The sequence below is a fragment of the Phodopus roborovskii genome, unplaced genomic scaffold, assembly GCF_943737965.1.
Source record: "Phodopus roborovskii unplaced genomic scaffold, PHOROB, whole genome shotgun sequence".
NCBI classification, from domain to species: Eukaryota; Metazoa; Chordata; class Mammalia; order Rodentia; family Cricetidae; genus Phodopus; species Phodopus roborovskii.
This window is the reverse complement of record NW_026125295.1, coordinates 31446443-31590621: the sequence shown is the minus strand read 5'-3', so window position 1 is coordinate 31590621 and position 144179 is coordinate 31446443. Positions and strand designations below refer to the sequence as shown.

The window sequence follows — 144179 nt, the reverse complement described above, 5'->3', positions numbered from 1 at the left end:
ACTTATGCAAAGTCTAGGTACATGGCTAGTCCACCTGTAGGCGTCAGTAGCTCCTAGGACCCTTGTAGCCCTGCATTTGGAGACAGCCCCTAGCCCGCCGCTATTTCTTGGCATTCTCAACTTGAACCACCACTTTTAGACCCCTGTAGTTGCCTCTTCTCTTCTCTGAGAGTGTCCCTTGTTCACCTGCAAGCTCTAAGCAGAGGAAGGGACAGCATCTTACATTGACATAGCTACTGCACCAGTTAAAGTGAGGCTTTGCAAACATGTATCTTCTATATGATAATAGGCTCCATTGGTGGTCATGAATCTTCAGTGTTTGAATACAAGTATGTGCACATCCTCAAATGCATGCAAATCAGACCTAAAGACCTTTATACTCAGGGCCAGAGAGATTGCTCTTCCAGAGGACTTGAGTTCAGTTTTTCAGTTCCCAGCAACCATGTTGGGTAGATCACAATTGCATATAAATAACCTTAGCTCCAGGGGGATCTGGTGCCTCTGACTTCCAAGAACACTAGCTCTCACCTGCACATACACATATGTAATTAAAATAATAAACCTTTAGGGGGTTAAAGAAAAGGCTGCAGGGTTAAGAGCGCCATCTATTTTTCCAGAGAACCCAGGTTTGATTCCTAGTAATCACACAGTGGCTCTTAACTGTCTATTACTCTAGCTCCAGGGCTATCTAATGCCTTCTTCTGGCCTCCGTGGGCACCAGATATGCATATGGTACACAAATACACATGTAGAAAAAACATATATTTGAATATTTGGTCCCCAGTTGGTGGAACTGTTTGGGAAGGATTTGGAAGTATGGCTTTATTGGAGGAGGTGTGTCACCAGAGATGGACTTGGATGTTTCAAAAGCCCACATCAGTCATAGTTAGATCTCTGTACTTCATGGTTGTGTCTTAAGACCTGAGCACTCAGCTACTACTACAGCACCATGCCTGCCTGCCTGCAGCCATGCTTCCAGCCATGATGGTCATGGATTCTAATGCTCTGAAACTATCAGCACCAAATAAACGCTTCCTATAAGTTGCCTTGGTCATGGTGTTTTACCAAAGCAATAGAAGAGTAACTAAGACAGAACCCTTGCATATAAAAGAAAATAATCCTTTTAAAAAGATCTTCATGATCAGGTGCAACACCAGAAATAGGAAGAAAATGCTGGAAGTAGGTCAGCCAGAACAATGGTGGCTCCAGCTAACACATCAGCCATAGTCTCTTTGCTCTTATGATCTTCAGCTCTGGCTATGGCATTTCTAGACAGAGCTGAACTGATAATAACTGGTATTGAACAGAGGAGCCTGCTCAATGGCAGCTTGCTATTTTTGCAATGTGATGATTGAATTGAACACAAAATATAGTCGTAACTGATCTCCCTTTCTTCCTGGGTGAGTAAGCAGATGATTAAACACCCATGTCAGCATCCTTTATCACACACAAATGAGTGATGTTTAGCTACTGCCTCTGTTCAAATGGTGCTGTGTTTGACTGTGGTTAGAAGCAGTAAAGTGTTAAAGGCAGAGGCTTGCTTGCCTACTCTCAGTGACCACTGGATGAATCCAAAAGTTGTGGTGTTCTATTTTCGGGGAATTTTTCCCGTGTGTGTGTGTGTGTGTGTGTGTGTGTGTGTGTGTGTGTGTGTGTGTGTGTGTTTGCGTGCATGCTTTAGCTGATGTTCATGAAGACATTGAATACCGAGAAGGAAATTCTATTAAGAAAATGCCACAATAGTAGCAGAAGAAGATTAAGAAGAAGAATTCAGAATAAAAACTAGATATAAGTGTTACAATCTTTTGTGTGGTAGACTACATTTATTTCTCCACAGTTTCAAACACTTTGAAACATCAAATGGCCGCATAGCATTCCCTTGTACGGAAGTGTCTTGAGCATTCAACACACAAGGTCTGTATGTAATGTGTTTATTTATGCACTACCCATTATGGAACATGGCAAGGTGGATGTGAACCAACTGGGACCAGCCCTTCCCCACCCTTGACATGGCTTAACATACCCTTTGGGGGATAATTATGTCTTCCAGATGAGTCGGGAGGTTTTACTTATACTGAGAAGCCAACGGGAGCAGCTCAGTATGAGCACCAGCAGCTCCCCTGGCTGCTGTGGACTCTGGTCAATCAATGGTCCCACTAACGTTCTGCTGAACTTGCATTAGACTTGGCAAATGGGGCACTGATGAGTCAGAGGAGGTCGGGTTAGCTAGGTGTGAACGCTTGTTCTCCCAGCTCCCTTCTTAGGGGATGGCCTCCTGCTCCAGCTTCCTCATGATGGGGTCCTCTAAAGCCTGTGTGGGGCTGTCTTCTCCCTACAGGTGCAGGCTGTTTCTAGCTCCCAGTCTCCCCAGTGCTCCCCAGTCCCTGTCCACTCCCATGCATCATCTAGCGTCTTGATTAAGCTTTATAAAGTTATCCTATTTGGTTTCCTTCCCTAGCACCAAAAGTACAGCGGAACCATGAACCGCAGTAGGACTGGAAAGTTCTACAGAAGCCAGCCAGTTGCATCCCAACAAACCACCTTTGCTCCTCTTAGTCCTGTGAGTCGCCACCATGATGCAGTAGGAACTAAAGTTGCTAAAGTTCATCAAAAACATACCAATGCTTTCCCTTCCTCTGCTGAGGAAGGAGAGAGTACCCTGAGGAATTCCTTGGGGCCTTGGGGCCTTGGGGCCTTGGGGCCCAACCTAAGGATGTGGAAGACTCTGGGGGCTCAGAGCCTTCAGTCCCTGTTCAGCCAGACTATACATTGCCTGTCATCCCTGCCTGATCTAGCTACAAAACAATTCACTCCAACAACTCTGCATACTTTCATTCATTTGATAAATATTTATCAATAATCTCTGTGTGCCCGCCTGTGTTCTAAGTGACTATGCCATTTCTAAGATGAATTTTACCTTGGGCATAAGACAAGCAGTCAGGCAGGTAGACAAGCAGACACACACACAGAGAGAGAGAGAGAGAGAGAGAGAGAGAGAGAGAGAAAGAGAAAGAGAGAGCTGGCATCATCTCTTACTTGCCTTTAGACATATCTACAGTATTTTGCTCATGACATTCCTCAAATCCTAGTAAAATGTGAACTTCTTGAACTCTTTCTTCCTCCATTTAAATCTCACCCAATACATAGTCCAACACAAAACATCTATACATCCCAAATAAGTAACTGATAACAGATCAAAATAATGTTATACTGAAAGCACGTGGCATCCTTGGAGACCTGGGTATAGATGTAAGATCTGGGGTTAGAAAGCACACTCTACATAATCTCTTGGATATAACAGGTCGAGTTTGGGATACACGAGAAAGTTGGTTCAGAGATCTTCCAAATTAAGAGACTCATGCAACCTCAGGAGCTCCACTTCTCACATTTCTTGGGAGCATGCCAATTGCCCTTCCCTACCTGATTCCTTAACATCAGCTGACCTGAGATTTTGACCTTGAACCCTTTAAATTACCCACTCCTCATCTCCCTATTAAAGTAGAAAAACAGTAGCTTGGGGGGGGGGTCAGGCAGCAATTATATCTCAGTCTTTTACATCAGTTTGGCCTGCCAGGACACTCATAAATTGTAGGTACAGATTACATTTCAATCAATCAGCTAATCTAATTGTCAAGGCAGATTCATTCTGGGAGCAATATGAAAATGTTTGCAGGGGCTGGAGAACTGACTCAAAAGTTAAGAGCACTGATTGTTCTTTCCAAGATCATGGGTTTGATTCCCAGCACTCAAATGGCAGCTCACAGCTGTCTGTCACTCCAGCCCCAAAGGATCCAACACCCTCTTCTTGTAGCTACAGACACTACACACATATTATGCACATACATGTACATATACTACATTACCTATTGTTGGATGAGTTATGAAAGCTCCTGGAAAACAATGATAACAGTTCTGTTTTGTGTCATATTTTAAAATGTGATCAAAGCACTACGTGTACAGAATTCAAGTCATAAGCAGGACCGAGGACTGATAGCATGATGTAATCACACTCATGTCTCCAGCTTAGACAATCTATATCTGGTGAACCATGGTCCCCAGAACTGGCCATGATGATAACTACTACCAGGAAACAGTATATCAATATAGATACTCTGGAGGCTCCACCTCACTCTTTTGCAGCTTGTCCAACCATGATGCCTCCCTCTTGACAGCTGTCCTTCTGAAATATGAGAACTACTCTGAGTCCCTGCCCTCCAATGGTGCTTCACCTAGCAGCATTCTGCTCCTTAGCAATCTGTAGCATCTAAGGCTGGAAGACAAGACAAAATGCTCTCAAGTCTGCACACAAGAGAAAAAGGAAAGTATTTTCCAGGAGCTAGGAAATGTGTAGGAGCATTAGATGCACAAATGTGGGTTAGAGCTTGAGTCCCCAGCATGTAGAAAGCTGGTTATGGCCACATATGTGACTGTGACCCCGAGCTATGGTGGACAAAGACTACAAGGTGACTGGGGCTTGTTTTCTGCCAGCCTAGGTCCAGGAACAATGAAAGACCTTGTCTCAAGGGACTAAGGAGGAGAGTTGGAGAATAACCCGGGCTATGTAATGAGCTCCAAGCCAGACAGGCATATATAGCAAAACCCTATCTGAAGAAAAAAAAATTGTAAGCATATAAAAAACTACAGAGAGGGAGGAAAATAAAATGAAGAGGAGGGAACATGAAAAGAACTTAACAACACTTCTCCAAGTGTTGAGGATTTTTCAAGTTGGAAGACAAAGTTCACCATGGAACTCTTGAAAACTAAAAAGAACCAAATCAACAAAAGAAAATGCACAGGAGACAGTAAATTACTGGGCCTACTACAATTATTCAGTGTGCCCTGGGCTAGAGATGGCTCAGCAAGTAAAAGTGCTTGACACACAAGCCTAACAAACTGAGTGTGGTTTCTCAGAACCCACATGGTGAAAGATGGGAACCAGTTCCCAAAAGTAGTCCTCTGACCTCCACATATGCACATGGTACACACAGACACACACACACACACACACACACACACACACAGAGAGAGAGGGGGGGAGGAGTAATAATAAATAGAAATTAAACCATATAATAATTTCGGCCATCTAATAGGTATTATTGGATTTTGCCAGAACACTCAGGAGGACAGTTGACATATTGTTTCAGAAAATAGACTCCTGAAAGCTAAGAATGCAGTCCACAATATTGCCAGTCTACAGGGCAATAGCAGTGTCCTCGGGTGGTCCTCCTGTGGCTATGCCGAGGGTGCCGAGTTTTCTTTTCTTTGAGAAAATAATTTTGAGGCTGGGGTGTACCTCGGTGCTTGCCTAGCAAGCATGTTGTCTTCAGCACCCCATAAACTACACAACCTGCAACCCCATTTTTCCTGGAGTAAAAGCAAGAGGATCAGGATTTCAAGGTCGTTTTCCACTATATAGTGACTTGTAGGCTTCCTTGAGCCCTTATCTAGACAAGCCAGGGGATGGAGGAGGAACGCCAAGTAGATGGAACCCTTTAGTGTGTAACATTTTGGGTACAGCATCTTATCCTAGCTAATGTTTTGAAATCTTCCCAAATCCTTGCTTCTGTCAACAGACAATCTGTTCCTTGTCATTTCCATTGTCCACACACCTATAGTTTATCCACTGACCTGCTGGAGGGCAGCTGAGCTGTTTCTGTGGGAGTTTCTATGCACACTCACAGCTTCTTCTCTTCTGCATAAATAAACAGGACAGGAATGTGTAACTTTATGAGAAATTGTCCAAACCATTTCAGCCCCTAATGTGTGAGCATCCCAGTTGCTCCCACCCTTGCTGGTTTTAGGTTTTAGCAATGTTTTAGTGCCAACATTTCCCATTATAATGTAACTCAATATGTGGTGGTTTGATTTGCAGCGCCTAACGACTCATGAGGTTGAGCACCCTTGTATGCGCTTATCTCTGTCCTTACAGTCTCTTTGATTAAATGTCCAGAGATAAAATTATAGAGAAATTAAATCATTTCTAGGGCAAATCTTTCACTCCAGGATCACATTGTGTCTCTTCACTTCATTTCATTTTTATTTATTTATTTATTTAGTTTTTAGTTTTTAGAGACAGGGTTTCTCTGGATGGCTTTGGAGCCTGTTCTGGAACTCGCTCTGTAGACCAGGCTGTCCTCAAACTCACAGAGATCTGCCTGCCTCTGACTCCTGAGCACTAGGATTAAGCCTAGCATCCAAAAGTACACTCTTTCTTGGAGAATATTCTATGTCTACTTAACTGTATATATTCTGTTGCCATTTATTTTGTAATGTGCTATCAGGTAGGTACACATGTAGAAATGTTTTGTCTTATTGATGAACCTTTTTTTTAAGATTTATTTATTTATTTTGTACACAGTGTTCTGTCTGAATGTATCCCTACAGGTCAGAAGGGGGCATTAGATCTCATTACAGATGGTTGTTTGCCACTATGTGGTTGCTGGGAATTGAACTCAGGACCTCTAGAAGAGCAAACAGAGCTCTTAACCTCTGAGCCATCTCTCCAGCCTGATGAATTGATCTTTTTACCCTTATCTAATGGATATGTAATGTGCTTTTTCAACCTGGGTCACCTTTCTTCTGGGGTCTATATCACCATTAATATGACATAGTATTTGCTTGGAATATCTTTCCCCAATATTCCAGCTTGAAACCTAATAATAATGTCATTTCATTTGAAAAAACTTTCTTGCAAATAGCATATTGTAATACATTTCATCTATTTGAACAATGTTTGCCTGTGTGTTAAAAGGACTTAGTGAAATCATTGATATACTTACCTATTAACTCTATTATTGTATTCTGTTGGACCTCCCTGGTTTTGTTGCTATTATTGTTGTTTTGTCTGTTTCCCCTTTCTTGTCTTTAGGGTTGTGATCATTTGACCAACTTTTATTATCCTATCCTACTTACCATGGTCTTGGTAGGATCCCTTTGAGTAACTTCTTTAGTGGTTGCCCTAGGAATTTAAGTGTGTGTGTGTGTGTGTGTGTGTGTGTGTGTGTGTGTGTGTGTGTGTGTTGTCATCTTTACAGTTGATTTTGAATCAAAAATCCTGAAGCTCTAAAGCTCCCTTTCTTCCCCCCTCTTTTTATGCTAAACAGTAATTTATACATGCACCTAATGTCATCAACATCAGACACTTTAAAGATGCCCATAGGGCAACAGGCTCTTACGTTAGCCCACTGGTCACCAGTCCCATTGCTTTCTCCATTCATGAAGCTCTATATTTCTTTCTGATGATCTTTTCTATCGGAAAATTTCCTGCAAACACTTTGTTAAAGTAGGTAGAGGGAGTGAACTGAGGATGTCATCGTCATCACTGAAAGTAATTTCAGGTGTGGAACTCTGTTCTGACACCTTTGTGTGAGTGAGTTTGTATGTTCAAGTGGTTGATTGTACATGCATGTAAAGACCAGAAGTCAACCTTGAGCATTGTTCCTCAGGAGTCAACCACCTTTCCTGAGACAGGCTCTCTCATCGGTACCTGAACCTCACCAATTAGGCTAGACTGACTGATGAGCAAGCCCCAAGGATCCTCCTGGCTTTGCTTCCCATTGCTGGGATTGGACACACATGCCATACTCAAATCCTCATATTTGTGTAACAACAACTTTACAAACCCCAACAGCTCTTTATTGTTCACACTCACAAAGGTCATGCTTTTTTGTTTACCTGTGTGGTGGCCACAAGAGAGTCAGTCACCAACATACTGTCCTTCAGACCCAGTTTCTCTCCAGCTGTTTCAAGCTTTTATCTCCAGCATTCCAGAACTTTGCATGTGCTGTATTTGAAGGACATCTCTCTGACTTTGTGTTATGTGTTATTTAGACTTTGCTCTACTTGAACATGTATGTGGCCCCCTCAGAACATGTGGGGTTTCAGCTGCCACTCTCCAGATTATTTCCCAGTACTGCTTTCTTCCTTCTCACCTTAGGGGAAAAGCTCATGACAAAATTTTCACACATTACCTGTTGTTCCACAGGTCCCTAAAGTTCTGTTTTGGTTTTGGTTTTAGTATTTGCTGCTTGTTAGCGGACTAGATAATGTTTTTCATTTAGTTGGTCCTGTTCTCTATTTTCCTCACCATTCTGTAGCCAAGTCTTGGAGCGTGTTTTGAACTTTTGGTTGTTGTTTTTCAGCTCTGAAGTTTCCGCTTGCTCATCTTCAGGGTTTCTATTTATGTTCTAGCTTTGAAAAGTGCTCATGTTTGCTCCTTTGAACATTTTATGACATCCATGCCCAACTCTAACATCTGTACCATCTTGTTCCTGGCTTCACTGATGGCTTTTTCCCTCAAGTGAAGAGTATCATGTTCTTGTATACTGAGAAATTCTGGGCTGTGCCTCAGATATTTTGTGTATTAATTCATGAGATCTGGGTTTTTCTCAAATGTTATGAAGGAACACCAGGATTTTGGGGGTTTTATTTGCTTGTTTCTGTATATGTGCATGGGTGTTTTAATTGCATGTATGTCTGTAACATTTCTGTGTAGGCCTGGTGCACATCCAGCAGTCAATCTATTCTCTTTGATCTATGTTTGATCTTTTTTTTTTTTTTTCTTTTTGCTTATTTTGAATTCTTTTGACAGGGATTCATTCATTCAGTAGTCTGGGCTAACCTGGAATCCATGATTCTCCTGCCTCATCTTTCCAAGCACTGGGACGCACTGGGACCACAGATGTATGCCACCTCCCTGGTTTATCTCAGCCATTATAATCTTTGAAATTTAATGTGAAGCAGATCCCTCAAGCACAGGTTCTAGTTCAGTCAGTCAGACCAGGCATTCCTGAGCAGCAATAGGAAGGTGATGGATCTGTCTCTTGAGCTCTGCCTTTTATGCTACTTTGTGGTTCCCTGGGTTACTCTGGAGAGGCAAGTCAGAGAAGCCATCTTGCTCAAAGCAACATGAATGCTTGGAGTCAATACCCCTTGGTGATAGATCAAAGCAAAGTGGGAGCAGTTACTAATGCAAGGACAGTCCTGAGGTGCTGTCTCAGACCCAGAATCCTCATAAAACAGTCCTGGCCTCCTGTTTAACCTTTCCTTGGCTCATAGCTACCTGTTCTACCCACAGCCCAGATATCAATAGAAGCTCCCCAGTGAAGGTTCAAACCAGACTTTGGTAGAGTTTGCTTCTGAGGGATAACCTAAGATCCTGGGTCTAAGTGTGCTGTCCTCTTGTGACAGAAACTAGTTATGAGACAAAATTGGCAGGTGACTCATTCATTTGGGTTAATGTGTTGTGAGAAAACTTGGTCTATGGTCTTCTGGGAAATGTTCCTGACTATAAACAGAACCACAGGTAGGGTGGTTTCTTCAAAACTAAACCCAAACAAGGACTCCTATAGCTCCAGTTGCCACGAATCCATCTATTTTGAACCTAAGAACATCCAGCCTCAGACCAAGTTTTAGTCTGTGGTTGGCAGAAACCTGAGATGGAAAGAACTCAAACCCTGACCAGCTGAGTTCCCACCAGCACACCCCAGGTCACACTCTGCTTCTACCAGCCAATCATATCCTTGCTATTCAAAGCAGCTTGAGGGCTTCTTGTTTGCCCATTCTAGCCAGACTGGCTGACATGGCTGTGCATCTAGCTGATCTTCTTTCCCCAACTATTGCTAAGTTCTTGTGAACATTGAAAAGAGCTTGAGGGGGCTGGGGGGCTTCTCAGAGAATAAAGGAGCACTTGCCACCAAGCCTGACAACCTGAGTTTCACTCTTGGGACCTTCACAGAAGGAGAAAACCAATTCCCACAAGCTGACCCATGACCTCCATATATATACGTGTGTGTGTGTGTGTGTGTGTGTGTGTGTGTGTGTGTGTGTGTGTGTGTTTGGGAGGCTTAGAATTCTTATTTTTATTTCATATGTATAAGTGTGTGTGTACAAGGCATCAGATCCCCTTGCACTAGAGTTATGCTGTTTACAAGCCATCACGGGATGCTGGAAACTGAACCCAGATCCTTTGCAAGGGATCTGGGCCATCTCTACAGTGCCCATATATTTTGTTTTTTAAGAGCTTGGGCAGCTCACAGTCTAGATGATTGGTCAAAAACTGACTTTTAAGTGCATGGAAAGCTTTTGCCCTTCCTTCCATTTTTCCTTTCTTCTCTCCTTTTTTCATTTTTCTCTTTCTTTCATGAGTAATAATAACACTTTAAAAGAAAGAAAGAAAGAAAGAAAGAAAGAAAGAAAGAAAGAAAGAAAGAAAGAAAGCAATTCACAGGATAAAGAAAAGACGGGGGAAAAAAAGTTAGGATTACAAAGGAAACCTAAGACCATGTCAATGTTTGCAACTGGGCTGAGAAAATTTACCTTAAATTCTATTTTTAAGCTCAAAGTACAGTGTAAGTCATGGATTTGACATATAATTGGAACTTCTGAAAACGCCCCTGTAATAGGTAAAGTCAGACAGCTGGTGGTTGCTAGGATATTTATATGTTTTGGGTGGAAGAACAGAGTCTTCCACCACACGACCAGAAAAGGAAAATTCCTGCAACAGGGAGCATATTCCCACTTGTGATTCAGGGCACAGCTTAAAGAACAAAGAGTTCACTGTAACCCAAGAAAGCATTGTGTGGGAAGCACGGAGGTTCTTGTACTCACAGATAAGCACTAGGGATACCAGGAATATTAAACACACAGGGTTGTCTCTTCCAGGGAAGAATTCATAACTTGTTATCCACCCAGAAGACTGCAGTCATGGGGAATAGCTGGTATTCTTTGCACTGTCTATGTGGTAGGGATCACATCAGATCCTCTCCCAGATCCTTATCGTGAGTCTGTCAATCTATAAAACCTGTCTCTATGGGAGATGCTGTGTGTACTTCACAAAAGAGTTTCCATGTAGTCACATCTAAGCTTTATTGTGCACACAGGACTGAATTAATTTTCACTAGGAAAGTTTTTGTCAAACTGTGCTGTGCTTAAATATGCCTAAAATAAACTACTCAGGGTCAGACTCCTGTTACTTAGTTGTGTTGAACTGAACTGTCTTCTTGCCTCCTGTGTGTGGATCATTACTCTGCTGGCCATCATTACTCATGCTGGGAGTCACCATGACTCCCACAGAGTTCCTAACCTTAAACGTTGTACCTTAATGAAAATTCTGAAGGTCGCAAGAGTGTGACTTCATCCAGTCAGAAGGGGAAGAATTTTCAATAAATAATAAGCTCTGTCCTTTCATAGATTAAAAAAAAAAAGAGCATATCAGCAAGGTCATAGGATGGACAGATAGACCACAGAACACAGCATACTGTGTGTAACTGTGTCTCTTGTGTCTGCACAGAGGATCAATGTTCTCTTCTTCCCCAGCATCTGGCCATCTCAGACTTACTTCCTTGAGCATCTAAACATAAAATTCAAGGATTCTGTCATAGCCAATGGTAGAAGACAATATTTAGGGTTATAAGTATGTCTCAAGCCTTAACCCCAGGTGTGCCTGCCAGCAAGGTGGATGGTATTGTGAAAATCACTTCCCTCTCTGGGCCTGCACTGTCTCATCCCCCAGTCTTGATAATAGATCATTGGACAGATGAATATAGCTAGTAGCTAGCCAAATGTGATGGTGCATGCACTTGGGAAGCTGAGCAGAAGAACCATGAGTTCAGTTCCAGACTAAACTAGACACTGTCAAAGCAGGGGAAGGAAGAGGAAGAAAGGTAAGGAAAGGAGTTGTCTAAATAGTGGGTGTTGGGATGGTTTATATCAATAATAACTCACTTTTCATTTTTCAGCTACCCCACCCATCCAACATTGCACAACTTCAAGTTCTAACTCAATTTATTGCCAACAGTGTCTGTCTACCATAGGGCGAATGGACAATGTGAAGATTTCATCTTAGATACCCAAAACAGAAAGAACTGTCCTCTCCTAAATCTGCTATCAATCTCCTCTTTAACTTCTGGTGACTTGACAGTGAGCCCACAGCACCAACACAAAGGAAAAGTGAAGCAAATATCAATGTTTTCTTTCTTCCTTGCACTTCAGAAACGACCTCAGAGACAGCGAATAGTAAGCATGGATGGGGTAAGGTGGTGATGACTAGGGACTGGATGAGCATGGAGTCCTTCCAAGGCATGCAGAAAGTTTCTTCTTCAAATATGTACAAAGCCCTGCTCCTAGTCTTCAGAGGCTTACTCCAAACATCTAGCATCCAAGCCAACTCCATGACTCACAAGACCAGAGATAGATGTGCTGGCTCAGAAACACAACCCAACAAGGACCTGGTGGCAGAAATCCACGACAAGATTTTAAAAACATCTACCTGCACACTTCAAGTATCTTCTGAGGAAGAGCAGAGGGAGAAGAGGAGCTGAAAGCTACATCCAGCAAGAGAAACAGCTTGACTTTATCGGAATTCCTTACACCATTTAGGGAAGGTGGTCCTTGACTCTGAATATCACTGCATTAATGTTTCTTACAGGAAGAAATGACACTGTGCTTGTACCGTGAGGCTGATAAGAATTAGGAACAAGTAAAGAGTCAGAGTTATAAGCCCAAGGAAAACACACCATCTATAATCCTGGTGGAACCAGCAGTCAGCTCCAAAAACATCAAGGATTGACTTTACAAGGAAGTTGAGCAAGTTAAGGTATTAAAATCCAAAATTTTCTGACTCATCAAAATATAGAGTAACCACCAACCTTTGTTGTTGTTGTTTTAACTTCCTGCTCATTCCCAGACTTAAGGAACTTTTTGGCAGCTCCTCCCTTTCACCTAACTCATCAACCAATCAGAATTCACCACATACAATCAAATTCACCACTCAGATTCATCCCTGCTAGCTGTATAATACATCCCTGCTAGCTGTGTAATTTACATATGAGTGGGATCAAATTTGTCCATTTCCAAGATATCAAAATCCCTTCTTCAAAACACTACTTGGCAACCCACTTTCCAAACCCTTCTCTGCTGCTAGGAGGTACTATTTTATGTCCCCGTAAGACTTTGCTCATGCGTCCTTCTTCTGTTGTCCCTGCTCAGTATTCTTTGAGCTCATGAAGCAAGGAACTCAACTCACTCCAACTCAGAACAAGGGCAACAACACCATCATCACATTACTTTCAAACGACTTAAAAAAGAGTAGCATGTGTGTCTATATGTGCTGTGGGTAGGATCAGGACATGCTAAGAGCAGGTAAATTCAGAAAGGCAGTATAGAGGTGTAAATTACTCCCCTGGCTTTTTTGTTTTGTTTTTCAGTTTCCCTGGAGTTTCATTTTGTTTCTGTAACAAAGGAATATAACCCAGCAGGCTTTCTCAAATAGCTGGTGCATTCCCAGGCTGAGGCCTATGAGTGTTTCCCTTGCCCAGAGTCACTTCTTCTAATTCTACTACCAAAACCGATTATTGACACCTATAAAGACCAATCATATAACTTAATTGTTAAGAAAAGGCACAGGAAGGTATTATTTTGTTCACATTTATGGAAGAAAAATTGAAGTACACTGATAAGCTAACTCATCAGGAACCTGTACAGGAGCCATGTTAGTGTTCTACTGAGTCCCTCCAACCAGATCTACGTGATCACCCACCAGCTTCTGTATTTTTGGCTCCCACTGGCTCTAGCCTGCCACCCTCTCCAGAGGGCTAACCTGGGATTGCAGAGGACGCTTCACTGAGACTCCAAACTCAAGAGAGTGAGCCCAAATGTGCAGGATTTATAACCTCAATAACCCATAGCAATGGCTACCCCACGCACCTCAGGAGGCCAAGCATTCCTTCCATTTCAGTCAAGTCACAGAAAAGAAATTCTAAATTCTCCCTTATTCCCAAAATCAAACCACTTCCCTCCTCAACATCCTGGTAATCCACACACATGCTTATTGTTTCATCCCACATCCGTTTGGTTGCCATGCATGAGCCACGCTTCTAAGCAAACATTCGTAATAATGGGTTCCTGCTGTTTCCTACTCCTGCAACCACCTCATGTGGTAACCCAGTACAAACAGAGCCCCTGTTGCAGCACCCAGTTCTTTGCTCATTTATCTCTCGTGCTACTTGTAACATGCTAAATTCACACGGTGTGTGAATTTACAAGGCTGGGTTTTTTACGCATAATTTGGTTGGAAGGAGCCTTGAAGTTCGTTCAAGTTTATATTTAGTGACAGGAAGCGTTCACTTTGGCAACATAGTATTGTGACCACCTGAACTATCTTACAGTCCTTCCTTAAGAGAAATGTGTGTGGTCATGGTGTCTGAGCTTCACACAGTCTCTTGAAACTGATCAGGGGGTTATTGTACAACCTTCTCAAATCATGGTTTCATTCCAAGACTAATCATTGGCTGAATAACTATATACCCTGGGTTAAGTGTTATTAATTTTTGGAGTCTGATCATCAAAATCTATAATAACGGGTACAGGAAAGAGGGCACCAGGTAAGCAGAGACAGTGGGTGTAGACAGAGGGTAGGTTGAAGCCCAGCCCAGCATGCATCCTCTCATTTTGCCAATCATGCCATTTGCTGTGGGTCCTGAGGCAGTCTGGAGAATCTGTCAGCAGGGGAGGAGCTCTCAGATGGGGCTTGTAGCATCTGTCATCTGCATGGGCAGCTGCCATCCGCCATTAGGTACAGAAGTATTTCATAATTGGCCATCATTACAGCTATACTGTAAACCACAGGACCCTCAGTTCTGGTTGTATTTTAATGACAAGAACAATCAATTTTTTTAAATGTTTATTTTGAAACCACCTTGGAGAAAGAATAAAAATAAATGAATGAGTGAATGCAAATAGAGCATAAAAGTTAGACTACTTACGCCATTCTACCTCCTTCTCCTGCCTCTCCCTCCCCTCCCTCTCTCTCTCTTCTCTCGCCTCCCTCACTTCTCCCCCTCATCCTCCCCTCTTCCCCTCCCCACCCCTCTTTCTCATCCATCCCCTTGCCCCTTCCCTCCTCTCTCTCCCTTTTCTCCCTCTTTCTCTGAAAAGCAGATGAAGCCCCAATTCATAACAAGAATCTGTGATCAACCTCTGACTTCTCGACTTTAGAACTTCATCCCCTAAGTTGTGTTTAAGAACTTTTAATGAAAGGTTCTCTCATTGTTTTCCATTGGTGAGCTGCCCACCTGGGCTGCCAGGACTTGAGCTCTGGGGAAAATGTGAGGCACTACTCGTCAAGCAGAGAGGAGACTGGCCAAAGCAGGGAGGAGAGCATCAAAAACAAACAAGAATATTATTGAGCAGAACTCTCTCCCTGGGGCTTCCATTCCAGGATATCCAGAAAAGTCCCTGAGTCCCTGAGCTGTGGCACTCAGGTCAACAGAGCCCAAGCGGCCAACACCACCAGCTTGACACCTTACTCAGCGGCTGCCAAGAATAAGAGCCCATGGTGTGACCAACAGGAAAAGGGTGTTCACTTTGGAAAACTGTCTTAGTCTTGTTTCCCAATTAGAGTTAATGAAGAGCTTTATTGTGTTAGCGGTGAGTAATTAATTCATGGGCACTTTAACCAAACAGAGGATGATCTATGTAGACTTAAGATGGACATAATGCTACGAACTCCAGAAACTTTCAGAAACCCAGTCCCCACAGAACACAATCCCAGACAAGCATGGGGCTCAGAAACTGGCTGAAAGCACTAACTTCTGTGACTGCCTTAGCATTACTGGAGGTTTTAAGAGGCTAAGGCCTGGGCTCCTGCAGTCTTAACAACCTAACTAGACCATCTGTTCCCAATATGCTAAGTAAAGTGACAAGTAAAACTGACAAGACATTTATTCGCTATGGCCACATTAGAAAGAAGCAAGCAAAAAGGTCTAGTGCTAGGCCAGTCTGACTCCAGCGTACTGAGGAGGACTTAGAGAGGGAAAAGCTATGAGGTGGGATCCTTCTGATCGTTAGCCGATCATTGTCTTAGCTCCAGTCTATCTGGTAAATTGTCAAAACTGTGGAATTCTCTGCCTGGGAGACCAAACCCTCAGCCCTAACCCTTTTCCTCCCTGAGACATGAGATTCCTGAAGAAATTCCGTTTCCTGAAGGATGGTCATTTCAATACTCTGATAGGGAAAGGAAGTGGCCCAATTATCTCTAGAACCTTTTCTCCTCCACCAGGATGGTCACATTGGTCCATTTGGGCTGCTCTCAAAAAATGACTCAGGCCAGGCAGTGGGGGCCCACACCTTTAATCCTAGTACTCAGGAGGCAGAGGCAGGCAAATCTTTATGAATCCAAGGCCAGCCTGGTCTACAGAGCTAGTTCCAGAAAAACCCTGTCTCAAACCCTCCCCCTTCTCTCTGAAAAAGCTTCAGATTGGATGTTCCATGGACAACAAAAATTGGTTGTTCACTGTTTAGGGACTCTGATCAAGGTGTCAACAGATTCAGTGTCTGGGAGGGCTTTTCTTCTGTGTGATAGACAGCACCTTCTTGATGTATCCTCACATGTCGGAAAGGGCAACACTACTCCCTACACCTCTTTCTTATAAAAGGATGTTCTGCTAATGCAGACAACTCAAGTAATTCGCTTTCATTAAAATTAAAACCAAACAGCGTAATTACATCTAATTGATAAAAACTTTAAGGAGTTAAAGTAATTAAGCCTGCTTTCAGAATGCCTCAGATACGTGTGAACAAGGCACAGTCAATGCCTCGCACATGTGAAGCGAGAACTTCCTCCACCAGGCTTCATTGGTATAAGAGTTCACTCTCAGCCAGGGTGCTGGTCATCAAAGTCAGTATTTTGTTCTGAGATAAACTAGAGTTTCTCACCTTTGCTGAACATGCTCCTAGTTTCTAGACACAAGACAACTCCCTGGAAAAGGTCTTTGGCCAGGCACAGGAAGAATGGAAGACAATTCCACAAATTGATCCAGAAAAGCCCTACCCCTGAGGTACACAGTACATGGTGTGCCTTGTACTCAGTCCTAGTCTGTGGAACCCTCTGTGCCCACAGGCAGCTGTTCTCTCTCATCCTCCCTTCACTGTGGTGACCTGGGGTAACTGGGCTGTGAGGAGAGAATGCACTTCTAATTTCTTTATGTTGATGTGCAGCTGCTATCACTTCCTTAAACCGGAGCCTGGCAGAAAGACACAGACAAAAACATTGTTATTACACGTGATCCTGCCATTCTGTGGGGGTGTGACCATGTCCACAGAATCCACAGAGCCCAAACCCTTGCTCCTGAAGAGTACCCAAGCAACAGGAGGGAGGGGAATGTAGGGAAAGGATGATATCAGAACATCGCCAGAAGTCAGCCCCAGACGTACTCATGTGGCAACTTTACATGATCACTGGTGCTTTCCAGAGCTTTCTCTGTTAGATTCCGATAAAGATTCTGATAAAAGAATCAACTCATTTAGGAGGAGCAGTATTAATAGTCACATACGATTCCAAGGGCACTGTGATGGAGAGCTTTATGACAACTTCACACAAGCTAAAGTCATCTGAGAGGAGGGAGCCTCAATTAAGAAAGTGACTCCATATGATGGAGTTGTAGGCAAACCTGTAGAACATTTTCTTAATCAGTGACAGATGAGGGAGGGCCCAGCCCATTGTGGGAGGGGCCACCCCGGGCAGGTTGTCCTGGGTACTATAAGAAAGCAGGCTGAGCAAGCTATGGGAGGCAGTCCATGGCCTCTGCCTCAGCTCCAGGTTCCTGCTCTGTTTGAATTCCTGACCAGACTTCCTCCAATGATGGACATTGGATACAGAAGTGTAAGCCAAATAAACCCCCTTTTCCCCAAATTGTTTGTTCATGGTGTTTCATCACAGTATTAGTAACCCTAAGGCAGGCATTCACCACTAAATTAAATGTTATTGTTTAAAATATGAAGTTCACTAGGGTTTTGGGGTCTTCAATGGGTCTTGACAAACATGCAGATTGTGACTCAATTGGCCTGGGTAAAGCATGAAAATATGCATTTTACACTAGCTCCCAGGACAGGTGACTGTAGCTGGTTTGAGGCCATGCCTTTTGGGCATTAGTATTATTTACAAACATGTGTCTTTGTGTGGGTATCATTACACACAAGTGCAGGTGTCTGTGGAGCACGGAAGAGGACATCAGATCCTGGACGTACAGGCAACTGTGACTTGGGTATAAGAACCAAACTCGGGTCCTCTATGAGAACAGTAAGCATGCTTGCACATACTGTTCCAGCCCGAGGCTGTAATTTTAAGCAAGACTCTGAGCTGCACTGATAAAGGCATGTGACTCTACAAGAACATGGCCTACTCCAGGAAGCAGTCAGTATACTTAGTGCCGAACAGGAATGGGCTACAACAAAAGCTTTAAACCGTGCAACCCTGAAATACTGAGGGGAGAGGCAGACAAGGCCTAAAAATAAAAATCATGTGTTATCTGTTAATCAATATGATAAAATTGCTAGAATATAAAATAAAGTCACAAATACATAACATTTTACATGACAAAGTAAAAATATTGAACAACAGCCAAATGATTTTACTGACTTGCAAATAAGTTTGAAAATCCAGACAAAATTTACTACAATGCAAAGGATATAAACTCCTAATTTAAGACACAAGAAAGACAATTTGCAGTTCTGAAAAAATATTTGTAAAGTTGTATAGCCCAAACTCAAGGGCTAGAGAGCATTATAGATGGGGTCTTTAGAACCCTCAAAGAATACATATTTAAGTGCTTACCAAATTTTCCAAAAATAAGGAATGGAAACTTCCAGCTACTTAAACAAAACCACATAATACACTAACTCCAAAAATTGCCAGAAGATGAATTCAGGAACAATAGGAAACTTTGTTCCAATTTTACTTCTAAACACTGACACAAGAATCCTAAGTAAAATTTTAGGGATAAAGATTTAGCCAGTATTTTTAAAGACCTAGGACAGGGTGACTAGAGAAATGGCTCGGCAGTTAGGAGGATTTGTTGTTCTTACATACAACCTAGGTTTGGTTCCCAGCACCCACATGATGGCTCACAACCATTCATAACTCCAGCTCCAGGGGGCCTGATACTCTCTTCCAACCTCTTCAGACACCAGGCACAACACGCGTGATGCACATACACATATCCAAGCAAACTCATATACATAAAACAAAAAAAAAATAAATATTTCTTAAAAAAATTTTTTAAAAAGGCCCATGACAAAATCAATCCATTCTTGGAATTCACCATTGGCTTAATATCAACAAATTATCGCACTCTAGGAGCAAAGGAGAAAACATGTTAACTAAATAGGTAATTTTTTTTAAAGGTACCTGTAAAGTCCAACATCAAGAGCTGGTTGTCAAGCCCAGTGTCATGGACTACACCTTTCATCCCAGCATTTGAGGTGTGAAAGCAAAAAGGTTATGAATTTAAAGCCAGTCTGGGTGATACAGCAAGACCCTGCCTCCTCCTCCTCATCATCGTTATCATCATCATCCATGTCCTGGAGAGGTGACTCAGGGTTAAGAGTACACACCACTCCTGCAGATCACTCTAATTCAGTTTCCATTCTCACAGGGTGGCTCGCAAACACCTGTAACCCCAATTTCAGGGCCTCTGACAACTCTGGTTCAAACACCTGTATGTCCAGTTTCCGGAGATATGACACTACATGCACCTGGTACACATAAACTCACACATATATATATACATATATATATATATACACATATATATGTGTATATATATATGTATATATATACATATGTGTATATACGTATATACATACGTATATATATATAATTTTTTAATTAAATTTTAAAAAGCATCATCAACAACACACACACACACAATGATAGTCTTACAAATTCTAATTCCTTAAAAGAAAAAAAAAAAGATTCAGTTGTTCAAACAAAGCTACAGCAATCAAAGCACTGATACTGGAATTAGGATTAGACATTGGCCAATTGAATGGAATTGGGAGTCTAGAAATAAACCCAAATAATTAAGGTCAATTGACCTCAGTTTCTCAAGATAATCATTGGGGAAAGGAAGATTCTTCACTGCATGATGCTAATACAACAAGCTATCCACAGGAAATTTTGATCCTGCTTCATCTCACACACACAAATTAACGACTGGGGGCTGGAGAGATGGCTCAGTGGTTAAGAGCACTGACTGCTCTTCCAAATGGACCCAGGTTCAATTCCCAGCACCCACATGGCAGTTAACAACTGTCTGTAACTCCAAGATCTGACACCCTCACACGGACATACATGCAGGCAAAAACACCAATGCACATAAAATAAAAATAAATAGATTTTTTAAAAACTTAACAACTGGTGATGTGATGGTGCACACCTTTAATCCCAGCACTTGGGAGGTAGAGGTAGGCAGATCTCTGTGAGTTCGAGGCCAGCCAGCCTGATCTACAGAGTGAGCCCCAGGACAGCCAAGGCTGTTACACAGAGAAATCTTGTCTTTAAAAAAAAAAACCTCAAAACTAATGAGTGATGATGTAACATAGAAGTCACACCTATAAATTCTCAGAAGAAAATATAAAAAATAAATGTTCATGACTTTGGTCCTGGCAATGGCTTCTTATCTACACCACCACCTTATGATATTTAAAATGTTTTACTCAAGAGATACCATCAAGGACATGAACAGAGAGGCAGTGTCACACTCCCACAGTCCCCAGACGCAGCAGTCTGAGGAAAGATGATCAAGAGGTTAAAGCTAGCCCCAAGTGTATGACAAAAGGCCCTGTCTCAAAACAAACCAAAACAGTAAAAATATAATCCACAGAAAAAAAATTTATAAATCACATGTCTTGACAGGTGTTCACATGCATACATAAAGAGCTCAAACTACTCAAAAATAAAGAAATAATCCAACTTTAAAATAGGAGAGGAATCTGAGTATTCTCCATGGTCATAAGCACCAGGAGCAATAATAGTCAGACCAGCATCAAAAGCCACTGGGTGCAAGTCATTACATGCAAACCATTACATACTGGAAAGATTTGAAAAACAATGTGGCAATCCCTTAAAGAGATAAGCACCGATTGCCACAAGCCCAGTAATCCTACAGAACTGAAAACACGTGTCCACACAAAGGCCTCTCTTGCCTTGTTCCTAGCCGCATTGTTTGAAATAACCAAGAAGAAATTATCCAAATGGGGAGTGGCTGCCTCTGGGAATGTTTGGAGTCATGAAAACTCTGTGGGATTGATTTTGCCATAGTTATATGGCTTTATTGCTAGAATGAAAAATGATTGGGGTACATGCTTAAAAAGGTGGATTTTTGTGGCTTGTGAATGTCATCTCAGTTTAGTTGTTACTTAAGAGCAGATTTTCTAGTAAGCACTGGGTGACATTTCTGTGTCCTTTTAAGGGCTTGAGTTGATAGGCAACATGGAAATATCGCTCTCTGGAGACTGAGCAGGGGCAAAGCTGAGATGATAAAACCAGGTTAATCTTCTATTAGTAATTCTCATGAAAATGGGATTATTTCTGACCCACTTTAAAGCTCGCCAGCCTGGATGCCTCTCAGCTGAGGAAGTCCAGGTCTCAATTCTATAGAAACAAGCAGATGCCTAAAGAAAGCTGTCTGAAAGGCTAGTAAACTAAGCGTTGTGATTCCTTTGCCTACCAACATGTGGACGTTCACATCTTCTACAAAGCAGAGCTCACAGGGTGTTGAGATTATTAGATGAGTTATAACTAGTACATAGTACCATGTAAATATAATTAATTGATGAGTGTTGTCTGCCCTTGAAGAGCTGAATGTGTGATTCTGCAAAAGAAAGGGAGAAACTCAGGCATACTAATACCTGATCCTCTAATGGAAGTGAAGAGAATGCTCAGCTGTCTTCCCACAGAAAGATGTCCTGGTCTCAGGGACTGTCTATCACTACTTCTACACCTACCCAGTCAATACTCTAAGGACCAAGATGTCTGCCTACTCAACTCTCCACCATCCTTGACAGAAGCCAGCTCTCTGCCTCTCTCATGGAGAAAATTACATCACTAACCTGATTTGCAAGTTTTCCAGAGTTAACTCTTTATCATAGTTCTTCTCACACAAGCTAAGGAAGGATCTTGCTCAAGATCTCAAAACCATGCCCCTTCCAATGTATGCTGGCTCCCAGTCAAACAAGGTGAAAATGTATTTTGTGTTGAGTTGCCAGAGTTCAGGATGTGCCACATTAGGTAAAGTGTTTTCTCTCCATACATTTTGAAAAGACTATTGTGAGAGTGAAACAATGAGCAGAAAGTGTGACCACAAGGCTTGTCTCATCTCATACTTCCTACAGTTTAAAGTATGTAACCGGACATGGTGACACATATCTGTAACCCCAGACCTCAGGCCTCAGGTTGGTGCAAGAAGATTTTGACTTTAAGGCCAGTTTAGGTTACACAATAAGGCCTTGTCTCGAAGAACAAAAGAAAAAAAAAGAAAGAAAGAAAGGAAGGAAGGAAGGAAGAAAAAGAAAAGAAAAAAGATTTGCTTTATAAACATATATATACATACAATAAAACAGATGTTTGCAAAATGGCTCAACAGTTAAGAGTGAGTACTAGAGGGAGGGAGGGAGGGAGAGGGAACTGGGATCGACATGTAAAATAATAAATTAAATAAGAAAATGCTTTGACTCCAAAATTTAAATTCAAGGACAAGTTACTGAGGAAAAGATTTCTATTTTTGTTTCCACAGAAAATGAAAAGCTGTGGATTCCTTCCAGACTAATGTGGTTTGATCAAGCCAGACTGCCTGAAACAGAGTACCAGGTGATCCTACATTCAAAACAGCTGGACAAAGCAGCCTTACAGACTACAGCCAGGATATCTGCATCTTCTTAGAATCCCCCATGACAGCACCCCTTACCAGCAGGAAGTAGTTTGGAAAGAACGACGCCCAAATTCCCAAATATTGTCTATAAATGTTTGTTTTCATTTAAATGGACTTGGTTATATAAAATAAATTAAAAAAAAAAAAAGAGTGAGTACTAGAACCAAAAGTTAAAAAATAAAGCTGGGCTGGGCATTGATGGCTCACGCCTTTAATCCCAGCACTCGGGAGGCAGAGGCAGGCAGATCTCTGTGAGTTCGAGGCCAGCCTGATCTACAAGAGGGAGTTCCAGGACAGGCCCAAAGCTACACAGGGAAACCCTGTCTTAAAAATCAAAAACAATACAAAAAGAGGAGTACTTGTCTTGCAGAGAACCTGAGTTAGGGCCCTAATTCAGGTCCCAGTAACCATGTCACAGGACTCACAACTGCCTCCAACTCCAAGTCCAGGGCATCTGATGTCATCTCTTCCTCCGGTGCACCCACAAGCATGTTTTCAAACACACACACAATAGCGTGTTACCGAGTAGACATATTGGTCTGCAGAATATAACAAGTATTGATAATTATTAATATAATGAATGTGAACAAACACCAGAGACATAGTGAAGACACCTAACGTTACCTATCCCCAGGGAGCTCTTCCTTTAGACTCTAGAGGGCAAGGAAGTGACCTAACAGTAAAGGCAACCTGCAACTCCTACGTATGAAGGAGCAATCTAGAGGTAGAGGACAGTGCGTATGGCAACTGCAGCCAGATGGTGACTGGAGCACTGGCCTCCCCATCTGTGTCCAAAGCAGGGGGATCTTCATTTTTCTAACACAGTTTTGAGGCAACCTACCCTACACATTTCTTCTTCAATGATTGTTGAATCTATTACAAAAAATATATTTAATGTCAGAGCTCTATGACTCATGCCTGTAATCCCAGCACTGGGGAGGCAGAGCAGGAACAGAATGGCACTCCCCATGCATGGCAAGTTTGAGGCTAGACTGAGCTTTAGGGAAACTCTGTCTTTAAAAAAAAGATTCTAGGCTTCATGGCCCATCTGTGTTCTTAGGATGGTTAGTAAAGTACACTGTGATCCTCTGGCAGTCTCTCAATGATAGATATCCTAGCCTAATCAGGAAAGGTTTAAAAGTCCCTAATTTCTACGGGGGAGCAGGCTAGAAACATCTCTTTATCAGTCTCGTGACACATTGAAAGCACATCATTGAAGAGTTGGAGACACCCAAGTTTGCCTTTAATTTCATCTGGCTGAAGTGACAGGCCATCTTTGTAAAACAGCCCACAGTCTGTTTTTTAGTAAATTCTACCATCAAAGAAAACTTCTTATTTTTCAGACATTTTTTAGAAATTACAAATACTATCAGTGTTTTGGAAATGGTAACATAAGAAAGAAGAAAAGGAGAGGAAAGGGAAGGAGAGAATGGGGAGGGGCAGATGCAGAAAAGACAGACATGGGGGAAACAGAGAAAGAGGGGTATGGGGGAAAGAGGCAGACAAACAGGCAGACAGGGCAGAGATGGAGAGAGGAAGAGAAAGAGACATAGAAAGATGAGAGACAGAGACTGGAAATCCTTTGTGGTCCAGGCTCTGATGGGGCTCTGTGAGGCCCAGTTGACCATCTTGGAGTACTGCTCTCTGGTAAGAGACTGGGTCGTTACCTCTCCTGGCTGCAGGACAGATAAGCACTGATAGATTCCCAGCTGTGCCCTGAGAAAGTCTTTTCACAACCAGAGGCATCAGTTTATCACAAAGAGATCTCTGACCCACTGGTAACAAGGAGAGCCTCAGCACATCTCCAAGACCCAGGACCCAAAGGCCAAGAAGCAGTTGGAGTATTTTCTAAGTAAAAATTAAGACATTTTCAGTTTGTTTTTTTAAAAAGGGGAGGTCTTTAGTTGGATTTCCTGCCAGTTGTTTGAAATTGCATGCATAAAATAAACTTTATTAAAAATCCTTTAGTTGCCACTATAGGTGCCAGCAAGGACTAGTGTGCTTCTTGGGTAATACTAAGATCAAAAGCGGGGAACTCTTAAACTTTTGTTTTTGTATCCTTTAAAAAACAAGTTTCTTTTATTTTTTTGAGATTATAATTACAACATTTCTCTCTTCTCTCCCTTACCCCCGCCCTCCCATATACCCTTCTTTGTTCTCTTTCAAATTTATGGCTTCTTTTTTCCTTAAGTGTTGCTATGCACATACAGGATCAGGGAGTTTGCTGGGAGATTGTGTCTCCTAGGAATGTCAGAAACCCATAAAGTCTCCCAACAAGACGACCTAAACATGAGCTGAGCAAGAACACAGGGAAGTCCACAGCATTCTGTATCCTTACACTCACGTCTCTTCAGTCTCTCTGCACCCACCCCTGCCTTCGAGGCTTCGCCTTCATGGATGGGGATTTACCTTACACACGAGTGTCCACACTTCACCAATACCCTTTCTTCCTCAGGCCTGAGCCTCCTTGGTTCTCTCCCTGTGCCTGCCCAATTCTGGGTTCAGGAGAAGCCGCAAGGCTTCCAAGATTCAGTCCCATGCCGGGCCAATTCCAGACTGTGGGTGAAGATCAAGTTCCTGGTTCCCTGAGGTTTCATAGCACCAGCCAAGCTGCACCTCGGGTGGCTTTTGCCTCTTAAACTTTCTAAAGGGTGCTTTCTGGAGCAATGTTAGACTCCCAGCAAAGGTGAGTGGAGGGTGGAGAGTGCAGCGCACACTCTCTGTGCAGAGGGCCATTTCACACACAGAGCTTCCAGCTATCACCATCAATGTCCCAAGATGTGACATACTTGTCACAGCTTTTCCTATCATACTCTGGGTGTCTTCTTTTGATGAATTGTCTACCAGATCTTTTGAATAAAGTTGTTTTTCTAACGTTAAGTTTCAAGGATTCTCTGTATATTTTGAGAACTGAACCCTTAAAAACATCTTTTACAAATATTTTATCCTAGTCTGAGACTCACCTGTTCAGTCTGTTGGCAATGTGTCTCTCAAGGAAGACATTCCCATTTTCATGAAGTCCAAACACAATGAACTGAGCCTCTCATCACCACATCTCTGGTCATCTAGATTTTCTGTCATTATCTTCTACCAACCTGTAGTTTTGCATTCTACATTTAGTCCGCAGCACACTTTGAGTTACAGAGTCTGGGTTGGGTTTTGCTTGTGAGCATCTAGTGGTTCAGTGCACTGACTGGTCTACCTTTGTCCCTTTGTAAAATGTAGTCAGCTAGACAGATGTTCTTTGGTTTGTGATATAGTGATAAACCCATCATAAATTTTGGAAATGTACCTAATGTACCCAATCTACCAAACATCAGAGCTTAGCAGAATTTGGCTCACTGTTCAGCCTCCCCTGTGAACTCCAAGATCTCACCTGAAGCTACATCTTTACTGCTTCCCAGAACCTTGGAAAAGTATACTGCCACATACAATAGGAAAGCCTCAAAGCACCAAGGATAGTCTCTACTGAATGAATGGGCATTGCCTTCTCATCACTGTAAAGTTGAAAAGTTGTAGGTCAAATCACAGTAAGTCAAGAACCATCTACATGTATCTAAGCCTGTTTCTGGGATGATTATCCCATCCTGTTGATCTATTTATTCTTTTGTTAATACTGTGCTTTCTTTACTAGTGAAATGTCTTAGTTCATTTTTGTTACTGTAACTTAATACCTGAGTCAATTTTATTTATAAAGAAAAGAAACTTAGCTGGGTGGTAGTGGTGAATGCCTTTAATCCCAGCGCTTGGGAGGCAGAAGCAGATAGATCTCTGTGAGTTTGAGGCCAGCCTGGTCTACAGGAGCTAGTTCCAGGACAGCTTGGGCTACACAGAGAAAACTTGTCTTGAAAAACCAAAGAGAGAAAAAGATAGAAACTTATCTGGAGACTTAGGAGTGTTATTCTGTCATCCTCATGGTCTTGGTAAAAGTTCAGTTAGTGATGAATGGTATCACAACTCTAGGCGTACACAAGGAAGGGATTCAGGAGAGGTATCTGGCTTGCTTACAGCAACATAATGAAACCTGCAGTCAATCACTTCTAGTCAATATTATGCTAGACATTTACTGTAGAGGAAATAGTTACCTATCCTACATTATTTACAGTACATAAAAAGCACAAAATAAAGAACACTGAAAACAATAATCTAGCTGTCTTAGTCAATTTGTGTAGCTATAACAAAATACCAGAAACTGGATAATTCAAAAAGAACAAAATTTTATTACATATAATTCTGGAAGATGAAGAATGCACTCCAGGTATTGGCAGTCCCTGCTTCTGAGATAACACCTCTTACTGTATATAGGGGAAGAACTGTAACGAGTACGGTTTTTCCGCCTGCTGCCCGGTCTTGTCCTGCTACCACGCCACCAGCCCCAAATAACACACAGAGACTCTGTATTTGATACAATACTGTTGGCCCGGTTACTTGTTACTTATCGGCTAGCTCTGCCTTTAATTATTAACCCATTTCTATGTATCTTCACATGGCCTTCTCTTACCGGGGAGGCGGCTGGCGTCCAGCTCTCTCCAGACTCTCCATCTTGACCCCTCCTTCCTACTTCCTATTTCCTCCTTGTCTCCTAGTCCCTCCTATCTTCCTTTCCTATTGGCCAACAGTGCTTTATTATTAACCAGTATGAGAAACATATACAGAATGACATCTCTCATCATCTCCTCTTTTCTGTCTAAATAAAAAGAAGGGTTTTAACCTTAACATAGCAAAATATATCACATAACAGTTATCAAATAAGAATCACAGTTAACACTATTTAGTCCATTAACATTTAGCAAGATTTGAAGAAAATATTCCATCATCTATTCTATCTTTGTGTGTCTAAAGTCTAAGTAACTTACCTTTAAACCTAACTAAGGAAAACTATAACCATAACTATTTGTCTTTAACTCCATCAAAGACCACAGAAGGATAGTATATAAACTCTAGAAATGACAGAAACAACTCACTGCCTGGTCACCCGAAGTTCTTTTGTAATCTTCTATCTTCAGCCCATAGGCCATAGTGTGTCTGGCAGACCCTTCAGCAAAGCAGGAAACTTTAAACTGTCTTCTTGTATTGGCAGTTTGTCAGTCACTTTCCTCTGTGTCCTGTAGACTGTCTGGCAGACTCTTCCATGAAGCAGGAACTCTGTAGCAATGTCCATCTTGAATTAGCAGTCACTTTTCTGTGGATCCTGCATGTCCAGTTTATACAGCATAAAGTCAAACAGTCCAGACAAGAGCAATATCTTGTCCAAATGGCTAGTCTTGCCATATTGGAAGCAAACTCTATAACGAGTTTCTTCAATGTCCATCTTCCTTTCTGATGTAGGTGGTGTTGCCAGGAACAATTATGTCTCATTGTCAAGTAAAACCCTAAACCATTTTAAATGCCATATTCTGTAGGTCTTTGAAAGGTTTGAAGAATTCCTATCTATCTCAAATACATCTCTGTATATCTAGAAAACCTAACTCACCTAGCTATAAGTTTTGACTATTATAGGTAACTATCTAAAATCTGTACTAAAATATACATTACATTTCTAAATGAGCTATATAAACACAACATCTAAACAAGAGGAGAAATATACTTAATCACAAAATTGACCTTAAATGGTATCAATAAATGAAAATCTATTCCAAAACAAAGTAATCAATAAATGAAAATCCATTCCAAAACAAAGTATTCATATCTATACCATAAAGAACCATGTGTCCTCACATGAAAGAAGGGAGTAAAAGGCCAAAGGAAGGCAAAGCATCCTTCATCACACTAATTCATTAGTGATGATGAAGTTCTCATGACCAAACAGGTCCCCAAGGCCTCCCTTCTCAATGTGCCTGCATCATCAGTTGTATTGCTAACACATGGATTTTGAGGGATACCTTCATGCCACCACACTAACCAAAGACCAGGTTGTTGATAGTTAGGCAAAGCATGATTAGAGTTGAAGTTTAGTTTAAAGAAAGTGGTGGTGTCTTTTAAGCCCTGGATCATACCTGCTAGGTGAGTAATGTACCACTGAGCTACACTCACAGCCCAAATGAGTAATCCATGAGAGAAGACCACCCACATCAACCCTGCAAGTCAATCCATTCACTGTGGTTGTCAACACTTCTGACCTGAGGAAGAAGCATCAAAGGTAACTGCCATGACCCTCTGTGGCCATAAATTAATTCATGGTTTAACGCAAACAACTGTTGCATTCACACTAACCTTTTCAAAGTGAGATTAGCTCACTTTGCCAATAAGATAGATGTGTTAGTATTTACACTAATAAAGAATATTGTGTAATCATGTCATACATGTATATGGCAAATTTCCAAAATGTTTTGGTAATGGTGTCTCACTGTAGTTTCCTTCGTAATCAGCTTTCTTTTATTGTATTCATTGAAAACGGTATTCTGAAAAGGCTTCCTCAGACTTCATCAGACCGCCAAAAGGAACGCTGCAGGGAAAGCCTTCAAACCTCTGAGCTGGAAGGGGGTGTGGGTGCAGAAACAGTGGAGTCTGGCAGCTCGCAGTTTACCTGAGAAGGCACACATAGCCACTGCACAACCTTTGGCAGCTGTATACCGTCCAAAGGTTGGAGCCAGCTCAGGCAACCTCACAAGCTTGTTTGTGCTCCGAGTTTCTCATCACAAAGTTCAGAAGGCTACCTGCTCCTGCTTGTTTTAATACAAATGACCTAATCTGTAATTAGGCCATGACTCCACCTGCATTCTGGTGTGTGCTCCTAAAAGGACAGAATCCGCCTTTTTTTTTTCTTTTTCTTTTCATGGAATGGAAATCTGTGATCTTTTATTAAAGTTTGTCATCTTTGGAGCTGGGGAGATTGCGTAGTGGGTAAAATGCTTGAACACAAGTATCGGGGATCTGATCACCAGGACCCATATAAAAGTCATGTGGGGTGAAAGGCACATCATGGAGATTCACTGGCCAGCCTGTCTAGGTGAAACCATGAGCTCCAGGTTCACAGAGAGACCCTGCCTCAAAAACTAAGGTGGAGAGTAATAGAGGACGACGATGAACATTGACTCCAGACCTCCAGACAGGTATGTGCTGGTAAGCACTCACAAGCACACACACAAATGGTATCATCTGTATTAAATTAAAGCTGTGCTCATTAAACTAAAACCTCCTTTAGTTTTAACACTACATGTGCTGTTCCTTGGTATGTGAGTGAGACTTTGCTGAATCAGATAATAGTTTTCAAGTACCAGAAGACTCAGGCAGAAGCAAGACAGTGGTAGAAAGCTTGTTTAGTGTGCATGAGCGTCTATGTTCAATCCCCCCAGTGTTAAAATATTAATAATTTGTTGATTAATCTAAGAAAGAAATCACAGGGCAAAGAGCTAGGACATGTTTATAATATTAGCTAGGAAGTAGAGAGAAGAGGATTCAAGAGCCCAAGGTCATCTCCAGCCTGGACTAACAGATGGCTTTGACTCAAAAAAAAAAAAAACTAGAGCTAAAATGTTTGTGCTGTTACCAATGTTATGGTTGTTGACACTAAGCACTGTAAATTCATTATTTGCCTTATTAGCATTCTGACCCTTAGTTGATTAAGTCTAACCAATCCCAATCAGTGAGCAGTAATTCAAGCCATGAGTTGTATGTTGAGCTGCCTGCCATGGAGAAACCCACCGGAATATTTTACTTACTTGGGACATCTGTGGCCTGCAGTCATGCACACACATAGCTTCGCCCATCTGCAGCACTATCTGCTCTCCGAGGGTCCCTCACAGCCCCTACAGCTGCTACAGGTGAGGGCTGTGGTTGTCCTAGATCTGTCTGCCTGGCTTGGAGGGAAGACAAAGGATACTTTACATACTTGGCAAAAGAAAAGACCACATTAAAGTGAACCTGTGGGACCAGTCTGGGAATTTAAAGAAGAAACAGTCACTGCTGTCTGGGGCAGTACAGAAATTTCCTGTTGACTTGAAGGAGAATATAAGGCAGCCTGGGGCTTGGCTGGAGGCAGGCAAGGGTAGATTGGAGAAAAGGAAGGACTCCAGGAAGGTCCATGAAAGGTAAAGCTTGCTAGGTAAAGTGAAACTTCTAAAGGCCAGGTCACCAAGCTTGAATTTGATCCAGCAAATAAACAAAGGTCATTTTAGAGCTTCATAAAAACAGACAGTTTAGGGGTGGCATGAACACAGAAGCCTGGTGGCCCCAGGGCAGGAATTTCAGAAAGTATTGTGGTGGCCTAGTTTCAAACATAGAGGTGGCTGGTGACCTCTATGTCTGTCTGTAAAGTTCTGGCCAAGTAAGCACAAAGACCTGAATGCAAACCTCCAGCACACACATTTTTTTAAAAGTGCAGTTTTACACTTGGAATCCCAGGTGGGTGGGGCCAGGAGTGTCCCTAGACTTCCTGGCCAGCCAGCCAATCAAATCAGCTAGCTTCAGGTTCAGCGAGAGACTTCTCTCAAAAATGACATGGAGGTTCTGAGGAAGACATCTAACCTCAGTCTTTGCCCAACACACATAGGAATGTGCACACACATGAAGGGATCAGTGACTTCAAAGACCACAGAAGGATAGTATATAAACTCTAGAAATGACAGAGACAACTCACTGCCTGGTAAGTCATCTGAAGTTCTTCTGTAATCTTCAGCCCATAGGCCATAGTGTGTCTGGCAGACTCTTCAGCAAAGCAGGAAACTTTAAACTGTCTTCTTGTAGTGGCAGTTTGTCAGTCACTTTTCTCTGTGTCCTGCAGACTCTATGGCAGACTCTTCCATGAAGCAGGAACACTGTAGCAATGTCCATCTTGAATCAGCAGTCAATTTTCTGTGGGTCCTGCATGTCCAGTTTATACAGCACAAAGTCAAACAGTCCAGACAAGAGCAGTATCTTGTCCAAATGGCTAGTCTTGCCATATTGGAAGTAAACTCCATAACAAGTTTCTTCAATGTCCATCGTCCTTTCTGAGTCAGGTGGTGTTGCCAGGAGCATTTATGTCTCACTGTCACGAAAAACCTAAACCATTTTAAATGCCATATTCTGTAGGTCTTTGAAAGGTTTGAAGAATGCCTATTCATCTCAAATACATCTCTGTATATCTAGAAAACCTAACTAACTTAACTATAAGTTTTGACTATTATAGGTAACTATCTATAATCTGTACTAAATTATACATTACATTTCTAAATGAGCTATAAAAACACAATACCTAAACAAAAGGAGAATATACACATCACAAAATTGACCTTAAATTGTATCAATAAATGAAAATCCATTCTAAAACAAAGTATTCATTTCTATACCATAATCCCCTTTTTACCTTTAAAAAGAGATCGGTTGTGGTCACTAACCATTTATAACCAAGTCCATTTAAATGAAAACAAATATTTATAAATAATATTTGGGAATTTGGGCGTCGTTCTTTCCAAACTACTTCCTGCTGATAGGGGGCGCTGTTATTGGGATCCTAAGAAGACTCAGAAATCCTGGCTGTAGTCTGCAAGGCTGCCTTGTTCAGGTATACTGCAATGGGAAGGCATCTTCTCTTTGTGGCACTCTTGCTAAAACTGCTTCAGTCTAACCAGAAGTAACCTCAGAAAAGCCCAAATTGAGGGAAAGTATAAAAAATACCAGTAGCCTTCAAAAATGGCGATTTAGAGCTGGCCTCATGGATCAGTGGAAAGGTGCCTGCCATCAAACCTGATTATCTCGGACCCCTGTGTTAAAGAGAAAGAACATCTCCTACAAGTTGTCTTCATCCATACACATAATAAATAAATGTAATTTTTAAGGAAATTTTTTAATGTCAGAGTAATATAAAACAAAGAAAGCTGAGAAAGAGTCATAGGTTAGAGGAGACCAAGGACATGAGCAAAAAATCTTGGATTGCATCCTGGAACAGAAAAGGAAAGTTAGAGGGATGATTGAACTCCAAATAAAAGTTAGAAGCTAGTTAATAGCTTCACATTCATATTCTCTGAACTGAGAGCTATGGAGAAGGCTCAATCTGTAATGTCCTTGCTGCTCAGACACAGAGACCTGAGTTCAGTCCTCAGTGCCTACATAAGAGCCAGGCATGGTATCAACCTCCAAGCACACCCATACACACACACATTTACACACAGACACATGGCTGCAGGGGAGGATGGAAGGCATTAAAAAAAAAAAAACCCAGTAAAACAAACAAAGCAAAATGAATGACAGACTCAGCTTCTAGAAAGTTTGAACAGAGGGGACAAAACCCTGCAAGGGCTAAAACCCAGAGGGTGTTACAGAATCAGGCATTGTGTTGGATCCAAGCTTTAGGGTTCCTAATCTTCAGTGTCTTTCATGCATGGGCACTAATGTTCTCTGAGCCTCAAATCCCATGTCTTAAAGTAGGGCTGCCAAGGACGGCATCCCAGCAAATAGAAATTGGTAAACTAAATTATCTATATGCAAAACAATTAAATCATGAATTTTCTCCTGATGTTATAAAAAAAAAACTAGCTTAAATGGGTTTCAAGTCTAAATGTAAAATGAAAAAATGAAAAACAGTAGGACCTTTAACAGAAAACATAAGAGAATGGTCTCCTCCTGACATCATATTCGGCAGTGATTTTTTTTTAAAGATTTATTTGTTTGGAAAGATGCTCAGTGGTTAAGAGCACTGACTGTTCTTCTGGAGGACCCAGGTTCAATTCCCAGCACCCACGTGGCAGCTCACAACTAACTGTAACTCCAGGATCCAACACTTTCACACAGACATACATGCAGGCAAACAGCAATGCAAATAAAATTTAAAAAAAGAAAAGACTTATTTCTTCAATTAATTTTATGTATTTGTATGTGTGTCTGCAGTATATATTTATAGCACATGTGTTCAGGTGACTGAAGAGGCCAGCATAAATCACCAGATCCCCTGGATATGGAGATACAGGGGTTGTGAGCCACTCAATGCAGGCGCTAGGAACTGAACCCAGATCAGGTAGAAAAGTAGCAAGTAATCTTAACTGTTGAGCCATCTCATCCCTTGTCAATAATTTCTTGAATGTGACACCAAAAATACATTCAGGAAAAAGAAAAAAGAAAAAAAATAAAAGTCATACTTTTCTGAAACTGTTGGAGCTGAAATGCAACTCGGTGGTAGAGCACATGTTGAGATTGTACAAGGTCCTGGGTTTAATCACCAACACTAACAAAGATAGGTAGGTAATTAGATAATAGATAGATAAATGACAGATAGATAGACAGACAGACAGATAGATGATAGACAGACAGATAGGTAGATGATAGATGACAGATAGATGATAGATAGATAGATAGATAGATAGATAGACAGATAGACAGATGCATTTGTGCACCAACACTGTTATGTTTCAGCAATAGAAAAGCAAGGTATTTATAGTATCCACAATATACCTATGCCAGGGCAGAGATTGTGGGAAGAGAAGAAAAGCCATATGTGAGAGGTAAAGATTATTGAAACTTTATATGAATTGTGGCTGAACAAAGCAGGTAGGCAGCATCCTGTGACAATGGGCCAGACAGAAAACTACCCTGGAGTTCCAGCAGGCTCTATGGACTGTAAAGGTGCAATGGAGAACAGCTAGACCAAGAGCACACTCACAGTCTGATGACAGTGAGCCAGCCTTATCTTCATAGAATCTTGCTCCACCCTGCTTACTACAAGGACAAGAGTTTGTAAGTTAGACTATTCACACAGTGACATCACTAACTCGGTATGCCATAGTTAGCATAGCTGACTTAGTATACATGCAGGAAGCATGTTCTCTTCTAGATAACACCAGTTTGTCCCAACTGCATTGCTCATGAAAGGGAGTCCGTGGTCTTCCAGACAGTCCTTATTGAAATGTCCTGGCCTCTCTAAGTCGTATTTCATTGTTTCCTTGATTTGGTGGGAGTCTTGGAAATGAACGGATGTTTCAAGGACATACTGATGCTCTCCTTTTCTCCAGGATGATACAGCACTGAATGGGCAACAATATCTTCAAGTGACGTGCCTGCATATACTGGATCCCTACAGCGCTTAGGACATAGCTCAGTTGGTAGGGTAATTGCGTGCTATACAGGAAGCCCTGTGGTCAGTCCCCAGCACTGTATAAACTGCATGGTGACACTTGCTTTTAATCTGAGCGCTAGGAAGATGGATGCAAGAGGACTAGAGTTCAAGGTCATACTTGGCTATATAATGAGCTGGAGGTCATCTTGAACGGCATGAAACCTTGACAAAGAAGAGGAGAAAGAGTTCTACAACTCAACAGACACAAAGAGCATGAACGGAAGGCCAACAAAACAGCTCTGTGGATAAAGGCACGTGCAAGCCTCATGGCCTGAGTTTGATCACCACGGCTCACATTGTGAACAGTGTGAATGTACCCTGAAATTTGTCTTCTCATCTCTACACATGTGCTGTAAGCAAAATGAAAAAATGAAAAAATAAATGTAATTTTTTTTTTCAAGACAGGGTTTTTCTGTGGAGACCTGGCTGTCCTGGAACTCTCACTCTGTAAACCAAGCTGTCCTTGAATTCACAGAGATCTGTCTACCTCCATCCTCCTGAATGCTAGGATTAGAGGTTTGCACCACCATCACCTGGTTAATGAAACTTTTTAAAGGAAATGTCTACAAGATACAAATGGCCAATACGCTCATAAAAAAGGTGTTCAATGTCTCCAACCAACAGGGGAATGCAAATAGAAACTACAGTGAGATATTATACACACTTTAAGGTGACAATAATTTAAAACCAAAAGGCAAATGGAAAGGGTGTAGATGTGCAGAATCTGTTCCTTGCATGTGAGAGTGGCTGGCATAGCAGGCCCTTCTCTCATCTCCCACCTTAGTTATTTGTTTTTGGTTGACTGGCCTCAAAAGCATTTCATCAGCCATAATCCATCCTTTGTCTGTTTCTGCTTTCACCTCTTATAAATAAGCTGCTATGAACACAGGTGTTCACATACACACCTAGAGTGAAATGTTACTTGGCTTCTGAAAGGAAGGAAATGCCAACATGCTGAGTCTTGAAGACATTGGGCCAAGTAAACAAACCAGTCAGAAAATAAAAGGCAACTAGAAGGTGCTTAGAATGATCAAATCCATACAAAAGGGTAATCGAATGCTAGTTGTGGGGAAGGGGCTGAAAAGGTAGGAAATGGAGGGTGTTTTGTTTGGTTGTTTGGCTGGTTGACTGGGTTTCACTAAAACAGTCCAGGAACTCACTCTGTGGCCCAGACTGTTTCCCTCCTAGGACTCCCAAGTACCATAATTACAGATGTTAGCCATGGTGCAGGCTGTGAGTCACTGTTGAATGACTTTAGAATAAACATCTTGGGAATATGAAGAAGTTCTGCGAAATGAATGGTGGTAAATATCCTTGATGCCACTGAAGTGTATGCTTAGGATAGTAAGTGATAGTGTATGTCATGTATATTTATAGGATGTATATTTTACTGGAATTGAAAACAACTTTGTTGTGCGATAGGGTCTTGCTATGCAGCCCAGACTGATGATGTACTCACAGCTCTTCTGACTCAACCTCCTGAGTGCTAGGGTTACTCCAGGGTGTGTGTGTGTATGTGTGTGTGTGTGTGTGTGTGTGTGTGTGTGTAAAACAAGACTGGCCTGATGCATTCTGGAGATGTGTGGGGATTAGATAACTTCTATATAATGTGCAGAACACACGGGAACCAAAACTAATTCTCTTCCATTTCCCAAAGCTGCTAGCTTATTGAATACTCTTCATTCAAACCAGGAGTTAATCCCTTAGACAGGGAAATCATGCAGCTATTTATATTTGATCATGCCGATTTGTTAATATGGATTCCCACTATTTCTCTAAAATGCTGTGAGTTGACACACACACGCGTGCATGCCAGTACTCAAAATCTCAAAAACTAGGAAAGAAGGCTGGGAAGACTCTGGCAGTAGCTCTCCGCAAAGGGGGGGGGGGGGAGAGGAGAGGGTTACCCCCTAGGATACACATCATCTTTAGAGCTGGTTATGTGCTGCCGGGGTTTTATCACTAAGGTTTTCACTGAGGATACATGAAAAGCTGCATCCTAAAGACTGCTTGACTTCTGATATTCCAGATCTGAGCAACGCGAAGCAGTGACCTCCTCAAACCTACAGTGCCTTGGCCCTCCCAGTGTCGAGGTCCCACCGCGGCAACTGCGGAGAGCTCCTCCCGGTAGGCTCTGGACTCCTCTCTCTCCCACCCCATCTCCTTTTTCGGCATCGAGCCAAAGTGCAACACAAGCTGCTCACTCTTTTAGAGAAATCGGGGCACGCAAGAGGTGAGGATCGGCGAGGCGGTCCCTGCAGCTGCTACCGCCGCTGCCGAGGACTGCGGCACGCTGGCTCCGCTAGGTGCCCGCTCACCGCGCGAACAACCTCTTCTCTGTTTCTGCCGGCTGAGTGTGCCAGGCCCCCCACTCCGGGGTGCCTGGGTGCCAGGGTCGGATCGGGTGACTCCGAAGTGCGCCTGCTAGAGGGAGGGCTTGCGGCTGGAGGAGGCGCATCTGGCCCCGCCCCTCCCTATTCCGCCCCGCAGCCTAGCCGAGGCTAAGGTGGCCGGTGCTCGCCAGGCTCCGGGCCAGTCCACCAGCTCAAGGCGCTCTAGCCAGCCATGCGTCCAGGCGCTGCTCCCGCACCTAGGTGGCTGCTCTTGGCGCTGAGCGCGCTGCTGTCTCTGTGGCCAGCAGCCAGAGCCTGGGAGCTCACGATCCTGCACACCAACGACGTGCACAGCCGGCTGGAGCAGACCAGTGAGGATTCCACCAAATGCCTCAACGCCAGCCAGTGCGTGGGCGGCGTGGCAAGGCTCTACACCAAGGTGCAACAGATCCGCAGGGAGGAACCCAACGTGCTGCTGCTGGATGCTGGTGACCAGTATCAGGGCACCATCTGGTTCACCGTTTACAGAGGTCTCGAAGTGGCACACTTCATGAATACCCTGCGCTACGATGCCATGGTAAGGAAAAGGATCCTGGGTTGGAGACCCAGATCCAGAGGGAGGGGCTGGAGAACTCCTAGTAGCCTGGCACAGAAACACTCAGAGATGAGCAAGTGGAATTAGACTCAGGCTAATGTGCAACGTTGATGCAGACGGTGTCCCTTGGATGATTGTCAGTGAACTGAGCGTTTAAAGAGGGATCCTGCCTGCGGGATGCTTGAGCGTGGGTACATTGAAAACACTGGAGATAGATTTCAGATTCCTCCATGTCTCCTATCTGTTTAATCTTTCAAAGAACGTCTCGTCGCTACTTTACTGAAAGGGAAGTAGAATCAAAAATTTTATTCAGGTCACCAGCCACCAAGGGGGCGGGGGACAGATGGACAGACACCACAACCGGATGGATGGCCCTGAAGTTTGAGCACCACAAACTCACCTCCTTAGTTAGGTAGATTTCCAGTGCTGCTACTGGTCTGAGACATTGTGCAAGTTGATTATTGGGCCTCGGTGGCCGAATCTTTTACAAGATGGAAAGAAGTTCTACCTCAAAGCATAGTGTGCACATGATATGATCTCCATAAATGTTAGTTCTTGCTACTCCCAGGCACTGCTACATGGGTTCGAGGAAGAAGAAATGACAGAGGGCACACAAATGCAGGAAAGGTGGCATTTCAAGGGTTCAATAAAACCTGCTTGACTGTAGAGATTCTAGAACAGCCCAACTTGAGGGATAAGGGAGCTGGGGGTGCAGCTGGATTTTTAGAGTGCTTAGGCCCTGGATTGCTCCATAGCATTGCACAAACTAGATATGTGGGGCAAGTCTAGTGGAGGCCAGAGGATCAGGAGTTCAAGGTCATCCTTGGCTACATAGAGAAGTCAGCCTAGGGAACATAAATAAGATCTGTCTCAAAAGGAAGGGGAAGGGGAAGAGAGGGATCTTAAAATGGGAACGTTTAGTCCTCACTTCCCAACACTCTGTTGGAAGTGAGCATTGCTTGTTGAGAAGGGGCAAAGAACAATCAAATAAACAGAACTGAGATGTAAAAACTAATCAGTCCACCACTCACGTTCAACCTAGGTGAATCCCTGGACTAAACGATTCTGTCGGGTTGTAGGGGGAAAATTGAGAACCATCACAGCAAAAATGGAAGAGCTTTGCAAGAGAAATAACAGGGCGGGTTCCCAGAGCTCCCTGAAACCAAAGGGTGTGGGAGGGAAGGGAAGGTGCTCAAGGCTGGCTGCCCGCTGTGTACAAGAACAGCCAGAGGTCAGAGAAGGGGAGGTTCCCTCCCACAATTCTGGCTTAGAGGTTCTAAAGCAAAGGCGGTTCTAATGGCCTCTAAACCTCCAGAGTTGATGAAGGAAGGCATGCTCAGAAGCAGGTTGGCAGAAGAAGAATCGCAGGTCTCAGGAGCTCTGCTGTCTCCCAGCCCTCATTTTCCACAGCTAGGCCTGCTTGAAACTTTGTAAGCCGTGTGGCAGTATAGACATTTACACAATTGGATTGTTAACTAGCTCTACTTCCCCCAGAAGGGTAGGTATGAGTTTGTTTTGATTTCATGTATAAACCATAACTTTGCAGCGTTTACTGTTTCTAACACGCTTTTCTCCTCAGTTGTGCAAATATTCCTTAGTAAAAATATGTCCCTCCTTAAGACAGGACGAGCTCATCGTGCAGCTAGATGAGACCACAGGAGTGTGCTGCAAATCGGAGCTCATCACCCTTAAATGTTTAGAAGACTTTTTTGTGGGATGGAATTGCCTTCTTACAAATTTCCCTTAAGATATTTAGATTGGGGCCTGAAGGAAAATAAGCTACGCCGACCAGTGCTGAGTGGGAGGAAAGGGAATTGACAGAGTCCGTAGCTTTCCGTGGCTGCCATCAGAGTTTATCCTTGGGTGAGTTGACCTGTGCGGACCCCAGCTATCGTAGTGGGCAGCATGCGGCTTGTCTCTGCAGTCTTCCTATCTTCCAGAGGATTTACACTGCCGTTTTGCTTATATTATACTAAGCCTTGGGAGTTTATTGCTTTCCTGTTATATAATTCCCCTATCTCAGCCACCTGCTGTCTTGATTCTGAGATGCTTGGAAACCCCAGATCAGAGTGAACAACCATAGAGAAGTGTCTCCCGATTCCCTGTTTAGTCTCGGAAATTAGAGTAGGATTCTTGGAGATTGTTTGTATTCTCTAGACCTGCCACACTCCCAAGAGAGCTCCTCTATGGCTACAGCAGAGCAGGGTGAGCTTGAAGGACCCTTTGGGCCCTGCTGCGAGGCAGAAACCTGGAAAAGTTGACAGAAGCAGACAGGTGGTGCAGCTGTCTGTCCTAGTGTCCCCTCACTATGAGAAGGAAGACACATCAACATATTGCGTAAAATAGACCAGAGGTCAGGAAAGCCCAGTACTGACTTTTTCTTTCTTTCTTTCTCCTTCTTCTTTAGAAACTAGGAGAAAGGAAGGCAGGAAAAGAATACAAGGAGGCTCAGTTGCTTGGGGATTTTCTTCTTTTCTTCCTTTTGTCTTGGTTATTTTTGAGCCTCATGCTCCTTAGCTGGGAAAAAAGGTATTCACCCCTCAGCCTGTAAGCAGCACGTGTTACAATGAAAAAGCCCTAGCCCCTCACACAGTGAGCACTCACTAAAGCTTAGTTTCCTACACGTTGGGGTTTGGAAGGAAGAGAACATGACATCTGCTAGTCTGACAGCCTAGCATAGACTGACCACAGCCATCAGACCACCCCAGGGCGTTTTTTAACTGTGTGATGTCTAGGGGAGCTTTAGCTTTGGGGGCTATGTGGTTCCCTTGCTTTTGCCGCTCCATTTCCTGCTAAATGTTTGGTTTATGGCTGTGGTGCTCATTCGGCACAGGCTTTCAAAGCAGAACTTCACTTGCTGGTTGGGGCCTGGGACTGAGTTTGATACTTTTTCCTCCATATAAAACCCAGAGAACATGATGCAGGCACAGGTTGTAAATCTCTCAAATGAGGGCCCCCTGAGCAACTGAATGAATAATTATAGTCTTAGAGCTTATTTCCTTGGTTGGTTTGTTTGCTTGCTTGCTTGTTTCAGACAGGGTCTTACTATATAGCCCCTGGCTGACTTAGAACTTGGTGTGTACACCAAGCTGGCCTCGAATTCATACAGATCTGCCTACTTGTGCTTCTCAAGTGCTGAGATTAAAGGCATGCACCACCACACCCAGCCTTCCTCCCCACTGTTTATTTGATTCCTCATTCACTAATAGTAGATGCCCAATGAATACTTCCTCTCTGTTAGACACATTTCATGAACTACAAGGACAAATCAACATACACGTTTTGACTGCTGAGTAATGAGGAGATTGTTTTGACCCATCAGCTGCAACTCAGAGATTAAGAAAATAGAAGAGTTTGCTAAACTGTTTGAGAGTACTGAGAGTCCTTTAGTGGATCATCAGGTGACCACTGACTTCTGTCTCCTCCTTCAAACTGCAGAGCAGCTTGGAGCTTAGGCCATGCTCCCCAGGGAACATTCTCACAATCTCCTCCACTCATCCATTTATTCAACGCCAACTAGAGCGTTTGTATATGGGTGAATTGATGCATGGCACTCCTCCTGTAGCCGCTGGTGCAGTGTGGGCAGCATTGGCAGCATCTGAATATGGCTGCCAAATGGGTTCAGAGAAGAAAAGTCAGAAGAGCCTGTCCTTATTTAAAATTATGCCTCTAGCATTTATTGCTGGCTAAAAGTACACTTTATTATTTATAAATATATCTCATGCTTATATTACTGTCTTAGCAAAAAGGAGTGAAAAATGACATCTCTGGTTGGTTGACAGTTGTTCCCTTCTTTGCTGGGTTGAGGGAGTGCCAGAGGCTTGATCGGAATTCATTAAAAAAGATCCACTCAACCCATTAATAGGTGTCTGCCACAGACAAGGAAAGGAGCACATTATGTTTTTTGGTATTTGTTTATACTTCAACTTAAAGTGGGGATGAGCTACCTCCCATTTCATTGGTATCCAAAAGTTAATAACTGAATATGGCTTGGATTCTCTCACCATATAGTATATTGGAAATAAATAAGTGAATACAAATGTGATGACTTCATAATTATCTATAGTCTTCTCTGCATATGTGCATTGCTTTTCCCCAGAAGGAAAGAAAGTATCGTTGGCTTATAACAGAATACATGAGAATCCCAAGCCAAACTTTAGGCATAACTTTTCCATCTCCCCTAATTACGGGGTATTTTTAATAACCATCAGAAGCCTTCAAATAGCTTCATTCCTCTGTTGCTAATTCACAGGACTCTCTGAGCCTTACCTACAGAAGCTTCTTCCAAGGCCAAAGGGCTTTTGCAAGTCCCCCCAGCCAGTGTAAATACATCATACCTACAGAAGGCAGGAGAAACAGGACAGTATTCCTCAGTCTATTTAGCAGCCCTGAAATACTGAGCCACAGAGGAATTGAGTCCTCTGTTCCTAACATTTTCATTTATTTGTGACTTCAAGTGGCAAGTAGAGTTTTCAGGTGTTGGGATGTCAAACATTCCAGGTGTCTTAGCCAGTGTTCTATTGCTGTGAAGAGACAACTTGACCACAGCAACTCTTACAAAGGAAAGCATTTAACTGGGTCTACCTTACAGTTTCAGAGGTTTACTCCATTATCATACAGCGATCATGGTGGCACGCAAGCAGACACGGTGCCTGAGAAGGAGCTGATAGTTCTATACTCATGTCCACAGGCAGCAGGAAGAAGAGAGTGCCACTGGGCCTGGCCTGGGCTCTTGAGACCTCAAAGCACCTCCCCACACACCACCAGTGACACACTTCCTCCAATAAGGTCATACCTACTCCAACCTCACCTCCTAATCCCTCTCAAGCAGTGTCGCTCGATATCTGATGATTAGCATTCAAACGTATGAGCCAATGGGAGCCACTCCTATCCAAATCACCACACCAGGACAGATGGAGGGTGGACAAAATGTCTTTCTGTTAGATCGTCAGTTCTTTTCCTTGTAGGTGCTTTCCTCAAAAGATGGAGCAGGGAGGGAGGACCCAGGTCTGGACCAGTTGCTGACATCACAACCCAGTGATTTTAGTTTAGAAATGCAGAAGGTTATTTTGCTAAGATCATCTCTCTTAAGTTGCAGAAAAGTGCATTTGGTGAATATATAAAGTTGTCATGAGCTCAAATTAATGAATAAAATGAATGGATAAATGAAACCGAATTTGTACAGAAGCCTGTAGACTCTTTGACCTTGGCTGACTGGAACATTGCCAGCTGACTGGAATGCACAAATAATCTTCTTATTGGTATTCCCCAAGCACTGTGATCGAACATTGTGCTAGGACATTACATAGCAGTTGTGTTGTGCAAGGCAATTTACAGACTAAGCATGATTCAAAACTCACGGGAACATTTGTATATTCCATAGGCAAATGCCAAGCCATTTTCTACCAGTGAGGGAGTGGTTGGTCTAGGGCCCTGAAAACATTTCCCCACATATAGAGGCAGTGGCTGTCTTCTCTTTTGTGTCACCCCAGCATTTATTGCTCAGTGTTCTTCTCTTGGACAGCTCTTTCCTGAGGCCTTGTTATGTTGTTATTATAAAAGATAATGATGGGTAAAATGAGCTCTATCCATTTAGCTCACCCCTGGAATGCCTGCTGTTGCTAGCCAGCAGTGTGGGGTAACTTGGAGATTAGTGTGATATTCCTGAAAAGCTGATAAATTATGAAGTTCTCCTAACTGCAAGAGGGATAGGCAGCAGGAGAAATCACAAGTGGGGGGAAAGGGAGACACGAAATACTTACAAATGGGATTTTCTGCATGAACATTTGTAGGAAAAGATAACTGAAAGAGAAAACAGCAACACTCGGGGCAGGGGCAGGCAGATCTCTGTGAGTCTGAGGCCAGTCTGGTCTACAAGAGCGAGTTCCAGGACAGCCTCCAAAGCCACAGAGAAACCCTGTCTCGAAAAACCAAAAAAGAAGAGGAGGAGGAGGGAAAACAGGCACTAGAGAGCTCGAGTGATTCTCCTTGTTCGCATCTGCTCAGTCCTGCAGTGTATCCTGCTGTGGTTCAAGGGTTTGTCATCAAAGAGGCTGACCACTCAGAGGGAAGAGGAGAGGCCTTGTGGGGCTCATGGAGAGGGCCATCTCCCTCAGACGGGGATTCTCAGAGCATCCCTCCTGGGAGGACCATTAGGTCTATACAGTGGTGAAGTCCTGCTGGATCTGAGTGTGTCCCAGCTGTCAGTTAAGATCCACATCACCGGTCCCTCCCCTCCTCCTTTACTTTGTGGATGTCTGCTGTTGTCCAGTGGTCAGCCTAGAGCACAAAGGTGAGGAGCTTCTGGCCCTGGCTCTGCCATTCACAGGTTGTGGGACCTCCAAGCTCTTTCACTTGGCCACATATCCCAATTATTTTCATCAGTAAAATAAGTAGAGTAATAGTAAGTAGCATAGCAAACAACAACGTTTGGTCTTGGGGGATTTTTGAGTTTTTTTGTTTGTTTGTTTCTTGTTTATTTTATTTTGTTTTGTTTTAAGTCTTCTTCCCTCATTTTCTCATTTCCTCATTGTGGCACACAACAGCACATAACAAATGTTGGCAGATGTCAGTTACCACTTTCATTTTATTCATCTGTTGCCCTTTCAGAGGATGCTGACTTAGAAGTGTGCTTCCACACGCCTGGTCTTAAGTGGCAGAGCCAACCCTGCTTCCTTTCACAGCATGCAGGGCTGCTGAGGTCAGGGTGACCAGTGCCAGAAGTGTGACTGAAAAATGATGCCAGTCCCCAGAGAAGAGCTCTGAGGGGCTGGAAGGTATGGGTGCAATCCTAAAGGCAGCTCCTGCCTCTGTGGGGTCTTCAAGTGCAGAGATACTACCTAACCTGAAGTTCAGAAAGTTCACTCTGGCAGCAATACTAAGGATGGTTTGGAGAAGAGATTGGCAATGGCCAAAAACCCTGTTAGAAAGCCATGGTCTCATCCAGAGAGAAGGACCAGCATGCATTGAGACAATTGCTATTGAACAGAGTGAAACGGAGCCCTTAGGGTCAGGGGAGACTACAGGGAATGTTACCAGGGGATGTGGGGTCCCTTTTAAAACAGACTCAGAAGGAAATATGAGGACAATTTTATTGGAATTTGAGAGGAGAAAAGGAACATAGCAGGCAAGCTGGAGATCTCAAAGGCTGCTGGAAGGAGGGAGCAAGGTAAGAGAAAAGAATCATGCCTTTCAGAAAGCATCATGCCTTTCAGAAAGCAGATGGGCTTAGCAGTGGAAGGCTGCTGGCAGCTGCATGAGACATTGTCTTTGGAAACAGTGAGAATGCCCAGGGTCGTGGCAACTGGGTTTAGAATTTTAACTGATGTCCAAGAAAGGGAGCTAGAAAGATGCCTTAGTGGGTAAACCCTTGACACAAATTCTTGCTCCCCAAGCATGGGAACTGGCCAGGTGTGGTTGCATGTGCCTGCTTCCTTAGTACTAGAGCCAGAGATAGGCAGATACTGAGTTCAGTGGACAACCAGCCTAGCTGAAACACCAAGTTCCTAGCTCAGTGACAGTCCATCTCTCAAGACAGTAAGCTGTAGAGCCACAGAGGAAGGTATCTGACCTCACCCTGCTCTGGTCTCCCCATGCATGCACACAGACACGCATCCCTACAGTCACATGCACTGACCACAACCCCTCCCCCACGCCTCCACATCCTCATGGGGAGGGGAAGAAGGAGGAAGGGAAGGAGGGAAAATTTACACTTTCTGAGTCGGAAGGCCAGCAGGCTTAGCAATGAAGATCTGTAAAGAATTGCATGGAGAGAGGGATCACTGGGGTGTCAAACTACATGCCTCATTAAGAAGTAATTATCCCTATCATTTTTAAAAACATATCTCTAGGTATATCATGTTTCTTAAAGTTAAACTTTTCAAGGGGCATTTTTCTGCCCAGGTGATTGACAGGCCCATTTTGATTGATTTAAGAGAAGAAACAATAGAAAATTTCAATGATCTTGTTGTAACCTTTTGGGCAGTTTGGGATGTCATGCTCCCAGCCAGGTCTAAAAGTACAACTCAAATGTCATTCTTTTGACTAAAAATCATGTAATAGGCAGATGGATTCAAAAGAATAAAGAAAAAAAAGAAATGGAGCTGGGTGTGGTGACGCACACCTTTAATCCTTATATTGAGGAGGCAACGGCAGGTGGATCTCTGTGTTCAAGGCTAACCTGGTCTACATAGACACTTCTAGGCTAGCTAGAGGTGCATAGAAAGACACTGTCCCAAAAATAAATGAATAAATAATAAATAAATACAACTATTAAGATAACTGTGCTGGTTAGCACGTGCCAATGTGACACAAACTAGAGTCTCTGGGAGGAGGAGACCTCAACTGAGGAATTATCTGCATCACACTGGACTGTGAGCATGTGGGAGGCATTTTCTGGACTGACAGTGATGTGAGAGAGCTCAGCCTGCTGTGGCAACGCTGCCCCTGAGCAGGTGGGCCTGGGTAGGATGAGAAAGGGGGCAGACCAAGCCAGTGAGTAGCACTCCATGGCCTCTAGAGGTTTCTGTCTTGAGTTTCTGCCCTGACTTCGGTCAGTGATGCACTATCTGCTGTATGAAGAGCTAAGTCCTTTCCTGTCTAAGTTGTTTGTGGCCACTGTGTTTATTACAGCCACCAAAAGTAAACCAGGACAACAGTCACACTTTACTAAGAGGATACAGCCTTCCCAGAATGAACTTCACCAAAGCACAGCTATTTCCACCTTCCTGCCTTTCATGTAGCAATTGTGACAACTTCTCCTTCCTTTCGCATGGTATTTCAGGTTCTAAGGAGGGTATCTGCCATATTTTCCCTTCCTCAAAATTAGTGTATTATGAGGCACACAAGTGATGGGGTCCTTGTCAGCTTCTCCCGGGAGGAGAGGGCTAGGGGAGCTAAGAGAGGGCTTACCTGTGCTAGTGCTTCTGACTTGATTGACTGGGATTGTCCTTCTCTGTAGGATAATGTCACCCACACTGCCGTTTGCAGGGAAGGGAGACTTTGGACCTGACACTTGGGGCCACAGGCCCACATGGCAAGTCTCAGAGATGGTTTTTTGGGTATGAAAACCTGGGGTCCTGTTGAAGCACCAAGGAAAACTGCATGTGCCAGCTGACATGCAGACCTAGAAGCCAGAGAGCTCAACAGAGATTTCAGGTTTTGGAGATGAAGGTGGGTGTGAATAGGGCTATTTGGTCCTCTATCCAGCGTGCTGATGTCCATGGATAGAGCTGCTACCCAAAGGATACAAAATCAAGAAGATAGCCATTGTCGCTACTCTCAGGGTTCCTACTCAAGTCAGGGTGGGAGGGAACAAGACATCGAAGAAGCAACAAATGGAAACTTGAACTGTTGCCTCTAGGGATAGAACAGCACTGATGAATTGATCAATCTTCAATAGAGAACTGTGGAACCATGTGTCATTGTGCGTGACTGTAATCCAGCATTCTGGAAGTTAACACAAGACTGAATTTGAAGGACATTCTGAGCTACACAGTGAGACTCTGTCTCAAAAGACTCTAAACCTATCAACCAACCAACAAGCAAGTTTTTAAACTGTAGAAACAGTCACTAAAACATCTATACTTAAGATTATTATGTAACAAAGGGTATTTATTTTGCCATAGAAAGAAAACAATGTTTTAAGGCTAGAAGAAAGAAGCATTTGCCCAAGACTGACAGAGCCCTTAGGACTAGCTCAGTTTTTAGAGATATTAACTTGATAAGAGGAAGTGGTGAGTGGGTAAAAGAGGTATCGGAGGTGGAGAGATGTGCAAACTCAGAAATTATGAACTTACCCAGGGAGACCTTAATGCTTCCAAGGATGCTTGCACAGCCCTTTGAGTGACAGGTGCCCAGTAAATGAGAGTGTGCCAAGTGAGGAAACACCATGCTGACCATGACAAAAGGGCAAGGTGGCTTAGGTGCATTCAGTCTAGTCAGGGGACAGACAACAAATGACCCCACAGCCATGGAATGTACTGGTATCACATGACTGATGGTCATATCCAGACCAGGTTTTCTAGGTATTGTTAAAAAACATTATAATAAGGAACACCCGGATTGCAAAATAACAAGGAAATGTCTTCAAAAATTTCCCAAAAGTTCACCTACAGGACAGTTTGCCTTATCCAGCATGCATCCCAAACTTGTTCTGGCTATATGGCTTCCCTACCCTCATACCTAGATACTCTCATACCTGGAATATGGTTGAATAGAAATTGTCAGTGTTAAGGGGAGACAGAACTTAATTCTATTGTCTGGAGAAAGGTGTACGGTACGTGCACCTCAATGAAGGCGAAGTTCTAGATTACTAACGAGTTATTAAGTGCATTGTTTGGGGGTGGGTATGTACACATAGTATGTACAATACCAAGCTGCCAAGTGCAGTGTTACAAGAGAGGTGTGCCCATAACACAAGCCAAGTGGAATCTCATCTTACTAAGCTATCTGTTGTACTTCTCTGCCTCACTCAGGAAGAAGGAGTGAGGCAAAAGAGAATGTACCATGGCCCTTTTAGCTTCAAGGGTCACTAGCCCAGTGGTTCTGAACCTGTGGGTCACGACCATTTGACCAAACTTCCATCTCCAAAAACATTTACATTGCAATTCATAACAGCAGCAAAATTACAGTTATGAAGTAGCAATGAAAATAATTTTGTGGTTGGAGGTCACTACAACATGAGGATCTGTATCAAAAGGAACCCCTGCTCCAGCCAATGCTTCCAGGCCTTTTCTCAGATGACCCACAGAGTAAAGCAGATGAGGTGGTATACTGAGAACCTTAGTAAATTTAAGTACTGAGATAGCAAAATGGCCTTGGCAGTCAAACCAAGTGTGTGACTGGCCAGACCTGGAGGAGGCCAAGTGAGGAAGAGGTAGACGGCTTTCTGGAGAAAGCCGCTGTGACTCCAGGGCTGGGACTATCCGACTGATGATGCCTGATACCATCCCTGCTCCACCTGAAGCCCTGTGCACAGAGTGGGTTCAGAACCTGCTGAGGGAGAAAGAACCTCACCGGGAGTTTCTTCCTCAACATAAGCTGCTGGGAATGCGTGTAAGTGTTACAGCTCTGAGGGGAAAGGTATCCTGGAAGTTGGGAGCCAAGGAACACTACAAAAATCACACAGCACAACAATCTCACACAAGAGATTGGTCGGGTGGGAAAAACCCATGAAGGTAGTTGGCTCTGCTCAGGGGAAAAGCAGCAGAGAACTGAACAGAAGACAGTGTTTATGTGGAGTGTCTGGGGGTAGGAGGTAGAGCTTTCTAGGATGAAGATTTCTGTACCAGGCTTTTTCTTTGGGGCCACCAACCAGCTCCCAAATCATGACAAAGATGTATTATTAGTTATGAATGCTCAGCATTAGCTTAGCTCTTGTTTTAACTTGTTTGCCTTCATCTACCTTTTACCTCAGGGCTTTTACGTTCCTCCCCTCCCTCCCTCCCTCCCTCTCTCTCTCTCTGTACCCTACTTCCCTGCTTCTCATGTCTGACTTGCTGGCAGCTGCCTGGACTCTGACCCTAGGCGTGTCCCTCTCTTTCTCCCTTATTCTCTTGTCTCTCAAGTGTAGATTTCTCCTCCTGCTCATTTTCTCTAGGTGCCAGCCTCACCTGTCCCTCTCCTGCCTAGCTATTGGCTATTCAGCTTTTGAATTAGACCAATAAGGTGCCTTAGGCAGGCAAAGTGAAAGAAATGCAACACATCTTTACATAATTAAAGAAATGCAGCACAAACAAATGTACATTGTTAACAAAGGCAGCAGAAACAAATATTAACACGCCTTCACATATTAAAGTAAAATTACACGGCATAAACAAATGTAACATATCTTTTTGCTAAGTAAATATTCAAGTAAAGATTTCAAGTCCTGAGCTTGGGTTTTTTACTCTGTAGGATGCAGAGCTTAACCACCTGCATCTGGAGGGTCTGGGTGTAACCACTATGGCCATTAAGAGTGTTCTGTGGACAGGACCTGGCAGTTGGAGGTCCTCGGGGGTGGGGCCTACCACTCATGCATCTCAAGGTACTTACCACAAGGCTCATCAGTGGCAGTTGCTTGTGGCTGTCTGAGAGGTTCCTTTTAGAGAGCTTTGCTCAGATAAAGACAGAAAAGAATTTCAAGACAAACCGGTGTGAAATGGGGTTACAGCAGATTAATGCACGAGGAAGAAAGTTCCACATAGATGGAAGCATGGGCGTTAATAGAAAGAGGTGCTTAGGAGGAGGGTACACACCCTTGGGTGTGGGCTGCTCATGATAGAGATGCCCTTGTCATTACAACAGCAACACATACTGTTTTTGGTGGCTTCTGAAATTGCAGCTCAAAAGATAGCTAAGAAAACTTTTCTTTTTGGGTAAATGAGATCATAGGGTGGTTCTCTGTGTATTGGACAGGATTACAGCAGACACAGGCTATAGGGAACATTAAGCTGCTTTTGCTGTAAACAAAATGTCAGTCTTATTTGAGAAACTACTGCCAGGGGTAAGATCAAGCCTTAAGCACAGGTCATGGATATTTTAACATTCATTTTTAAAACGATATATTTTCTATATAAAAGGAATATTGTCCCTCTATCAGTCACTTTCATGAATTGTGCTGGATTTCTTGGTTCTCACCTGGCGGGAAGCACCACCAGGCTCCAGAAAGGGATGCCTTTGCCTTTCTAGTTACCTATAATGTTTCCACATTTTCTGACATGCTCAGAGTACAGGGTGATCTGGGGTGACTAGAGCAGGAAGTCAACACCCACTGTATGAGAGACTTCTCCCTGTCAGTCCTGATTTCCCCAAAAGAATTGGAGAAGTCCTTAAGAAGAGAAATGGTAAAAAATTGTGTAATAATCTAAGGGAAGCGATGAGGAAAGACATTCTGGGAGTGTCAGCATTCTACTAAAATGGTGGTAGGTTGAACAATTAGGCCTGACGTGTAGGCTAACTGCAGAAAACAACAGGAACAAGCTGGGTAGGACCTGGTACAGGTGGTCTGTGGAGCTGCCTGACTGGAAGATGATGGTTCGCAGCTCAGTGTTTGCTGCAAATGTGCACAGAAATTGCAGCTTCACTCGATGGGAAGCCCTGGGCAACAATGCTGTACCTACCTGTGAGCTCATCTGCATGTCCCTGGGCCTAGCCCAAGGGCCCCAAGGCATGCTTCTGGAGGTAAGGAGAATACTAGAACCTGGTCAAGTCTCACAGAACCCGGTCCATTTCAGGAGTCACTGGGCTAACATGATATGTTTAAAAATATACTTTTGTTGTAAAAATCAGGGTACTTAATCATTTTTTCTTTTCCATTTTACTTAGGCACTGGGAAACCATGAATTTGATAACGGTGTGGAAGGACTGATTGACCCCCTCCTCAGAAAGGCCAAATTTCCAATTCTGAGCGCAAATATTAAGGCACAGGGGTGGCTAGCATCTCAGATATCCGGACTGTATTTGTCATATAAAATTCTTTCTGTCGGTGGTGAGGTTGTGGGGATTGTTGGATATACTTCGAAGGAAACCCCCTTCCTCTCAAATCCAGGTATCTTCTACTTTCACGGAACTCGTGACTTGGAAATAGATGAGGCAGATTCTGTGTTGTCTAAGTTACCTCTGAAGGGTGTCACCATCTCTACTCAGTGGACTTTGTTGACTAAACAGTGTCTTTGCTTAATTCCATGTGTTCAAAATTTTAAGTGAAGCCGGGAACAAGCAGCTCCCTCTGGGCCCCAGTGAAACACAGTTTTTCCAGTTCTAGTGGTCAGAGCATGTACATTGATTCCTAGCACGTTTAACTTACTTAGCTAGGGGTGAAATCCGTGTGTGTGTGTGTGTGTGTGTGTGTGTGTGTGTGTGTGTGTGTGTGTAATTATTCTTCTAGCATCCTAAAACATACCCATACACTCCATGTATTTAGTGCCCAGAGAAGAGGCATTTCTTGAAACTATTTTGTTGGAGTAAGAAAGGGGAGGGTGACAGCATCCTTCCCACACCATTCCTCCCTGCTCCCCTCCCACTGGGGACCTGTGTTCCTCACACTCTTCTAGGCTCTGGAAACACCAACCAAGAAGCCTGTATTCCCCGTGCTCCCGTATTTGGTGAGAGAATAAATGAATAAAGATGTGTCAGAAAGGAGTGACGTGGAGAAAAATGAGGCCAGAGGGGAGGGCCTACGTGGCAAGAGGGGTGCACTTACTATTTCAGAGGAACACCCAGAGAAGGCAGACAGAAAGGGGGGGCTGTGAGAGTCAGTATTTACGGTCAGCTTCGCGGGAAACAAGAGGCCAGTCCCTGGGCAGACTTGTAAGGTCTTTATTGAGGTGGAATGATCCACCATAAAGAAAGATGGCGCCATTCCCTAGGGTTGGGTCCTGGGCTGCACAAAAAGAAAAGGAGGTATCAATCTGAGCACCAGCATCTGTCCCTCTCTGCTTTCTGACTGTGACCATCTGCCTCAAGCTCCTGCCCCCAGGAACCCCCCAGGATGGTGGCCTGTGCCATCAAAGTGTGAGCCAACACAAGCCCCTGTAGGGTATTTTATCACAGCCACAAGAAAAGAAGCTATGACATCCTCGGTGCTGAGGGCTGTTCAGGCAAGTCCCAAGCCTCTTGGGGTTATGGACAAGAAGCAAGCAGTCCTTGACATTCCCACAGTAGACAATGGTGGTAGAGCATTTTCTCCCCTGGTGTTTTCGTTGTTGCCTGAGCTACTTCAGCCCTGCCAGGCCAGTCTGTCTGGGAGCTGCTAACTTCCCAGCTGTGCTGTGGAGCCTCCATGGCCACAGTGCTGTCAAGCTGTAATTTCTCTTCCATGTTTTACGTATGTGAAGTTGGCATGTGGTCAGGACTCAAGTGTTGCATCAGGGAAGTGAAGTCCTGAGCATGGCGATGGACAAGGGATGCTTCTTTTGTAGACTGTTGATGTTTGAGATAGCTCTTGAGTTTCACACTGGGCTTTGCAGAATTACATTTCAAATGTTCTTTACGAGACTTTTGCATTCGGGCATTTTTATTTTAGTGCTGCTTCTTAGAAATTAACATGAGGGCATATAGATCCATTGGAAGACTGACTTGCTGCAGGGTGCGGATGGGACTTCAGGACAGCATATTTGAGGTCCCTTCATGACCACTGAAGCCATAAAACCTAAGGAGTTGCTAAGTTTTGGCTTTAGCCTGGGAGGCCCTGTTCATGTCTCAGCATAGAAACACCCAGGTCGTGCCAGCCAGAGCTTGTGGCGTCCATTACTAGCACTGAATGGCAGAGTGAGATCCATGAGATATGTACCCCGTCTCAGGGCCAGCAATGTTTAGATGAGGCCTCTTTGTAATACAGCACTCTGTTCTGCTCTAATGCTGCTACTCTCTGCCTGCAAGTGAGCAGTTATCTACCATGCTAACGTTAGTTTTCAAGGGCCAGCTACATGGCTCTGTGGGTAAGGGTACTTGCCACCATGCCTGATATTTAATCCAGGGACCCATGTGGTAGAAGGAAAAAACTGTCTCCTACAGGTTGTCTACTGATGTGCACAAGCATGCCATGGCACATACATCCCCAAATAAATAATTGTAAAAACCACTTTTTGAAACTGGCATTCAAAGCCTACTTGTTGACATATAGAATTCAAGACAGAACACCCCAAGTTTCCAGACAAAGCAATGGAATTAAGAGCCGTTGTGGACGCCATACTTTTGTGCTCACACATATTTTGGCATGGTTATTGTGATGGTTTAGATATAAAAAGAGATGGAAACAAACCATACCTGAAGTACCATCATAGTATGAGATTGAGTTTATGTAAATATATCATATATGGCCCAGTGAGAGTGTTCAATAGATAAAGGTGTTCCCTGCCTAGCCTGATGTCCTGAGTTCGATCCCTAGGAACCATGGAGTGAGTGAAGAGAACCAACCCTTGAAAGCTGTCCTCTGACCTCCATGCACATACTATGACATATATGTACACATAAAAATAAATGTTTAAATATGTATCTATACACACACACACACACACATATATATATTTCTACAACTTTAACCCAGCACAATATTGGATGTATGCAACCAGTGATATTGATTTAAGTTTTCTTTGTTTGCTAGGGCTTTTGTACTAGATGTAGTCATACATTTTGTTCTCCATGATTGGAGAGCTTTATGGGAAGTGATGTCATAATTGGAAAGCTTTAATAAGAAATTAATATATATTGGGCAGTGGTAGCACACCCCTTTAGTCCCAGCACTCTGGAGACAGAGGCAAGCAGATCTCTGTGAGTTTGAGTCAGTCTAGTGAGCAAGTTCCAGGACAGCTTCCAAAAGCTACAGATAAATCAGGTCTTGAAAAAAGAAAAAGAAAGGAAGGAAGGAAGGAAGGAAGGAAGGAAGGAAGGAAGGAAGGAGAAGTTCATAAGCTTAGTTGTTGGTGTATAAACAGTGAAAATATTTTAATATCCATTTTATTAATGTTTTTCTTTAGGGACAAATTTAGTCTTTGAAGATGAAATCGCCGCATTGCAGCCTGAAGTAGATAAACTAAAAACTCTAAATGTGAACAAAATCATTGCACTTGGACACTCTGGTTTTGAAATGGATAAACTCATTGCTCAGAAAGTGAAAGGTGTGGACGTCGTGGTGGGGGGACACTCCAACACCTTTCTTTACACAGGTAATTGTCTCAAATGCATTCTGCAAGCTAGGGTGTTCAAATTGTCTCAAATGCATTCTGCAAGCTAGGGTGTTCAAATTGTCTCAAATGCATTCTGCAAGCTAGGGTGTTCAAATTGTCTCAAATGAATTCTGCAAGCTAGAGTGTTCAAATTGTCTCAAATGCATTCTGCAAGCTAGAGTGTTCAAATTGTCTCAAATGCATTCTGCAAGCTAGAGTGTTCAAATTGTCTCAAATGCATTCTGCAAGCTAGGGTGTTCAAATTGTCTCAAATGCATTCTGAAAGCTAGGGTGTTCAAATTGTCTCAAATGCATTCTGCAAGCTAGGGTGTTTGGGTCAATTATTGTGTCTCTTACCTTTGAACTGTTACTATTACTATTTAGAGTGGAATATATATTATGTAAGTTGTAATATGCCATATAAATGTACTTTGCATTGAATGAGGACAGGTAATCTTACTGGGAGACATTCCAAGAATTGATTCATTTCATGATTAAAAGTCGGTGTTACAAGCATATGGCACACATATAAAATGAAAAGAGCACTGATCTTGAGCCAGAGGTCATTTATGATGGACTTTTCCACTGATAATTTTTTTCATGTTTTCAGTAAATCTTGGACCTGAACCAAGGACTTTCTGTATTTTAAGCATCTATATCCCCAGCCTTTGGTTTTCAAAAACAGAGTGTCACTATTTAGCCCAGATTAGCTCCAATCTCATGATTCTTCTGCCTCTGCCTCCTGGGAAAGTGGTAGGATTATAAGCACACATCACTGTATCTGGTTTGGAGACTATTATTATTATTATCATTATTATTATAAATGTTATATTTGGATTCATAAAATGAAGTATAGTACAAATTATAGAAAGGAAAGAAACATGGTATTGGGTCCTCATTCCTAACTCACTTGAATGACCTTGGACAGGCAGGTCACTTGACCCTCTCTGGATGTTTTGGCGTCCTAATGAGGAGTCTATCGCAATTTTGGAGATTAAGTTTGGCCTTGGGTGAACTTCCCTTGGCTACATCACATGGCAAAAAAAATCAGGAAGGGAAATGGGCATGCGCAGAAGGGCCACTCGTGTGTGTGGTGGCCTCTCTTTACAACCACTCCTCCTCACAAAAGGAACTGTGGTCTCAAGAGAACGGCATTAATCTCTTCTGAGGGTGATGGCCCCAATGACATTACCATGTCACTTTAGACATTTCTTGAAGGTTCCACTGTCCCTCAATGTCACCACACTGAGGACTAAGCTGCTCACACATGAACACAAAGGGGACAAGCCACATCAAGCCACGACAGACTCAAACTGGTCCTCTTATTTGCCCGTTCTTATTTCAACTCTACGCCAACCCTGTGGATAAGACCCGTCCAAAACCTGGGAGGTTTTGTAGCTTTTCTCCAAGGCAGTATCGGAAGTCAATAAACTCACAGAAGGAGCAAGCCGGCTCTCCTGTCACGTCATCTTTTACAGGTTTGACTGTGATCCATAGTAAGCACGACATTTTACAGGAGGATCTAATTGGCATGTGCACAAATATGTGTGTGCACTCTCATACAGACACATATAAACTGAAGTTTCCCCCAGCACCCAGAATGTCTTGCCTTTGTTGCTGTTCTACTATTTTGTTTGTTTGTTTTTTATTGTTGCAGGCCTTAAACTCACTATATAACTGAGGCTGATCTCCAGCTCCTGATGCTCTAGCTCCTCTAGCTCCCAAGTAGTAAAATTATAGGATCTAGGCATATCCCACAATATCTGTCTCTTGTCTTCTCTTGTCTTCCCCCACATCTCCCTCTCCCTCGTCCTTCTCTTACCCTCTCCCCCCCAACACCCTTTTGTTGTTTTGTTTTGCCTTTATTGAGAGTCCCACTCATGAGTCTCACTATGTAGTGCTGGCTGACATGGAACATGTGTTGATTAGGCTAACCTTGATTTAAGAGCCCCCCCCCAATAGTATGACACCAAGCACTGGTGTTATAGGAACGTCATGCCACTTTGATGTGCCCTTACATCATCTTGATCTATGGCATCTGTGTGGCTATTGACTGGGACATCCTGCTAACCCAAAAATCTGGGTGGGAAGTACCTATTATCCTTTTTATAACTATAACCGCTGCCCCAGACTTTGATGTCTTGCAGCACAGGATAAGAGATATAAGGATAAGCTGTACTGTGCTTATCTGTAACTTCCAGTCTCTTAGACACCGACCTGAGTCTCAGTCGTTTATTCCACATTTTATAATAGATTACCAAGATGAAACCTGTTTTTATGAAAATGTATTTTGGCTGTCTTTTGAGAACTAAACTTATCAGTTAAAGGACAGAATAGGAGATGTGTCCTACTTACAAAGGTAAACAATTTGTTTTACAATCCTAAAAAAGCAGATTTCCAGGCTGACAAGATGGCTCAGCAGATAAAAGCACTTGCTGCAAATGCCTGGAGACCCGAGTTTGATCCCCAGAGCCCACATAATATGGAAGGAAAGAAACTGACTCCCAAAAGTTGTTCTCTGACTTCATCTGTGCCACGGTTTTCTCTCTCTCTCTCTCTCTCTCTCTCTCTCTCTCTCTCTCTCTCTCTCTCTCTCTCACACACACACACACACACACACACACACACACGCTTAGGTGATTTTCTACCAAACCATTTTTATGACATTACCATGAAGCTAAAGTATTAATCTGCTAAATATTATTTATTAAATATAGATCCTTTTCTGTTTTGAGACCAGAACTCACTGTAGCCCAGACTGATCTGGAACTTATGCTGTAGCCCCGGCTAGACTCAAACTCATGAAAGTTCCTCTATGTTAGCCTCCCAAGCGCTGGTTTTACAGGTATGAGCCGCCATTCCCAGCTTGAAACTTAGTGTAAAAAACTTGTCAGTATACAACATGCACATAAGCCCAGAGGAAAACATCCCGAGGGCACCTGAATAGCACCCTGATATTTTCTGTTGTTTTACTTAAGCTTTTGTGCTTGTTACTGCCCACGAAGCCAGTTCCCCCGCCCCACCTATGTAGCCCACACTCTGAAGACCCACGAGCTACATGAAGCATGACTGACAGTTACCCCTCCAATGGAGAAACTGCCCAGTTTCCTTCCACTAACCCTGGCATGGCCTGATGTCTCAGTGAAGAGGAGGGGGCTTCCCAACTAGCCTTGCAAAAGTGTTAGAGCTGCAGGAATGAGGCCAGAGAGCCCAATGCTGTCTCTGAATGAGTTACATCCTGGAGTCACAAAATGGTCCATGAAAAATAGTAGGAAAGTGAGTTCAGGTTGGCATCTCCGGTAGCAGGCATGCTGAAGACTGTTCTGTCTTTATGGGGTTGGGTTAACTTGCTTTTTGGGGGACAAGGTTTCTCTGTGTAGCTTTGTATGTCCTGGAACTCATTCTGTAGACCAGGCTGGCCTAGAACTCATAGAGTCCACCTGCCTCTGCCACTGAGTACTGGCGGAACCACCGCCACGTGTCCTGATGATTCTTGAGGAGACTCTAAGAAGCTGCTTCCTGTCTGCCTCCCAATAATTGAACTGGACGTTTGGTTCTTCAAGTCTGTGTAGTCTTGTACAAGTGCAGATGAGACATCAGTTTCTATCTGCAGTTCAGCAAAGGGCTCATCACTGGGAATGTGTGACCCCCTTCCCATTCTCATGTACTGTCCCTAAAAAGGCAACCATGAAAGTTAACTATTTACTGTCCAAGATTTTAAGAAATCTTTTTTTTTTTTTTTTTTTTTTTTTTTTGATAGAACAACTTACAATGTCTGCAAGCTACTATGGTAAACTGTGGGGCCCATCCAACTTACCCCTACTTATCACTGTACCAATGGCTTTCCAGCATCCTTCCATATCACCGAGTGGTTAGCACCCAATATCCTATCTCCTTCTCCACACTAGCCCCTGCCTTCATCCTGTGAGGAAGTGTCTATGTGACACCCCAGGCTCACAGCATCTTGTCCCTATAAGTGGATGACTGTCATCTCCACTCCAGCTCAGCATCTTCACTTCTCAGACAGGCTGAGACTTGGTCATTTGCAGACAGCTTCAGCACTCTGCTCTCCGACCTCAATGTGCTGCTCTTGGACTTCAGCCTTCAGAGGTACAGAAGCCTCGGATCTTGTGACTAGTCTGGCTGATTTCCCATTTCTCCAGTATTGCTGAATAGATTCTTTTCTTTCGGTTTTGGTTATGCGTTTATTTTTTTGTTTTTTTGTTCTGTTTTGTTTTTGAGACAGTGTCTCACTCTGTAGACCAGGCTGGCCTCCGACTCACAGAGATCCACCTGCCTCTGCCTCCCAGGTGCTATTGTGCTATCATTAAAGGCATGCACTGTGCCAGGGTTAGTATAGCTCTTTTAAAAGACTTGACTGCTCAGGCTTTTTTTTTTTAAACCTTGTTTTCAGTATGAGTGACTCTGGTCTTAGGCACACATTCACTGAATATGAATTGACTTTTTCCATATATTTAAGGAAGAGAAAGTTATGTTAAGACTACAGGATTAAAACTAATGGAGTTCACAAAATAACCATGGAGTATCTGGACTAGAACTGCTATGTGTTCTTGACCTTGGGCAGGGGAAGAATGAGAAGGGAGCACAGAGACCACTGCTGATGATCCTTCAGTCAGGGTGGCGTGTCTCCCCAGTGCTTTCAAAGATAGGGCTCCACACCTGGCCTAGAACTTGCTAGGTAGCCAAGGACGACTTTGAACTGTGGTCCTTATGCTTCCAGCTCCTGAATGCTGGGGTTACAGGCACTGCCCCCATATCCAGTTTTATCCATGCTTGGAATCAAGCCCAGGGCTTTGAAATGTTCAGTAGATACTGTGCCACCTGTGCCATGTCCCGTCCTGGCAGCCATTGCTCCTCTGCATTGCATACTTTCAGAGCAAGGCTTCTTTTCCACTCACGATTCCATCTCTCCATTGCATACTTTCAGAGCAAGGCTTCTTTTCCACTCACAATTCCATCTCTCCATTGCATACTTTCAGAGCAAGGCTTCTTTTCCACTCACAATTCCATCTCTCCATTGCATACTTTCAGAGCAAGGCTTCTTTTCCACTCACGATTCCATCTCTGCATTGCATACTTTCAGAGCAAGGCTTCTTTCCACTCACGATTCCATCTCTCCATTGCATACTTTCAGAGCAAGGCTTCTTTTCCACTCACGATTCCTTTTGGCCCAGGATGTTGTTGTGTGGCCCCAGGTATATAAATACATAAAATTGGGCATTCGTTTTGAAAATTTCCAGATAAATCAGAAAGGAAATTATTTTATAAAATTTGTTATTGTGCATATGCATATGACATGTGCACTCGTGGGTGTGAGCATGTATATGCCAGAGCATATGTGTGGAGGTTAGAGAATGCCTCTGAGGAGTTGCTTCTCTCTATCTACCATGTGTTCCTGGAATAGTACTTAGGGTTGTAGCCCAAGTATTTTTACCCCCTGAGCATGTCACCAATACAAGAAACTTATATTTTTATGTAGGGATTTAAATGTTGGCTGAATATTTGATACTTCAGCATCTTCAATGTTTCTTCAGAGTTGGTCAATATTATGATTTTCTAATCATAAATTCTAAAAATGGCACATTGTATAAATACATAGTACAGAATGGCAGAATTATGTTTAGAGCCATTTGCCATTTCAGAAATTGTTGGACATTCTGTCTTAACTAAGACTACTTCATGCTTTCTATAAAATTTAAGCCAGCAATTCAAACTGCAATATTTTTCGTAATCAAACATACAATTTTTGGTGGCTTTTTTTTTTTTTTTTTTTTTTTTTTTTTTTTTTGCAATAAACTCCAAAGATGGAATAGCTTGTTCCTTACGTACTGAGGAATAGTGGTAGGAATATATTACAAGTCTTTGTTTTCCATAACAAAATCGTGTTTTTATAAGAGCAAAAAACTTTGTATGTACAGTAGCAACAGGGTAGATCACAACATATAATAGTCATTAGCCGGTGTGATCACTTGTGTAGTGCAAAGTGCACACGTGTTCAGAATCAAGGCTATAGTAAAGTTCAAGATGCAGGGAGATAAACATCCCCAGAGAGGAATCCATCCCATGTTTGATTTTGAATTGATTTTGGTCATTATATGCTCAGAAACATTTTACTGTTGCCAAATTTTTCATGACCCTCTCTTCAGTCATACAATATCATATGAGCTCATGGCCCACAGTTTAAGGAACTGGGTCTAAAGCCAGATGTAGTGCCTGTAATTCAAGCACTTGGGAGAGAGACAGGAAGATTAGAAGTATGAGGTCATCTTCCCCTGAATAGAATGTTCTAGGCCAGCCTGGGCTACATGAGACCATGTTTCAAAAAAAAAAAAAAAAAAAAAAAAAAACAGAGCAAGTATAGTGATGTACATTTTTAATCCCAGCACTGGGGAAGCAGAAGCAGATGGATCTCTGTGAGTTCAAAGCCAGCCTGGTCTACATAGTGAGTTCCAGATCAGCCAGTAATACATAGTGAAACACACACACACCAAAAAAGAAAGAAAGCTGAGGTTTAGATAATCTTGTCTTTCCAGAGCAACCTTAACATTTGTCACATGTACAGGGCAAAGAAACAGTCTCCAAGGAACCGTTTCCAGGCACTTACTAAGAACTGCTGACATCCAGGGTTTATTATGTACCCTGGAGAATCAGCCAAAGGGCAGCGGTCTGACCAGTGGCCTCCAGTGATCTCCCTGGGTGTTTTAGGTCAGCACAGGGACCTTCCTCATTCCAGTGATCACTCACTCCTGTTCCTTTAGACAGCCTCTGCCTGGCCCAGCTTTACCACCTGCTTCCTTTTGAGATAAGCCACATCATTTTGCTATAAGTAAATGGCAGTCAGGATCCCTGGGTAGGTAAGTCTGTTATCTGAGGGAAGTTGGTCAAGTCCTGTGAACTCCCAGGCCCAAGTGCCCCAAGCAGTGAGAACATCACAGGATGGGAGCTTGCACCTCCTTAGCTCTGCTGTTTGGTGACTGGCATGCCACGGGTTTTTTTGTTTGTTTGTTTGTTTGTTTGTTTGTTTTGTTTTGTTTTCACTGAAATGTGGCTTGGGATTGTGGAAAGGGCTCTATACTCTTACAGGCTCAGTTTGCTCCCTGGTTCAGTCAATACTGTCTGACAATCCATATATAAATATTCCACAACACTGCTTTTATTTGTATAACAACCCCTGAAAATGAACTCACTTGAATTCTATAAAGTTAGCCATTAATCTTAAACTTGAACTACCATATTAGGTTTGCATTTTGTTTTGTTTTGTTTTAAAAATTCTTCAAGTGTATCTGATAGTTGTCCAGACCCCAGCTGGAATCATACATTCCTTAAATGAGGGCAGCACCCTGCTGAGGTCTCTTTGGACACTTATAAGGTACTGGGAAACACAGGGTTTACTGTGTCCACATGTGTCATCGATTGCACCACAGCCACTCAGGTTGAGTCTTGCCTCGTTTACTGGAACACAGTCTATAGACACTTCCTCCAGGGCCAAGGTGATAACGGTACATTCCTAAAGAGGAAGGTGTGGCTTCGTGTGGAGACAATATTTTAGGTGTGAGAACTTTGACTGGAGGACTGGGGGGGGGGGGTGTAGAACAGTGGTAGTGTTTATCTAGCACACACACACACAGGCACGCGCACGCGCCCTGGATGTGACCTCCAGCACTGTAAAAAGTGCGGGATAGCATGCAACAGTGTGGGAAATTTGAAGCGCTGGATGGTTTTCCCTGCTAGCGGTTTCCTGGAGTTGTCAAACCCATGGAGAGTATGGAGGACTCAGTCTTGGTGGAGGCCGGGATTACCTACCAGACCTGATAGTAACGCAGCCACAAGGGGAGCGCCTTGCCTTTCCTGACTACATCTGCATGAGATAACCTTGATGCATATGTCTTTTGTTCTCAGAAGAGGAACTAGAGAGTAGGTGCTCCCTGCCAGATGGGTACTGGTTTTGCAGTGTGCCCCTGAGCTAATGAAGCATTTGACAAGATTGTCAGGCTGGAAACACTGTTTAAGCTACTTCCATGGAAGCAGGGGAGGAGGCAAGACAAAAAGCAAAAAGTCTGGCTTCCCAAGAAACTGTGGGATGCCTGATTTCTGCAATTTTTTAAGTCCCTTTTCTGCTTGGATGAGATGTTCTCTGCCACACTGTGGTTATTCAGGGGCATTGCAGCTTTCCAGAGTACCCAGAAGAGAAAGTCTTGTCAAGGCTAGGAAGAGGCCGCCCCAAATACCTAGTCCCCTCCAGTGAAGGGCAGGGTCTATCCTTGCCCAAAGGAGCACAGAAGAGGAAGAAAAGGGTTAGACTAGAAGCATCCCTCCTCATTATTACTCTGCCAGCTCTTAGGTCAGCTGCATGAACAGTGGGGGAGGGGGTTAACATTGGAAGCAACGAAGCCCTGCTTGTGTAATGCTGGGATTTGCAGTGCTTGTGTCCTTGAAGTTGACAGGTCAGGAGTAAGTTCTTCATAGCATGCCACCTTGGCTTTTCTTAGGTAACCAGAAAGACCCTGAAAGAACTTGGGATGCAAAGGTACAAACCTGGCTTTGTGTGTAATTTTGTAAGTGGTCTGTGCCAACCAGTCTACAGCTTCTCAGAGAAAACCCCACAGCAGGCTAGTGTCTCGAAGCTTTGGTTTTCAGTCAGCTCCCCATCACATTCCAGCATGTGCCCTTGGGTATCTGCTCTGGTAGTCAGTCCTCTTGTCTGTAAAATACAGCTAAAATGGGAAGGTTCATGGGAAGCTTGGAGAACTAAATGTAATTGTAGTCACAGCCGCCTCTCAGAATGAATCATGTGCTGAAGTCCTCTGGACTTCTGTAAACACCCAGTAGGAGAGACTGGTCATGTGTGGAAAAAAGTAGGCCAAGGGCATCAATTTCATAATCTGATTCCAAGCAGCCCAAACTATGGCACTTGCACAGAAATTCAGTATGAATCACGTGCCAGGGCAATACCTATAATCCCGGCATCTATTGGGAGGCTGAAACAGGAGGGCTACAAAGTCAAAGCCAGACTGGAATTGCACACTGCTTTTCAACAGATGTCTCAAAAGCAAATGAAGCAGGGTGGATCAAGGGAGGGTGAGGTTTAACTTAAACATACAGGTCAGCAGGTAAAAGTTGCCCACTGCCGAGCCTGAGGACCTGAGTTTGATTTCTGGGACCCATATACATGGCTTCCCCACACACAAATAAAAGCTTAAAAATAAGTTCAATTCCTGGGAAGAAATCAAACTTGGCAAGTGATGAGGTGCTGGGCATCATGCCTTTTCTGTGGCCACTCTGACCCTCAGGCAAGCAAGGAGGCCTCTGGGTGATGAATGGCCCCAAGTTCTTCCTGTGGCTTCCGGTGGGATAAAGGCCTACAGAACTTGATTGGTGTAAAGATTAATGTGGCTGCTCCTAAACACACCTGAGAATTCAGCAACAAAACACCTCTGCTGTTTCTCTTTCACCCCATTAACAATGCTAAGGTCTTGACTGTGTGTGCAGGGTTTCTAGAGAATGCCTTCATCTTCTAAGAGAGAGACATTAAACTGATGTACCTACTGTGCCTGGCAGGCACTGAATTGTCTGGACAGCCCTGTAGAATGAGAATTGTTATTCGCCCACTTGAGTTTCCTTTCCTGTAGTAGTGCACACCTGTAATCCTAGCCCTTGGGAAGCAGCAGCAGGTGGTTTTTTTGTTTGTTTGTTTTGTTTTGTTTTTTGGGGTTTTTTTTTTTTGGTTTTTTGTTTGTTTGTTTGTTTGTTTTGCACAAAAACTGAAGTACATCCAAATGGCTTGATTAATTCATCCAGCCAGGGGGGACAGAGACAGTCTGCATGGAAGATGGATAATCTTAGCAGTATTCTATTTTTTGTATGACCCACATCAGCTCTCCAGGAACAATGCCCCAGACTTAGAAACAGCTTAGTAAATGCCCACTGAATGGAGAATGGCAGGATTTCTACGCCAAAAGGGCATTTGGAGTCAGTGACTAATGTCCCACAGGGCTCTGAATGACCAGCCACATAGAACAGCAGATGACAGAGTCATCAAGTTAGAACTCACTGTCATCCAGCTGGTGGCCTGCCATGTGCAAAGGCTGGCTTGATCAACTTTGCCTCTTTTATTTCAGGAAATCCACCTTCCAAAGAAGTGCCTGCTGGGAAGTACCCATTCATAGTCACCTCCGATGATGGCCGGAAGGTTCCGGTGGTTCAGGCCTATGCTTTTGGCAAATACCTAGGCTATCTGAAGGTTGAGTTTGATGACAAAGGAAATGTCATCAGTTCCCATGGAAACCCCATTCTTCTGAACAGCAGCATCCCTGAAGGTGAGCTCTGGAGAAAGTGTGCCAAATGACGAGCTATGCACTAAATCCTTCATCCCCTTCTTTTGTTTCAGGAAATGACTGTAACACTTGTGAAGAGTTTAGCTTCTCCCTTGTGTTTACTCTCTTTATTCTTAAGGAAATTTCAAATTCCCCACACCCAAATCCTCATTTGCTTTTCCAAGTCTGCTCAGTGCAGACTGCTCCTGCTTTTAAAGCTTCATCTGGTGAGGAAAAAGCCACTGTCAGTTCCTGTCTAGAAAGGAGATGGAAGAAAAGCAATTCAAATAGGACAGAGTGGTGCTCAAAACCCGCCCCCTCCCCTAACAAAAGGCAGTGACAGTGTGGTGTGGGCCTCAGCTTCTTTGTTCATGAGACAAGGAACTACCCTCTCTTTGTTGTTGCTGTTTTGTTTTGAGAAGAGCTTCTCCATGCATAGCCCCAGGCTGGGGTTATATTGAACTATTGAACGCTAGCTTATCTGTCAAAAAGAACCTCTTTTTTTTTTTTTTTTTTTTTTTTTTTTTGACTCAGAATAAAAGCATCATTATGCTGTCCATTTTCACATGGTATTTGTGAGCCTGCTGCTATGATTCTACCAGCCCTTTTATGTTCACTATCATCAGCTCAGAAGGATGGGCAAGGAGGTCGGTCCCACTGTACCCAGGAGAATCTGTCCTCAGTCACAACATAGGCTTTTCAAGCAGCGAGAGAGGATGCAAGCTGGGAGCCATACCCTCAGCTGATCCTCTATATTTGCCCAGTCTTTCAAAACCCATGACACCCCCATGGTGTCATCCTAGGTGGGCTGACAGGATGCTAAGCTGATGCTGAGATGCACAGAAACACCCAGGTATTAATGTCAGAAAATAAAATAACCATTGCTAAGGAATGTCATAGACAAAACCAAAATGCACAAATATTCTAATTCCTACTCCCAGTAGGGAGACCTGACAATGCTTGACTTCTCTAAAATTTACCCATCAGGAGATTTGCTTTAATGGCAGGCCTTTCCTTTCTCTTGCACCATTTTGATGTCCTTCCTTTCTGTCCTTCTAGATCCAACCGTCAAAGCAGACATTAACCGGTGGAGGATAAAATTAGATAATTACTCTACCCAAGAACTGGGGAGAACAATCGTCTACCTGGATGGCACCACTCAGACATGCCGCTTCAGAGAATGCAACATGGGCAACCTGATCTGTGATGCTATGGTGAGTTGTCTACAGGGACAGCGCACCTGCATCTAAGGAGGGAAGATAGAAGCAGCAGGCACAAGGCGATGGCAGCAGAATTGGGGATTTCAATACATTTAGTACCCGGACAGAAGCTTGAAGCATGACTGGTTTCATATTGAATACCTTGGCGAGGAGGCTCAAAGAGATTAGGAGACCATGTCATTGTTGCTTTACAAGGACTAAAGCCTTTTAAAGTATGTCTTTCCTAGATGTCTGAGTTTGGGGTGTTTCTTTCTGTAAGATGATCTGAAGACAGGAACCCACCCCACCTCTATGCGGCTGCCAGATGCTGCTGACATAGTAAATTAAGCACATCTGCTTGCACCTAATTTGCCAGGGCATTTTTTTCTCTGATTTGTCCTCTTGGCTCTAAAGAACATGGGCCTTGTGTAACTTGCACTTCTTTCCCTACACAGAATGAGAAAGCACAGTTAAGGTAAAGCCCCTGTCGAGAGCAAGATCATTCATGAAGAGCATTTTTCTGGAACCAGTTGGCCAATGGGGCTTCATAGTGCTGTGCTAAGCAAAGGTCTCTAGGCTGGATTGTTGCTCCCATGGGCTCACCCATGGGGAGCCTGTTGGTGTGAGTTTTCATGATACACCACAGTGCACAAACTCTGGCTAAGTGAGTGACAGCATGATCGTCCTCCAAGATGAGGTCAAGGATGGCTACTGAGCACCATGGAATCTATATGAGAAACAACCAGACAGAAACATCTAGAGAAAAATCTAGCAAGAAACACCCCAGCGTTCTACCAGCACTTAACCTTTCTGTCAAAGAGGCTGAGGCAGATATAACTTTTACTTTTGTGCTTGTTTGAAAAGTAGAAAGCATGCATTTTGAGGCAGGAGAGTTGGCTCAGAGCTTGAGAGTACTTGGACCTGGGTTCAGTTCCCGCACCCACACAGTTGCTCATAACCATCTGTAACACCAGTCCCAGGGGATCTAATGCCTTCTTCTGACCTCCACAGGCATACATGTGGACACATACATACATATAGGCAAACATTCATACACTTAAAATATAAAATAAGCAAATCTAAAAAAAAATAAATAAGACCATATTTGGTGGTGTATGTCTTTAATCCCAACATTCAGAAGGCAGAAGCATGTGGAGTTCTCCAAGTTTGAGACCAGCCTAGTTTATATAGCAAGTCCTAGAATAGCAAGAGCTACATAGAGAGACCCTGCCTCAAAACAAATAAACAAAAGCATGCATTTTTACCTGCTGTAACTGAATGTGTCTTCTGTACAAGAAAAGTGAGAATGAACCTGATTCTCCTTAGCTTGGGGGGGGGGGGTCATCCCTCTGCCTCCAAAACCAATACTGAGGAACTACCTGTCATAAGGAGAGTGATGGGCAGGCTGGAGGGTCCCGCTGCCCTGGAGGAGCAGCTCCACAAACTAGTTCACCCTGAAGTAATCTTGACACCAGCTGGAGAGGTATTCCACTGTATCCCCTAGTCTGGGAAGAGTGGGTAAAGAGCCCACTGTCCTAAGAGTATGTATGACTGACTGGAGGCTAATAGAAGATAGGCTAATAATTGTTTTATGACTAATAATGTATACAGTGAGTTTCAGTTACAGTTGGGGAACCTGTGGGGGCAGGGGGGGGTGAATACTTTGTTTTCTCAGTATAAATAACCAGATTCCTGGAACTGCTACCAAGAAAGAAGACCCAAAGCAATGAAATGTCTGCTACTATTGTAGATTAATAACAACCTCAGACACCCAGATGAGATGTTCTGGAACCACGTGTCCATGTGCATTTTAAATGGAGGTAGCATCCGGTCCCCCATTGATGAGAAGAACAATGGTATGTGCCTAGGCCCAGCCTCCTTATTGTCTCTTCCCAGACTGTGCCCACAGCACCCTCTGCTGCAGCTACAAACCAAAATGCTGGTCCTTTACATTTGTGTTTGCTGTGACTCAAGTCCAGTGCTTCGACGAAAGGACATACATGTCTTCTTACACGTATTCACAGATGCTAAACCTAAGCTTGATCTAAATTTCTGACTTGCAAAGCAATTAACTGTTGCTGTTTTATAAGTATTGAACATTTTCAAAAAAAAAAAAGAAAGAAAATTTTCATACCTGGAAAGAAAAAGACCAATTCATTAACATTCTATGCTGGAAAGGACAACTCAAAGACACACTATATATTTACAGATACCCAAGGTCCTATTGTATGTTAAAAGGCTCTGTTGCAGCCCTGATGACATACTGTCAAACCCCCAGTATAAGGCCCCAGGCTCATTTCAGACAATAGGACAGATGGCTAGAACTCACCACCCGTGTAGAACTGCGCAATGTTTACCCAACTACTGAAGATCCAGCCCAAACCAGAAAACCCAAGGCTGAAAACTGTGGACATGGCCCTTTGCAAATGCAACCCCCTCATCTAATGGTGGACAACAGGGCATAATCTACAGCACACCCTCTCCCAAAGTTAAACACAGCTGTTCACACACACGCACACACATACACCTTTTATCTGGGTAAACATTCTAAGTTTTTTTTTTTTTTTTCTTGATGCATTTTTAACTACTCAAGGCACAATCACCTGGGAGAACCTGGCTGCTGTGCTGCCCTTTGGAGGGACATTTGACCTGGTGCAGATAAAAGGTTCCACCCTGAAGAAGGCTTTTGAGCACAGTGTGCATCGCTATGGCCAGTCCACTGGGGAGTTCCTGCAAGTGGGTGGTAAGTGGTACACCCTGCAGGGCATGCTGTCCAGTGATACAGGCTTTCCTGGTTGGCTCAGCTCCTTACCTCTGTGGCTAGGCTTGTCTGGGTTTTCTCACAGTCAACCCCATCCATCAGTGACTATGGACTCCTAGAGTCACTGAGGTTAAGTTCAAAGGTCTAAGTCTTTGGCAGTAAGTAGTATTTGCCAACCATGATTTGGACATTGGAAGGGCATCCATGGGAGCAGACTTCCTGAACACTAATCAAATCAGCTGGTGCTCCGACCAGCGGGGCCTAGTTATTCGTGGGTCGAGGTGGGCTAGAACCTGAAAATAATGGGAGAGAAAGAAGGAACGAGACCAAGCAATCTTTGTCAAGGTCTCACTTTATTAGGCACTAAGAGGGGTTTTTAAGCAAAGCAGGGAGGAAATGGGGAAGGGTAGCTGTGCTGACTCTGAGGCTCTGGTATTGTCCCAGGCCATAAATGTCTGCGTATCTCAGTTCCTGGCCTCTTGGTTCATCTCAGTTCCCGGGTTGAATGGAACAGACTGCTTTTTTTTTTTTTTTTTTTTTTTTTTTTTTTTTTAGCAGTTTTCTGTTTTACCAAGATAAGGTTCAATTAGAGTTTTAAGGTATAAATAATTCTGCAAGAAGATGTGACTCAAGGCAGGCTCCCAACAAGCTGGTATTAGGTCTTTCTGTTAGAATCTTACTTGTGATATATTATGTATAATTTACTCAAGCTTGCCTGGGGATTCAGAAAGCAAAGTCAGCTATAAACTATAGAAGCCAGGCACACACCTTTAATCCCAGGACTCAGGATTAAGAGGTAGACGGAGCTCTGTTAGTTCAAGGCCTCGCTGACTACATTAAATTGACCCAGTACTAAGAGAAAGAGCTCACACCAAGATTATCTCAGCACTTGGTATTACATGCCTTTAATCCCAGCACCAGATGGGTATAAAAGATAGGAGCAGTGTCTTCCGTAGGCTCAGTCTCAGGATTCTCTAGCCACGGTGAGGAGAGACACTAGTCTCAGGCTTGGTGGAGAGCTCATTAATCAGCCCTTTCAGCCTGGGCCAGAGGTAAGAGCTAGTGGCTGGCTGCTTTGCTTTTCAGCTAAGCTTTAATAAATCATAAATAATATATCACCAAAGTGGGTGCAGGGAACATTCTTAAACAAAACCAAAAGCTCTCTCCACTATTGTTAGTTGTCTGGGACCCCATTAGGGTTCAAAGGAACAAAGGTAAGAGCAAAGACACAGTATACTCTAATCCTGCTTAGGGGAAGGCATGTCACCAACCCCAGGCCTGTTTTCTCTTTGACTGCGCTGAAGAATGGAAATGAAAGTTCCTCATATGTTAAAGGGCTTCTTCACTGAGGATGGGTATAGAGTGCTGGAGATTAAACACATGCTGGGCAAACATTTTCTAGTTTATTTATTTTGTGCTGTTGGAAATTGAACCTGGGGCCTCATGCATGCTGGGAGAATGCTTTTTAGCACTGCTGTGTCCTACCTCCTAAAGGATTCTAAAATGCTTTTCTTAGCAATCAGTTCCACAATCCAGAGTTAATCCTTAGAATAGAATTCTTTTTTTACTCCAAAATAATTCTGGCCTCATTTTCTCGCTTTTTATTAATCTTGCTTTATTCATTTTATACATTTATTCTTATGTAGCCCAGAATGACTTCAAACACACTATGCAGACCCTCCTGCCTCCATCATCTCCCAAATGCAGGGATTTGTCATGTCCCACTGTGCCTGTGCCTGGCTTCATGTTGCTTGCTTTTATTTTTTATTTTTATTTTTTATTTTTTTTTGACAGTCTCAATATGTACTCTTGGGTAGACTCAAATTATGTAGGTCAGACTGACTTCAGATGTGTGGTGATTCTCCTGCATTAGCCCCTCCACAGGCTGGGAATTCCAAGAAAATACCTCCCCACCTAGCTTCATTTTCATGTTAGTTCACAGAACTACTTGATGGGTATTGCTGTCTGGCAGGAGACCCTGACCTGCTGTCTTTGGGCAACCCTGATATAGAGCACTTTCCTAGGGCAGAGCCAAGCACTTGTGCTGTTCTGATACTCTAGCAAAGTGCCGAGTGGGAGTATTTGTGAAAATCTTCAAATCAGAATTATTACATTCAGTCTTCAACGCTGTTGCATTTCCCAACAATGCACATCTCATTTTCCAAACCCAGTGAGTCATCACCGGACCAATGAAGTCAGGATTATAAGGAGGAAAAATACTGGGGTTTCTCCCAGCAAAACCACCCTTGCCTTCCTGAGGGTCAATTCTCCTCCCAGTGGAGGCCTCAAGGATGAAGGTGACTTAACGGTAGCTACACCACAGCCGACATCCCCCTTATTAAATTTCACTCACACAGGAACTAAAATAGCACAGGGCTAGTATCCCAATTCTAGATCTTGGCCAAAATCCCTTTCATAGGCAAAAGTTCCTTTGGATTCAGCAAAAACGTGGATTTCTTTCTTTTCTAGGAATCCATGTGGTGTATGATCTTACCCGAAAACCCTGGAACAGAGTAGTTCAAGTAGATGTTCTTTGCACCAAGTGTCGAGTGCCCAGTTATGAACCTCTGGAAATGGATAAAGTGTATAAAGTGATCCTCCCAAGCTACCTGGCCAAAGGTGGAGATAGATTCCAGATGATAAAAGATGAATTATTAAAACATGACTCTGGTAAGTGTCTCTTCCTCTCCCGTTCCCAAAGGTGTTCAACACAACAGAACTGGACAAAGGGGTCAAGCCAGAAAAGCCTTTGTTGCTGGCTCCTTCCTGCTTTGGAGGTTGCTAACAACAGTATAACACCAAGGCCTATTCTCTCTCCTCTAGCACACATGCTCACATCTATCTGACCCCAGGAAAGGCACACTTTGTTTGAGACAGGGTCTCTATGTAGTCATGGCTGGCCTGGAGCTTGCTATGAAGACCAGACTGGCTCAGAACTCACAGAGATCTTCCTGCCTAAGGGATGAGATTAAAGGCTTGTGCCATCACAGCGGTCCAGGATTTTTTTCTTTACAGTAAACTTACATGTATTAACAGTATCAGGCATTAAATCGCTTCAATGAATACATCCACATGGAGTAATTTAAATGACAGTAAGATTATGGCGGGTTGTCATGGGTTTGTCTAAGCAAGTCTTATTTCTTTATCCTCTTCTGGGAATGACCCCCCCCACACACACACACACACAAAGTCGCATCATCAAGTATGTGATGATAACGCTGAGCAAACAGCATGAGAAAGGCACTTTTATTTCTCATCTAACTCTTGGCCCAGGTTCCCAATGCCTTTGGCTCTGGAGTAGATCGATTACAGCTGTGATGCCAACAACCTCTTAGAAACCTTAGAGCTGAGACAACGGCACTCCTGCCAATCACGCAGTGCTGAACTTCACATCTGGAACATGAAAGAGCAGTCAGATTCTTTGCACTTAAAATTACCAGAGGACAAAAGTCTTCTGAGGTGCTTTATCCTGGAATGAAAAGGTGTCTTCTGAGACTTTTATTTCCCTTCTTACTGCTAATAGATCATTCTTTTAGCTTTAAAATAATGTATATGTTTTTTCCAGGTGACCAAGATATCAGTGTGGTTTCTGAATACATCTCGAAGATGAAAGTAGTTTACCCAGCAGTTGAAGGACGGATCAAGTTCTCTGCAGGAAGTCACCACCAGGGAACCCTTCCTTTAGTAATTCTTTCATTTTGTGCAGTGATCCTTGTTTTGTACCAATAATGGGAAGTCTCCTTGTCCTTGATGCCAAACTACAGTTTTTTTTCCAGTGATATTCAAATCTGCTTCTGGAGACCTGGCTCGTAATGCTGCTTACCGTCCTCAAGGCTCCTGGCCGATGCTCAGAGCACTTCGCCAGGAAGAGACTATAACTATAATATCATTCGTCAGGGCCAGCATCTCAGTGAGCAGACAGAAAGTCAAAGTGAACCAACAGGGTCCTTTTCGGGGGGTGGGGGAGGACAACTAGATGTAATTTACATATCCACATAACACATTTTGTTATCTTTGAACCACAAAAATAATTTTTTGCTTTCTATTCACTTCTAATCCATCAAACAACTGATGTTTCCATAGAACTTTATCATTGCCAGCTGTGGTGGCACATACCTGTAGTCACAGCACTTGGGAGGGGGAAGAGAGTGGCTGCCAAGTTCCAGGCCAGCTTGACCTATATAGAGTTTCAGGCCAGTCAGCTAGACATCAAGACTCTCACAAACAAAACCATTATAATCTACAAGATGTTTTTAGATAAGACAAGAGTTGTTTCCTTCATTTGATACCTCAGCAGAAAGGGTTGACTTGTCCAAGGCCATACATTCCCAAAAGATCCATCTAAAACCTGGACCTAGGTCTTTTGACCTCAAATCCAATACTCTCTCCCACATCAAATCTCCTGCCAATGGCCCCAGATGACAAATCTCTGTTTTATTTCTGCCCACCACTCTCCTTTCTTTTGGTCTCCCATTGTCTACCAATTTTGACAAACTGGATACTGGACAGAATAGTGTCTTACAACACCATGTGCCTTTGATGAGTCATCAACACACCATAAAAGCAGATAGCACATTAGTCCAGGGGTTGCAAAAGGCAGTCAGCCAGGGGGCAGGGGAGAAAGGGAAGGGAGGGCATGAGCAGGACTACTACATCACAGAAGAGAGGATGGGCATTTAGATGTGTTACATAAACACTTGCTAAGGAGCAGAGCATGACTCCAAAGCAGAACACTGGTTCTTGTTAACTCTTGTGAGATTCCAAAAGCCCAGCCTCTCTATCTCCTCCTTCTTCCTCACATGGAGGTGTCATGAGAGAACTTTCTAAAACAAACTGTAACTCTAAACTTGGACTTGTCCTGCCCATGATTCCAATCAACAGTTTTCATTCTGATCACACCATGTACATCATGGAAAAATACAGTGTTCTGGAATGCAAGAGTGATTTTAAGAAGTGGTATACATAAATGTTGAAGTCACTGAGACTCAAATCCCAAGCAATCATTGTAAGGCATACTCTAGTCCATATATGAGTACCAACAGGACATGAGGGATGCCCTAAGAGATGCCCATGAGATTTCCAGACTGATGAATAATCTATGCTCACAGAACACCTGACTAAGATGGGCCTGTGACCAAGTGAGCATGGGAGCTTTCACCTAAACCATCAAACAACAGCAGAGAACATGTTCCCTAGTGTTTACAAGTATTAAGTACTCCTGACACAAAACATTTTAAAATTTCCAATCCTTTTATGAAGTTCTTTGAAGTAAAACAATGCCTTCAGTTCTAAGAATGTATAGACTAGTTATAAACAGAAATGTCAAAAAGACCATGTAAAGGATAAAGGTGTATTTGAGGTATATTTTTATGCTTGCCCAGTAAATGAGGAGAAATCTTATTATAGCATAATTTTTAAAAGAACATTTTGTAATTTTTCTAAATATGTGTATATGTGTGTATTGTGCCACAGTGTTGAGAAATGACCTTGGACCACTTTATAATTGTAAACTCCAAACAATAAAGCTGAAGATATACGCCTTTGTTTTTGATCTTACTTCTCTCAAACCCCCAAAACAATACAGCAAAGACAATTTTTCAACAGGATTATTTCTTTTGGTTAATAAGCACTTTGTCATCTCATAACTTTTTTCTCATTTCAAAATTGAGAAGACAAATATATGCAATTTGTAGGCAGGAAAGAAGTCTTTTTTTTTTTTTTTTTTTTAAGGAAGTCTGAAGTCTCGAATTTTCTTCCTCTAGCCTTGCTTCACCCCTCCGTGAAAATCTACCAACCTCTACATAAAATACTAGAGATGGGATTGTACAAATCTGAGATTCCAGGATAAAGGTCATGGCAGACAGGTAGTTTGGTGACCAGTGCTCTCTGGAGCAGCCGCCTAGGATCAGAAGCAGCTGATTCTGTTCAACTCTGTCTTCTCTGTCCTGGTCAGAAAAATCGGCACCAATGTAAGGAACTGAGCCCAGCATTACAGAGCTTGCTGAAAGCCAGTAGTACATTGTGGATTTTAGTTGCAAAATCATACCACAGCTGGGTGTGGTGAGCCATACCTTTAATCCCAGCACTTGAAAAACAAAGACAGGCAGATGTCTTCTGTAAGTTTGAGGGCAGACTGTTCTACATAGCAAGTTGCAGGACAGCCAGTAACAAAATGAGACCCTGTCTCAAAATACAGTCCCTCTTCCCCCAAACATACACAAATACACAAAACAAAAATTTCAAAGCTTAGTTTTAACCCAATTGATTTTCCAAGACAGGGTTTCTCTGTATAACAGCCCTGGCTGCCCTGGAACTTGCTTTGTAGACCCGGCTGGCCTTAAACTCAGCGGAGATCAGACTGCTCCTGAGTACTGGGATTAAGGGTGGGAGCTTCCAAACTCAATTTTTAAAACATATTTATTAACTATTACATGAATATGAGGAGGCAGGTGTACCACAGTGAACATGTGGAGGTCAGAGGCAACTTTTTGGAGTTTGTTCTCATCTTTCATATTGTTCTAGTTTCTTTTCTGTTTCTGTGATAACGAACTCTGACTAAAAGCAACTTAGGGAGGAAAAGGTTTATTTGGCTTCACATGTCCAGGTAGTCTATCACTGAGGAAAGTCGGGCAGAAACCACAGAGGGACAATGCTTGCTGGCTCCCTCTCAGAGCAAGGCTTAGCTTGCTTCCTTGTACAGTCCAGGGAATGGCACTGCCCACAGTGGGCTCCCCCAATATCAATCAATAACACCCATGGGCCAATCTAATCTACACAATTCCTCAACTGAAGCTCTTCTAATCTACATAATTCCTCAGCTGAGGTCCATGTATCAGATGGCTATAGGCTGTTATCAAGTTGGCAAAACTAATTAGGAAATACACTCAGGTTGCCTTTACCTTTGCTGAGTATGAGTAAGCCTAACTAACCAAGTTTAGTCTCTAAAATCCATAGTAGAAGAAGGGAATTAACACCTAAAAAGCTATCTTCTGACTTTCATGCATGCATGTGCCCTTTTAAGTGTATGCCATATATCACACAGGCAAATAATAACAAATGAAAGTTCTAAAAGTAAAACTATAAAGAAGTTAACTCTAAAACTACCATGAACACACATGATTTGCAAAAGACTAATAGTCAATTTTTCTTAAGATCATATGGAAATCTTCAACTTTTAATCAACAAGGAATCAAACTATAAGGTGACTATGAGCACTTGGTATAATTAACAAACACCAATGCTTGTAAGTATGTTGTGGCCAGAAGAGGACCATAACAATGACAAGTCCTACTTACAGAAAATGGGAAACTCATACAAAGTTAAGAAAGTCATTCATACTATAAAAGGAGAAAGGAAAGACAATACAATTCCTACCATCTTCAAGCCATTTTATATGCAGCATCATGTTGCATTTTCATGGTAACTGTGAGTATTGTCTTGTAGGTGATCTTCATGTTCTTGTTATTGTTGAAATATAGAGTAATATTTGTTTCTAAAAGTTTCTAAAAGGCCGCTTTCAGAAGCCTATTGCCCTAGTGTATTTCAAATGCTTTACTGTGCCCATTCGTTCCCATCAGTTCTTATGTGTGTCTTAATGTATGAGCTCCATGAAGAACATGTTTTAAATGTGTTCTTACAAACAGAATTACCAAAGGTAATTCTGGTTAGAAGAATACAATAAAATTATACTAGCTGGGAAACCCTCTGAAAATTATGAAGCACATTATAAGATTGTCTTTGAAGTAGTCTATGTAGAAACAGGTAGATCTTCAAATTGTTGAAAGCAAGCATTTAATCTGACTTGATAAAAATTATTCAATTTTACAATAAAAAGTACAAACAGAAGTCTAGTATGTCTAGTGTTGTTAGCTGACTATGTATTTATGATTTCAGATGTAGTCAGCATTAGAATAAATGAGTGAGTGCATCTTGCTAGTTGCTATATAAAAATGGGCTGCATTATATATACATGGACTAGCACATAGAGAGACCTTGAACCTCAGCCAACTTGCATCTGTGTCTTCATACGAAATGCAACTGTATTTGAAGCAAAAGAATAAAAAGATTGTTGGTCTTACTTGTTTGCCCTCTTTCCAAAGCACAGCATGGGGCTGTGGAAATAGCAGGGTGGATAAAGAGCTTGTCATGCAAAAGTGAGGACCAGATCTGAATCCCCAGGGTCCATGTAAAATCAGTGAGCATGTGGCAAGCCTATAATCCCAGCACTCAGGAGGCAGAGACTTGGGAGGACAAGAGCAAGCTGGCTAGCTAGACTAGCCAAATCTGCACGATGCAGAAGCATCAAGTCAACAGTGACATGCCTCCACACACAGGTGTACACAGGGGCATGAGCAGCCACAGACATACCCAAACACACATGAACACATATGTATAGCGCTCACACACACATAAACACAGCAATAAGTGACATGTTCTTGTAAAATCAAGACAGTAAATATAAAACAGAAAGCCATAATACCTAATCATTTTTATTGCTATTAAGTTTGTTAGTCTTTATTAAAAGAAAAATATATTTCAAACACTAAAGTACATGATACTTATAAAAATATACAAAGTGAAAGTGTATGCTTCTATTATACTGGTATGTTATTCTATACCAGTGTTTACATCCAGGATGTCATGGAGGTAGCTTCCTTTTGTACCTAAAGTAAAAATAAATCCACTTAATAGAATAGGGTTCATTTTTAAATTATCTAACAGCTCTAGTACAGTAATATTCTAAGTGAGGGTATGCGCGTGCGCGCGCGCACACACACACACACACACACACACACACACACACACACAGACACACTTACAAAATAAAACAAATACTTCAAATATGTGCTGGCACACACAGCAGATAATAGCAATATACTGTCACAGACCTGATAAAAACCTAAGAGCCAAAAGTTTTCTGGTATTCATTCCAATGTAATTTAACATAAAATTGTCTAATGTTACCACCCTTTTAAAAATACATTTAATATTACTAAACTTTGAAAACATAACCAATAGATGAACAGCCCAAATCTGCTTTCCCTACTCTACAGAAGTAGTTTTCATTGCAATGACACAACCTTAACAATAGTTTGCTTTAATCTAACTAAAGTGATTAATCAAAAAGTAAGGGAGCTAGAGAAATGGTTCAGCAGTTAACAACTCCTGCTGTGCAATATTGAGAACTATAATTCCGATCCCTTTAGCCATGTAACAAACCAAGAACTGCACTTATAACCACAGCTCCTAAGAAGACAAAGACAGAACTGCTACGACTTTTTGATTTCTACATGAGCTTACACTCACAGACACAATACACCCACACCATACACACACACACATCCACACACATACATATATACATCTTTAAAAAAAATAAGAGATGGTTGCCCACCATAGCTAGATTATAAGTCACTACTTATAAGGATGCCACATACTTTAGCTACAATACATGAAGAACTCAATCTGGAACTAACTGGGAAACTTCCTCTCTGATGGCTAGTTTTCAAAGTTCAAAAGGGTCTTACACAGGCTACTACAGAAGAAAAGCAATGAAAGATGTACCAGCCAACAAGTGCTGGACCCTGCATGCTACAATATGAACCTTCCAAGCAAGTGCCTGAGTACAATAGCACCATGACTCTTATGGGACTAAAAAAAAAAAAAAAAAATTCTAATTGGATTTGAGGCCCTAGATTTTAATCCCCAGTATCTAAAAAAAGACAGAAAAGAAAGAAAAAAAAAAAAAAACAAGATGGCTCAGTAGTAAGAGCATTGCTACCAAATCTAACATCCTGAGCTCAATCCCTGATACCCACACAGTGGAAAAAGAGACCCAACCCTGCAAAATGTCCTGTGAACTTCACACTTGCACTGTGGTGTGTGCATACATGTGTACACATGAGTGAGTGCGTGTGCGTGTGTGTGTGTACGCGTGTGTGTGTACGCGCGTGCGCTCACACACGCACTCAATATATCAACACTTAAAAAAAAAAGTCAAACTTCCAGAATGCATGTAGGAGGGGATGAAGAACCCCACTTCCAAATAACAATTGGCAGTTGATGGCTGTTGACAGGAGTCATCCTCTTTAAGAGTGGCCACTCGGAGGTGGCCCGTGCTCCACTGGATGTCCCCACATCCATGCACACATGGGCAGCACTAATAGAACTCAGTAGGTTGTTTTAAAGAAATGAAATTGGGAGGGAGATGTGTTGACAGGCGGTCCAGAGGTAGTTAGGGGATTAAAGAGTAGATGGCTAAATACATGATATAGATGTATGAGATAACTAAAAGAATAAATTTTTAAATTATATCTTTAAAAAGCTCAACAAGATTAATATATACTAGTAATATTATGGACTAACTCCAATTCATTTTGTGTTCTTGGGTTCATAGATCCATGTTCAAAACACATTCTAGTCTCTTTGATTTATATAGAGACAATGTTACAGACAGATGATCCTCTGACCATCCAGGTCCGTTTTAATGCTAAGATTAGTGATGTCTTCAGAGGAGAGCATAGTAAAGGGCCCTTACCTGCTTATAACTAGGGAAAGAGCACATCAAGGTAGAGCAAATCCACTCTATGTTTGGACATGTTAGATAAGGACAATACAATGGTTTCCTTAAATTTTGTGCCTCTAATTAAATGTTCATATACCACTCAGAGAAGAATAAATAAATTACTGCTTTCCAGTTACCTTATTTAGCTCTGGAAACAGTTCCTGTATCACAATGTCCAACAAAACGTAGGTCAGCTGTAGCACAAAAACATGCAATAAAATATAAGGTGTTAGACAGTAAAAATGAAAGGCACAGAATCCAAGACTGTGGTAATCACTAAGTGAGAAGGGAGGGAATGCAGTGGCAATGTAAAATAAGCATAAAATATATCTAACACCTACCAACAATGTTCTACCTTTAAATGCATGGTAGAAACCTTTATGAATAAAAAACTGACATTATACTTCACCCATTTTTATGTAAACTGTTTTGCACAAATTTTAAATACACAAGCATAACAATGAAATTATATTAAAATTTCAAAAAATATACAGAGACTATATACATAAAAAATGTTAACTGGCTATTATATGACTTGAATTACCAAAATTTAAATGTTAACATCATTTCATAAATTTCCCATACATCCAAACTTTTCTACTAAAAAGATATATTAACTTTAAATAACACTGCATGTTACAAAGAAAGATAAGAAGCAAAAGCAGTATGTATAGATTTTCCTATCTGAATGTTCAGATTATGTGGCTTGATTTTGATAGTGACTTATACAGTTAGTAAACCAGACACCCTGTTGCTCAGCAAACCACACCAATACCACCCTACTTACCTGCTTGTTGAGCACTGGCTGCTGCAAGCCATCAAATAAAAGTCTGACGCTTTCATACTTGGTTTCTTCACCAATACACTTGACTATCAGATCTAAACAAGAAAGCCACTGTGAAACTCTTCATAATGACCATCACTAGCTGCCTCTTAAAGTAAAAGCCTCTTCCATTCACAGCCACCACGTAAAAGCTGTAAATCAGTATTTCTCAAACCAGTGTTTGCAAGAAGCTCCTGGAAACAAGTTTTATCCTCAAGTCAAAAAAATATAGCTGCCATTAATCCTTTAGGAAGTTCATAATACACAAGACATACTGCAGCATAAAAATCAACTGATAAAGAGACTTAAAAATTATACATGTTTTATTACACACTTAGGGTTAAACCAAAACAACATTTTTAAATATTTATTTTTATTATGTGTGTGGTTTGTGTTTGTGAGGAGAGGGAACTAGAGTTAAAGGCAGTTATAAGCAACTTATGTGATATTTTCTGCTAGGACAGTATGTACCCCTTCCCTCCCACACCATCACCCCAAGACAAGATTTCTCTGTGTAACAGCCCTGGCTGTCCCAGATCCTACTCTATGGACAAAGTTGGCCTCAAACTCAGAGATTCACCTGCTTCTGCCTCACAAATGCTGGGATTAAAGGTGTGGGCCACCACTGCCCAGTTGTACACTAACTAAACTGTATTCTTAACTACTGAACTAGCTATCTCTCCAGTGTCCAAGTAAAAGAATTTAAACTCCAATGATGTTTATGCATTGTGTACACACACATAGAAATATATCTATAATCAGATGTGATGGACATCTGTAACCTCATCATTTGGGAAGCAAATGTAGAAGGATCAATGCAAATTTGAGGCCAACCTGATCTACATAATGATGATATCCAAACCAACTAGGAAGCCAGCCACATAAGAGACCCTGCTTCAAAAGAGAGAAAGAGAGACAGACAGACAGACAGACAGACTGAGACAGACAGACAGAGAAAGAAGCCAGTCAAACAAACATAAAAACTCTTTATTACTGTGTGAGTAGAAATAACCTTGTCTTAAATTTTAGGGGTGAGCTGAATATATCGGCTCATACATGTAAATTCTAGCACTCAAAAGACTGAAGCAAGATAATTGTTGCAAGTTCAAAGCCAGCAGGGGCTACAACTTGAGAGTCTATCTCAAACAAACAAAATATTAGTGTTACCAACAAAAGAACAAATTGCATTTACAAATGGGTTAATTTAATTAGTCCTTACTAGTATTTCTAAAATAAAAACTCATAATAACTACTAGTTTTAATAATTACATTGCAACCTCAAAAGGATGCTACTTTGAATTATTTAAAAATTTTACCTGGAATGTAATTCATCATTTCTTCAAACGTCTGTTTTGCTCCTTTTTGCTTATCTTGGAGGGAGCGAGGTTCAGTATTTTCACAAAATATAGCATCTAAAAATGAATATAAGAAACTTATACAACTATTCTCCAATTTATACACAAATTTCCTAGTAATAGAAATGCAAAAAAAAAAAAAAAAAAAAACCCTACATTTTTAGACCTAACTAAAAACTCAAGCACAAAACAGGAAACAAAGCCTTGAACAGACACAAACCTCTGAGAAGCGTTATGAGAGAAACCAGCCGGTGCTCTTGAAAGAGCTGTTCTAGCTTGCACTGAAGATAGTAGTCAGTGTACATTTCTAGTGTGTTCTTAAAGAGGATTCTAGTTCCCATTAAAAGATGATGAAGCCAATCTGGAACTTGGAAAACCACTCGTCCTAAGGAAAACCAATTGAGAATCAATTGAGATCTGCTGTTGCTCAAGATGATAAATGGATACAGTAACGGGTCAGTTTTACTTACAGTCAAGATCAATGTATTAAATCTGTGAAAGGAGTGTCTTTCACAGAGTTGAGGTAGGACTGACTGTATTTGCATCATTAGGGAGATTAATGACAAACAACACAGACCGTTTAGAACTTACCTACATACATCAGGTAATCATAGACTCCATCCACAGTCATCACCTCCAGGAAGTAGTTCTGATTCTGCTTCCGCTCTGTAGTCTCAGCACGGTTTGCATTATTCTTATATAGATCATTGAAAAGCTAAAGCAAAAATTGAAATAATAAAGAGACATATAGTTTATTATACCTACTGATAATAATCACTAAGGTTAAAAGAATACATAGGAAAAAGTACATTATGTGCCAGGCTGTATCGACTCCCCATGGGAAGCCTTACCCTTTCTGAGGAGTTAGGATAGGATAGGGGGAGGGGGAGGAGGTAGAGGAGAGGGGAGAACTGTGGTTGGTATACAAAATGAATAAAATAATAAAAATGACAATAAGAAAGTTTAAAATCTAGCTGGGCAGTGGTGCACACACCTTTAATCCCAGCACTCAAGAGGCAGATCTCTGTGAATTTGAGGCCAGCCTGGTCTACTGAGTGAGTTCCAAGACAGGCTCCAAAGCTACAGAGAAACCCTGTCTCAAAAAGCAAAACAAGAGCTAACGGGCCCCCAGACTGATAGCTAAGAAGAGGCATGGGACTGACTCAGGGCCCCCCTGAATATGGGTCTCAGCCAGGAGGACTGAGCAGTCTAAGGGACCTCAGACAGTGGAGCCAGGATGTATCCCTGGTGCACAAAAGGACCTTGCGAACACATCCCCCATGGAGGGATACTTCCTTAACCTAGAGACAGGAGAGAAGTAAAATAATAAATTAAATAAAAAAAGAGCAAAACAAAACAAAAACAGCTTAAAATCTATTTTCATAGTTTCACATTTGTGACCAATGCTACAGTAAAAACACATATTCTTCTCAAACTATTACACAAAAGAGGATATTCACTTTTGACATGAGGAAATTAACTATCCTTAAAGAATTTTTCTTTTCTCTGTGTGTGTTTGTATTTCTTTTTTGGTTGTTCGCTTTGTTGTGCTTGGATATTCTAGACTTAGAGCTTCAAGCAAGCTAGGCAAGTGCTCTTCCACTAAGCAATATCCCTCACCCCTCGTTTTTATAGTTAATTTCTCAGAGAGATGCAGAGACAGGGCAAAGCTTGTAGCCCCGGACTGGCTCCTCCCTCAGGCTCCCAAGCACTGGTTTTATAGGAATGTACCACAACACCTACCTCCCCTTCCTTCATGCTATTGCTGTTAGCGTTTTGCATTTGGTCTCACTCCTACCCCTAACTTACCCGGAATCCAGTACATAACTCAGGCTGACTTCAAGTTTTTGTTGTTTTCAAGATGGGGTTTCTCTGTGTAGCCCTGGCTGTCCTGGAACTCGTTCTGTAGAGCAGGCTGGACTTGAACTCACAAAGATGCTTTCTCTGCCTCCCAAGTGCTGAGATTAAAGGCATAGGCCACTAATGTGCAGATATAAAAATTCACCTTTACACGAAGTTCATTTGTGAACTATCATTCAAGCCCAAAACAGCTGGAACAGGGAAAACTGTTCTGGGGATGAGCTTAGTTGGACAAATACTTGTCTAGCAAGCACATAGCCTTGTGTTCTGTCTTTAGCACCACACAACACTGAGTGGTGCATATCTAGAATCCCAGCACTCAGGAGGTAAATGTAGGAGCAGTTCAAGGTCACCAGCTGACTACACAGTAAATTCAGGACCAGCCTAGACAACATTAGATCCCTACTAATCAAAAATTATGACAAGCAATGATTCTTTGGTCTGCTTATAGAGTGAAGGCCACCTCGAGGAAACCTCTGAACCCTTCAAGCTGTTTTGAGTTTCAACATGGAGGTAAGTATATTCACAGTCCAGGAGAGAGGGGTATTACCAGGCAGGTGGTCTGCGCTTGTATCTGTTTGCATCTGTCTCTAGGGAGCAACAGTTCTTAAGAAAGGGACTGAGGACAACTTTCAATGGTGACTGAGGAGAGGAAAAAAATTGAGGCTCGTGTTTTAATTTCTCCTACTTTAATGGAATTTCTATGCTCAACACAGGAGACGGGAGTGGAAGGGGAGGGGTGTCTCAGCGTTTTGACTGAGTCGTCTGCAGAAAACAGTGAACCGTTATTGAAAACAATAGTGACCTTGGAGAGGAAATGAGTTTTAATTCTTAATGTAAGAAACACAACCCTTAAAAGTAAACAGGCATGACTGGAGATGGACCAGAATAAATAAAGAGACAGAAAGAGTTGGAACAAGGGGGACAGAAGAACACGGGAGAGGGCTGGCTGATGCTGGAAGCAGATAAGAACTCCATCAGTGCTGAAAGGAGACAAGCGAAGGGATGGGGAAAGGCATGGGCTGCAGAGAGAATGTCTGGAAATTTTTCAGAACAGGTAAGAAACCAGACTGAGGAGTCACAGCCTGTGGCAGCCTCTCCTGCACAGCCCCTCAGCCACAGCTGTACTCTGCATTACTTACTGCCTCTTTACACAATATGTAGTACCTTCTTGTTGTTTTCGGAAGTGGGGCTGAGAACAGTCAGTTCTGGTCTACTCGGTTTAGGTTTAGGGGATTCACAGGAATTAATGAAACTCATGATGAAAGGTTCCAAGTGCTGACCTTTCTGTGGTGACAGAGGAGATAAGCACTTTTAATATCACAGAAGCCACTACAATTCATATCAGTAACTAAGCACATCACCGTCATTTATAAATATACATAAATCAGAAATTCACCTCTTTCATTAGTTTCCCAGGAACAGACTTTATAATTTTCCCTGTAATAAAAATAAAATGTTAATTTATGAAAGTATAACATAACTGTTTATAGTTTGTATGAATATTTCAGTAGATAGCTTTAAACAGTAAAGAGTCTAAGGCCAAAGCTGTATAAAGTATTTATAATTCATCATTTACAATAAAGGTGATACCCCAAACTATTTCACAGTTACAATGGGACCAAGTCGTAAGGGTGTAGCAGAGATCTAAGAAGCTCGCTGCTGGTAAATGTTAGTGTACCATAAGAAGACAACATAATTCTCTACTTGGATGTCCTTCTGACCTAAAGTTCATTCATTCGTTTACTCCTTCCTTGCTTTCTCTCTTTCTCTTTTGTCTTTGATGATGGAACCAAACCTAGGGCCTTCACATGGGCTACCATTAGCTCTATTAGAGAAATGCCTTAGAGGTTAAGAGAACTTCTTGCTCTTCAGAGGACCTGAGTTTGGTTCTCAGTTCATGTTGAGCAGCTCACAGCTGCCTTTAACTCCAGTTCTAGGGAATCTGATGGCCTCTTCTGGCCTCTGTGAGCACCTACACATGGCACGCATGCGCGCAGGAACACACACACACCCTCCCCACACACACACACACACACACACAGACATATACACACAAAATCAGAATGTTTTAAAAATGTTTTCAAAACATTTTAAGCAATAATGAACATATCATACTTACACATACACAAAAGTTAGTGAAATATATAAGAACACTTTGAGAAATATTTAAGCTATTGGAATAGTTTATATTCTAAATTTTTAAAATTTTCCATTCTAGATGGGCATGGCGTATACCCCTCTCAATCCCATTGATTGTGGCAGGAGAATCAAGAATTCAAGAACATCCAAGACTATGTAGCAAGACCATTTCTCCAAAACAAGGAAAGAAAAAAATATGTTTGCCCAAATTATTCATTGTTTGTATCTCCTGGTTCCCTTATCAAAAAATACTAAACATCTGAAGACTTTATGAAGCATTTAGAAATTAACATACAAATTAATCTAAATTTCCAAATGCAACTTAAATTTCTTTTACCACCATTGCGTAGGCATAACAATACTAAGAGACAACAGTAAAAGTAGAGACTTTTATGATATAGAAACTCCCAGTCCTGTTACGGCCACCATCACCTTCTGAGCATCCCATGTTCCTCATGCAGGGTACACAAGTCCCATTGTTACACTTCTAATTCATCCACACTGCTGCAAGCTGCTTCAAGCTACAGGCATTCATTTCTATAGGACTCAACATTAAGAGATGGCCCAGTGATTAAGAGCACTGGCTGCTCTTCTGGAGGATGCATGTTCAATTCCCAGAACCCAGATGACAGCTCAGAACTCTCTGTAGCTCTAGTTCCAGAGGATCCAACATCCTCACACAGAGATACATGCAGACCAAACACCAATGTGCATGAAATAATAATAAATAAATGCATACATACATATACATACATACATACATACATACATACATACAAAAAGACTCTACAGTTTAGCTATCCATTCTTTCGATAATGAACATTTGTGCTGTTTCTAGTTTAACTATGATACACAATGTGGCTATAAACATTCTCAAACACAGATGTAAGATCCTTGACAGTAAATAAAAAGAAATTATATAACTTGAAGATAAAGGGGGAAAAAGGCCCAGATGAGTCTTTACATCAAACAGTAAAGCTATGGTATTTCTAAAGAAATTTTATTAAAGTTATTCATATGATGGTTAATGACATTTACATCTGCTTAAAACACTATCACTTATTTTTCTTATATGAATACCTAAGGATTGGAATACGTCCTCAGAAATTTGTTGCTAGGCGATTTTGTTACACAAACTCAAAAGTGTGCACTTATACAAATTTATGACACTAAGTGACATAATTTAAAGACCACTGTCATTGAGTAAAGCACCTCTGTACAATACATGACTTTATTTAAATATTCAAAGAAATGCAAGGATATTACTGGCTAATAGTTTCTGTGATAGCACAACTGGCTACAAGTGACTGGTAAAATAATCAGGGTAATGTATCTCTTACTTCAAAAGAAGTCCTTCGGAGTTCATAACACGGCCATACATACTACCAAAACCATTTTTCTACACTAGTCTGAAAACATTATTCTTATGGTCCCCCCCCCATATGACTTACCAAGATTTACATCTGGAAGGATCTTATCAAGAAACTGTGTTTCCCCACCATTGGGGGAGAGAAAGTCAGCCAGAAGTTGACTGTTACTCAGTTCTGGATGCTGCAGAAGTTTCTTCAATGAATAGACCAGAGGAGGAAAACAGATTAGAAATATAGAAGGGTAATCAAAACTGGCCTAAAATGGTTGTAAACAAAAAGCAAGAAACTTTAAGTCACCAAAATGTATTTCCTATCTAACCAAATGACTTAATATATTATCCACCAAAATAATTTACATTGCACATATATATATATATAGTGTTTATGTAACACATGCACATATACTGGGAAAAATGAGAAGTCAATTCTGAGTGGTGACTACTGGTAGGGAACTGATCCCAGGAAACCAAAAAACAAACCTACAAATAGTATAATAAAAAGGACTAAGTAATAAAGTAAGAAGGACAATTCCCAAGCTGGAAAAGTTAAACATAAATCAAACAGAATCCAACATTCTTAGGATATATTTAATTTTTTATAACAAAAGGTTTTCTTTTTTAAGTCTTCCATATCAAAATTTTAATTAGCATTAAAACTAATTAAAGCCCTCTCCCAGAAGTAGCTAGTATTCTATTGGTCATTAATTTTTTAAAAATACTGAGGACCAGGGATATAGTTCACTGGTAGAGTGCTTAGCTAGCATGTATAAGACCATGAGTATGATCCCCACTATCACAAAACAACAATATCAACTATATATATTTATATATAATATGACTTTCTTCCCCTGAGACAGGGCCTCACTATGTAGCTCTGGCTGTCCTGGAATTCACTAAGTAGACCAGGCCAGCCTCAAACTCACTAAGATCCAAAACTGCCTCCGGCTCTCAAGTAGTAGCATTAAAGGTGTGTGCTACCATCCCCAACCAAACATTCATTTTTAAAATCCACATAGAAATAGGTATGTTAAGTTGGAAAGATGACTCAGATGTTAAAAGCACTGGCTGTTCTTCCAAACGTCCTGAGTTCAATTCCCAGCAAACGACATGGTGGCTCACAACCACCTATAATGAGATTTGGTGCTCTCTTCTGGCATGCAGGCAGAACACTATATACATTATAAGTAAATCTTTAAAAGACAGGGATTACAGAACAAAGCATGTGTGAACAAGAGACATCTGAATATCCATGTTTACTGTGATAGACACAATAGCCAAGTTACAGAATCAAACCAAGACTATGCATGCATCAACAACAATGGATAAGCAAATGTATTATGTATGCACGCACACTGCTGTTTCATTCAGTCACAAAGAACAAAGTGATATAATTTACTAGAATATGAATGGAACTGAAATCATCATATCAACTCTCAGAAAGAAACACTAACGTTTTCTCATACGATTCTAGATTTAAGAAAAAAAGACATGAAAGAGGAAGAGGGCTATTTACAGACGAAGGCAGCCAGTGTGAGGTGGGGAAGGAGAAAAACAGAACAAAGGGTTATGAGGGAAGTGAGTATGATCAAAATACATCATCTACACATATGGAAATGGCGTAATAAAAACATTACATAATGAATATATGTGAAGAAGTAAATGAGGAAGACAGGGAAAAGGCACATGCACACAAGAGAAGAGAAGCAAAGGGGAGTTACTGGGGTCTCACACTGAGCATGAAGTTGGTGCTGTAGAAACAAATGAGAGTTACTGATGCTCCAAATCCGGAATTCGAGGTGGTGCTGTAGAAACAAACTGAGCAAGGGAGCTAGTGCTGTACCTGCAGATACTCCTGAAACTCCTCTCTCTTCGACTTTAAGAACTCATAGTTCTTGGGACCAATGATCCTTTTGGATGGAAGCTGAGCATCAGGAAATGTACCTGAAATTGGTGCACAGAGTTCTTATCATCTTGGCTATTTTAAATGCTATTTGAAAATACTATGAAAATTCAGATTCACAATACTGCCTTGCAGACATATGATATTAGGTTTTAAATAATCTTCACACAGCCAGAGAGTTGGATAGTATTTTTTTCTATTGTACAAACAGCTGATTTTAAGCTGTTACCATTAGAAAAGTCAATGTGCATTGTAAAAACTTAAAATATAGGTAAGAAAAAGAAGCAGAATACCAACATTCTTATTTTCAACAGAAATACATACAACTGTTAATATCAATCGACATTTACTTAAAGTTAAAAAAAAAAAAAAAAATCTGGTGCAAGACCTTTCAAGCAGGCCAATTGCTGAATTATAATGTTTTATAGAAGAAAGCAACATACCATGAAATTCTGTTAGTTTTGATTCAAGTACATAGAATTCAAGGTATCTTCTATAGACAGACCAGTGTTCAGGCTCATGTCCAACTGTAAGTTAAAAATAAGCAATTTTACAACCCACAACAAAAAGTGAAACATTAACAATACTAAAATGAGAGTATTACATTACAGTCTTCATTTTAGTTAGCATTATCATACCTCATCCCTATTTTAACTCTAGATTATCTAGAAAGAATTGATAAATTTTATTTTTTTTATGACATGAAAGCAAACAGATTGTATTGATGACAGAATCACAAAGTTGGTAGGAACTTTTGATTTTAAATGTATATAATTATTTAAAAATGTACAAAATTATTTATTTTGGTATGTGTGTCTGTACACACATGTATGTCATGCCATAGCACACATGTGCAAGCCAAAGGACACTTTCCACCATGTGGTCCCAGAGCAATAGATCAGGTTGCCAGGCTTGGTGGCAAGCACCTTATTTTATCCACTGAGTCATTTCACCAGGCCATAAAAATCTGAGAATTGTATTTTCCTGCACAAAAAAGTCAATGTGGCACATGATGAAAATTATATACATTTTTCTCCTTTGGAGGTCATGCTTCCTAAGGGCACATTATATGGGCAGCAAGGCTCTGTAATGCTGATAACTACAGTTACTTTTAGATTATGTTTATATTTTACATTTTAGTGATTAAGCCAAACTTTTCAAAAATAGAGCACAAAAGTTGTAAATGTTTGCTCAAAAAGTCAGTAACAAAACTATTTGACAAACAAAAATGAGACCTGATACAGAAATCAGACTAGAGTAAGGGCAATGATTTCATGGTGTACTTACTAAGTAAGACCCGGCAGCAACACCATAAAATCAGCATTGCCTCTGACCGGGATCCAGTAAGATTCTGCCTGCTACAGTTATCATAGTTACAACAGGAAGCATCACCGCCAGCTACTCAGAATAATCTGCTCCTGATTTTATGCTCTGTGTTCCTGAACTAGCATTAGTTTCTGAAAAAATTGTTTGAAAATTCAGTAAGGGAAATGATGAGCACTGGTCCTCACTGCTACTCAGTTACCTAGTCTGAAAACCCCTTAATTAGTCTGTCATTCCCCTCACCTCACAGACCCTTGCCTCTCCTGAGCTTCACTTTAAGTTTCTATTTGTCCCTCCCAAATGTGCAAGACTTTGTGTTTCCTTTACGCTGAATGCCCCACCTGCTCAACAAAGCTGAGTGGCCAGTGATTACTCTGCTGTCAGTGCTGTTCAGTTCTCAATTACAATCCACACCTGAGACAGCCAAGGCAGAAAAGACAGCAAACATGAAGACATTCGGCAAAGTTGTGTTTGATCATTGTTCACCCAATTCTACCTAGCCCTTAAAGAAAAATTTTAATTTAAAAATGGTTAAATTGAAAAGAAAAATATGGGGAAAGGGAATGTTATTTAAACTGGTGTAACACGAGGGCTGGAGAGATAGCTCAGTACAACTGAGCTCGAAAGCTAGGCTCCACATGGTAGAAAGAAAACCAATGTCCACAAGTGACTTCTACATGTGTGACACCCATTCACATGCATACAAATACAAATTAATGTAGAAAATAAGTCGGTCTAATACTTAATATAGTGGTAAATGCATTAATGGTAGCTAAGTACAATAGTTAATGATAACAGCAACAAGACTAGTAAAGAGTGACTGAAGAAACAGCTCAGTGGCCAACACGGGCTGCTCTTTCAGAAGATCCAGGTTTGGCTCCTGGCACTCACAGGGTGGTTCACAACCACCTGTAATGACAGTTCCAGAACTCCAAACATATAGCCCAAACTCTAACACACATAAGATAAAAATAAAAAAATCTTAAAAAACAAAACAGTAAAAGAACATCATAGAAGATTCCTTAGGCTGTGAGGTATGCATCAATATCTCATTCAGTGTTGGTTGAATAAATCAGTCAACTGATAACAAGTAATCTAGGAAACACTAAGCTTTCATTCAGGTTTTGTTACTTATGTGTAATCAAAATAAATAGTTACAAATGGCAATAAGTTTACACTCAGTAAAGATAGATAGACTCACCGGCATCACCGGAAAGCTAAGAAATCTTACCTGCTCGTCTATCATTTCTTTCAACATCAATACAAAACACAGGAATTCTCTCCTTTTTCTCCTTCCTTTCAGAGGAAGGATCCTCAAAAAAGTCTACATATGGAATGCTAATTTTCCATGCAGCAAGGTTTCGAGGAGTATTAGGTGTGCTCGCAGCTTCTACTGGAGAATCATCTTCCATTACCACAATACCTTCTTCAATCTGGAAAAGGTTAGCAAGGTGAACTTAACGCTTCTAGTATATTCCAAACTATAGCACATGAAATATAACTGTCAATAATATACTAATATTATTTTTTTAAACTTAGGTGATACAGCACTTCCTAAGAAAGTAAAGATAAAAAGTTAAACTGGGTTTTTGTGGTTGTTGTTTGTTTTGAGTTTTTTTTTTTTTTTTTTTTTTTTTTTTTGGTTTTTCAAGAACCTGGAATTAGCTCTGTAGACTAGGCTGGCCTCAAACTCACAGAGATCCGCCTGCCTCTGCCTCCTGAATGCTGGGACCACCACTGCCCAAACAAAAGTTAAACGTAACTAGTAACTAGCATCAATTCCAAGTTTCATGATAACTTCTATAAGTCAAAGTCTAAAAGAGGAGAACTGACTTTTTAAATTATGGAAAAATATAAAAAATAAAAATATAAACAGTTCAAACTTGATGGTAAATAAAAATTAATATACTCCTATCTTTCATTTCAGAGTATAAGATTTCATAAAGGGAATCACGCCATTGATGTAGTTGACACAGATAAGCTGGATCTGTGACACATCCCTGATGTATTTCAGCATAATCATTCTGAAGTTTGGCAACATACTTCTACAATGAGCCACTAAACAATTCTGAATAAATAACTCCATTCCTAAAAACATTCTTATGAAAATATCTACTTGAACTAACTTTTTAAACTGAAAAGGTAGTCTAAATATGGTCACTGTAACATAAAGAAAGTACATTTCAAAAGAAGATCTAAACAGGATCTACTTCTACAGAATTAGATTTTTGTTTGCTTTGAGATTTGGTTCCTCTGTATGGAGAAACCCTGGCTGTCCTGGAACTGGCATGTAGACCAGGATGACCTTGAACTCACACAAATGCACCTGACTCTGGGATTAAAGGTGTGTGACACCATCCCTGGCAAATTAAGATTTTTACCTTTTTGATTCTAAAATCATAAACATCTATAATTTCTTTTTATATCTAAAAACAAAATAATTCATTTCAAAATTATCTGTAAGCATAGTTCTTTTAAATCCTTCTGAGTCTCTAGTCACCTAGACATCTCTTAGTCTGTTAAAGGGGACAGTTACTATAAATAACTATTCACCTTATTTATGTATGTGCTGTTTGAGACAGAGTCTCTTGCTACACAACCCAGGCTATCTTTGGACTGAACATCCTCCTGCTTCAGCTTCATAAACGTTGAAATTACAGGTGGATTCCACTATACCCAGGATAAATATTAACAAAATAAACTAAATAATTTTTGCTTTATTTTCAAAAAGATTCCCTCTAAGAAGAGTGTGGAGAGTAAGGAAGTCAGAGACAAAAGGCTAGCTGAGGTTCTCTACTTAAAAACATTAAAAAATTGTAATGTCTCCTATGCTTACCTTTCCTATATGCACTTGACTGTCAACTTATTAATGGGCAGAATTTATTTGTAAATTTGGACAGAAGCATGTTTCAGATAGTTTTGTTGTTGCTTTTTGAAACAAGGTATCTGGCTGGCCTTAAACAGATGATTCTCCTGCGTCAGACAGTCAGACTCTTATATATCAGGTTTTCATCCCTGAGTCAGTTACCACAGAGATGTGACCCTATTTCTGTGTTATACAGTGTGCAAAGTGCTTACTATATACCAGGCATCATTCTTAGTGCTTCATGCAAATTGCCTGTTTAATTCTCCTAATTATACCCCATGTACAACAGGTAGGATGGTCCCGATTTCACACTGTAAGGGAAGAAAATCCCAACAAAATTGGGCAATTTGCCTAATCTCACATAATAAGTATGTACCACTGCCAAATATTATTTCAACTTTTCAAATCACACACCAGAGAGATTGGCAATTCCTAGAAAAACAATTCTCAAGGTTCCACAGCTCCTACCTAACACAGTATTGTGTGTGACCTGTGATAAGATCAGCATTATGACCTGCTCTGTGCCTTCTAAACTCTAAGTGGCATTGTCCTTAGCATTTGTCCTTTCTTTAGAAATAATATAATGACTATGCTTAACAATAACTACTTCAAAATACCTAGTGGAGGGTCCTGTAAATGTTTCCAAAATTAAAAATGGCTAAGTATCAGGAATTAGATCTCATCATTATTCACTGCATCTATGGATCACATATACATATTTATTATATTCTATACCATACATATGTAAAATTACCATGTATTAATTAGTGTATTCAAAAATAATAGTAATAGTAGTAAGGTCACAAAGTGAGAAAATGCTCGATTGTACTGGTAGCTCAGGTACAGGTTTATGGACATCAGGCAAATTTTAGAAGATAAATGTGAAGTTTTCTGCATAAAGAACAGAAGGAAAGGACCATCAAGCAGACCTGCATGTGCAAAGGTACAGAAAGGTACAATAGCATGGTGAGTGAAATATAAACACATATAAACAAGGAATCTTATCAAACAGGTCTAGGATGAGGCCTGGGAGCCTACATGTACAAACTCCACAGCCTAAGGAATGAGAAATTAAGGCTTCTAACAACAACACAAACATACTCCTGAAGCATATGGTAGGAAAGAGTTACATCAGGATTGAAATAAATGCCTAATGAAGAAATAACAAAGAGCTAGGAAGATGACTCACTCATCCCATAAAGTGCTTGCCTTGCCAACAAAAAGGACCTGAGTCATATCCCCAGAACAGGCAGAGAAAAGCCGTGAGCTGGATGTGGTGGTGTATGCTTTTAACCCCAGCACTCAGGGGACAGACAGAGGTAATACCAACCTGGCTTTACACAGTGAGCACCAGGCCAACTGGGTGAGACAGACCCTGATATGTATCTACTTGATTATTTTTGGTTTTGTTTTGAGGCAGGGTCTCACTGTGTAGCTTTGGCTGCCTGGAACTCACTATGTGCCTGCCTCTGCCTTGCAAGTACTGGGATTAAAGGTATGTACCACTATTCTCAGCTAATAGATCCTGTTAAAAGGGAAAAAAAAAAAAAAAAAAAAAAAAAAAAAGCTGTGCACAGTAGTGCAGTACTCCCCATAGTAGTTCCCATATTAGGAAGGTAGACATTGGCATTGGCAAATCCTCAGGTCTCAATGGAATATTAGCCTAACCTACTTGAGTTCCAGGCCAGTAAGAGACTGTATACATACATACATACATACATACATACATACATACATACATTCATACACACACACACACACACACACACACACACACACACGGCCATCAAATGTCTTAGTAAGTAAAGGTGTTTGCTGTTAAGCCTGGTGACCTGAGGTCAATCCCCAGGGTCTACACAGTATAAGGAGAGAACTGACTCCTGCCAAGCTGTCCTCTGAATTTGACATGTACACCATATACACACACTCTCTCTCGGAAAAGAAAAAAGAGAAGAACACCATGCCCAAGGAATGGCACCTTACTTAGTCTTCTGGCATACACATGCACCTGCACAAACACAAGCATACAAATACAAGCACACACAAAAGGTAGTAAACTACCAGAAATACCTGGGCTTATTTTCCCTAATAATAACTCAGATCTAAGAAAACGATTTTAATGAAATAAATAGGGAAACTAATTCAGCATACCCCACACTTAATTCTGTATTAAGCACAAAACTGTAGATATATCAAGTTGATTTTTTTAATCGAAGAATTTTCACTTACAAAGTCATCTTCACCTTCAGCCAAACCATAATTGGGCAACATAGCTCCCTCCATTGTAGTGCTCTTGAATACTCCTTTAATTTTGCTACCTATTCTGCTGATTCCAAATGATTCTCCTCTTTTTTGTGTGCTTCTAAATATTAAACAAAAATACATCAGGTACACAGAAAATTATTAGCATCTACTATATTATACACATAAGCAAAGAAAAAACAAACTAGATTTGAAAGGGTAAATTGAGGAAGATTAACAATGTTTGGAGTATTCTTCACATGAATAAATGAGACAAAATTTACTAACAAACATTTGAAATATAGCTAGTGCTAACTTGAAAACATTAACTGAAAGAATGATAGCCCCCTAGTGGTATATAGTTCTCATTGCCACAGGAGTTTTGTCAAAACATACACATGCATGACCTGACAAACAGTTTTTAAAAAACTATACTCCCAGCCAGGTGGTGATGGTACACACCTTTAATCCCAGCACTTGGGAGGCAGAGGTAGGCGATCTCTGTGAGTTCGAGGCCAGCTTGGTCTGCAACTCAAGGTCCAGAACAGCCAGGGCTGTTATATTGAGAAACCCTGTCTTTAAAAAAAAAACAAACTGTACACCCATTTGGAATAGTGGTTGTAAACCTGTGAATCACCACCCACTTCCGGGTAGCATATTAGATATTTACATTATGATTCATAACAGTAACAAAATTACAGTTATAAAGTAGCAACAAAATAATTTTATGGTTGGGCATCACCACAACTTGAAAACTGTATTAAAGGTCACTGTATTAGGAACATTGAGAACCAGTGATTTGGAGAACTGAATCACTAAAATAAGAATGCAACATAAAACTATGATCTTCCTATTATGCTTTTTAAATGAAACTAATTTATCTCTATGACAAATGCTCAAGTAAATTCAGTTTTATAATCTCATATTCCTAAAGGCATCAGTTATAAAACAAGTACACTTAACTTTAAAGTAATACAAATAAAAGAAGGAGGGAAAGGTTAGCAATGATGGAATGAATAAAAGTGGGCATAGCTCCAAGGAAGCAGCCAGCTCTGCCATAAACATTAAACACTAGGGTCAACAATTTTTTTCAAAAGTTAATTTCCAAAAGCAGAAATAGCTAAAAAGAAAAAAATGAAAGAAAACCAAAATGGAGTAAAAAAAAAACAATCCCATAGAGCCAAGTGCTTTACATTTCAGTAACCCAAACTATAACTTTTTTTTAAAGATTTATTTATTTATTATATATACAGTGTTCAGTCTGCATGTATCCCTGCATGCCAGAAGAGGACACTAGATCTCATTACTGATGGTTTTGAGCCACCATGTGGTTGCTGGAAATTGAACTCAGGTCCTCTAGAAGAGCATCCATCCAGTGCTCTTAACCTCTAAGCCACCTCTCCAGCCCCTAAATTATAACTTTTATCTAACCTAAAACTTGCATGGTACCACCAGAGACCAAATTACAGAGACTATTGTAGAATCTGACCATTTTCTTAGAATACTTAAACTCAATGGAAGCTATTATTCCTATCAGCAATGTAACTATTGAAATAATTAAACAATTAGAAATATAAAAGAACACTGATCAATTTCAAACGTATCATGTTTACTGTGACGAGATTTCATTTAAAAAAAAAAAAAAGATTTCATACAGTGTCTTTGGAACAACCAAATTTATTTTAAAGCTAGTAAACAGTATTAGAAGCAAACTAGATTATTTTATCTAAACAAGTGTGTAGTTAGTTCAGTGTTTTTTAAAAAAAAAATAACAGGTTAAGATTTTGCAAGCTCTGATGACAGGACTATTTCCAGATGAAAATAAAAATGATGACAAAATTTATAAACCCTGAGCAGGTAGGTGGTTGCAGGATTTAGAGATTATAAAACAATACAGGTATTGAACTAAGACATTTCTAAAACTCTCATTTGTGATTATAAATAGATCTTCAGAAACATCATCATATTTGTGTTCCTTAAACACAAATAATTATAAAAATTGTTCAGCAAAATCAGCAACCCTCTACTCCCAAACAAAGTCAACAACTTTGAAAAGTGAAATACTAGTAAATGAATAATAAAAATATCTTAATAGTGTCAGGACATTTTATTTCATAATTATATGTTATTTTAAAAATATTTCTAGAACCAAAGTAGAGATCTATGTTAAAAAACTTATCCTAAATAATTTATATAAAGGCAGGGACAGCACAGTGCTACATAATTTTCCTTTTCAGTTGCACCTAGGTTGCTTGGGGTGAACTTTCTAGATTAAAACAGACAATTTATACTTAAAAAAAAAAAATCACATGCTTAAGACTTACCGGAAATCATCCAAACTTAGGCTACCTCTGCAATATCAGATATGTGAGATTATATGAGGAGGAGAGAGAGAAAGCCCAGATATTAAATAGGTTTCACTTTAGAATATAAAATCAAATTCAAAAAGCTTAAATGTTATACAAGTGGATAGCATTCACCTTTGCAAAAGGAAGAAATCTTATGAATAACACGATATAGGGAAGAAAGAAACATGGCTGTTTGGGTGTCTGCAATCTAGATTATTAATGTTCCTGAAAACAATATCTTGGGTAATAATTTAGCATTTTCTTCTCCTTAGGCATACCATTTGATACAGCAGAAAAATATGTAAAGACTAAGCTAACACACAGCAGCTCAGATTGTTCAATACAGAATTGTGACTATGTTAGATGTATTCATACATGCTTCTTAACATATTTTCTAGCTTGAAATAAAAATGAGTTTTTACAGGCATAGTGTCTCATGCCTACGCCTATAATCCTAGCACTGTTGCAAATCTGAGGTTAGCCTAGACTACACAGTGAGCTCTTGTCTCATATAAACAACAAAATGCCTGGGGCTAAGGATGTCAGTAATAATATTGTTGCTTAGTATTCATGATGCCCTGGATTCAATCCCAAACAAATAAACAAAAATCCACAACTTTTTAAAGAACACTTAGAGCTAAAAAGTCAACAAAACATTCCTAAAGAGTTATGCTTTGAATACACAATAAAGTAGGTCAGAATTAGCTATATGCACTAAAATTCTGTTTTTAAGACACAAGTAAACAAACCAAAAAAAAAAAAAAAAAAAGTCTATTTTACATACTCTAAGCCATTTAACAGCAAATTATCAAGGCTACTCTAAATTTCCAACTAAAGAATATTAGCAAACTCTTCTACTGATTCTATTTATATAAATGAATCCTTAAGTATCAGAGAATCAGAGTCCTCTTAAGTGTGACAGCTAACATTAAAGTCAGGTAAATATAAAGAGAAACATACTTTAAATGGCTGTATTAGTATCTGTATTTCTGTCCTGTTTTATATTTTGAAACCAGAAAAAGGTATGCTAAAGATAGTGTGATCTTAAAATGGCAAAGAAAGCTTCCGCCACTGAAGCTGAAGCCTCTGACATATTTATCTAGCAAGTGGATTTTATTCAAACAGTTGACAAAGTCAATAATGTTATGACAGAATAATCAAACACAAGTCAAAACCAGTACACTCCCAGAGTTAAATACGCCTACCTGTTGAATTTGGAATTTCGTGTTGGCGATTCTGCACCTCTTAAAAGTTGCCTGAAATACTTCAAAACAATAAATACATATTAGGATTAAGTAAACCAGTATTTTACATTGAAATATACTACTTTACTTCGTCTTTTTTTTTTTTAACTTTGCTACTTAAACCACTTACCTATTGCTATCAGAGCCACTGTGAAGTACATAAAGTCCTTGATGAAAGCCTGACTTACCTCATCACTGTGGCAGAACATAGGAGTAAACACATTCTCCAAGAGGGAAAGAACGTGTTCATAGGCTTCAAAAAGACATCTCATGGTTTGCAGTTTCACAACATCTATGTATGGGCCTTCAGCAACTGTTTAAAAAAAGAAAATCAACTGTACAAATTATTTCTGAATAACAGAAATGTAACATATTTAAAATTCATTATATGAAACAAACACACAAAGTATGTTTCACAGAAACATCACCACAAGAAATCTTCCTAGAATGAGAAATGAGAATAACGTACCTCCAGTTCTGAGTTGTTTTGTTTTAGGGATTTTTTTTTAAGTGACAGGATCTTACTAATCAGCCAGGCTGCACTGGAACTTGTAGTACAGGCTGCCCTTGAAAATGTGATCTTCCTGCCTCCATCTCCAAGTGCTAGGATTATAGACCTGTACCTCCAAGCCAGCCTCAGTTATGCAAATAATGACCACTCCTCTTCCTCAAAGCTTACATTGTGTTAGTAAAATAAGCATGTAAAAACAGAATTTTTTTGTTTTTGTTTTTCAAGACAGGGTTTTTCTGTATTGCTTTGGAGCCTGTCCTGGAACTAGTTCTACAGACCAGGCTGGCCTCGAACTCACAGAGATCCGCCTGCCTCTGCCTCCCGAGTGCTGGGACTAAAGGTGTATGCCACCAACACCCAGCTTTAAAACAGAATTTTTTTAAACTAAGAAAGTTAATAAATGATCTCTAAGTGTTTAAAAAAAAATAGCAATTTAAGCTGTCCATGTAGCTTCAACCACTGTTAGAATAAGTAAACAACATATGAATCCACCCAGAGTGCATAGTGTTCTTACAAAGGACTGGAGTTCTTTTCCTAGAACCCTTGCTGAGTGCTCACAACCACCTCTAACTCCAGATCCAGAAGCTGAAGCCTCTGCCTTCGAAGGGCACCTGTGCTCACACATGGGCATATGCCCCGTGCACACACACTTGAAAACAATAAAGTGCCAGGTGTGGTGACCCACACTTTTAATCATACCACCAGGGAAGCAGAGGCAGACAAATCACTGAGTTCAAGGTCAATTTGGTCTATAAAGCACATTCCAGGCGAGCCAGGGCTACATAATGAGAGTACCTTCCCTTAAAAAAGTAAATGTATAAGTATTTATAAAACTGAAAAAAAAATACATAAAGAAAACTTAGCAAACTAGAAAGGCCTAGAATATCCATTTTCTTTGTCATCTTTGACTTACTTCTTTGAATCTCTTCTACAATGAAGGGATCAAATCTAATTTTGTCAATACTTTCATCCAAGCAGTATGTTTTATAAATCTTCTGCAATTCCTCATGTAGAGATAGCATTTCATCATTTGATAACTCTGGTCGCAAAATTCTATCATTAAATTCCTCTAACAAATCAAAGAGAAATTAAAGAAAAAGTTACTTTAATATAAACGCTTTCATGAAAACTTCATATTCTTACTCTAAAAGTATCAATATAATCATTTTAAATGTTTAAAAAATACTTAAGAGTAGCATACTCAGATGAAAGACAAAGTCAAGATTTTTATGTTAATTAAAAATACGTAAGTAGCAATAAGAATTTACAACAATAGAAGTATATTTGTAAAATTTTCTCTAAAGAACATATTGGATTAGTTTCTTATCCAAGGTCTTTCAATATTTTAAAATCTAATGATATATAAATAATACACTAAATAATAATGAAAACACAGCTTGTTGTGGAATAATCTTTTTGTACACTGTGAAAATTTGTCTTTGCCAAGGTACCTTCTGATTGGTTTAACAAAGAGCTTAATGGCCAATAGCTAGGCGAGAAGAAGTTAGGTGGGACTTCAAGACAGAGAGAGAAGAAAAGGAGATGAGTCAAGGTATGGGAGAGACAACCAGAGGACACGAAGAGGGAACAGAAAGTGCAAGATGGAAGAAAGGAAAAATGCAACAAGGCAAAACATAGATTAATATAAATTGATTAATTTAAGTTATAAGCGTTAGTGGGCCAAGCCTAAGCTAAAGACTGAGCTTTCCTAATTAATATTAAGTCTCTGTGTCATGTTTTTTTAAACTGGCAGCCTAAAAAGTGTGCCTACATATGGCTTCCAACATGGGGGCTCAAATATCCAAACAGGGCCTGAAAAAGCTATAATTTCTGGACAAGGAGCCAGATGTAGCTTCCTAAGCCTGCAGGCTCTCAGGCTGGCTAGTGTTCAACAGTGGCATACCAAGTGAGGCGTGGCAACTGGCTGCTGCCTGCAGGCTGGAGCCAGCTGCCAGCATCATCCACCAGCACCAGATGCTAAGATGAGCTATGTAGCATCTGACATAGCAGTTTAAGATTTGTCTCACATGGTCAGAGAATGCTACAGATGTCTAGTAAAGCCAAATCCAGACAGAGAAAATCTCTAAAAAGGTACAGTGTGTTTTAAAATGTGCTTAGATGCCAAAAAAAGGGGGTGGGGGTGGGGGTGGTACAGACACAGTCATAGAAAAAATAGTTTAAAAATAAAGTCTTTAAATAAAGACTAAAGTAATATTTTAAAAAGACACATAAACATGAGAAATACACAGGACACTTGGATCCTGTAGGGTACTTTACTGACTTTGAATGTTTTGAATGCTAATGAACACAGAACAGCTGTTGAGAGACACTGGACTGTGGAAAGACCTGCTAAATTAAACTAGCCTAGATACTTTAGAGATATCTTGACTTCAAATTGGAAGTCAGACAATGTGTTACGTTGGGGGAGAGGTTATACTTTTGTTTCAAAAAAAAAAAAAAACAAAAAAAAAAACAAAAAGCTATATAGATTCCTTCAAAGTTGATCAAGATCAACTTGGGGAAGACCTCCTGAGGGTTTTGGCTACAAACATGAGGGACATAAAACAAAAATTCATTTTTGGATGGCTTGTGTACAACACACAGTCCATACTTGTGTTAATGTAGCTATGTACGTTACCTTTGAAAGTATTTGTGTTTTCAGAGCAAGGGAACCAATGAAAATGGGTGGCCCAGTGATCCAGCCTCTCTGTCTGCCTCTGTTAGTTTTTCAAGAGTTCTACATACACAACAGCTTCAAGGTTGCTGGCTGAGATGCTCCAGCCTCACAGACTATTCTAGCCAAGACTGCAGCTAAGCCTTGTACTCTCCCATTGCACAGAGACTGAACAAGTGTTATGGCTAGTTTCCCCAGGACTTGACCATTATCTCAGTTTTCTCAGAATCTCAAAAAGATGCCACCCATGGACAACAGGAAGCAGTTTAGAGAATACAATGCCCACATTCCCAAGAGATGGGTGGATGGCTTCTGGTCATTCAGTGGTTTATGGATGCTTGTCACCATTTATGGGGCTTGGTTACCAATTGTTACTGGTCGTGGTCAAGGAGAAAGCTAAACAAAAGAGTTTAGATTCATGGATCTCTTTCTGAAAGGAAAAGGGGGATATAGTATAGAAATGATGGGATAAAAGGGTGGATTGCTGAGTCTACTTCTGAGCAACCACTAGTCTCAAATATTTTACATTGTTACATATTTTTATATATTGACACAAATTTAAGGTTATTTTTGTTATATTGTATATATGTTTCTTCTCTTGTTTAAGGTACTGTGTCTAGGCATCACATTTTAAAAATAACTGTCAGACAGTGGTGGCACATGCCTTTAATTCCAAAACTCAGAGAGACAGGAAGAGCTCTGTGAGCTTGAGGCCACCCTGGTCTACAGAGTGAGTTCCAGGACAGCCAGGACTGTTTCAAAGAAACCCTATCTCAAAAAGCCAAAAAAAAAAAAAAAAAAAAAAAAAAAGTAATGTAAAGTTGTAGTCCTTAAAAGCTATTTAGGATAATGAAGACAGGTTAGCAGTTAGTCATATATAACAATCAAATTTATAGTCATGTTAGATATGTTTTCAAGGTTTAATAAGTGGTCTTCAAACACTTCAAAGGCCTACAGAACATGGCATTTAAAATGTTTTGTTACCATAGGGCTTTTCCTGACACTGAGACACGTGGGCTCCTGGTAGCACCAACTTACTTCAAAAGAGAATGAGAGGCATCAAAGAACCTCCATATGGAATTTGCTTTCATTTGTGACAAGGTTAGCCACTGGACAAAGAAACTACCTTTGCCTCAACTGCTGATAGAATGCTGTTCAAATTGGACGAGCAAAACACAAAGGAGAAAACTACTTTACTTTGCCAAGATAAAGTAGGATAGCCCTTCAAAATTCCTACTGCACAGAAAAGTCTATCAAATATTTTAGGCTCATAGGCCGAAGATAGATGCCCCAATGTTACAGAGGAATCTTGGGAGACTGTCCAGAAAACCAGCTGTTTCTGTTTTTGGAAGTTGTTTGCTCTGAACTTCCTGTTTATTAAGGTAGTATTATAGTCTTCTTGGGTCTTTCATGGAAAGACCAGGCAGTTACAATTACAGTTTTTCTTGTCACCAAATTCAAAAAAGAAACTCATAAAAAATTATAAAGTGTATAAAGCTGAGAAACATAAATGCTTAAATTGTTTAAGAAAATGTTTTGAGGTAAAAAAAAATAGTTTTGGGTTAGTAATACAAGTTAGGATAGAAATAGAATAATAGGATTAGGAACAAAACTTTGGACTCCCCAAAATAGGATAAATAATGGAGTATTTTCTCTGCATTTGCCAAATAAAAATGAACTAGACATTGTAAATGTAATTCTTATCTGGTAATTGTTCTTATTGTATATAGTTTTACTATGTTAGAATTAAAACCTTTCCTTTTTATTTAGACAATATCTTGTAATTGTTCTTATTGTATTTAGTTTTACTGTGTAGAGTTAAAAAACTTTTTTATAAGATAAGAAGGGGAAAATTTGGGGGAGTAATTCTTCCTTCCTTCCTTCCTTCCTTTCTTTCTTTCTTTCTTTCTTTCTTTCTTTCTTTCTTTCTTCCTTTCTTGCTGCTCCAGTCGATGGAAGGGAACTTTATTTGGTCCGAGGGTCATGGGCCAGGTATGACCAGAGCTTTGTCTTGGGGTGCAGGTTGCTAGTGTGGCCTCACTTCTTCTTGCCACAGTTGACTGTACTGCGTAGCACTCGTGGCAGATAATCTTGTCACAGTTGTACTTCTGGGCAAGCTGACAAAGGGATGGCTCGATGATGCCATCATGAAGGGGAAGCACCAGAGCAAAGTGGACTCTTTCTGGAAGTTGTAGTCCAATAGGGTACGGCCATCCTCCAGCGGCTTGCCAGCAAATACCAGCCTCTGCTGGTCAGGTGGGATGCCTTCCTTATCTTGGATCTTATCTGTGACATTCTCGATGGTGTCACTGGGCTCGACCTCAAGAGTAATGGTCTTGCCCGTCAGGGTCTTCACAAAGATCTGCATGTTGGCATCTGCTGCTTGGCCGCCTCGTCGAAGAGAAAGAGGTTGGCAGAACCAGAAACGAGTCTGGGGAATAATCTTTTCATACAATCTTTTCATACACTGTGAAGATGTGTCTTTGCCAAAGCGCCTTCTGATTGGTTTAATAAAGAGCCAAATGGCCAATAGCTAGACAGGAAGAAGTTAGGCAGGACTTCCAGGCAGAGCAAGAAGAAAAAGAGATGAATCAAGACACAGGAGAGACGCCAGAGGACACAGAGAGGAAACAGGAAGTGCAAGATGGAAGAGAGGTCAGGAGGCAAAATGTATATTAATATAAATGGGCTAATTTAAGTTATAAGAGCTAGTGGGATAAGCCTAAGATAAAGGCTGAGCTTTCATAATTAGTAAGTCTCCATGTCATGTTTTTGTGAGTTGGCAGCACAAAGAAACATCCATCTACAACAGTTCATAATTTTTCACAAATCCAATGACTGTAATAGTTTGATATTCTGAAGAAAATGGAGACAAAGTGGTACTGATTTGGACTGTTAGTAAGATCTCTCACACAGTATCACTGCTATATTTTTAATAATCCTTTTCTGCTACTAGGATTTGACTACAACCAAAGAAAAGATCATGCCCCACCTGGAAAGGAATAGACACCTGAGGGAAACTCAAGTCACTCTTAGAATATCTAGTAGATGAAATCCAGGCTGGGGACATCAGACCTGCTCTAAATAACCAAGGCATAAACAAGCATGAAGAAGATACTGGTAAAATGCAAATGAAGCCTCACCTACAGTCAGACAAAACTGCAGGACATGCACGGCTCCCTCTTGCTTCAGAAAGTTCATAAACCGAAATAAAAGGTCTTGCTGTTCTCTGATTTGCTTTAACTCTAACTTCAGTACCTTGTCACAATATGAGAGGAAGAGTAAGTTAAAGATATACAAACGTATTTTTAAGACTGTTCTCTTAAAAACATCAATGCTGAAAAGACTCACAGATGGTTTTTTATTTCTAGGTTCTGCAAATTTCTGCAGGAATGGGACCACAGGAGAAGCCGGTTCAGTCGCTTTTTCAGGCTTTGAAGAAACAGAGTTATCAGCTCAATAAAGTCCATACTGGAATTGGTATGCATGATCAAAATTTAATGCAGTTACAAGTGTTCAATACTCACAGGACTGTCATCTATGAAGATGATAAGCAAATGATTGACAGTATCCTAATGAAAAGCAATAAACACAGGTCAGAATAATTCCACAGTCAGGTTTTGCCAAGAATTCTCAGAACTTTCACATTACCAAATTCACTAGAAAAATAAACAGCACATTGACAGGCTCAACTTCTGAGCATATGTATTGCAGAGGGTCTCCTAAAGAACCACAATCAGAAGTTCTTAACTGTCCAAACTTGAGTAAAAAGTAATTTTCTCTGCCACTTAAATTATACCTGTTTCTTCAAAAATCCAAGTGAGCCAAAGTCAAAATTGTCAAAGCAGCCATCAATGGATAAATAAATGAGCAAAATGTGACACATACATGTAATAGAATAATACTGAGAACTGAAATGGAAAGGAAATCTAAAACATGTTATGTAATTGGCAAAGACTCATGGGGGAATAAGGAATTATTGCTTATAGGAGTAGAATTTATAGGGTTTTGGTTTTATTAAGACCAAAATTTCTGAAGGTGATGGTTGCTCAAATAAGCACACATTTCATAAACTGTACTACACAGAGAAAATGGTAAAATAGTAATTCAAATGTATCTTACAATTAAAATAAAAATTTTTAATCTTACTGGATCAGCTAGGAAATCCAAAGAAGGGAGAAACACAGAACCAGATAGAATCTCTCTTATAAGTAATGTCAGGGATCTGAAAATAGAAATAATTATTCTATATTTAGTGATTTACATTAGTTCCTCATTTTCAAGCACCTTTGAAATAACTAAAGACCCCATCAAGTGAAGGTATGAGGCTGGACATGATGGCCTATGCCTTTAATCCCAGCACTGGGGAGGCAGAGGCAATAGATCTCTTGGAGTTCAAACCAGCCTAGTCTACATAGTGACTTCCAGGCTAGCTACAGGGCTACACTGTAAAACTCTGTCTCAAATAAAATTATGGGGCTGAGAATGCAGTTCAATGGAAGGGGGCTTGTCTTACAGGATTCCTCAGTATCCCCTGATACCTACCCATCCAACCAACTAAAGACATCAATTAAAATTCAATAGGAACAGGATGGTGTCAGATTCTGCATTTTCAGCAAGTGCCAGGTGATGTTTATGCTGCAAAATCACAAAACAGGACTTGTGTTCTCAGTTTGCTAAAAGTGACTTGTGCTTAAAAGAAATGTTTAAAAGAAGAACTAGGGAGATATCAAACACTGTTCTTTCTAGAATCTTTAACATATTTATAAATCCATGTTTACAGGCTGGAGACACAGTTGAGAGACTGGCTAGCATATACAAGGCCCCGATTTGATCTCAACAACACACACCAAAAAATTGTTTATGAGCAGTAAAGTATGAGCAATAGTATGCTCTCTAGGACTGAGAGTATTTTAATTAGTAATACAAATTACAAATTAGACTAAAGATTTCTTTAAGATGGAGGAACTTGTTATTATGCCTAGGATGGATTTTTAAATTTTCACTCCTCTCTTCCTGCTTCAGACACCTACTACATACATACATACATACATACATACATACATACACACACACACACACACACTAAGATACTTCCTAGTGTGTTTATACCTGCAGTCTGTTGCTTTAGGAGGCAAAATATAAGGAAAAAGGAGCTCAGTGAGTTTCCTTAAATACTGCAATTCATCTCTTCGACTTCTCAAAGCGACATGAAGCTCTGGGCCATATTCTTCTAATGCAGCTTGTTGTAAATACTCCGTGTTTTTTACTGTAAATAACAATAAAAAAAACTACTGAATGAGTTAGGACTTTTAAATTACTTCATTTCTATTACCATACAGAACATCTAACCTCTTCCTCTCCTAGCCCCTGCTCACTGAAAAGGGGAAATTTTCCAGAAATAGGACATAAAGGGACACTTTCTCCTTTGCTGTGAACTTACTTACTGTGGTGGTTGGAATAGGAATGCCCCCCACAGGCTCATAGTTTTGAATGCTTGGTCATTAGGGAATGGTGCTACTTGACAGGGATTAGGAAGTGTGGCCCTGTCACACCCGGCTTTGTTGGAGGAAGTGTGTCACTGGGGGTGAGCCTTGGGCCTTGGGGTTTCAAGCACTAAAGCCAAGCCCTGTGTCTCTCTTTCTTCCTGCTGCCTGGCCATCCAGATGTAAAACTCTCAGCTACCTCCCCAGGACCATGTCTGTCTGTGTGCCCACGCTTCCTGCCATGATAATAGAACTGTAAGCCAGCCCTAATTAAACACTTTCCTTTATAAGAATCACAGTGGGGCTGGAGAGGTGGGGCTGGAGAGGTGGCTCAGTGGTTAAGAACACTAACTGGTCTTCCAGAAGTCCTGAGTTCAATTCCCAGCAACCACATGATGGTTCACAATCATCTGTAATGAGATCTGGTGCCCTCTTCTGGCATGCAGGGACACATGCAGACAGAACACTGTATACATAATTAATAAATAAATTTTTTTTAAAAATAATAATTGTGGTGATCCTGGTGTCTCTTCATAGCAACAGAAAACAGACAAAGGCACTTACTTTGTAATAATTCATTTTCTGAGTCTATTTGCTTGACCAATAGGAATTTAAGCTCACGATTTCTACAAAATATACTAGCAAATTACTTAAGTGAGAAAACAATAGAAAATGTGTACTAGTATACACAAGAGTTTAATTATCAACAATCTTGTTCATTTTCTGTGACAAGATAAGTCCCCAAATTCAAAATTCTTTGCTGCTTTTATATCAATATCCAGATAGCAACTGAGAATATGGGAGAAAGTGAATTCTTCCAGAGGTTTTGCATTTTTAGCCTGATCACAGGACACAAGAGGTATAACTGAGTAACCAAAAGAAATGAGCTGCCAGGTGGTGGTGACACAAGTCTTTAATCCCGGCACTTGGGAAGCAGAGACAGGTGAATCTCTTGTGAGTTCAAGGCCAGCCTGGTCTACAGAGCTAGTATCAGGACAGCCAGAGCTGTTACACAGAGAAACCCTGTCTAGAAAAGGAAGGAAGGAAGGAAGGAAGGAAGGAAGGAAGGAAGGAAGGAAGGAAGGAAGGAAGGAAGGAGCTATCACACTGTTGAAAAAACAAAGGAGAGCCTTGGCTACTTATTGCTAATAAAGAAACCAGCCTGAAACAGCTGTGTGAATCCAACTATATGACCTATTGAAAAGTAAAGCCTATTGATATTCTTATCTATTTTTTTTCTCGGACAGTATTCTTTGCAAACCTGCTATAGAGATGCTACCTCTCTCTTGTGTATTTTTGCCAGTGACAAGGGTTTTAATGTACTTTTTTTTAGTCAGGCATGGTATATACACAGTGCATGAGAGGTAAAAGCAAGAGAATCTGAAGTCAACAGCGTTGGTTACATACCAAGTTCAAAGCCATCCTGAGTCACAGAAGATTTTGTCTCAAAATAAACCAAGTAAATAAATAAATTAGTAGGTCATATATATGTAAAACTCTTTTAAGCTCGTTCATTTTAAGAAGGTTTTAAAGGTAAAATCATTTTTATGTATGTGCCTGGTACCCAAAGAGGCCAGAAGAGGGCATGGATATGCTGGGGACTGAAGACACAGATGACCATGTACCACAATGTGGGTGCTTGGCATTGAACCTGATTTCTCTGGAAGAGCAGCCCATGTTCTTAACCACTAAGCCATCTCTCCCGGTAAAATTCTTTTTAAAGAAAATGTACTTTAATTATTTTTGGTCTTTTGAGACAGGGTTTCTCTGTGTAACAACAGTTCTGGTTATCCTGGAACTGACTTTGTAGACCAGGCTGGCCTCGAACTCACAGAGATCCGCCTGTCTCCGCCTCCCATGTGTTGGGATTAGAGGCGTGCACTTCCACACCTGGCTATTATGTTTGAGTTATTTGTATATATATGTGTTTGTGTGTGATTATATACACATGAGTATAGATGCCTGTGAGTCCAAAAGAGGACCTTGGAGTCCCCGAAACTAGTCTACAGGTGGTAAGCCACCTGACATGGGTACAGAGAACTTAACAAGAAAGATATGTGCTCTTAATCACTCAGCCGCCTCTCCTCCCAATGCTAAAACTCTTTTTGTTGTGGTTGAGAGTGTCTCACTATGTAGCCTTGGCCGCCTCTGTAGACCAAACTGGCCTCAAACTCACAGAGACTCTCCCTGCTGCTACCTTCTAGGTGCTAATTAGAAGTGTACACTACCACACCCAGCTCCTAAAGGTAAAATTCTTACCTGATATAAAAACACAGAATATTTAAATACTAAACTAATAGTTTTACTTAATTTAATCTCAAATCTAACTGCAACACAATTCCCCAAAATGTGTGCTAGTTCTATTGAGATTATGAGGGATAGAAAAATGGCTCCATGTTTAAATACGGTCACACTTAAAGGCGCTTCTTCACTGGAGGATTACTGAGAGCTTTTGCTTACAGAGAATTTCTAGAAGTGAAATAACAGATAGCAATACCAAAAAATGTAACTGTTTCTATACCATCACCTGTGCAGTATAGTAGGGCACTCTGCTGTGCCTAATGCATTTCAGGAAGCACTGGTGAAGAATACCAAATATGGACGAATCTCAGTCTCACACAGAAGCAAGTACAAAGCACAGGGCTGTTAAAGGGAACACGTTTTTAGCTTGATTTTACAGCAAAAAAAGTCCTTAATCAAGATTTCCTTCATTCCATCAGAAAACACTTACTTCATACATGTTTGGTGTAAATCACATCAGCAAAAGGCCTACAGATGCCAGAATGGAGTTGCTTTAAAGGGGGAAGCAGGGAATTCACAGAAGAACTGTGATACAGAAAAACAAACACGATACAGGGTACTAATATGTAGTCTGAAACTGCAAAAACCACAGAACCAGGAAAGAGACATGAACAATAAGAACAGGCCATCACTCACAGAAAAACACAGAAAAATAGCAGAAAAGGCTATTCTTAAGGCATCTATGAAGAGTATCAGACAGGTTGTCAGTACTCACATACCTTTAAGTGAAAGCTGATGTATAAACAAAATCACTCAAACTACCACAAAACTGTATTACCTTTCTGTCTCGCTTTAACAATCACTTCTATATGTTTCATTGCTGCTTTTAATAGTTTCTTGGTTATAATAGATGGGATATCCACCTAGAAAGATGAACAAAAATAAAACTTAAAAAATAATTACTAAGTTGAAATAGCAAGAACACTTTATTTACAATACTAGAACAAAGCTGAAAAGGATAAGAACTAAGAAGAGTAAAGTGGGGTATAATTAAAAACAGAGATTGTACATTTCAAAACTGCTCTCACCATAAATAAAAAAGAAAGAAAAAAAAGTTAAGTATCTAAGATCGTGGACATGTTAACTAGCTTGTTTTACTTATTCCACACATATTGACAAACTCCAACATCATTTGTATCACAAAATACACATATTTTATACTATTCAAAATAAAAATTTAAACATCAGGAGGCACAAGATTTCAGTGGACATTTCCTCAAAGAAGAGATGCAACAGCAGATAAGCAAATGGAAGGGTGCCCAGCATCCCTCCAATCAGGGACATGCTGGGCCAGTCACAAAGCACCATTCACTCACCCAAGGCTAGATAAAGAGGGTGTGATGAATATGCCAGTTATCCCAGAGGGAGAGGCTAAGATCTACAAGCCTAGGGCCAACCTGAAACATCTAGGGAGAACCTGCCTCAAAAAAAAGAGCACAAATCACAAAAGAGAGTGAGGATAACTAATTTTGACAAGAAAGTGAAAGGGGCATGCTCACACACAAGCATGGCAATGCACATGTTGCAGCCACTTTGGAAAACAATGAATGAAATAAACAGCTACTATCTCACCAAGCAACTATTTATACTCTCAAACACAGAGTCAAGACAAATAAAAATACAACTACTAAAATATAAATCTTCATGAGACTAAAGTTGAACATAACTCAATATCCATCAACTGAAAATGAAGAATAAATTATGCCATCAAAAACTGAAGTGAGGACATATGGTACAATATGACAATATAAATGAACCTAGAAAACATGCCAAGAGAATGAAATTAGTCATCAAAAGATTCCATTTACACAAAATATCCACAGAAACATAGAGACAGGGAGCAAAATGAGTGTTGGCTAGATGAGCAGATGGGAGATTATGGAAAACAGGTATAAGGTCTCTTTTCAGATAACAAACATATTCTGAAATTGATTTTATGACTGATGTATGCAGAACTCTGAATAGGCTGTGATATGCCACTGAATTCTATGCTTTAAATGGATGAATTATATATATTACACATCAATAAAATGGTTATAAAAATAAGAGTACAATGGTTAGTGCACATCTATAATCCCAACACTACAGAGGCTGAGGCAGGAGGGCTGCAAGTTCTATATAATAGAACTGCAGGGCTACATAATAAGGCCGGTTCAAAACACAGGAAGAAAACGGAAAATGAAAAAAGAAGATATATGTATCATCAACCATCTGACCTCTCTACCTCTCTCCTTTCCTCCATCTGAGAGAAAGAGAGAGAAGGAAAGAGAGAGAGAGCGCACGAGAGAGAGAGAGAGAGAGAGAGAGAGAGAGAGAGAGAGAGAGAGAGAGAGAGAGAGAGAGAGAGCATGTGCACATGTGGAAGCAGGAGTCCCCACCATTTTTGGCCAGGCTGGCTAGCCTAGAAACCCAGGGGACCTCCTGCCCCACCCCTCACACTGGCCTTATAGGCTCATGCAGTGTCGACTAGTTTCTATGTGGGTGCTAGAAATTTGAATTCAGATCCTCATGCTCATGAAGCAAAAATGTTAACTCACTGAGCCACCTCCTCAGTCCAATCATCTGATTTTTCTTAACGAACAGTTTCCCACACTTAGTCTATTATGAAACAGTTGCCCCAGAACTATTTTTCAAACCAACATGATTAACTTTGTTTTAATCATGAACATGTTAGGCATGATGATTACATAATCCCAGCACTGGGAAGAGTGAGGCAGGAGGATCTCAAATTTGAAACAAAACATAAAGAGAACACACACACACACACACATACATATAAATGGAAAGACCCAAGAAAGCATCCACACAGCACTATAACCAGTAGGATATGTTATGTCCTTAATCAGGCTCAATTTGTGAGCTTATCCCCTCCAAAAAAATGGGAAATGTCACATATACTATTTTCCAGCATCTTCCATTTGCTATTTACAGTAAATATTTCCCTTGTAAATAAGCATTACTGTAGAAAGCAAATTTTCATGACTGTATAGTTAGTTTAATTACAATCACCCAATAATCAGTCAATACACATCAATTTTTCTTTTTGGCCTTCCTTATTTAAAAATTTACAACTATTCTTTAAACTGCAATAAAGCTTTTACTGTGAGTTTTATATACATCTTTACATATGTCATAAAAATGCAACTTAAAAGCCAGGCATGGTGGCATACATTTTTTTATCACAGCATTTTGGGGGCTGAGGCAAGAGGATCTCTATGAGTCTGAGGCAAGCCTGGTCTATAAAACAAGTTCCAGGCCAACAGGAGCGAAATAGTAAAACTTTGTCTCAAAATAAATAAATAAATAAATAAATAAAATTTAATTTGTGAACATAAAAATATATTTTACTCTTTTAATTTTTAAATTAAGATATAATTACATTATTTCCCTTCTTCTTTTACCTCCCTCTGATCTCTCCTGTGCCTCCCACCACCCCAGAAATGTTTCTTTTTTCTTTGTTATTGTCATACATATGTAAAAGTACCTAAATACATAAATACAATGTGCTCATTCCATTTAGTGGTGTGTGTGTGTGTGTGTGTGTGTGTGTGTGTGTGTGTGTGTACAGATATACAGATATAGACTGATAGATATGATTTCAGGCTAACTACTGTACAGTGTTCAGGGGATGTCCCTGGGGAAGACTATTTATCCTACACTCAGCATTCCCTAATTGTCTGCATCCTTTGTTTATAGCTGGGCCCTGGGATACCCCTCCATGTTAGCATGTCCATTGGCGATATACTTTAGGTGTTGTTTCTGCAGCATATGGTTGAGTTATCACAGATAGATGTCCTGTCATTTCTAAGAGACACACTCTCACAGCACATGTCCTGGTCCCCTGGCTCTATAATCTTTCTGTGCCTTCTTCCACAATGCTCCCTGAGCCTTAGGTGTAGGAGTTGTGTTATCAATAGATCAATAGTAATATTTTACTGCAAATCTAAATAAATACATTTCTTTCAATAAAAAGTAGTAGGATATGGTATCACAGGTCTATAACTCCAGCATGCTAGGGTCTGAGGCAAGAGGATTGCTGAAAGTTTAAGGGCAATCTGAGCTACACACTCAAACCCTTGTTTAAAAAGCAAAACAGGCCAGGCGGTAGTGATGTAAACCTTTAATCCCAGCACTAGGAGGGCAGAGACAGGTGGATCTCTATCAGTGCAAGGACAGTCTGGCCTACAGAGCTAGTTCCAAGAATGCCAGAGCTACACAGAGAAACCCTGTCTCAACAAAATAAAACAAAAAGAGAAACCCAGAAGTCTTAAAGATTACCAACCCCAGCCAGGCATGGTGGCATATACCTGTAATCCTACTACTTGGAAGGCAAAGGCACAGGATCTTAAGTCTAAGGCTACCCTAGGTAAGTTCAAAGCCAGCTTCAATGCCAGAACAAGGAATCATTGACTGGGGAATAAAGCTCAATGGCAAAATAAATGGCTGGCATGAGCAAGGCCTTGTGTTCAAACTCTAGCACTGACAAAAATATGTCTTAATTATTAAACTTCCCTCAAGGACACACCAATTTGTGCAGGTATGGAGTTCAACTTTTACTCATTTCTTCTTTAATAACTTCACTGTTACTCAGAATATACAAACAAACAATTTTTCAAAAATATTCTGTTGAGCCAGGTGGTAACACAGGACTGCTTTATTATTATTATTATTATTATTATTATTATTATTATTATTATTATTATTAAAATTAAAAATAATCTTATTTCTGGGCAGTGGTGACACACTCCTTTAATCCCAGCTCTCGGGAAGCAGAAGCAGGTAGATCTTTGTGAGTTCAAGGCCAGCCTGGGCTACAGAGTGATTGCCAGGATAGGCTCTAAAGCTACACAGAGAAACTTTGTCTCCAAAAAAAAAAAAAAATCTTATTTTATATATCAATCCCAGTTCCCTCTCCCTCCCACTCTCCCATGCCCCCCTCTGACCCCAGTCATCCCTCTTCTGCTCCATAGAAAGAGTGAGGGCTAAATGCCTTTAATACCAGCACTGGGGAGGCAGAGGCAGGTGGATCTCCATGAGTTCAAGGCCAGTCTGAGCTACATACAGAGTGAGTTCCAGGGCAGGCTCCAAAGCCACACAGAGAAACCCTGTCTAGAAAAACAGGTGTGTGTGTGTGTGTGTGTGTGTGTGTGTGTGTGTGTGTGTGTGTGTGTGTATACTATGTATATGTTAAACTTTTATCATTTTTACTATTCCAAACTTTTTTTTATCAATTCAATATTAACTTTTTTTTTTTTGAGAATTTCATACATACATATACCGTATTTACACCCTTCTCTCCTTCTTCCAACTCCTGGTTGTCCTCAACTACACCCTCATATTCATGACCCTCTTCATCTAGGGGTGGGGCCTTGTGAAATGTTCCTCTATCCGTGTTGGAATGTCAATTGGAAGGTACACCAATTTGAATTTTCACTTGCTTTGCTATTTCCCCAAATCAGAATTAGTGGATATTAATCTTTTTTCATCTTTCCAATTTTACAGGTAAAAAAACAGTAGAGTACCTCATTGCAACTTATATCTGATGTGCAACAACATATTTCCAATTGTTCACTAGGCACTTTATATTTTTCTTTTGTGAACTCATTTTGTGAATAAAGTGGATATAGGAACGTTTAATGTGATTAAACTTTATTTTGTTAATTAATGGCATATATTAATATTCTATACCTTATTTACATGTTTAATCCCATTGAACTGACAAATCAGAAGAGAAGTACTGGTTATAGCTAACAAACTACATACATATATATGCAAAACCTAAATGGACAAAATATCACTCAAAAGTATTTTAGAAGGTAGATCATAATCTCTGAAAGTTACATAAATTCATTTAAATAAAACATGACACTGTTTTCTATAATTGTCTTTTCATTTTAAAATTCCACAAATCAAGAAAAGCAAATATTAAAGAAAGCAAAACTGACCAAAGGACCCACATGGTTCATCTTTTAATCTAAAAAATGAAAAATGAAGAACAAAATCACATACTATAGGAGGAAAAAATAAGATTGTCATAATGATAATATTCCAAATTTCTCATTATAAACATATATACCTTGTGAATTCTTCGTACTAAGACAGATGCAAAAAACCGTAAGGTGATTCTCAGTTCATCAACAAAGGACTCGTCGTCTGTCACATCCCTTCAATTAAGGAGAAAAAACAATTCAGAAATTCTGAGAAATACAACTTTGCCTTGCTAAAACCAAGAAAATAATTTTCCTTTTTAAAAAAAAAAATCTCTTTATGCTATTTCCTCTTTTCACTTACAAATAATACATTTTGTTGGTGAACATAGAAAATGAATAAAAAGAGAAAAAAATCACTTATGATTTTAGCTCTAAATCACAATCCCTATTAACTATTTCCTTGCATATATGCACACAAGAGCCTTTTTCAAAGAACTAAGACCATTTTTAGCACATAACCAAATAAACTTTAAAGAAAACAAAACAATGATGGAGAAATAATAAGATACAAAACTTTAAGTTAGTGTAAAATATTTATAAAATAGTGTAATTCTCAAAAGGGTGGGGGGAGTACGCTCAAAGGAAAATAAAGTGAAAATGCACTTTTAGGCAAAGATTCTGCCACTGAACAACATCCCCAGCCTGCAAACATTCTTAAACTGAAAGTCTAACAAATTTCATAGGAAAACATACTTCTCATTTCCTGAAAATTTTTTTTTTTTTTTTTTGAGACAGAGTCTCTCTACCTAGCCCTAGCTGTCCTAAAACTCACTATGTAGACCAAGCTGGCCTCAAACTTAGAGATCTGCCCACCTCTGCTTTCTGAGTGCTGGGATTAAAGGCATGCACCATCACACCAAGCTTACTTTCCTAAAATCTTAATGTCATTACTGGAATACAGCATATTTTCTATTCAAAGACGTGAAAGAGTGATATGAATAATGGCCACATCCTAAAATCAACGATGGAGCTGTTACATGTCTAAGCAGAATATGGGAAATAAATGTGTCAACCACGCCTACTGCAAACTCAGAGGAGCCATTGTAGCATTACTATATCTGCTTTAGAAATACAACCAGATTTTATGTCTAAAAAGTCTCAATTTGGCAGTGAAAGTGTCTTTAGAAAGATTCATTTTACAAAAGGTTTCATCAGTAGCTTCGTTTAAATGAGGAAAACTCCACATTTAAGACACAATAAAATGTAAAAAAAAAAAAACAAAAAAAACAAACAAAGAAAGGAAAAAAACAGATACTGAGGCCACTCCATGGATGACAAGCCCTTAGAGCCCATGTGGTGGGTGAGAAAGGGGAGGAAACCCTGGCAGGCCGACCTCTGACTTGTTACAAGTCCTCTACACTATAGTGTGGAACATACACAAATAAGTAAGTGTGAAAAAATAGCACACATTTTCAGAAAAATATAGCATATTAACTGCTATGTTAAATTAGTCTTGACATACTGTGTACAAACAAATTTTTTTTCTTTTGTTTGGCTTTTGAGACAGGGTTTCTCCATGTAGCTCTAACTGCCCTGGAAGTCGCTCTGCAGACCAGGCTGTCCTTGAACTCACAGAGATCTCACTACCTCTGCCTCCCGAGTGTTTGGGATTAAAGGCGTTCGAACCACCACCACCAGGCAGTAGAATGCTTTTAATTAGGAAATACAAAACATAACTGAATCAATACAAAAGTGACTTATATAATTAGATATTATATTGCCAGATTTACATGTTCAAATATAACAAATACATAGTGCTTACTTAAAATAAACATGCATTTATAAAATGACTATAAATTAAAGTCTCATTTTTCTTTTTGTAGAGCTAGAGTGTTTTCTATGTCCTGCAAGAAACAGCACTCATGTACCCTGTATGCACTAAAATCAAAGTTTGTTGGGGGGGGGGCATTATTTTTTCAGAGACTCTATTGAAATGATATTTCAATTCATATGTATATGGTTATCTGTTTGTGTGTGCAGGCATGTGTGCACACATGTACACAGAGACCAGAGATCAACCTCGGCAGTTCCTCAGCCATCACCCATCTTACCTAGGACCTTGTACTCCCCAAGCCTAAGCTAGGCTCTCAGTGATCCCCGGTGGTTCTCTGGTCTCTGGCTGCTCAGCACTGGAATTACAAGCATTCATGAACCACACCCAGCTTTTTAACTGTGTACTGGGGATAAATTCAGGTCCCCCATACTTGCATGGCAAGTACTTTACCAACTAAGTTATATTCCCCAGCCCTGTAAAAACTGTAAGAAAATCAAGTTTGTCTGCTGCAGAGAGATCTCCATATAGAGAGGCCACGTGGGCTCAAACTTGTAAAGTCCCTGCCTGCAAAGTGCTGTAATTAAAGGCTTGCTTCACTATGCCCAGCTCACCAGTGATTCTTAATTGGAGCCAATTACATCTCCCAGGTATTACTGGGTCACTCTGAGGATCTTTACGGTAGGCAGACTGAAAGAGAGTATATTACAAGCATTTATTGGGAAATAGGTCAGGGACATGGCTACATATTCAATAATGCACAACGTAGCTCTCTCCACAAAGATCTGGCCTTGTCACTGAGAAGTCCTGGCTTACACTGAAAATATATTAACATGCTTAGTTTAATGCTACTGACCATATAAAAGGCAGGGGTGGAGTGGGGTGAAGCTCTATGGAAGGAAAAAAAAAAACATACCTGTACCATGGATAAACAAAGTTCTCCAACACTAATTCAAGAACCTGTACAAAGAATATTAAAGAAAAATAATTAACTATAAGGAAATAAACTATTCTACTAAGTGATATATATCAGCAATTTTATTATAATATTGACAATATCTCTTTTTGGGGAGGGGAGGGGTTCAAGACAGGGTTTCTTTGTATAGCCTTGGCTGTCCTGAATCTAGCTTTGTATACTAGGCTGACCCTGAACACAGATACCCATCTACCTCTGACTCCTTACCACTGCCCAGCTGACAAAAATTCTTGACAGTATATTTATGTCAACTTTACATGGTTGTGAAGCTCAATCAGAACTAAAAAAAAAAAAAAAAAAATACTTGAAAATTATAAAATCGAGAAAAGAAGATTTTTATTAGAATGGCATACATATCTCAAATATCTCCATAATCAAAAGTGTTTCAACAAGGGTCATCAAGATAGCTCAGCAGGTAAAAGCACTTATTTGAATAAGCCTGGTGACATGAGTTTGATTCCCAGAATCCATGAAAAAGTGGAAGGAGAGAACTGACTCCAGAAAGTTGTCCTCCCTCTCCCTCTCTCTCTCTCTCTCTCTCACACACACACACACACACACACACACCATGCACAAGTAACCCCACACACATCATGCACACACATACACATAATAATAAATTTTCACTTTTTTTCAGTGAATTGTTCCTGACTGGTTTCACTAAACAACAAACAAAAACTGAACTTAAAAAAAAAAAGTACATAAGATTTATGCAGAGAATCAAAACCAAGTGTCCCTGATTTTCTCTGAAGGAACAATGGTGACTGAAGGGCATGAAGAGAAATTCTGGGGCACTCCTAATGTTTTATTTCTCGCTCTGATGATACTTATATGGATACACTCACTTTCTGAAAACTTTAACTGTATACTTAAAACCAGTATACAAGTCAACAGAACAAAACAAACCCTCAGTTCAGGTAACTATTCCATTTCTTAGGTCTGAGTGGAGCTGCATGTTGTAACTTTAAGGAGTTGCAGCAACAGGGAGAAGAGGAAGCAATGTGCAATAGCTACTTTTATGTCAATTAGAAACAGCCTAGAAACAATTCAGAGAAAGGAACCATGCTTGCACAAGATTAAGTATGTGTGCATGGGGAGGGGGGTTGTTACATGACTTTAATCCCAGCACTCAGAAGGCACAGACAGGCCGATCTCTGAGAGTTGGAGGCCAGCCTGGTCTACAGAGTGAGTGCCAGGACAGGCTCCAAAGTTACAGAGAAGCCCTGTCTAGAAAAACAAACAAACCAAAAAAAGATTTACTAGCCAGGAGCTGGTGGCCCACACCTTTAGTCCCAGCACTCAGGAAGCAGAGGCAAACAGATTTCTGAATTCTAGGCCAGTCTGGCTTACATAGTGAGTTCCAGGGTCCACAGAGAAACTGACACCAAAAAAAAAAAAAAAAAAAAAAAAAAAAAAAAATAAATAAATTAAAAAAAAAACACCAAAACAAAAATTTTAAATGGAAAAAAGACTTATAAAGATTTATTATTTCCCTTCCCTGGCATGAGTAACCAAAGATGTCCAGTGCTGAGCAGTAAGGATAAAATCACTTGGTGTTTTTTGTTTTGTTTTGTTTTGTTTAATTACCAAAGCTAAGCATCCATTATACTGGGGGTGGGACCACTGAAACCTTCGCTCTCTTCTCTGGCTCCACTGCTTGTTTTGTTTCCCATCAACTGACTCTCAGCTAGTCCCCCACCCCCCAGCGCTACCCTCTAGCCTCCAGAGGTACCAGTGATCTAAAACATGCATTCACCACACACTTCCCTATGAAACCCTCAACAGATTACACCAAACCAAAATACCTGAAAAGCAAAATGGCTATGCCAACAACCACAGCCACTTACTCCCTTTTCACTTCTGCTACACCGAGTCACATCTAAAGCTCTAGTCACACAGTCTGAAAATCACTGGCTTCCAAGTTCAAATAATCTGAACTCCATCACATAGCCTTTTGATTTCTTTTTCTTTGAGACAGGGTCTCTCTCTATATTCCTGGAACTCATTAATGAGACCACAGAAATATGTCTGCCCCTGCCTCCCAAGTGCTAGGATGAAAGGTGTGCACCTTCATGCCCAGCATGATTTCCTAACTATATAAAATACTGGCTAAGAACGAAGCTGGATCTGTGTGCATGCAGTGACTGGAGGCTAGACATCATCCTCCAGTACCTTCCACTATCAACTTCTCCCTTCTCCCCAAGCTAACCCCCTCCCCCTCAGCAGTGCTGGTGACTTGTGCATGCCAGGCAAGCACTCTATCATTCAGTGACATCCCCAGCCCTCCACCTTATTTTTGGAGTCAGGGTCTCTTACTGAACTTTGCTGTCTGTCTCTACACATGCCAGTGCTGGGATATGAGCACTCGTGGGGAAGCTTGAGAATTTCAATGCAGATCCTCACACATACCTGGCAAGCACTTCACCCACTGAGATACTTCCCCAACACCCACTCTCACTCCTAAACTTTAACCAAGTTCTACTGATAATAACACTTGAAAATTCTACTAAATCTCTGTAACTCTTAATTTGCCTTGAAAATATCAATAGTACCCATTTCATAAACCCCTCCTCTCGGGAGGTCCACCTGAAGGGCCCTTCCCCACATCATCAGTCGGCAATCGTTATGTCACCCTTTCCACTTAACCTCTCAGCAGCTATGTGCTTCCTCTTCTGCACAAATTCTACGTCCCACCCCTTCTTCTCCCATTACTACTGCATACATTCTACACTTTGATTACCTGTCCGTGGCTACCTCCAACTCTAAATGGAAGTTCTAGCAAAGAAGGGCCAATTGCATCTCACGCCCTAAGGTCTACTACCCCAGTTCCTGTCTCCATCAAGAGTGTAATAACAATACTACGAGGTTCCTAGTTTGCTGTCTGTTGCTGTGGTAAAAACAGACCAAAACCAACTTGGGATGAGTGGGTTTACTTCATCTTAGACTTTATAGTTCAACAGGAGGAAAGACAAGGCAGGAACCTAGAGGCAGGAACTAAAGCAAAGGCCATATAAGAACTCTTGCTTACTGGATTGCTCTCCACGGTTGCTTGCAAAGCCGGCATTCTTTTCAATCTAGGACCACATGCCCAGGACAGAAGGCAGCACATACTGAATAGTGGGCCCTCCCACATCAACCATCAATCAAAAAAATGACCCACAGGACAGTCTGGTACCAGTAAATCCTCAAATGAGGGTCACTCTGGTTTCAGTCAAGCTGACAAGCTCCCAGCACAACAGACACAGGGATAAGAGCTTTATCTAAGTTTTTTATTTTATAATGAATGAAGTGTCTAAATTCTTTAGTAGCCACCTTTTTCAAAAACTAAAAAGAAACAAATGAAATTAATTGTAAAAAGAAATAGATGAAATTGCTTTACTTAACCTAACATAGCCAAACTATTATCATTTTAACATTTAATCAATATAACAGACATTTAACACTTTTTTCTAAGCCTTCATAATCTAGTATGTAGGTACGTGTGTGTGTGTATGTATGTATGTATGTATGTATGTATGTATGTATAGCACACCTCAGATTGTACAGCACACCTCAGATTGTACTAGAACATTTCAGGTATTTACTGATGCTACATGTAGCAATGGCTGCCATGCTGACACACAATAAATATCTTCCCAATGCTAGGAATAGAACCCAGTCTCTTGTACATGGTACACATGCAAAACCACTGAATTCCATTCCCAGCTCTAGACAGCATAGCTTAAATCAATAAAAAATACATAAATAAATAAATAAATAAATTTGGACTGTGGTGGTGACACCTTTAATCCCAGCACTTGGGAGGCAGAAGCAGGTGGATCTCTGCTGTGAGTTCAAAGCCAGCCTGGTCTACAGAGCTACACAGAGAAACCCTGTCTCGAAAATCAAAAAAAAAAAAAAGTTCAGAGTTCAATGTTTCTTTGCAAATGGTTATTTCCCTATCATAAAAACATCTGTTCTTACAGCAGTAATTTCCTTGACTATGAAATGTTTATGTAATTTGAGATGTAAATATAATTTGGAATAGCTTAATATTCAATATGCTTACTTTGTAATAATTATCTAGCCAAGAACTCTTAGGTGATATACATTAAGATGCAACTGCTTTTTTTTTTTTTTACTGTTTTTGTTTGTTTAAGACAGGCTCTGTAACTCAGGCTAGCCTAGAACTTAAAACTCTGTAGCCCATGTTGACCTCAAACTCATGACAGAGCTACCTCAGACTCCCAAGTGCTGGAATGATAGGAATGAAAACACCATGCCTAACTTAATAAGATGTATCAAGATTCTGATAAAAATATCAGGACATTTTCTCAATATTTTTTATTTGGATATATATGCCAACACAAATGGCATATTTAACAGTAGCCTCTTAAAACTATAAAAGTTCCCACCTCCTGGGAGTTGAGGGTGGGCATCATAGATGTCATAGCACATACCGGTTAGTATGTTCCTAGCAAGTCAGGTATAAATAAAACTACTGTGCTGCCAGTTATAATCTATGGCATATACAATTAAACAGAGTTATAACTGGTTTTATGAATTTACTATGTTATTCATAGTTTTTATCTATGGCACACTGTACTTTATAGTATGTGTTTACACAGTTTTATATGTTTATATCTGTGCAAGCTAGTTTTAACTGACAACTTCACATAACCCAGAATCACTGGCAAGTCTCAAATAGGATGTATTTAGATCAGGTTGGCCTACCAGTATATATATGATAAATGTCTTAATAGTTAATTGATGTAGAAGACCCAGGCCTCTATGGACAGCATCATTCCCCAATAAGGGGTTCCTGAATAGTGTAAAAGAGTAAATAGCTAGCTGGAACCAAGCATGCAAGGATCCACATGTTTACATTCTGCCCTGACTCTCTCACAACAATGGACTAGAACATGAAACTGTAGGCCAAATAAACCCTTTCCTCCCCTAAGCTGTTTTTGTCACAATATTTTATCACAGCAACAGAAATTAAATCAGAACAATAGTGTACTCTTTATTTTAGTTTACTCCTATTTGTTAAATTAAAAAAATTTCTCAAACAGTAATATGCTAATCTTAGGCCAACAGCACCTTCAAATAACTCTTCTTCATTCAACCCGTGACTGTATCAAGAAGCCCTGTGCAATGACTAAAGGTCTGAACAAGCACAGTTTGTGATGCTCTCACAGGGACAAAACTGCCTATGATTTTCAGAATACAATCCCATCCTTAACACATGCTCATATTTGGCAATATTACTTAAACTACTTACCTCTGAAAGAGAAGCATCAACCTTGGAAGACACTTTCAGGTCTAGCCAGGGCTGGTAGTTTTCAAGCAGCAAGGAAGGCCTAAAGTAAATCAAACAACTAAATCACTTGTAATAAATGAACAAAAGAAAAAGTTTAACTTGGGGGCCAGCAAGGTGGCTCGGCATTAGGTGAAAGCACTTGCCTTACTCAGAAACTCGATTACTTAAGCTTGATTCTCAGAACCCAAACAAAGGAGAAATGAGAGGACCAGCTCTACAAGTTGTCCTCTGATCTCCAGTCATATAGCTTGGCCATACACACACACACACACACACACACACACACACACACAGAGAGAGAGAGAGAGAGAGAGAGAGAGAGAGAGAGAGAGAGAGAGAGAGAGAGAGAGAGCAATCACAACTTAAAAAGTTTAACTTACCTATGTCGTTTACATTTCACTTTACCACAAACAGCACAGCTGTGACCTTGTGGAAATAACTCTTGAAGTCCTAACTGCTAAAAAAGGAAAGGAAAAAGAGATTTGTCTTTAGTTTCCATAATATCTCTACTACAAAGAACCAATTTTCCAAAAGCTTTGTTGCCTTCCATGAGAGCATTCAAAAGACTTTTTTGTTTAGTGCTTCAAAACTAAGACTATTCTTTGTAATGAATATCTGATAAATTAACTGCCAGTGAACACAAAATACTTAATGAACTGTTTTACAATACATAAGCTGGGCCTGAGGTATATCTCAGTAGTTCAGTAGTAGAGAATTTTCTAGCATGTACAGTGGCACAGGCTCAATGCCTATCACCAGAAAATTATAAGAGTGAGAACCAAAAACAAAGGTTATCTTAGCAGGCACAGTGGTACATGCCTATAATTCAACTCTCAGGAGGCTGAGGATCTAGAATTTAAGTCCCATAAGATCATGTCTTGAACCAAAGATAAATAAATAAACATATAGCTAAATAAGTAAATAATCTGCCTTTGACTGTGTCTTGTACTACAAAAATGTAAGAAAAGAAAAAACCTACTACCAAATTCCCAAACATTATTTATAAGTGTTTGTTTTCATTTAAATGGGGTTGTTATAAATGGTTAATAATCACAACCAATATCTCTTTAAAGGTTAAAAAAAAAGGGGGGGGATTATGGTATAGATATGAATACTTTGCTTTGGAATGGATTTTCATTTATTGATACAATTTAAGGTCAATTTTGTAATATATATATTTCTCCTCTTGTTTAGGTATTGTATTTATATAGCTCATTTAGAAATGTAATGTATAATTTAGTACAGATTATAGATTAATTACATATGATAGTCAAAACTTAGGTGTTCAAGATGTATTTAAGATGTATTAGAGATGGTTAGGCATTCTTCAAACCTTTCAAAGACCTACAGAATATGGCATTTAAAATGGTTTAGGGTTTTTCTTGACAATGAGATATAACTGCTCCTGGCAATACCACCTGCATCGGAAAGGAAGATGGACATAGAAAAAATGCTTTGTGAAGTTTGCCTCCCATATGGCAAGACTAGCCATTTGGACAAGATACTGCTCTTGTCTGGACTGTTTGACTTTAGGCTGTATAAACTGGACATGCAGGACCCACAGGAAAGAGACTGCTAATGCAAAATTGACATTGCTATAGGGTTCCTGCTTCATGGAAGAGTCTGCCAGACATTCTACAGAACACAGAGAAAAGTGACTGACAAACTGCCAATACAGATGGACAGTTTAAAGTTTCCTGCTTTGCTGAGGAGTCTACCAGACACACTATGGCCTATGGGCTAAAGATGGAACATTACAGAATTTCGGGTGACTGACCAGGCAGTGAGTTGTCTCTGTAAATTCTAGAGTTTATATATTATCCTTCTATGGTCTTTGATGGAGTTGAAGACAGATAGTTAAGGTTATAGTTTTCCTTAGTTATAATTAAAGTTAAGTTACATATAGGACTTTAGCCTCACAAAGATAAGACAGATGATAAAATATTTTCTTTAAATCTTGCTAAATGTTAATGGACTAAACATTGTTAACTATGGTTCTTATTTGATAACTGTTTTGTTACATGTTTTACTATGTTAAAGTTAAAACACTTTTTATTTTAGACAGAAAAGAGGAAATGATGGGAGATGTCATTCTGTAATATGTTTCTCTTATTGGTTAATGAATAAAGCACTGTTGGTCAATAGGAAAGCAAGATAGGTGGGACTAGGAGACAAGGAGGAGAGAGGAAGTAGGAGGAGGGAGATTGAAGATGGAGGACAGAGAGAAAAGAATGCCAGCCCCTCTTTCCGGTAAGATGAGATCACATGAAGTATTAAAAGAAATGGGTTAATAATTAAGACAGAGCTAACCGATAAGAAACTAGTAACTGGCCTACAGCTTTATATCAAATACAGCGTCTCTGTGTGTTATTTGTGGCTGGTGCGGCTGAAGGACCAGACCGACTGAAGGAAAAACTACTCATAACAGGAAAACATGCGATAAATCCTAAGGGTCATGACCAAATATGACCCAGACTTCTGTGTTTCCTCTACAGAGAAATACCACAAACCTAAAATGGAGGACTGTATCAATTAAAGGACAGCATTTGAATAGTAGGTACAAGGCCCCATGCTTTCTCTTCATCAGTGAGGGGAAAAGGTCTCTCACTAAATTCTGACATGCAAATAGAATTTTAAAAGTCAGAATTTTGACTTACAGAAGACAAAGTTAATATACTACTACCATTATCAATTTTCAGAAATACAAATTACTTTGGCTAAGCAAATTTTCTCAGCCTGTGAGCACAGAGAGAGAAAGAATAGAGTTAGATTATTATTTAATTCAGAATTCCTTAAATATCTGTGCTTCAGAATTACCTGGGAAGCTTTTAATAATACTATTTACAGGGCAGTAGCCTAGAACTTTTTAATCAAAATCTGGGATAAGCCTCAACAATCCAGACTGTTGATTATGCCCAAGGAAGGTCGTTTGTACAACCACCTTTGTAAACCTCTGTTCTAAGCTTTGTCCTTGTGGTTAACATGTCCCAGGAGACAAGCTGACATTGTGAACCAAAATTTTCTGAGAAGACTGTATTTTCCTTTTACAGTTGACATTAGAACTATAAACCTTAAAACTAGGACTGAAGATGCAGCTCAGTGGGGATTTACATGCAAAGGCCTAGGTTCAACCCTCAGCACCAAAAATAAAATAAAATCAAGTTACAATAAGTACCTATACATTTATTCATATATGTAATGTACATTTATTCATATATATATGTACATAATGCTCATTTTAAACTTTTTCTATGGACTTCATGTATTATCCCATTATAAAATAGTAAGATATAGATTTTAAAAATCATTGCTCCAAAATGCTTTTAGTAAAAAATGAAACTAAACAACAATGAGTCATATAAACTGACTTCAACAATCAAAAAACACAGGGCTGGAGAAAGGGCTCAGCAGTCAGTGCGCATGCTGCTCCTCCTGAGGACCAGAGTTCAGTTCTCAACACCTACACTGAGTAACTCACAACTGCCTGTGACTTCAGCTCCAAATTTCAACTAAAAAAATTAAAAACACAATTTTACCTTAGGTTTGTACTTTATTGTAAAGAATATATTTGGCAAGAGAGAATCAGGTCCTAGTGAACAGTAGAATGTCACAACTCCAGCAACAAAGGACCAGAAGATCATTAAGACATGAAGATACCTTAGAAATAAATAAAAATGGTTAGAACCAAACAAATGTATAACATTAAAAGCTATTCCTTTATTGATCTACCATATATTTATTAATCAACCTCAATTTTAAGTTTTCCAATCAACTATACTTGTTAGCTACAACATAAACAGTATAATATATATTACCAAATATATAATTTCATTTAAGTATAGGAGGAAATTAGGTTCAACATTTCATAGTTTCATTTCTATGCCATTATGTTTAAAGTAGTTTGAATTCATTCTCCCAGAATACCTTCTATTCTCACATTCTAAAATTATAGTGATCATTAAAATTAAAATTTAATATTTCTAAGTGCCCACTTTGTGTTGACAGTGTTTATGCTCTGGGGATATGACAAAGAACACCACTACTACAGTCTCTACTGGCAGTAACAGTCGAATAAATGAATATGAGACCGGTGTGGTAATAGGAAACAGAACTTAACAGCTATAGGAAACTTAATGAGTGGATAGGGGAGACCAACAGAAGAGGGTAGGGGAAAGGAATGAGGGACTGGGAAAGAGAGTGGGAATCCAAACTTGAGAACACTGCATGCTATGATCTCCACACAGCTTCCACAAAGTAGAGGAGCCACGTTTGATTCCCAGCACTCACATAGTGGCTCACAACCATCTCTAATTCCAGTTCCAGGGAATCTGATGCCCTCTTCTGGCCTCCACGAACACCAGACACACACTCCAAACACTCATATATACAAAGTAAAATGAACAAATCTAAAATAATTTTTTTAAATGACCCTAAGAGGAATCTGAACAGGCAAGCAGCCAGACTAGCTATATTGTATGATATAATATACCATATTAAGGTGTCTCAAAACAGGTCTGCTCAGCATGATCTTGCAGATACCAATCCCATCACACAGTACAAACTTCAATGACCACAGTGTTTATTAATTGCGAACAGCTGCTTTGCCATTAACTCTTCAGTCCAAAAACCGTAATATAAATAACATGTACAGGTGACCAATTGCATCACTTCTATTGGTAACTGATTGCTCACATACAACAATAGCAAAACATGAAGCTGTGAGTTATCTCCTTGTTCCCAATAATAACCTTGGGTATTTTCAAAAGGAAACTAACTCATAAGAATGAAAGCGAAACAAGGAAATGAGCAGCAATAATGCTATAACTGAAATTCAGATTAAAGAAAATGCAATTGCCAACAAAATAGGTCCTTGTGGGAATCTGGGACACTACTATTGTTTAGGACTCTAGATATGAAGGACTAGGGATGTAGGTCAGTCGGCAGAGTGCTTGCCTGGCATGCAGGAAACCCTGGGTTTGCTCTCTGACAGCACATAAACCAGGCATGCCTCTGATCTCAGCATTTGGGAGATGGATGTCATAATTAGCCAGCCTGGGCTCAAATGGTGACAGGAATATTAATCACAACTCAAAGTGATTTTGGTAAAAAATCTTTACATTTAAGGAAGTTGTGGAAATATTTTATGACAGTGAGTGAAAAACTGAAAATCAATCCATATTTAGAAGCTTGGCCATTAGACACAGAGAAGATAGTCCATATACTAAAATTACTCTTTACATTTTTTTTTTTTTTTTTTGGCAAAGAAATAAGAGTGAACTATGAGAACTAAAAACTACGGTGCAATTTTATCCCCTCTCAAGCAAAGTTCTCCTTCCTGTCTTTGTATCTTCAAGAAAAGGGGAGGACAGTGAGTAGAGAATGAAGTCACAATGTAGGGAGAACACAAGAGTAAACAGAGAGATTTGCTACTGTTTGGTTTGCTCTGGTTTGGTTTGGATTGGTTGGTAGATAAGAGTCTCACTCTGTAGCACTGGCCGACCTAGAACTTACTGTGTAGACCAGACTGGCCTCACACTCTCAGAGATCCATGGGCCCTGTTTCCCAAGTGCTGAAATTAAAGGGGTGTGCTACCACACCTAGCACAAGAAGGTGCTAGTAGTATTCGCAATACTGTTCAGTGTTTCTCTGAGGCCCAGTTAACAGTATGTCATTCAGTATTCTCTTGGCCAACCCTAGTACAAACTGGGTTTCTGTTAGCCACTCTCAAAAGTCCTAGGTGGGCTGGCAGATTGCTCAGCAGTCAATGGTGCTTGTCTTCTGATGATGTAAGCACGATGGCCTAATTTGATCCCTGGAAACCACACAAAGGTAGAAAGAATGAACCAGTTTCACAAAGTTGTCCTCTGTCCCCCACACAGGACACATGAGTTCCCATACACACCTACATATCTTACATATACACATACATACAAATAATAAATTAAAAGTACAAAGTAAAGATGAAGAGCAACTGAAAATACACACAAGAAGAAGAAAATACTAAAAGAGAGCACAAGCAAATCCTGAGTAATGCTAAGGAAATAATAATAATTTTTAAAAAATCTTATGAAAGTCCTAGAAGGAAAATGACAGCATTATACTGAATCTACTCTGGCTACAATAGAGATTGGCCTTGTCTAGAAAGGAAAGCTGTTGCAGTAACCTAGGAGAGGAGATAAGGACCCTCACCAGGGAACAGACAGAGAAAAAAAGAGCTAATTCTTTTTGACAAACAGAAGAAAATTAAGAAGACTGAAGTAGCTGGTTAGGTATGAGCAAAAAGAAAAACCTTCAATAACAAATCAGAGTGGGAGGTGAGGAAGGAGGTGAAACTGTGGTTGGTATATAAAATAAATTTTTTAAAAAGATGAAAAGAAAAGAAACAAATCAGTCTTTGGACAGGTCAAGTTTCAGGTGACTTAACATGGACCACAGAAAAGTGGCCCACAAACAGCTATACGGCAACTCTTTACAGAGAATATTAGTTGAAGATAAAGAATTCAGGGATGCAGCAGCTAAGAAGGGGGGAAAATGTGGAAATACTAATATTTTATAGACAGTGACCAAATAAGACCAAAAGTCAGGCCACCCAGCCAGTGAAACCACCTGATGTCATACTCTGAATTCTACACCTGAGAAACAGCCACTGTGTGCCTATTACTAAAAATGCTCTTGCCCAGTGGTAAAAGCAGCCTGCTGCCAAGCCTGACTACTCAAGTTAGGTCCCTGGAACCCACATAGTGATAGAGAGAACTCTCTCCCAAAAGCTTTGATCCGTGTGTGTGTGTGTGTGTGTGTGTGTGTGTATGTGTGTGTGTGTACACAATTAATGAATGAAATGAAATGCTCTCAATCAGTAATTAAACATTGATACCCACCTGTCAGAAAACCACTCTGGCTCTACAGTGTTTCCAAAATGTCTATGATCCTTTACAGTTGCCACTCACCTTCTTCTATCCATTCCTTTATTCAAACTTCCCATGGAACTAAAGAAATGCACTCTACACTACATCCAAACAACAACAAAAAAAATTAGTGAATCTTACACTTGGTAAGTAGCAACTGTATCCCCAAAATCATTCCAACCATAAATCATTCAAAATTCATAAATTTATGATTAATGAATAATTACAGTATATTTCATGTATTTTTAAACATTCCCAAGTGATAGCTGATGAACTGTTCATATCATATTTCAACATTTCTGTAACAAACCATATGAACAGTGAAAAAAATTAATCACTGACAAATAAATATCATTAATAGCCTCGTGTCTGTTCAGGTCATCAAATGTAACTTGGTAACTAATTTAGAAAAAAAAAAGCAATTTTTTTAGAGTACTTCTGAGGGCTAGAAGGATGGCTCAGTGGTTAAGAGCACTGGCTATTCTTCCAGAAGGCTTGGGTTCAATTCCCAGCACCCACATGGCGATTCAGTTGTCTGTAACTCCAGTTCCAAGGTACCCAACACCTTTGTACAGGCAAAACACCGATGCACATAAATAAGAATAAAATAAGTAAGTAGAATGCTTTTGAATTCCAAATTACAACTTAAGAACTATAAAACCAGCCACGTACATGTCTGTGGTCTTGGTTACCTGAAGTCTGAGACAAGAAGAGGAGTTTGGAGCTAGCCTGGAAAATACAGTGAGAGCCCCATCTCTTAAGGGGAAAAAAAAAAATCCTGAAGCAGGAAGTTCCCAACCTGAGCTACATAGAATTCAAGGTCAGCTTGGCCTACCTAGACAAAGCCCTATCTCAAAAAAAAAAAAAAAAAAAAAAAAATCTATATTTAGAATGAATGATAGTAAATTATATATTCATTAGTGCTAGTTATAACCAAAATCAACTACAACAAAGAAATTAAGATGAAACTTTCTAGCCCTAGAGTATTAAACCAGTAATGTATAGCTTTAAAGGAATCAAGCTGGTAGTTCTAACCCAGGGTTGATCTTGCTGCCAGGCAGTATCTGGCAGTGTATAGAAACAATTTTATTGTCGCACCCTCTGAGAAGAACCTCAGCAGAGCACTACAGCTAGAAAAATACCACAACAAGAACTATCTGGCTCAAAACCCCAGAATACTGACCATGAGAAATGCTGCACTGATTAGCAAAGGGAAATGCTGTCAAGCTAAGCATTCCAAATGCTAGGGAATGAAAAGAAATTCCAAAAACACAGTAAGGGGGGAAAAAAAAAAAAAGGACAACAAGCAAACAACAAAATGTAAGCTGATTCTTAGAAAAAGTAATAAAATCAACCCCTAAAGGAGTCTATCAACAGTTACTAGAAAATATTTTATTTATTTATTTACTTGCTTACCTACTTATTTATTGTGGTTTTTGGTTATTTTTGAAACAGGGCTCTTCTATGTATTCTCGCTATCCTGGAATTCACTCTGTAGCTCAGGCTGGCCTCAAACTTAGAAATCCATCTGCCTCTGACTCCTAAGTGCTATGACTAAGCATGTGCCACCACCATCTGGGAAAACCAGTTTTTATTTTTCAGACTTTTTAAAAAAAGATTTATTTATTATTATTATATACAATGTTTTGTCTGCATGTATGTCTATACACCAGAGCCTCTCGTTATAGATGGTTCTGAGCCACCATGTGACTGCTGGGAATTGAACTCAGGACCTCTGGAAGAGCAGCCAGTGCTTTCAGCCTCTGAGCATCTCTCCAGCCCCTCTTTTTCTTGTATAAAAAACCTTATGGTGGCCACAGTCTGGGTTCCCTGAGCAGAGACTTGGTGTGGGTTTTCACTGATGATCAGTGAATTCCTGATAAAGAAACTTGGTGAAAACAGTCTCTTTCCAGAGATCAGGAATCAGGGAGATGAAGTATTAGAGATAACATCAAAGGTGGATTTGGCCAAGTTGCCCAGGGTGGCAATGCCGTCCCTGCAACCATCATCAATACCAGCCATCATCAGAAGCTCCTTGGGCACAGGAGCAGAGACAATGCCAGTGTCTCTGGGGACAGGGATGAGATGCACCAACAGAGCCACAGTGACCTTGTTTTTAATGTAGTCCTTAAGGCTGTAATGTTTATTTACTTGTTTGTGGGTTTATGCATGTGAGTAGTGTACACACACTTCAACACGTACAGGGATGAGAGGGGAGGGTATCAGGTGTTCTCCTCTACCATGCCCTACCCACCTTCAGAGAGGGGCTCTCCCTGAAGCTGAAGCTTTCCATTTGGGGGTTTTTGGTTTTTAGTTATTTTTGTCTAGGCTAGCAGGCAGCAAGCCAGACATGCTCTTGTGTCTCTTTACCACAGTGCCAGGGTTACCAGAATAGCACTAAGTCTGGCTTGTTAGAGGAATTAGGATCTGAACTGACACTGAGCATTCAATCACTGAGCTGTCTCTACAGCTCCTCTAATGCCCTGTTGTATTTTATTTTAAATCAAAGACTTTTCAAAGATTTAAGTGTGTGTATGATGTGCATGACAATGAGAATGATGATATGCATACATGTATCTACAAGTGCCCACAGATGCCAGAAAAAGATGTTAGAGCTCCTGGAACTAGAATTCCAGAAGTTTGTGAGCCATCCAGTTTTTGGTGCTGGTATCCAAACTCTGGTCCTCATAACAGCATCAAGTGCTAATGTTACCAGAGCCATTTCACGAGCGTGCCTAACTAGAGCATTCAAGTTTGGTACCAGAGCATTAACTGCAGGACATGTCCTCTGATATTTAAAGGACTACATCACCTGTCACTGCTCACAGGCCCTTTCTGCCCTCATCCAACCTTCCCCCCCCCCCGCCCACTTATTCCATACCCTTCCTTCCCCAGGGTCTAGCCTAGTACTTTCTGCTCTTCATCCACCAACCAGCCAGATCTCCCACAACCTTCTCTGGGATCTAAACCTGTGGATCCGTTAGCCCTCCTAACATGCCTCATCCCCAACCTGCCAAATCTAGCATACTGGTCATATACCCAATCCCCTGACCTTGTCTGGTCACCCTTGTGGACCTGATAATAAAATACTGTGAGCTGAAGAGAGGAATGAGCATGGCAGAGAGACTGAAAAAAAAAAAAAAAAAAAAAAAAAAGGCATTAAAACACAAAGTATCACAGAGAACACAAACAACACCAAACATAAACGTGAGGAGCACAATTAACACACACTTTCCCATAATAACGTTAAATATCAATGGTTTCAATTACCCAATAAAAAGTCACAGGCTGATTGAATGGATCAAGAAACAAAATCTATTATCCACAAGAAATATATTTTAGCTTCAACAATAACCACCTCATAGAGTAAAAGGCTAGACAACAGAACTCCAGACAGATCCTTGGCCCTACTAACCAAAAGAAAGAATGATAGGACCCAAGGTGACAGAGTCAGAAATAAGACAGTGTAGCCGGGTGCTGGTGACATACGCCTTCAGTTCCAGATTGGGGGATGGGAGTGGGGGACAGAGGCAGGCAGATCTCTGTGAGTTTGAGAGGGAGAGAGAAAGAGAGGGAGGGGAGGAAGAGAAAGGAGGAAGGGAGGAAGGAAAAGGAGGAAGAATAGAAGGAAGCAAGCAAGCAGTGAGACATTATAACCGACACCAAAGAAATCCACAATGTTATAAATAGAGAATGTTTTCAAAAATATGTATGTAGTCCATGAAGCTAGAAAACCTAAAAGGAATTGATGAATTTCCAAATATAGCCAAGTCACTAAAATTAAATCAAGAAATCAACAACCTAAAAGACCCATAACAAAGGAGTTGATTAAAATAGTAGTAAAAAGCCTTCCAGCAAAAAAAAAAAAAAAAGTCCAGGACCAGATGGATCCACAGCAGACTTTCAAAGATGTACAGCCATTCCTTCTTAAATTATTCAAAAACATCAGAAACAGAAGGAGCACTCCCAAATCCCTTCTATGAAGCCACTATTACTCTAATATCTAAACCAGGTAAAGACAGCAAAAAAAGAAAAGCATACAACAATAATTTTAGCCAAAAACAACAACAACAAAAAAAAAACTGCTCAGTAAAATACTTGCAAACAGAATACAGACATACATCCAAAAGATTAAATACCATAACCAAGTTAATTTTTTTCCCTGAAATTCAGTAATGGTTCAACACATATAAGTCAACAAATGTAATAAACCACAAAGATGAACAAAAAAAAAAAATCACAGAATCATCTCAACAGACACAGAAAAGGGCCTCTGACAAAATTCAACAAGCCTTCAAGATAAAAGTCCTAGAGAATATAGGGCTAGAGGAAACATACCCCAACACGGTAAAGCTATAAATGAGAGCCACAGCCAACATCACCCTAAAAAGAGAAAAGCTTCACACAACCCCATTAAAGTTAGGAACAAGAAAGGAATGTCACCATCCCTGCACCTTTTCAACATCCGTGTTTTAAGTGCTAGCTAGAGCACTGAGGAAAGAGAAGGAAATTGACACATAGGGAAAGAAGTAAAACTATCCCTATTTGCAGATGCCACGATACTGTACATTAGGGATCCCAAATCTATTAAACAACTTTTAGAAATGGTGAACAAATTTATCAGTGTGACAGGATATAGAATCAACTTGCAAAAATCAATAGTTTTTCTATACACTAACAAGAAACATACAAAGAAGATCCCAGACACACTCCCATTCACAGTATCCTCATAGAAAATAAAATATCTAAGAATAAACCTAACTAAGGAAGTAAAGAACTTCTACAGTGAAAAATTTAAACCTCTGAAGAAAGAGACAGAGAAGGACACTAGAAGGTGCAAAGACATCCCATTCTCATGGATTGGTGGAATTACTATTGTAAAAATGGTCATTCTACCAAAAGTCATTTACAGATTAAATGCAATCTCAATCAAAATCCCTATCTCATTCTTCACAGAAGTTAAAAAAAAAAAAAAAACCTATCCTACAAATCTTATGGTACTACAAAAGACACTGGAAACCAAAACAATCAATCCTGAGCAAAAATAAGACTGTGGGGAAATTACAGTTCCAGCTCTTAAAATACATCAGTCATAATAATAAAAACAATATGTAAAAACTGTTACAAAGACAAACATGTAGACCGAGAGAACAAATCAAAGACCTAAACATGAGTACACGTAACTTCAGTCATTTAGTATTTGATAAAGATACCAAATATAAACTGGAGAAAAGAAAGCATCTTCAGCCAGGCAGTGGTGGCACACACCTTTAGTCCTAGCACTTGGGAGGAAGAAGACAGCCTGGTGTATAGGGTGAGTTGAAGACAGCCAGGGCTACACAGAGAAACACTGTCTTGAAAAAAAAAAAAAAAAAAAAAACAAACAAACAAACAAAAACTTAAGAGTGCATGAATCTACTAGTTCCTATTGGCAGAAGGGATCAGGGTTTCTCATATGATATTCCATGAACAATCTAAGCATACGCTGCATACATGTTTATGTCTCTGTCTCTGTGTCTCTCTCCCTCTATCACACACACACACACACACACACACACACACACACACACACACAGAGAGAGAGAGAGAGAGAGAGAGAGAGAGAGAGAGAGAGAGAGTAGTACACATCTTAAGGAAAATTACATGATCCACAGAGAAGCACATCATTCACTCTGCTCTGTACCCTTTCTATTTCCCTGAAATAGGCTCTTTTAACCATTTAAAGACTGCATTGTGGGGGCTGGAGAGATGACTCATTGCCTAAGTACACAGGATGCTCTTCCAGAGGATGAGGGATCCATTCCTAGCACCCACATTGTCAAACTCCAGTTCCAGGGAATCAAGGCCTTCTTCTGGCCTCCATGGGCACTGCATGCACAGGGGGCAGACATACTTGCAGGCAAAACACCCATTCACACAAAATAATAAAACAAGACAGCACTAGGATATTTAAAGTCACTTTAGCTGATTCAACAATAACAAATGGGAAAAGAGTATGCAAAACACAATCTCACTCATAAACATGACCACTCAAATATAAATGTGTATGCGTACTTTCTCCCTTCTGTCCAAATTCATGGTACAGATCCCATGTCACACGCACTAGACATTTTGATTTACCAACGTAAGATTACATGCTATGACTTCCTAAAATGATGACCTCAGAATGCTAGCTCACTATGCTCTCAACTCATGGCTGCCCCACCTTTGAGAAGAATCACACTTAATTCAGTTCCTGTTGAAGAAAGTTGAGGACAAACCTTAAAATCCTGTAGCTTACATTTTCTTCAACTGAACCTGTTGGTCTAGCTTGGAACATCTTCCAAAGGACAGAGCGGTTTAACTACTAAAGGGTCCCACTTCTTCCACAATTCTTACCTCACCATCACAACCCAAGCCCTTTATTAAGATAGTAATCACTAATTTGCTTAAACGTAAAGCAATAAAGCCACTATGAAAACAAAAAAAAAAAAAAAAAAAAAAAACTGCTGTAACAGTCACAGGAAATGGTTAGCCTTAGTGAAAATACTAAGTTAAATCCCTTGTGTATGCTTTCCATTGTTATGCTTGCAGATGAACTACTTCGAAATAAAGTGTTTGCTCAGAACATCAGAGGAAAATAAATGTTTTTAAATACACTTTTTTTCTACTATCCAATGCACCAACACTACTCCTGGAAATCTACAAGATTCAGGGGGTCAAGATTCTGACCTCAAAATTTTAATTTAATAATTTTAACTTCACAGAATATTTCGGCTCTGACCAGGGGGCGGGGAGAGGATTTTGTAGAAATGTGGTTGGTACTATTTTGCTTTCTGATTTCGGGTCAAGAAATCTTTTCAACACAGGAAACTGGAGAATTACTGTGGCTACCAAGGTGTGTGCCCACGAGTGTGTATGTACTATTTCGAAATAGAAGGGTTCCGCCTGAGACTGCGGCTGCCATAGGACCTTAAACGCTCCTCCCTCCTGTGACTGGATCACCTTTACCGTTTCGAACTAAAGTGGCTATACGTATTTCGGTTGTGAAAAACTGATAATAAAGGCCCAGAATTTGAGAAATGGTCAGGAAAGAAAGGTTCAGAATTTGTTAACCTCGAAGGATGCCCAGGCCACGAGCAGCCTGCCCGGGCCCGCCCGCACATCCGGGCGCGACCTCGTCCGTCGCTCCCGAGGCCACTGAGCAGAGTTGGCTCTCGCCTGCTGCCGGCAACCCAGCACAGCCCGCGGGCTCCCGAGCGGCCTCCGCGGGGCCAACGGCAGGTACCTGTTGAGGAGCAGCGAGGCGGCGCTGAGGCAGAGCAGCAGGAAGCAGAACAGCGGGTACTGGCGGCAGATTTCACGCCCCACGTCCAGCCTCAGCCGCTGCTTCAGCCTCCCCCCGATCGTCCGTATCCAAGACCCCATCTCGGTCCATGCAGCGGAGGACGAGCCGCCCTCAGCAGCCGAGGCAGAGGACAACCCCACCGCCCGGCGGCGGATCCACATAGCCACCGACCACCCAGCTTCGCAGCTAGCCGCAGCCGCACCAAGCCCCGCCCCGCAGCCCTCGCCGCGCCTGCGCAGCCACCGCCCCCACCACACGCAAGGCCGCAGTAGGTCCCTCGCTACCGCCCTGCGGGGAGACCCGAGAGTGCTCAGACGGAGATGTTCTGGCCCGGCCACCCACTGAACTTATCCGGAAGTCCAGGGAAACCTAGAACGTCGAGACTGGCAGAATTAAAGAAAGGAGCAAGGTTACCTATGCACAGAACTCAAGTGAGGCTCCCAGAGCCCTCTGGGAATTGTAGTTCCAGTAGCACACCCTGCTCTCCCACCCTCTCGGATTCTCTAGTACCCACGCCTAATGGACAGGGTCGAAAGACGCGTTGAGTCCTCTTTTCAGAGGGAATCAAGCTGGGATTTACGGCAGTGGAGAAAGAAAACAGCCCACCTGGCTGCCACCCATTAGAGAAAGCCAAAGTCTGAGTCATGTCACTAACAACTTGGAACCCGAGTCACCTGACCAGGTCACAAACCACACAGGACGGAAGGTTGACAAGCTGGGCAGTCCCTTTTAGCATTTCATTCTAAATTTTAATGCCAGTATTTTATAGTAATTAAAAACCCAATCGGCGTGAGAAGCACCTATACACGTTATGCTAATAGCGTAGGTAGCTAGTTTCAACTACGGTACAGCCGCATTGCTAGGACAAACAAGGTTCTGGCTCTGGATCACTTCTACCAAAAACCAGGTTTCATGCTATTCTAACACTGGCAGGTGATGAGTTGCGACCTGTCACCTCTCCTCCCTAGAATTTTAATCCTTCAAGGAAAGGAAAAATTAATTCCTTATAAGCTGTGTATATGTGTGAAGCTTCATCAATATTTTCTCAATATTCTCAAAAAGGGGGTCGTACTTACTGTTTTCTATTCAGAATGTACCCATCTTTTCTTTCCAATTACTGACAAGCATTAAAATTTCACCGATAACCTTGTTAAATTTACACATCATCCTTATCTCTTAAAAATTAAATTTGATACAATTTATGGGTCAAAGGAAATTAACTCAAAACACACACTATCTTTGTAGATGGTTGTAACAGTTTCAGTGGTAAAGTGTGCATCTGTCACCATTAACTATTATTTAAATACTATATACTCATGCAAAGCTTAAAACTTGATTCAAGGGACTACTTTTGTTTTTCTAAAAAGGTTTTTCTGTAACTCACTGCTCATCAGGCTGGCCTCAAATTTGCAGATACAGTTGCTTCTGCTTCCCAAGTGCTGGGATTAAAAGTGTGTTCCACCACAACCTGGCTCAAAGTAATACATATGTTCAGTTATTTTATGAATGAGTACACAATCTGCATGTACATAATGCTGGAAGAGGGCATCAGATCTCACTATAGATGGTTGTGAACCACCATGTGGTTACTGGGATTTGAACTCAACCTCTGAAACAGCAAGTGCTCTTAATCACTGAGCCATCTGTCCAGCACTCAAGGTTAATACGTGAATTTCACTTTTGACATTTTATACTGTAACTTCTTAGAAGGGCATGGTAGCCCACTATAACCCTAGCACTTAAAGCAGGAAGATCAGTAGTTGAAGCCAGCCTATACTACATAGCAAAGACACTATCTCAAAAAAGACCAAAGGGCCTGGAAGGTTTGCTAAATGTGTACAGTTTAATCCCCAGAACTGCAAAATATCCCTTTTTATACAAACACTCAAAATGGGAAGTTTACAAAAAGGTATGTTGAATTAACCTTCATTTATCTTTAAGAGCTTAATGTGAATAGTTTGAACTAGTTAAGTCACTTATCTGGCATTTAAAATGTTTCCTTCCAAGGCTCATTCGGAAATTAATTTTAGCAATAGCCAGCATGTACTTTCAACAAAATGTTTCAGTTCTCTTGGAAAAGACACTTTCCCAACATTTGTCTAATTTCTTTGCAGAAACAATTGGAATAAACTAGGAATTTAATTTTCAGTGTTAGTTTTAAATTAGAAAATGGTGAAACTCTTTCATCAAAGTACTTTGGGCTGAGAATTTAACTATGTCTCAAACATGGTAATTAATGCACACAAACCTAAATGGCCTGCCTGGAAGATCCGTTTAAAGACACAAATAAAATCCTGAGGTTATAAATCTCATTTCAAGAAAATTAACCTTTATTAGTCTTGATGTCTACTATTCAATTTGCACTGGTGTCCTTGAGTTGTCATTCCAATCTTGTATTTGATGCTAAGCTCCCTAGTGCAGGTATGCAACAATTTACGTGCATTCTCATCTCTGTATTGATTTAATAAAGTGTAAAGATTAAACAGGATTAAGAGCACTAATGAAAATTGTTGGTACATTAATACAAGAAATTTGTTTTTGATTTCAGAACATGAACTAGTTGTAGACAAAGGTAACATAACCTGGAGAGCACCCTGCCTCCATTCTAGGCACTGGATTTTTATGACCTCTGACCACATGACTATTGAACACAAGAAATGTGTACTGTTGAGTATAAAATATAAAGCAAAACCAGAATATTTTTAAATGCCTAAACTTAGAACTTGAATAGCTTATTAGAAGATTCCAATTAGGGGCTGGAGAGATAGCTCAGAGCCAGATGCTCTTCAAAAGAATACGGGTTAAATTCCCAGCTCACAACTGCCTCTAACTCTACTTCCAGGGTACCTGACACCTATGGCAAAACACCAAAACACATAAATTTATATTAGAATTTTTTTTAAAAATCAAAATAAATGTAGACTGAGCTTTAGGTCAGTGCCCTGAACTGTTACCGGCTGTGCAGAAGGCCACTACAAAAGATTTTTAAGACACGGTCTCAGCCTTTGTACCCAGATGGTCTTGCCTCAACCTCAAGCACTAGGATTACATTCATGAGCCACAACGGTTAAGTGATGCAACTGTACTAGAGATGTGTTTAGAAACTTTTATACTTCATTTAGAGGCCCATAGACATCAAACTTCAATAGTATGTCCATTATTTTAATGAAAATTTATTGAATAGCAAGTAAGTGTAAGGCACTGTGCTAGATGTGGTGGAATTATACAATGGGTTTAGTTAAGTTTCTGACCTCCAAAGGCTTACAATCTAGTGAGGGAGACAAGTCATACATAGATGTATAAGTAATACAAGGAAGATTTAAATGCTAGGTTTGTTTTTTCACTAAACAGATAATGGGGCAATTCTTAAAGGGTCAGGATATGGAAAAGCCTTTTGAAAGACACTTGCACCAACAGCAGTTATCTTTATTTCCACTTTATTTTTCAGATGTAATGAGGTATTAGGCAAAATTAAAATACCTAATGTTTTCGCTCAATTTAAACCTGATTTCTCTCATCCTCCCAGCATATCCTATACTATACAGGAATTTGAGGTAGTATTAAGTCCCAGTTTACAGCATCTACCCTCCAACATCCAGCAATCTTCCTGCCTCAGCCTTCTAGGGCCGGGATTACAGGCAAGAGACACAATGCATAGTACATGTCTAGTTCTGATGCTAAATGAAAAAAACAGGAGTTTCTAACACTTGCAGACTAGGCATATAAGGATAATAGCTTACTCTGCACCTGGAAGCCAGTCCCTCCCTTCAGACTCATCACAGGAGTTACATTTATTTTAAAGGGCCCCTCCATCTTCCCTCTAAAATAATTTTAAGTGTTTTTATTTTTTTTTTACAACCTATCATTATATAGCAACATCTGAATATAAAAATTATACAAAAAGGTTATTTGCTTAACTTGAAATCAAAATAAACTAATTAAAATGTAGGCTAGTTCACTCATGAGAAATGCAGTAACTCTTAAAACTCTGAAATGTTTAAAAGTTCCTTTCAGTCAGGTGGTGGTGGTGGTGCGTGCCTTTAATTCCAGCACTTGGGATGAAGAGGAAGGCTGTTCAACAGTTCAACGACAGCCAGGGATACCCAGTGAAACCCCACTGTCATCAGTCCCACTTTCATATTTAACATTTTTGTTGTCTTGAACTAAACCTCCATTAGAAAGAAACAAAGAACTAAAACCTTACAGAATCAATAACTTAGGAGCATGAGAGTGTGTATCCTCTGCACTCCCTGGTAAAACAAGCTATCTCACTCCAAAAAATCTATGCCATCTAGTGTTAGCACCAGAAAGATTAAATATCTCACATCTGTAGACCCATTTCTAACTTAATAGGGTGTGGCTCATAACTTCATAAAATTTAAGTGCCTGGCAATAGAAAATGTACTAACTCACCTAGTAAAAAATACTAGATTGAAAAAGGCACTGTTTCACTATTAATGTCTTTTTAGTTATTTCTTAAACAAGTAAAATACTTGGTAATAAGTAGCTACTTTTCATAAAAAGGAAAAGTTTACTGGATTTCAGAAGCTTAAATGTAAACTAACTATGACTGCTACAAGTTTGAGGACATTGTGGCTTACATAGGGCTTTCTTAGACCAGCTATGACAAGAGGCAAAGCCGCTGGCGGACAAGGGAGAAGCACTTTGACATGGCACGTATAGAACCATCAGAACTATCATGAAATTAGGCTTCTGGTGTACAATATCCCAACTGTATCCTGTCACATCAATAACCACAACACTTGAGAGGAGGAAGAGCACTGCATGGAGTGTGAGGACAACTGATTATATGAGCTCCAGCTCCACTGGACCACTATATCCTTCAAAAACAAATTGTGAACCCCCCCACCCAAAAAAATTAGTTTAGATTTTAGTTTTACTAGTAAAGTTTGTTTTAAATAATCTAAATAAATTGACTTCACTAAAAATATTTTCCAAGGGATAAACCTTCTCCAGGTTGAAAAGGCTCAAATTTACATTCTGGACAAAGTTATTTTGAAAAATTTTACTAAAAAACATTTACTGAACGAAAAACTTAAAAAGCAGTTATCATTTAGACGTGGGCTTCTTTAAACCATATAAACACAAGAACTCCTAGTGAACCAGTCTCATGACCTACAATCAAGATAACTAGGAGCTCCACTATTTCCAGGTGGTTACATTAACAGTTCTGTTAATTCTTTTAGCAATTGTGTGCAGACGCATGCAGGCACACGCAAACATACAAATATGATGAACTTTTAGTTATTTCTTGAGACTACATAGCTAAGCTTCCTTAACAAAACTTACAGAATCACTGATGGTAGCCTTCAATGAGCCACTCATTCTGTGTGGACTCAGTACTTGAGACCTATGTGGCACAGATCTTCACCAGACCCTTTCAAACACCAAGTCCTCAACATGATAGAAAAACAATCTATTAAGCTTCAATTTAAAAAACTATTTAAATGCATGGTCTTAGGCAAATTCCAACTTTTTACTTCATCAGGTTTTTTGTTGTCGTTTTACTTTCCCTATGTAACTATGTAAAGTAATCACGGAAAGTAGGATGTTACTGTAATTATCACATGAACTGTTAGAAATTGAATTTAAAAGTAATCAGTAATAAATGTTTAAAGGGTTACTTATTTTTATGTGAATGCTTTATCTGCATGTAAGACTTTATGCCAGAAAAGATCCTATTATAGATGGATGTAAGCCACCATGTGGTTGCTGGGAATTAAACTCAGGACCTTTGGAAAAGCAGCCAAGTGTGGCACAACCTTGAGAAATGAAAAGCTGGAGACAATGGCTCATCAGGAGAGAGCACTGGCTGCACTTCAAGAGCACAGGGGTTACACTCCCAGCACACATGTAGAAATTGACTCCAGTACTAAGTCATATGGCACCATGCCCTCTTCTGACCTTCTCAGACATAGCACTTGTAGGATAGACATACATGCAGGGAAAACTATTAATTTTTTTAAAAAAGTTAACGTTAACTAAAGTGGACAAGGAGAGTAATTGATGAAAAGACTAGTAACTGTGTCAACTTACAAAACTTACAGTTACCAGTAACTGGTATTTTGTATTATATAGTGCTTGAACAATCTATAATTTTTCAGTTCATGTGAGAAATGAACATAGAGAACAAACGAGCCACCAAAATAGGAAAGCCCAAGGTAAGTGTCAGATATGCAACACTTTGAACACCTGGATCTTGGTACATGTACACATACAAACCGAGCTGCGATATGTGAAAGGAAGAGTACTATTAGCATTAAAAAACTAAGCTGAGATTT

The 144179-nt window shown here is 40.5% G+C and overlaps 2 protein-coding genes across 5 annotated transcripts; one reads left to right on the top strand and one right to left on the bottom strand.

Annotated features, from left to right (window-relative positions):
• Window positions 1-37284: 37284 nt before the first annotated feature.
• On the top strand, window positions 37285-74131 carry Nt5e (5'-nucleotidase ecto). The gene is made up of 9 exons (XM_051207582.1): window positions 37285-37644; window positions 50968-51190; window positions 54120-54308; window positions 64448-64645; window positions 65702-65856; window positions 67592-67697; window positions 68435-68584; window positions 71072-71272; window positions 72168-74131. The coding sequence occupies exons 1-9, from the start codon at window positions 37300-37302 to the stop codon at window positions 72329-72331; spliced, it is 1731 nt and encodes a 576-aa protein (XP_051063539.1). The 5' UTR covers window positions 37285-37299; the 3' UTR covers window positions 72332-74131.
• Window positions 74132-77071: 2940 nt separating this feature from the next.
• Window positions 77072-138038, bottom strand: Snx14 (sorting nexin 14). 4 transcript variants are annotated; one of them, XM_051207391.1, is made up of 29 exons: window positions 137818-138038; window positions 127182-127302; window positions 124026-124102; window positions 123607-123685; window positions 118287-118330; window positions 115686-115773; window positions 110388-110472; window positions 106935-107091; window positions 105972-106047; window positions 105350-105394; window positions 105174-105254; window positions 104966-105080; window positions 100062-100217; window positions 98826-98950; window positions 98599-98657; window positions 97370-97396; window positions 95034-95166; window positions 91170-91371; window positions 89059-89142; window positions 88556-88656; window positions 86798-86909; window positions 84604-84644; window positions 84372-84491; window positions 81936-82059; window positions 81565-81729; window positions 81306-81401; window positions 79954-80045; window positions 79304-79360; window positions 77072-77265 (listed from the first exon to the last, which is right to left on the bottom strand). In XM_051207391.1, exons 1-29 carry the CDS (start codon window positions 138036-138038, stop codon window positions 77227-77229), a joined length of 2922 nt encoding a protein of 973 aa, XP_051063348.1. In that variant the 3' UTR covers window positions 77072-77226. The 4 variants fall into 4 exon arrangements, with proteins under 4 accessions (XP_051063348.1, XP_051063358.1, XP_051063377.1 ...); XM_051207401.1 differs by having other exon boundaries at window positions 124026-124099; window positions 137818-138023; XM_051207420.1 differs by lacking the exon at window positions 97370-97396 and having other exon boundaries at window positions 124026-124099; window positions 137818-138023.
• Between the last annotated feature and the right edge of the window lie 6141 nt (window positions 138039-144179).

Excerpts from the sequence above, each read along its gene's own strand:
- Nt5e (XM_051207582.1), top strand. The coding sequence starts at position 37,300 with ATGCGTCCAGGCGCTGCTCCCGCACCTAGGTGGCTGCTCTTGGCGCTG. Across the intron at positions 64,646-65,701 it reads GAACAGCAGCATCCCTGAAG|ATCCAACCGTCAAAGCAGAC; the intron begins GTGAGCTCTGGA and ends CTGTCCTTCTAG. Across the intron at positions 68,585-71,071 it reads GGAGTTCCTGCAAGTGGGTG|GAATCCATGTGGTGTATGAT; the intron begins GTAAGTGGTACA and ends TTTCTTTTCTAG.
- Snx14 (XM_051207391.1), bottom strand. The coding sequence starts at position 138,038 with ATGTGGATCCGCCGCCGGGCGGTGGGGTTGTCCTCTGCCTCGGCTGCT. Across the intron at positions 81,730-81,935 it reads TGATTACCTGATGTATGTAG|GACGAGTGGTTTTCCAAGTT; the intron begins GTAAGTTCTAAA and ends GGTTTTCCTTAG. Across the intron at positions 80,046-81,305 it reads AATGATGAATTACATTCCAG|ATCTGATAGTCAAGTGTATT; the intron begins GTAAAATTTTTA and ends TTTCTTGTTTAG.